This window comes from Ipomoea nil, unplaced genomic scaffold (genome assembly GCF_001879475.1).
Source record: "Ipomoea nil cultivar Tokyo-kokei standard unplaced genomic scaffold, Asagao_1.1 scaffold2036, whole genome shotgun sequence".
Taxonomy (NCBI): domain Eukaryota; kingdom Viridiplantae; phylum Streptophyta; class Magnoliopsida; order Solanales; family Convolvulaceae; genus Ipomoea; species Ipomoea nil.
In genome coordinates, this window is record NW_017618464.1 from 6,974,589 (window position 1) to 7,097,851 (window position 123,263).

The 123,263-nt window shown below is 36.9% G+C and overlaps 9 protein-coding genes across 20 annotated transcripts; 6 read left to right on the forward strand and 3 right to left on the reverse strand.

The window, feature by feature from the left end:
* Nucleotides 1–8,980: 8,980 nt before the first annotated feature.
* On the forward strand, nt 8,981–11,375 carry LOC109148042 (30S ribosomal protein S16-2, chloroplastic/mitochondrial). The gene is made up of 4 exons (XM_019295770.1): nt 8,981–9,206; nt 10,205–10,250; nt 10,833–11,065; nt 11,099–11,375. Exons 1-3 carry the CDS (start codon nt 9,074–9,076, stop codon nt 11,047–11,049), a joined length of 396 nt encoding a protein of 131 aa, XP_019151315.1. The 5' UTR covers nt 8,981–9,073; the 3' UTR covers nt 11,050–11,065; nt 11,099–11,375.
* Nucleotides 11,376–15,089: 3,714 nt separating this feature from the next.
* LOC109148234 (nucleosome assembly protein 1;2-like) lies at nt 15,090–18,955 on the forward strand. Of its 4 annotated transcripts, none has more exons than XM_019296106.1 (12): nt 15,090–15,285; nt 15,497–15,540; nt 15,707–15,802; nt 16,357–16,449; nt 16,538–16,628; nt 16,702–16,763; nt 16,870–17,054; nt 17,274–17,451; nt 17,543–17,586; nt 17,817–17,976; nt 18,437–18,454; nt 18,562–18,955. In XM_019296106.1, exons 1-12 carry the CDS (start codon nt 15,240–15,242, stop codon nt 18,619–18,621), a joined length of 1,077 nt encoding a protein of 358 aa, XP_019151651.1. In that variant the 5' UTR covers nt 15,090–15,239; the 3' UTR covers nt 18,622–18,955. The 4 variants fall into 4 exon arrangements, with proteins under 4 accessions (XP_019151651.1, XP_019151654.1, XP_019151653.1 ...); XM_019296109.1 differs by having other exon boundaries at nt 17,817–17,942; nt 18,435–18,454; XM_019296108.1 differs by having other exon boundaries at nt 15,509–15,540.
* Nucleotides 18,956–23,830: 4,875 nt separating this feature from the next.
* On the forward strand, nt 23,831–47,595 carry LOC109148189. 2 transcript variants are annotated; one of them, XM_019296034.1, is made up of 8 exons: nt 23,831–24,014; nt 24,338–24,456; nt 26,216–26,298; nt 27,659–27,777; nt 27,868–28,020; nt 28,346–28,442; nt 28,577–28,778; nt 47,430–47,595. In XM_019296034.1, the coding sequence occupies exons 1-7, from the start codon at nt 23,999–24,001 to the stop codon at nt 28,767–28,769; spliced, it is 780 nt and encodes a 259-aa protein (XP_019151579.1). In that variant the 5' UTR covers nt 23,831–23,998; the 3' UTR covers nt 28,770–28,778; nt 47,430–47,595. The 2 variants fall into 2 exon arrangements, with proteins under 2 accessions (XP_019151579.1, XP_019151578.1); XM_019296033.1 differs by lacking the exon at nt 47,430–47,595 and having other exon boundaries at nt 28,577–29,022.
* LOC109148188 lies at nt 45,217–47,435 on the forward strand. The gene is made up of 7 exons (XM_019296032.1): nt 45,217–45,392; nt 45,672–45,790; nt 46,152–46,234; nt 46,366–46,484; nt 46,576–46,743; nt 47,046–47,142; nt 47,223–47,435. The coding sequence occupies exons 1-7, from the start codon at nt 45,377–45,379 to the stop codon at nt 47,413–47,415; spliced, it is 795 nt and encodes a 264-aa protein (XP_019151577.1). The 5' UTR covers nt 45,217–45,376; the 3' UTR covers nt 47,416–47,435.
* Nucleotides 47,596–48,464: 869 nt separating the features above from the next.
* Nucleotides 48,465–52,133, forward strand: LOC109148186. Of its 2 annotated transcripts, XM_019296031.1 has the most exons (8): nt 48,465–48,568; nt 48,746–48,815; nt 49,132–49,250; nt 50,092–50,174; nt 50,481–50,602; nt 50,791–50,955; nt 51,187–51,280; nt 51,633–52,133. In XM_019296031.1, the coding sequence occupies exons 2-8, from the start codon at nt 48,800–48,802 to the stop codon at nt 51,820–51,822; spliced, it is 789 nt and encodes a 262-aa protein (XP_019151576.1). In that variant the 5' UTR covers nt 48,465–48,568; nt 48,746–48,799; the 3' UTR covers nt 51,823–52,133. The 2 variants fall into 2 exon arrangements, with proteins under 2 accessions (XP_019151576.1, XP_019151575.1); XM_019296030.1 differs by lacking the exon at nt 48,465–48,568 and having other exon boundaries at nt 48,580–48,815.
* Nucleotides 52,134–54,205: 2,072 nt separating this feature from the next.
* Nucleotides 54,206–57,794, reverse strand: LOC109148185 (cytokinin dehydrogenase 3-like). The gene is made up of 5 exons (XM_019296029.1): nt 57,185–57,794; nt 55,614–55,741; nt 55,179–55,436; nt 54,827–55,092; nt 54,206–54,631 (listed from the first exon to the last, which is right to left on the reverse strand). The coding sequence occupies exons 1-5, from the start codon at nt 57,792–57,794 to the stop codon at nt 54,325–54,327; spliced, it is 1,569 nt and encodes a 522-aa protein (XP_019151574.1). The 3' UTR covers nt 54,206–54,324.
* Nucleotides 57,795–66,093: 8,299 nt separating this feature from the next.
* Nucleotides 66,094–70,114, reverse strand: LOC109148184 (cytokinin dehydrogenase 3-like). Its single transcript, XM_019296028.1, has 5 exons — nt 69,465–70,114; nt 67,624–67,751; nt 67,193–67,450; nt 66,819–67,084; nt 66,094–66,544 (listed from the first exon to the last, which is right to left on the reverse strand). The coding sequence occupies exons 1-5, from the start codon at nt 70,072–70,074 to the stop codon at nt 66,247–66,249; spliced, it is 1,560 nt and encodes a 519-aa protein (XP_019151573.1). The 5' UTR covers nt 70,075–70,114; the 3' UTR covers nt 66,094–66,246.
* Nucleotides 70,115–93,889: 23,775 nt separating this feature from the next.
* On the reverse strand, nt 93,890–94,693 carry LOC109147869 (DNA ligase 1-like). The gene has a single exon (XM_019295527.1). The coding sequence runs from the start codon at nt 94,691–94,693 to the stop codon at nt 93,890–93,892; it is 804 nt and encodes a 267-aa protein (XP_019151072.1).
* Nucleotides 94,694–115,022: 20,329 nt separating this feature from the next.
* LOC109147887 (actin-related protein 2/3 complex subunit 3-like) lies at nt 115,023–117,217 on the forward strand. 7 transcript variants are annotated; one of them, XM_019295544.1, is made up of 6 exons: nt 115,023–115,167; nt 115,330–115,393; nt 115,807–115,915; nt 116,045–116,314; nt 116,788–116,985; nt 117,115–117,217. In XM_019295544.1, the coding sequence occupies exons 2-5, from the start codon at nt 115,388–115,390 to the stop codon at nt 116,928–116,930; spliced, it is 528 nt and encodes a 175-aa protein (XP_019151089.1). In that variant the 5' UTR covers nt 115,023–115,167; nt 115,330–115,387; the 3' UTR covers nt 116,931–116,985; nt 117,115–117,217. The 7 variants fall into 7 exon arrangements, with proteins under 7 accessions (XP_019151089.1, XP_019151093.1, XP_019151095.1 ...); XM_019295548.1 differs by having other exon boundaries at nt 115,330–115,379; XM_019295550.1 differs by having other exon boundaries at nt 115,039–115,176; nt 115,316–115,393.
* Nucleotides 117,218–123,263: the final 6,046 nt, after the last annotated feature.

Consider the following 123,263-nt stretch of genomic DNA (forward strand, 5'->3'; position numbering starts at 1 on the left):
GCCGAGGGATCCTCTACCAGAGGTCCTCGCCAACACGAAAACAGAGAAGCCGAGAGATCACCCACAGAGGAGGTGGGCGAGTCTCGGGAGCCGACCCCACGCCAACACGTTGATGAGTCGGCCTTATGTCGACACTTGGAGGAGCGACGCGTCGAAGAGCCGGCTCCGCGACGGCACTCGGCGGGAAAGCGACGCGTTGATGAACTAGCTCCACGACGACACATGGAGGAGCGGCAGCCGGCCCCGCGCCGGCACCCTGACGAGTCGGCCCTAGTCGAGAGGCTGCAGAGAAGAATCGAGGAGTTAGCAAGAAGGGTGGAGGCACGGGAGCAGTCGCCGGAACCCGAGGTACGGATGACAGCACCATTCTCCCCAAGCATCATGGACGTACCTTTGCCGAGGGACTTTAGGTTGCCCGCTATCAAGGAGTACACAGGGGCCACTGATCCACGTGTCCACATGACGAGGTACAAGGCTGCTATGGTAATGATCGGGGCAGGGGACGCCATCATGTGCCGAGCGTTCTTGTCCACCCTGGATGGAGCGGCCCAAGACTGGTTCAACACCATCCCAGATGGGTCGATCCAAAACTTTGGGGAGTTGTCCAAGAGCTTCCTAACATACTTCTCCGGTAGCATACAGCGTAAGAAACCCTTCTCTCACCTCTGTGTAGTGAAGCAAGATAGAGGCGAGAGCCTAAAAAACTTCCTGATCAAATGGAAAAAGGAAGTCAATAATGTCTACGACTTCGACTCCAAGGCGGCGATCCCAATATTTATCCATGCCTTAAGATCAGGGTATTTCCACAAGCAGCTGAACGCCCACCACCCCCGTTCTTACGAAGATTTGATGAGGACGGCTAGCCGCTATGCCGAGGCAGAGGATGTCGACAGGAAAAAGAAAGATGAGGAGGACGACAGGAAAAACGGGAAACCTGGGAAAGCTGGTCCGCCCAGCCAGGCACCACTCTCGAACCACCCGACCGCAGGGAAGGGCCGAGACTACGAACGACCTCGCCTGGTCCCCTTGCATAATTTAACTCCTCTTACTCATCCCGTCAGTGTCATTCTAAAGCAAGCTGAGGAGATGGGAATGGTAGAATTCCCCGAGGAGTGCATGAAGGTCTCCCCAAAGGCAGACCAAACAAAGTATTGCAGGTTTCATAGGCATGCCGGACACGATACGGATGAGTGTCACGTTTTGAAGAGACAAATAGAAGACCTCATCCAGCAGGGCTACTTCCGACATTTCGTCAAGCGATCCAAGCAGCAGCAACAGCCGCAACACAATCCACCAAAAAATGTCTGGATGAATGAGGATGGCACCGAGCCGTCCACCTCAAACGCCAAAAAAAAGAGACCACGACCAAATATCTGAGCAGAGTGATAGCGAGAAAGAAACCGAGGTGGCGCCCAGACGACAAAAGAAGCACACCATGCACTTTATCTATGGTGGACCCGCAGGGGGCGACACGCCCGCAGAAAGAAAGAAGTGGAGCCGACATATATACGTGGGAGAAGTGGTGAGTCTTCCTAGAGAAAAGAAACAGAGACAGGAGGCCATCACCTTCTCTAATGATGACCTCCCAGAGGGCCCGCTACCCCATCGTGACGCCCTAGTGATTGAGATGGACGTCAACGATGTCATTATCCGCCGCATCTTAGTCGACACGGGAAGCTCAGTCAATGTGATGTATTACGATGCCTTCACCAAGTTAGGGATACCTAGGAACCAGCTCAAAGAAGTACGTACCCCACTCTCTGAATTTACGGGTGATTCAGTGGAGACGGAGGGGTCGGTGGCCTTACCAGTGGAAATAGGCACGAGCCCTAACATTCACAAACTTGACATGGAATTCATCGTGGTAAGACTCACTTGTGCGCACAACATCATTTTGGGGAGGCCGGCACTGGAGGACCTCAAGGCCATAGTGTCGGTGGAACACTTGTGTATGAAGTTCCCTACTCCGAATGGGATAGGGGTCGTCAGAGGAAACCAGCGAGCAGCCCGCAGTTGTTACGTAAAAGCATGCAAAAAGATTGGCGAAAAGAATCCACAAGTCCACACCATTTGCAAGGATGATCGATCGGGTACGGAACTCAGAAAATTTAATTAGATATTATCAGTAATACGATGTAGTCGTGGCCCGCCCAGACCTGTAAACAATATTTAGTAATCATGGTCCGCCCAGGTTACTTCTCTCTCAAATAAAAAGGTTTTCAAAACCACATTCAATCAACCACGGCCGCCACTACACTCTAAAAAAAAAAAAAAAAGGCCGAGGCGCGGCGCCTCGATAAAAAATAAAAAATAAATAAATAAATAAATAAATAAAAGGGGGCCGGGCAGCGTCTCAGCCACTCCAGGTCGAGGCGACGCCTCGGCCACTCGAAAAAAAAAAAAAAAAAAAAAGGGTCGAGGCGCACGCCTCGGCCAAGTGAAAAAAAAAAAAAAAAAAAAAAGGGTCGAGGCGACGCCTCAGCCACATGGCCGGGGCACACGCCTCGGCCAGATGGCTGAGGCCGCGCCTCAGCCCAAGGCCTAGGTGCACGCCTCGGCCTCCTGGTTGAGGCGGTGGTCGAGGCGACGCCTCGGCTAGATGGCCGAGGTAGCGCCTCGGCTGAGGCCGCGCCTCATCCCAAGGCCATGGCGCACGCCTCGGCCACTCGAAAAAAAAAAAAAAAAAAAAAAGGCCGAGGTGCACGTCTCGGCCTCCTGGTCGAGGCGACGTCTCGGCCACTCAAAAAAAAAAAAAAAAAAAAAAAAGGGGGTCGAGGTGAAAAAAAAAAAAAAAAAGGGTCGAGGTGACGCCTCAGCCACATGGCCGGGGCACATGCCTCGGCCAGATGGTCGAGGTGCACGCCTCGGCCTCCTGGTCGAGGCGACGCCTCGGCTAGATGGCCGAGGTAGCGCCTCAGCCCAAGGCCGAGGCGCACGCCTCGGCCACTCGAAAAAAAAATAAAAATAAAATAAAATAAAAAAAGGGGTCGAGGCGCACGCCTCGGCCAAGTGGCCGAGGCGACGCCTCAGCCACATGGCCGGGGCTCACGCCACGGCCAGATGGCTGAGGCCGCGCCTCATCCCAAGGCCGAGGTGCACGCCTCGGCTGAGGCCGCGCCTCAGCCCAAGGCCGAGGCGCACGCCTCGGCCGCCTGGTCGAGGCGACGTCTCGGCCACTCGAAAAAAAAAAAAAAAAAAAAAAAAAAGGTTCGAGGCGCACGCCTCGGCCAAGTGGCCGGGGCGCACGCCTCGGTCAAGTGGCCGGGGCGCACGCCTCGGCCAAGTGGCCGAGGCGACGCCTCAGCCACATGGCCGGGGCACACGCTTCGGCTAGATGGCTGAGGCCGCGCCTCAGCCCAAGGCCGAGGCGCACGCCTCGGCCTCCTGGTCGTGGCGACGCCTCGGCCACTCAAAAAAAAAAAGAAAAAGGGATCGAGGCGCACGCCTCGGCCAAGTGGCCGAGGCGACGCCTCTGCCACATGGCCGGGGCTCATGCCTCGGCCAGATGGCCGAGGCCGCGCCTCAGCCCAAGGCCGAGGTGCACACCTCGGCCAGATGGCCGAGGCCGAGGTGCACGCCTCGGCCTCCTGGTCGAGGCGACGCCTCGGCCACCCAAAAAAAAAAAAAAAAAAAAAAAAGGGTCGAGGTGCACGGCTCGGCCAAGTGGCCGAGGCGACGCCTCATCCACATGGCCGGGGCGCACGGCTCGGCCAAGTGGCTGAGGTGTCCCCGGCCGAGGCGCACGCCTCGGCCAAGTGCGCCTCTCGGCCGTGGCCGAAGCGCAGTGCCTCGGCCACAAGGCGAGGCACCCGCCTCAGCCAGGCTGAGGCGGCGCCCCAACCCGAAGCAGGCCCATGCCGCAAAAAAAAAAAAAAGGTAATGTTAAACCGCAGAAACCGACGGATGGTGACAAGAGTTGATAGAAAGGTGCTCAAATTGCTTAGGTAGGAAGGGATCTGGAAAACAAAATCGTATATCCTAACTCAATCAGGATGACACAGTATCACGATTGATTCAGCCTTACTCCCAAGTCAACTCAAACACATTCGTAGACTCAGGAGTAGGGGGGACTGGTGACAGGATAATAGGGCTAGCACCCGACCCGAATCATAAGTGTGCATCTGACCCGGCACCATAGTTGACCCGACACTGCATGGATGCTCCAACGGTTAGAATTCCAACAGGTGTCACATCTAATGTCATTGAAGCCACCATTGATGCCACCATTGATGAGAGAGAGTTAAAGCCTCAACGCCTCATTCATGACTCTTCATATTATTACCGTCATTCCCCAAGGATGTCTCTTCGTGTTGTTACCGTTAGGACCTAGCATAAATAGAACTTCCCTCAGCTGAGCAGGACACACTGTACTTTCTATACTGAGACAAAGGCAATACAACTATTGTTACTCTCTTATTCGTTACTCTTATATTATATTTCCGGTAACATTATTACCGTCAATAAGAAAATACTATATATATTTCTATTTTTTATTCTCAATTTGTACTTCTACACATAAAATTTTGATAAATATATATATATATATATATATATATATATATATATTAAAATTCACATAAAAAATAAATTATCAAAACTCAACACATTAAAGAGTAAGATTAGAGAATACATGTAATAAAATTTCAAATAATATAATCATATATAGGGGGCGCGGATGGGAGAAACCCACTCAAAATCAACTCATTTCACACTCTCTATTGTATATTGGCATCATCGTTAATGTACAATTGTAGATGTCACTTGCTACGCACGCATTCAACAATTTGTTATAATATAATTTTTATATCCCTTTTATAGTAATGGTTGTTGGGGTTACGGTAGTTGTATTAAACTCAACGACTATGCAATACGTGAAAAAGTAATTTAGTTAAATAAGTTCATCAAAAAGTAACTTCAATACTAAAATGTCACGAAATACTATACGTCTGTTTTGAAGGCGTGTCAAGTAGATGAGTAGCCCAACACAACAAGAATCTTACATACAATTTGTATCAAGCCATGCACATCCTTCCAATTAGTTGTAATTAGGCAACAAACCCACTTATATAATTGTATAAATACTAGTAAATAGGGAGACATGCCATCCGATCGAATGCCCTAAGTATGTAAGATCTTATTTTTATCACAATGCAAATTTTAAGATAAATTTATTCTCATAACATTAATAATAATAATAAATAATAATAATAATAATAATAATAATAATAATAATAATAATAAAAGCTCTTATAGGGTGTATGATAGAATGTAGTTGCAATTCAATTGTAATGTTTTTATTTGACAACAGAAATTAACATGATTGGTTAGAGAGGAATTACAATTCTCTCATTTGGTGGAATTGTAATTCATATCCCATATGAATTGCAATTCAATAGGAAAAGAAAGGGGAAAAGGGATAAAAAGACTTTTTTACCCTTGATCATATTACTCACTTTGTCCCATTTTATATGTTATACTTACTATTCTTTGGTCAAACCAACTACTTCTTTGTTTATTTTCTTTTGTATTTTTTAGTTATTTTAAATTTGATTTTTTTTTTTGTTTTACTTTTAGGGTAATTTTTAAATATATAAATTTTGTATACTAGTACTAAACTTAATATTATGAAAAAATGGATTAAAAATAACTCTAGTCAAGTATAGTTAACTGAACCAAACACATAAAACTACTACTACTGATGCTGCTGCTGCCACCTACTACTACCACCACCATCACCACTACTACTACCACCACTACTATTACCACTACTACTACCATTGCTACTGCTAATACACAAATATTCTAATTTATTTCCTCCCTTAATTCCCTTCCCCCCATCAAAAGCCTTGTTAACGCATAATATTATTACCTTTGATAGCCCTCCTTAACAACCTATTTGGTTGGATGTAATTTCATTGTAGTTGCATTGCAATTCGTTTCTTTCCTCAATTATGTACGTTAGTGTTTTATTGGAGCGAATTGTATTTCCACCGAATTGTAATTCACGACACCCCCTAGGGATTCTAATTTAGTGGTGGAATAGGAGAAATATATTGATGTGAAGACAATTTTACCGCTGTCATTATTCTCATCCACTCCCTTATTTATTACTCCATCCGTCCCATTTTATGTGTATGGTTCGGTTAACGAGGCTTGACTGAAGTTATTTTTAATTCATTTTTCATAATATTAAGTTTAGAATTAGTATACAAAATTTATATATTTAGAAACTACACTAAAAGTACTATTAAACACAAAAAAATAAATTTTAAAAATGAGTAAAAAATACTAAAAAAATAAACAAAGAAGAAAGAGTTGGTTTGACCAATGAATAGTAAGTAGGACAGATAAAATGGGACAGAAGGAGTATTATATAAGGGCATTTCAATCGTTGTATTACTTATTCCCTTTCAATTCCTATAACTATATTTCTGCATACCAAATACTGTAATTTGAATTTTGCTTTATTTTCACCTTATTCTTTTCCCACCAAATTACAATTCATTTCTCCCTAATTCCTTCGTTCCAGCTCGTTTGGTTCGCTGGAAAATATTTGAAAGGAAATGGAATTGAAATTCCATGGAAAATGAATTCCAGGAAAATTGATTCAATTGTTTGGTTGGTGGAAATGAAATTACTGGGAATATGGATTCCATTGTTTGGTTGAGTTTAGAAAGATAAGGAATAATGAATATAAAGACCAATATGCCCTTAAAAAGATGAATGAATAAATATGTGTCTATGTAATTAAGAAATTTTCATAAGGGTAAAATGGTCCACTCATGTTATTTTTCTTCTCAATCCTTGTGGAAAACAAACTTCCACCCCTTTGCAAAGAATTCATTTTCCTCCACTTTGAGGAATCCATTTTCCAATGGAAAATGTTTTCCATCCAACCAAACAACATAAACCAACATTTTCCTTCACTTTGAAGAAAACATTTTCTATGGAAAATATTTTCCATCCAACCAAACACTAAACGATTAGGTGCTCACTCATTTCATCTTGGGACAAAAACATTTCATCTTGGGACAAAAACCAATCGTGAAATGTTTATTTGAATGATATTGTATGCATGTATACAATAATTTTAATATTTATATCTGCATTATTTAATATATATATATATATATATATATATATATATATAAATAATTAGGTTCAAATGCAATTGTTGCGGTTAGTTGTTTATATCTAGGTTAAATTTAAGGTGCGTAGGTTGTGTGTTTAATGTGAGTAGTTACGTTGTTGAAACTTAAGGTGCATGATTTTTCTTCTTAAAGTGCGTGACTTTTGTGATTAAAGTGTGTTTTTATGCTTAAGATGCGTCGTGTTTCTTTTTTAAATCTGAAACAGAACATAAGGCGGCAGAGTGTAACGGGCACTACTTGCCCGCCACCCTTCTCCCTTTTGAACTAAAGGGTCTGAGTCACGAGTCCCCCAGACCCCTAGCTCAGACCCTCAAGAACAAAACTTTTAAACTGAGGGGTCTGCCAGCTCGAGTCTCAATGGAGTGAAAGCGATATTAACTCTTATAGTGCATTGTAATAGAGTAATAGCGATGTCAGTCAATATTACATCATACAATCATATACACGATACATAATTATATGTATTAATCTAATATTATGGTATTTTCAATTCCATAGATATATAGAGAGGGGGAGGGGGAAGTTGAAGTCTATCTCATTTGATAAGGATATGAGATATACTGCACCCAAAGGTTATATGTGGCATTGCTTCACACAATCACACTTGGCAGGCATGGATATAAACAGTTGTTGTCCCCAACTTCCCAGACCATACCGGCCGGACGGTTAACCGCTCCACCCATTCTTAAATTCAAAAATAGAAAGAACAAAAATAGAACACAAACGTACTATTGTGTGTCGACTCACCTGCCCAAACTCGCAACCAAGTTGTTGGATGGATTGCCATGTATCAAGAAAGTGATCAGCTCTATGCACCTAAAAATCTTAGATTCAGTGTTTTGTTTTGCTTACAATTAACATTTTTTCGTATTTCGATTTATTTGAAAGAACGATTAAAACTGTTAAGATAGCTACTCACTATAATTGTTTACTAGAGTACGTGTTGTTTACACAATTTGTGATTCGAGCGCTTTACAATTTCAACTGAATAAATAAGAATACAATAAGAGCATTATGATTAGTTTAGAGCGGTTCAATTGCTCTCACTATAATCTTATTACTCTCTCAAATATAAGATATATAAAAAGAAAAATAAAATGTACATTAAAATTCATCTTTCCTTAGTACCAAATGGTTCTTCTTCATTTCTATAACACATATGATATTTATACATCTATGAGAAGCATATTGATTCCCAGAGCAATTTCCATTTCTTCACAATATCAGCAAAACATATTAGTAATAAATTTGCTGTCAAATCATACATTTGTTATTTGTTGCATACCATACACGAGTTAAAGAGTAGGTGTGCATTTACTCTATTATATATGTTATCAAAGAGCAAATTATTGTGCAATTAATTTGTCCCGTTCGTATTATAATACCTTGAAGCTACAATTTAGTAGAATTTCAAAATCTTTTATTTTTTTTGTCAACTTTAGATCCTTTAAGGTTGTGATGCCTAAAGTTTTTATCTTTTCCTTTGAATAATGAATATCAAATTTCTAAAACAAATTCTATATTTAATTTTATCAATATTTAAAAGGACGAAATCTTATATTTGTTAACGTTGACCATGTATATAAATAAATAATGAATTATAGATATTTGTTTGATATATTAGCTTCTAAATAATTGATATGAAATTACTTAAAATGAATTTTTTTAATTTGATATAAACTATTCTTAAAAAAAAAAAAAGCAATATTATCATGAAAATATGAATATTTTAAAAATTGTCACCATTTTATTTTTATTTTTGTATGAAAATAATGACATATATCATCATAAAAGAAGAAACTAAAACGACACCGTTAAGGGGGAGTTGGAGCAAAACCCAAACGCCTAAACCCTTTCCCCGTACCCCTAATCGTCGACTCCATTTGATCAGAAGAACGGAGAGAGCATAGACAGCAGCAAAAATGGTGGTTAGGCTGAGATTGTCGAGGTTCGGGTGCAAGAACAAACCATTCTACAGAGTAATGGCTGCCGACGGCAGATCTCCCAGAGACGGCAAGCATTTGGAAGTTCTCGGTTACTATAACCCCCTACCCGGTAAACCCCCACCCCCTAGGCAACACCCGCTTTTATTTCGCCGCACCTAGCTATTTGCTGCTGTAAATTCTAGATTGATTTTAGTTTCTTATGTAAAGCGATCAACTTTCCTGGAAGCATGAAAAGTATTTAGTTTATTTGCTTAAATACTGCTTTAAATTTGGCAAATCTATCAAGTAAACTTTGATTGTGAGACTCAGGAGGGTGGAAATTTATATACATAACGAATTTTCATATTTTGAGTGACGAGGAGATAGCAGTCACAACCACCCTAGCTGGCAAAAATACGACTTAAATCAACCTAGGATGCCCATAACTAACACCTCCGGTTGAGAGTCGAACTTGTAACTTTGTGGTTATAAGTCTAGCCGACAGGCTCAAACCAATAAGGCCAATAGACCGCTCTAGTTGTGAGTCACTTGTAACTTTGTGGTTATCAAGTCAATAGTCTGACTAATTTGATTGGGTTACCCCTAAATTTTCATATTTTGGTTGACGAGGAGCAAATAACGTGGCAACTGTCAATGTTACTGAAATTACCAGTATTTTGTTAACCCTCATTTTTCAAGATCACCAAAGATTATAGTTTCATCTAGTTTTTGGAAGAAGAAACTGAAATAATGTTGAGATTTTGAGTAAAAACATGGTCTTTTTTCATATTAATATTAATTCTTTTGTTGTAATGATAAGGATCTCTTTGGTTGTATTTTTGCATTTGAGCATTTTATTTGTTGGTTATGAGCTGAGCAGTAATGATAAGTTAGTCAGCCACACAGCCATGCTAGCTACCACTATCCTCGTGCATTATTTCATCTCAACCCGTGTTGATTATACATTGCGTTCTTCATCTTTGCATCTGTACTGACCTTTGAGGACATTGAATCATAAATGATCAGTGATCACTAACCACTTGTTTTGGATTTTGATCTGTTCTTGTATGATCTTTATTATTGCAATAGATTTTAAGTTTCTAATATTTCATTATATGCTTTATTCAGGTCAAGATGGTGGGAAACGAATGGGTCTTAATTTTGAACGGGTGAAGTAAGTTGGTTTCCTTTTACTTGTTCACATGCCCTCTTATTCTGACTTATCGGTTCATCTAAAAGCTTTGCATAGAAAGAGAAGGATCAGATATGAGAAATTAAATTACATTTACATATTGAAGAAAACTAATTCAATCTTGCATAAAACCATTGATTTGGGACTTGGGAGGCATTAACATTATAGTCAATGGGCTTTTACACTATTTATGTATTCCTTGGAAACGGCTTCATAGTTTTGTGTCGGGTAATTGAGAACAAAGAAATTTCATTCTGATTGTAAATGGGACAATTTAAATAATTATGAATTTTGTAGTGATCTGATAGTGCTTGGCAGTCCTAAGACAAACACACAAATATCCCAGTTTTATGTAGCTACTTGCTTTCTCTAAATGCAATTTCTGGTCTGTTCTTAAATACTGGTGTGAAAACACAATGCAAAATGGCAACTAGGTTATTCTGTGACCGTGTATGACTGTATTTTCTGCAAAATGCTTATTCCAAACATTTTGTTCTGTATTTTGAATCCTCATCATAATTAGAACGTGTTATAGTGGAATTTGCTAATTTTGCCCATATATAGATACTGGCTATCAGTTGGTGCACAGCCATCGGATCCTGTTCAGCGTCTTCTCTTTAGAGCAGGCTTGTTGCCACCACCACCAATGATGGCCATGGGACGAAAAGGTGGACCTCGAGACAATCGTCAGGTTGATCCTATGACGGGGCATGTGACATTTGAGAACTCTAAAAATGATCAACAAGCTTCCCCTGTAGCTAGTGAAGAGGATGGAAACTAAAATTTTGCTATGATATCTAGTCCAAACTCCAAAATCTTAAGGTTGCCATGGGATATGGGTCTGTAATCTATTCCTGAAAATCAAAAGATTGGGCCATCCTAAAAGATGTACTTCTGTTTTTAGAATTCAAGTGCAGCTAGTGAAAAGCATTTTTCACCCTTTTGGTGTTTGTTTTCCTTTTCTTTTCTCATTTACAATAAGTGGTGCAAATTTCTTGTTTTGAATACAAAATCTGCAATACTGTGATGAGTTTTCATTTGAAGCAGGGATTGATGTCTTCCCTACATTTTAGCAGAAGTTAATGTTATTGCATGGTGATTCCTGCATTTACAGCTTATTGCTTTATTTTCTCTTGTTCTGTTTTTGAAGGCAAATCATTGTGTGGACCGTGGTCTACATAGTGCTGTGTGGACCATAACAAAAAATATATTTTTAATATATTAAAAGTACATTATTCGTGTATTGAATGTACATTTTTACAAAATAATGTACTTTCATTACTCAAATAATGTACTTTCTTTGAATATAATTTACATTTTTAATATATTAAAAAGTATATTATTTGATAGTGTGGTCCACACAGTTACGTGGATTATGGTCCACATAATAATGATTGATTTTTGAATTAGTAATGTACTGTGTTTGTAAGTAAACTGTAATATATCATCACCAACCTTATAATCTCTTTTGCAATATGCTAGGAAACCATGCTATATGCTACAGTATTATTTATTACACATCAGTTTATTAACCTGGAGATGTTAACATAAATCATCAAAGATTGGATTTATAGTATAATAATAATGAACTACTCAGTAGTATTTATATTTATACATAATCTAGAATATTTAGTCGTTACAGGGTGGCTAATGGGGACACATGTTAAGGCAAGTTGTAAGTGAGTATCTTGAGTATGATGATAAATGCAGTAATAGACTTGAATCATGATTGATCATACACATAATAATGCTAATTATTTCAAGAGGAATAGATCGTAATTAAGAATCATCAATCGCTTTTGCCTCATAGTGACTAGAATTACTTGGAATTGAAAGGGAATAATAAGAGATATAAAGATTAAAATGTTTGTGTATTAATAATAATGTTTAAGGATAATTTTGTCATTTTTTCCTTTTCATTTGATGTCGAATCGAAATTCATGGGAGATGACATATGAATTTCAATCCCATAAAATAAGAGAATTGTAATTTCCTCCAACCAAACAATGCAATTGCATGTCAAAGAATTACATTTGAAAAATAATTGCAATTACGGTCTACTAAATGTCATGTTAGTAATGAATGGAAGAATTGATTCGGGCATTGTTGAGAATGAAATACATCGATACATACATAGGCTCGAGTCAAAGGTTTGATTGCTTGATCCCCTTTACAATTAATGATCTTGTTTCCTTCATTCATTATATCGAGTGACGTTAGTCATGCTTAATAATCTTAACAATATATCCACTCTAGTTTTTTTGTCCAATAATTTATAAACGATAGACGAGAAATATAGTTTATGAGAAATCCCACCATGAATGATTTAATTTGATAAATAACATAAATATAAATTAAATAACATCAAACCAAAATAAATCATTTTAAGAAAAAAGAATGTCGTGCCCAAAATAAAGTCAAGGATGGGATCATTAGAATTAGAGAGCTAGTCGGAGAATAATTTTGAGATACTTTCCTGAGGCATTGACTTCACGAAATCTTAAGAAAGTGGGGGCTGGATGATGGATGATAAATTGGGCTTGGACTACATAGACCGGACCAAGAAAGTAATTGGATCAAGGAAGGCCAATAATGATATTGAGCAACTTAGAAATTTGATAAGGATTGAATTTATTATTCATAATGTAATAAGGATTGAACTCATTATTCTTAATGTAATAGGAGTAGGGTTTAGTATTTCTAATGTAACAATGATTCACAATATGAGATAGTCTAAGATTTCTATTCCTTATAGGACTCATAGCCCAAAACATGTATATATAGACCCCTATACATACATGAGAAAATGGAGGCAATTTTCACTATTCACAAGCAATGTTCATTAATACAAAATACATATATTCTCTTTATATTTTTACTATATACTCATTATTTTAACTGTTGTATTGGCCAGACGTTGACTACCCAAAAGTCATAAAACCAACATGTCCCATCCATGCACGTCATCGCCATTTTATTCTCTAGCTCCTTTATCTTCTTCTACAGCTGCTCTACCACCTCCCATGCACGTTTGGGGTTCGCCCTTGCAAGGCAGGCCAACGCTCACCAAACTCACCTACCCTTTATAATTGTAGCGACTGCTCTCCCTCATCCAATGCATTGGTTATGTCATGGTGTGGTCCCTTGGTAGATGGCCCCTTGACCCATTAGCTGTGGCACTAACATCTCTAATATCGGCGCCCTCTCGCCCAACTACTCCAGGATGGACTTAGAACTAGTAGATCATTCAGTCAACCCTCCATTTTGAACACCTTCAGGCTTCATCCCTTACTTCCGTACGTTGGTCATGGCCGGAGGTTAGCTGTCCGTTGCACGTGCTCCTCCTCGCCGTTGGGTTCTCTCCCACTACGGTGACAACACCTCAACTTCATGCGCCGATAGTGGGGAACCTGGTCCTACATCTCTATCAGCAATTGAGTTAGTGCCACTACTGCATGCTGAATGACTTGGGTAGTTGCATAGAGGTTTACAGGCGAAACCAGTGCCATGCACATTGTTGTCCTCTACCACGATTGTTGCTGGGTTGGTCGTGGAGGTCACGTGAGTTCGTCGATCAGGCGCGTCCACTAGCGTTTCCATTGAGATTGAGGGTGCGGGAACCATGAACGTTGCTTGATCCAGACCGTGCCATCTCCAACCTTGTATGGTGAGAAATATGGAGTGTTTAGCTTGCTTGAGAGTTGACCCCAAAATCTCAATGAAAGCACCAATTGACGGTAATAATGGTACATTAGAATATTTGTGTATACGTAAACAGAGACAAATTGTATTGATATAGCTCGAGTATAAATTTTAGAGCGTGTCCCTTTTGTTGTTACATGGGCTCAACTTTTATACCATACAACGGTAACAATTACTATAATGGGTACAACGACCTCCTAATAAGTGCAATGACTCCCCTCATAAGTGTCGTGGCTTCTTAGTAATTGTTGTGCGCTCTCCTCTATAACTCACGCTATTTGATGAGACAATCCTCTAATAAGTGCATTGGACTCTGAATTAGTGCATCATTCCACATGTTATCTTTTTTGAATGCTACTGATTCTATTACAATGTAGTATCTGTTCATATTTCACATGTTATCTACTTGACTCTTACCGTTACTATTTTACTGCGTTAATTGTTTTGACTCCTTCCGACCAAGAACATTTCGGGCTAGGTCCAATACCTTGACTGCCACAACAGATTTACATGACAAATGAAGAAGAACCAAGAGGAAATGAGAGAATTTGAGAGAGAATAAATGAAAATTTTATTCAATCGTCAAGCATGATCCTTAAGGTTGTTTGCACTATACCACCCCTCATACTCCCATAAACCCCTCTACAAATAACAGTTGCAATAACAAGCTAATAATGAAACGATGCCGTCTGAACAAGCTAACTGCTTCACCAATCACCACCCAAAACATCATTGTCTACTGGTTGCTAACAACTCTCAACTTCTTGCTATCCAACGATACGATTTTGGCTACTATTATACATTATATAGTTGATATTTCTTTCTTTGTAAACTTATTGTTCTTTCTTTCCCGCTTCTTCATGTATCTATCCGCTTCCAAACACGTTATAAAATAGTATGATGACCTTCCTTTCAAACAAAAAAAAGCCAATTAACAATTAAAATTACTCTCGTAGAGTCGTACTCTCGTTTGAAATCAAAATTTGAAAGCGTTAAAATTGGGAAAGGACTGAAAAAGAAAGGAAAAGAAAATAAAAATGAAAATGATACAGTAACTAGGGATTGGATATTCCGAGATACGAAAACACTTCCATTTGACTTGCTATCTCTATATATACACCTCTCCAGTTACTAGGTTTTTAGAGGCGGAAGGAGACAGCAAAACGAGCAAGAAGAAAGAGCCCTAAATCTAGTCGCTCTCTCTCTTTTCCTCCTCACTTTTCTCGCTAGGGTTTAAGGTTTTTATCCCTCTTACTCTCTTCTTCAGCCATGACCGGCGCCCAGGAAAACTCCAATATGTCCGATCTCACTGCTGGTAAAAATCAATCCGCTTAAACCTTCACGCATACCATACTCATGCATATATGATACGATAACATTTATGATCGTGAACTAGTGGATATGTGATTGTTAATGTACTTGCTTGAATTCTGATATAATTTGTTGAGCTTATATTATTGTTGTTAAGGTGTAATTATTTATTATTACGAAGTAATTTTTGGCTTACTGGTTTGCGTTTTGTGTATCTTTGAATCCAGAGGACAGAGCTGACCTCGTCAATGCTCTCAAAGTAAGGCTTTTTGTTTCCCACTTCGTTTCCTGTTTATTTTGGCGATATTTTGTTTATTTACATACATATATTAACCTTCATACTCGGTGTGGTTGGGGCTATTGGAATAATTTTAACTGAAGGGTTTAGCTTCTGATTGAGTTTTCCTGTCGTGTGAATTTTGCAGAATAAGCTTCAGGATCTTACTGGGAAGCACTCAGTTGTGCTTGAGAACTTGTCTCCAAATGTCAGAAAGCGTGTTGAGGTTCTCAGGGAGGTTCAGGCATGTAAAACTGTTACTGATTTCTTGCCTGGTGGTGCTAACATGTTGAGCTTCTAATTTGTGGAATGTTGAATTTGCTCTAATCCTTGTTTTCCAGTATAAGGGTTACATAGGCTGTTGATAAGATTATACAAGATTAATTGAATTCACTATCTTATAGGGAAATAAGTAATTGAATTCAGATGTGTGTATCATACACTGATTTCTTTCTGCCTCTGAATATTTGATTATCATTATTATATAATTGCCTAGGAATATTTTATGTGTAATTAATTAATGGATCAACTAGCATGAAAATGCAATTAATTTAATAGCTTAAATCTGATATCTGTTTCTGATAATTAGAACGTGTTGGTGCAGATGACCTGCTATATGCTATTTCTGTTCACATTTAAAAATAAAATTATTCTACTTGTTATTTTATTTTTCTGTTTCCCTATGTGATCAGTTGATTTAAGCTTTTTGATATCTTTGAGCAATACAAACTGAGTTCCAATTATAATTGAGGTGTTGAATCCTTTTCTAATTTCATTTTTTATTGTTTTATTGTTCAGACTCAACATGATGAACTGGAGGCAAAATTCAATGAAGAGAGGGCTGCACTTGAAGCTAAGTACCAGAAGCTTTATCAACCACTATATACAAAGGTCTGTAACTCTGTAACTTGTAAGGATGTTTTGCAAGTTATGCATCCATAATGTTTCATCTGCTAACAATCTTGTGGCTATAAAACAGAGATATGAAATTGTAAATGGAGTTGCTGAAGTTGAAATGGATAAATCTGAAAAATCAGCTGCAGTTCAAGAAGAGGGTGAAGCTGCTGTGGGTAAGTTATAATGTTCACCTGGACTTTGTTTCTTTACTGTAATTTCTATTATTGATTTTCTATCTGGATGCAGAGAAGGGAGTCCCTGATTTCTGGCTTACTGCTATGAAGAATAGTGTAGTGTTAGCTGAAGAGGTTAGATGTTGTTGACAGAAAGCATGCTTTGTTTCCGCCATATTTCATGGCAATTTGATGGATGCACTTACATTGTATAGTGTACTTACATTCTTATTGTTGCCAGATTACTGAGCGTGATGAAGGGGCTCTCAAATATTTGAAAGACATAAAGTGGTCCAGAATTGATGAACCAAAGGGTTTTAAGCTTGAATTTTTCTTTGACACTAATCCATACTTCAAGAACTCTGTTTTGACTAAAGTATATCACATGATTGATGAAGATGACCCAGTTCTAGAGAAAGCAATAGGGTAAGTTTTCATCCAGCAGTGTTTTGTTCACTTACCCATTGTTATTCCTTGTTTGTTAATCACCAATCTCTATATCCTTTTCCTTTGCCTTTGCTTTTGAAGGAAGGTAAGGATTAAAGTGATTTATTTTGTTATTATGTACATGTTGGCTTATCCCCAGATCCATTCACATTGATTTTGTATTAATTTTTAATGGTATGTGTACTCTGCACTCTGCAGGACTGAGATAGAATGGTATCCTGGAAAATCCTTGACAGAGAAGATCCTGAAGAAAAAGCCTAAGAAGGGATCCAAGAATGTGAAACCTATCACTAAAACTGAACAGTGTGAAAGTTTCTTCAACTTCTTTTGTCCACCTCAAGTGCCAGAGGATGAAAATGACATTGATGAAGATGCTGTAGGAACTGCATCATTGTGTTTGATTATTGTTGTTTCTTCCTAATTTTTTTTTTTTTTTTGATATAATTCCTTCATGTTTTTGAGTACAGGCAGAGGATCTCCAGAATTTGATGGAACAGGACTATGAAATTGGGTAAGTCTAACTTGAACTGGTGACTACTTTTTCCAATGGTGATAATCTTCCTCTTCTGATGTGAATTACAAATGAAGCAAATAGAAGTGGAACTGTTAACAGTGTCGATACTTTTACTTTTGTTTCAATTGGTGCAATGTCCTGTATTTGATTTCTGCTTGAACCCTTCTACATATTTTCAGCCCTTTGTGGTAACAATGTGCTAACTATTTATCTGTGGCTTTATGCAGGTCAACTATTCGAGAAAAAATAATTCCACATGCAGTGTCTTGGTTCACTGGGGAAGCCTGTGAGGATGATGAATATGAATTAGATGATGAGGAAGAAGACGAAGAAGATGATGAAGACGAAGAGGATGAGGAAGAAGATGAAGATGAAGACGAGAAAAAGGTAAACCTAATAAAGTTTTCTTCCCTGGTAGCCAATGTCAAGGTTAGGGACACAACTTGTGCAATTGCTGCAACCGGTGATTGGTTGGAGTATAGGGGCCTTATTAGTCCAAGGCACTTGGAGTGTAATGACATTTCACTTTATTCATCGGATGAGGAGCAGGAAATAGACACAGCTTTTGATGATGTCTATGATGATGTTGGAGGACGGTTGGGGTTATCTTCCCCAGGTCGCTATAAGCCTTCTTTTCCCTTTCGTCAAGGATAGAAGGGTGAAAGGAAAACTTATAGTTATTTTTGTTGTGGGTTTGTTTCCATTTCTTTGAGGGTCGGGTCTAGGTCTTTCCTTTGTCTTTGTTTTTCTTCTTGTGTTTGCAATAAAATTCTTTAATTGAAAAGAAAATATTGTTAATGGTATATAATAAGTCGCTAACCATTTTACCCTTTGAAATTTTATGCAGCCATTTGGTACTCGCAAGGTATGTCATATAGTTTTGTTTCTGAATCATTCTATCCCTTCCCATGTTGATCTATCATTTGCATTATGTGGTGCACCCCTGATCATTTAAATTATACCAAATAACAGAAAACTGGAAGAGCAGCTGCAGTAGAGGGTGAGAAGCCTCCCGAGTGCAAGCAGCAGTGAGCAGTTGCTTTTCATGATTGGTCCCAAAAAATGGGATGACCAAGTGGCGAGTTGGTGTTCTTATTGGCTTGGTTTTAGGAGTCTTTAGAAAAATTTTGATCGGTTCCAAATTTTGGTTGATTTCATGCTATGTGTTTTTCTCCTCAATTCTGTGTTGTGTTTGGGAAGGGTTTGCATGGAAAATAGTTGAGTTGTCTACCTGTTTATCTTGAATTGTCCGTTTGGATTGAAACATCTGTATCATAGCGATTTCGTCCTTTTCACTGGTTACAACTTGTTCTATTGTAGAATTTCAATTGCTTTTTCTTTTTAATTTAATTATTTAAGTTATCAACTGCCTTTTGCTCATTTGTAACATTGACAAATACACATTATATGTAGAAGTGATCACGGTTCCGGTTCTGAATAGCCGGACGTCGGTTCTAACCGTGTTTGCCTTTTTTTAAAAAAAAAAATAAAAATTTATGCTCTGTTTTTTGATTTGTTGCGCACAATTATAATTTATAATTCCTTTGAAGGACTCAAACTTCACTAGGCAGGCAAGTGGGCATTGGCCACTGAGCAGTGTTGCAAAAATTGTGCCTAGGTGCCGATTAATCGGCGCCTAGGTACTAGGCGGTGGGAGGTCGCCGCGAGGAATGGTCTCGGCGGCCTCCGCTCCCACCGCGAGGAATGGCCTCGGCGGCCTCCTCTGCGGCGCCTAACTGGCCGGTTTGACGATTTTTTTTAATTAATTAATTAATTTATTTATTTTTGTTGAAAATGTGGGAAATGTTCCCGAAGTCTTAACTTTTTACTCGGTTGTTTGGATAATTTTTTTTTTCAAATCGCTTATTTTTTTGAGATCTATACACCGCCAAATGCGGTTTGGTCCACTAATTTCTCAAAAAAATGCTTCTTTAGCTCTTAATTTTAGTGTTATTTTTACTATTTAGATTAGATGATTTAAAAAATCTTTTGAACAATTTTACAATCACTTTCGTAAATAGTTTCTAAGAAATAATTATGGAAACCTTATGTTTTATTACTAACTTTTGAAAATTTTTAATTTTTAATTTTATTTTTAATTAATTTTTTTTTTAAAAAAAATAAATAAAATTGGCGCCTAACGTTTTTTGCAACATTGCCACTAAGCTGTGGCCAGTGGGCATTTTTTTAAAACGGTTCTTGAACCGGAATCGTCTGGTTCCGAACTGAAACAGGTAGTTTTGGTTCTAGAATTTTACAAACCTTAATCGGAACCTTTGGATTCTGGTTTTGATTTAGTTTGTTAGCATAGTGCACGGTTCAGTTCTAACTTTCTGGTTTGAACCAAACCATGGTCATCCCTATATATGTGGGAATAGAAAGAATGCTATAATAAATAAATGAAAAATAGTCAAATAGGCCCCTAACTGTGACCAGTTGGTCGCCTTCCGTCGGAGAAGGCGACCGGCGACGGTTCGACCATCGCCGGCCGTCGAATTATTGCTTGAACTTCGACAGATTATCGCCTGAACTGAAATGACATGTAATAACAGGTTATTTATTGGTTCTTGGGCTTCATTGCCTCAATTTGACATGTTTGAGGGTTTAATTGCATTTTTTAAAAGTTTAGGTGCTTAATTGATTTTTGGTGTGAAGTTTTGGGACCTATTTGACCCTTTTTCCATAAATAAATAAAAATCTTACATTTGTGCGTTATTAGAATTTAGAGTTAATTCCATCAGAGGTCCATTGTCTTTGGTGACAATTTCAAATTTAGTTTCAGACTATTGTTTTTGCCATTTAACATCCTATACTAATATTTTTTGGACACTTTTCGTCCTTTTCATGACTTTTTCTATTTTTAGTAAGGGCATTTTTGTGTTTTCATATTTTTTTTGTTATTTTTATGGTTTCAACCGATTTAATTGGTTTAGAACTTTAGGTAACCTCTGATTTTTTTAGTAACCATATTTTTCAATTGGTTTTTAGTAAGTCTTAAACCAATTAAATTGGTTGAAACCTGAAAAATAACAAAAGAAAAATATGAAAAGACAAAAATACCCTTACTAAAAATAGGAAAAGTCACGTGAAAGACTAAAAGTGTCAAGAAAACAATAATCTGGAACTAAATTCGAAATTGTCACCAAAGACAAGGGACCTCTGGTGGAATTAACTCTAGAATTTATAACTAAACGTTTTAATTGTTAATTTAATATCATAATTAATTTTAATTTTAATTACATATAAAAATTAATTGATATACATCTTTGTCATATATAATTGAGGTTGGTTGTGGTCGACTCTGCTATGAAAACAAATTGAGTTTTTCTTTTGTTTTGTTTGTTTGTTTGTTTTTTTTTTTTTGTTTTTGTTTTTTGTTTTTTTTGTTTTGTTTTTTTTTTTTGTTTTTTTTTTTGTTTTTGTTTTTGGTTTTAACAAATTCTTTTATCTGATGGTAAAAGAAGAAACTGACACCGAAGGAAGACACATTATATCGTGCACCAGGGCGTCTTGACCAAAATGACGTTGTTTCCCGTTTCTGTTGTTAATTCTAAAAATTAAAAAAAAATTATGTTTTAGAGGTATAGAATTGTATAGTAGAATACACATAAACTTCTAACATAATACACATAATCTAACATAATACATAATACACATAAACTGTTAACATAATACACATAAACACAAGTGTTTAAAAAAAAAACTGCAACAGGATTGGACGGACGGAACAGTGTTCGTCGCGTCAACTCCTCACCAACTTAACCGAAATGATGTCATTATGCGCCCTGGTGCACAATATAATAATTTTTAGAAATTATTTTTTGAGTTTTCAAACTGGTGAAATGTGAATCCACATGCATGTGATGTATATATAGTGAGTGTTTGACAAGAGGGAAAAATAACAATTATTATATCGTGCACCAGGGCGCACAATGCATTGTGCGCCCATGTTCAAAATGACGTCGTTTCGGTTAAGTTGGTGAGGAGTTGACGCGACGAATACTGTTCCGTCCGTCCAATCCTGTTGCAGTTTTTTTTTAAACACTTGTGTTTATGTGTTTTATGTTAAGAGTTTATATGTATATGTATTATGTTAGATTATATATGTGTATTATATTATAAGTTTTTGTGTATTCTACTATACATTTCTGTATATACGAAATAATTTTTTTTTTAGTAATTAACAATAGAAACGGAATTTGGTCCAGAGCGCACGATATAATTTGCCTTCTAGTAAGAAAGGAATAACCGTGAACCCACCATAGATTCACATTTTTATTTTAGCTTACTTTAATTTGTAGTAATACACTTATACAAATATACAATATAATAAAATAAATATATACCAAAATATAATACATTAATTTACAAGAAAGTCTATAACTGTTATTAAAAGATATGCTCTAAGGGAAATTTATCATGTAGTCTTAGTTAACAAAGGATCACAAAGAAATAAATCAACTTAAGGTGTTCATAATTCATTATTGGACTTGATGGTTCTAGTAACTAGGAGTAGTTTTCTGGAGGGGTTGCCTTGACTCAGCGTGAATTTGGAACACTCGGTCAATTGGGTAGTTAGGAAGGTAATTTGCACTCAATAGTCTAAAATTTTTGTAGACAATGTTAAGGATTTGATTTTTTGTCATTTACAAAATAATAAAATATTTTCATATATAACATGAAGATGGAGAACATGAAAAAAGTTATTTTGCATTTTCTGAAAAATAACTTTAAAAAAAAAGAAAAATTATTTTTCGAAAAAATGAGTTTATTTTCTTTTTGACCAGAAATCAATATCCGTTGACCATTATTTTCTTGCAAATTATATCGTGCACCAGGGTGCACAATGCATTGTGCGCGTTGGTCAAAACGATGTCGTTTTCTGTTTTTGCTGTTAATTCTAAAAAAAAAAAAAAATCTCTGATTCGGATGTATAAAATTGCATAGTAGAATACACATAAATTCCTAACATAATACACATAATCTAAGATAATACATAATACACATAAACTCAATACATAATACACATAAACTCTTAACATAATACACAGTAACTCTTTACATAATACACGAAAACTCTTAACATAATACATAGAAACTCTTAACAGAATACACATAAACACAAATGTTTAAAAAAAAAAAAAACTGTAACGGGATTGGACATCGTCAAATCCCTATACAACTTATAAAAATGACGTCGTTTTGAAGCAAAGCGCATAATGCATGGTGCGCCCTGATGCCCGATATAACGATTGCCAAAGGAATGGTGAATCATATAACTATATAAGATTGGTTTATGTTAGATTTATTGTAATTTTTTATTTAGATTTATTGGTAAAAGAATCCAAATCTTTTATTACTATCCAGTAATCCAGTTATATTTAAATGACAAAACGATCCGTAGTTACTATTGAAGTGTCTACTGAGTAAATTCTGTCTTGTAATCAATTGCCAAATCAATTTAGTCCGATTGCTTTATCTAGGTATATTGATAAGGGCTAGTATTGCTATATATATTCACAAATTTAATTTTTTTAGTTACATGTTTGACTGGTCCAGTATTGCAACAGAGTCCGTCTGCCCACAAATGAACTTATATGTAATAGAACCAACAAATTAGTGAAATTACACCATAAATCAGAGTTTACCTTGCATTATGGATGTTATTTAAAAATAATTTTTAAATTTTGTACTTATAAATTAATTTAAAGGCACGCTACATGGTAATTATTATAAACACTTCAACTTTTTAAGGTAAGCACAAACTATGATGTTAACTGCTGATACATGTGAACCTACATTATGTATTTACATTCTACAGTAACAATTTATGTGTCTGTAATTATCTGTTATGATACAAATGTGTTAACTATAGAAATATAATTTTTAAAATCTAATTCACAGTGTAATATAAATCTGTTCCATGGTACAACAATTGAACAAAACGTGCTTCATTTTCATCCTCTTCTTCATCTGAATTTAAAAAAAAAAAAAGAACTACTTATTACGATAGTAAATGATGATTGCAAGGAGGATCATACTTCCAAACGGATAGGTCAGACTGAGAGCCAAATGTTCTAACAAGAAGATGAGCCATTTGGTTGAAATGAATGACAATAATTGACGGCATTCAGATTATACCAACATATGAATAGACCGCAATCTAACTCCAAGTGAGCCCCACTAACATTGCCTTATTTCAACTAAGAAGAGCTTCACGGCATGCCATATATATTACGTTACGTTCTTCATTGAAACTTTGTTCTCTGTATTTATCCCCAAATCTTATCGTCACCAAGAAACCTCAGCTCAGCTCGATCATTCTTCCCAACTTCCCAGGTTCGTTTCACACCTTAAGCAACCCACAACATCGACACCAACTCAATCTTCAACATATATATATATATATATGGCTTCAAACCCAGGTGAGAAGATCAGAGAGCAATTCTCACAATCACTACTCAATCTTGTTGCTTTCTTTATTCATAAAGACATCAACAAAATCGATCCTTTTTCTTTCCAATTATTGGATGATAATTCAGGGATTTTAACATTTTCCACTTACATGCATATATATATATATATATATATATATATATATATATATATATATATATATATATATATATATAACAAAGATGATTGCTTTTCTCATGTTACTTATGCATAATTAAATTCTGATAGTCATCTTCCCTGCCCGTTAATTATATTATAATTACTGATGAGCATATATGTTGTAATGCTTCAGGGATTACACAGAAGAAAATCACCATACAAAACAAATATAATGAGAAGCTGGTGGGTATACTGCATGAAACTGGATCTCCGGATATTGTGGTGTTGTGTCATGGTTTCCTATGCACAAAGGTAAGTTTGGTTTGCTATTCCACTTTGGACATATATCACTGCTTTATGTCTGTATTTTTGGGTGTCTCACTATTGAAAATTATGAAATTTCCGACCACCTGAAAATGATCTTAAATTAAGTTGATACCAAAAAGTCCAAAAAGTGGTCAGAAATAGCAACAAAGGTTTTTCCGGATACCAAAAGTGGTCGGAACAAGGCTTTCGACTTGATTTAAGATCATTTTCAGGTGGTCGGAAATTCCATAATTTCCAGTAATGTCTGTTTGAGTGAGGACTGTGGACGAAAACCTGTAGCTGCTATTCGAGAGTACGAGTAAATCTCTTCTAAGATACTTTATGTTTGTATTTGTTGAGTGATGAGTCAAATCTGTAGCCGCTATACGAGGGCACCAGTTAAATGTAAACCCCCTCTTCTTGTAACCTAGTTTAGCCTAAATTGTCCATAGCTGACTGACACGGCTGGAAATTATGAAATTTTCGACCACCTGAAAATAATCTTAAATCAAGTCGAAAGTAGGCATGACCACGATTTCAGTTCCGGTTCCAAAAATGGTCGAACCGACAGTTCCGGTTAGAACTGCCGGTTGATTTTTTTTATTTTTTATTTTAATAAAATTTCTGTTATGCTTTCGCAAATTATGCCGTACAACCGTGTGCACCATGTATGGTGCACACGGTTGCAAAAACGACGGCGTCCCACTTAAAAAAAAAATTCAGGTTCGATTCCCGGCAATAGCATTTTTTTTTGTGCATAATTTGAATCATATATTCACAAATTCATAATTATATATCCACAAATTCATACCTATACATCCACAAATTCATAACTATATATCCACAGTGAACGAATAACACAAAATCCAGAATGAATGAACTAAATATCCACAATGAATGAACTGAATATCCATAAATTTATAACTATATATCTACAAATTTATAACTATATATCCACAATAATACTATTAAGAAAAATCAAAACTAATTTTCTTTTAGACGAGACACACATTTATAATCAAAACGACGTCGTTTTACAACCGTGTGCACTATACAGTTGCACAGCATAAGTATTGTTATGTTTTTGTTACATGCCAGCAAAGCCTGGCGCAAAGGCCAAGGCTTGGCCTTTGCGCCAGGCCAACTGGCGAAACTGCGAAAGTGGCCAGTAGGCCACTGAGTCAATGGCCTACTGGCCACTTTATTTTTTTGGTTTCAAATATGAAGCCAAAAAAATTTTCCTACTGGCCTTTGTGCTTTGGCAAGTTTTTTTATTTTATTATTATTATTATTATTTTTAGAATTTTACGGTTTGGAACTAAAATCGGCGGTTCTGGTTTCTTAATTATCAAAACATATAAGGTTCCGGTTAAGAATCAGAATCGAAACCGTACGGACGGTTCAGTTTTGGTTCCGGTTTTGATTGTATAGTGCACGGTTACGGTTCGAACCAAACTGTGATCACCCCTAGTCGAAAGTCTTGTTTCGATCACTTTTAGTATCCGGAAAAATTTTTGTTGCAATTTTGACCACTTTTTGCTTTTGAATTGATTTAAGATCACTTTCAGGTGATTGTAAATTCCATAATTTCCAACAGTGTGACTGCCTAAAACCAAGAAGGTCAATAAACTGCTTATAAGATTCGAATTTGTAACTTTATGGTTACTAAATCAATAGTCTGACTGGTTTGGCTGAGATTTTGAATGGCTTTTTTCATTATTGATTGACTCATATTTATACATATATTTACATTTTCGATCTGTAGAATGATAGGATAATGGTGAGCCTAGCTGCTGCGCTGGAGGCAGAAGGAATAAGTGCATTTCGGTTTGATTTCGCTGGTAACGGGTAACATTCTACTCGATCTATTCAATGCTATGGTATATATGTGTTGTAAACTGCATGAAGAAGTTTAACTTTAAGGGGGCGTTTGATTCACGGAATCGGGAATATAAAATTATCTTGTGTTTTGGTTTGGATTGTAGAATATAATATTACTTTGTTTGATTATATTTTAAGTTAAATGGATCAGTTCACTATAATGACCTCAATAATATATATATATATATATATATATATATATATATATATATATATATATATATAAGGGCACACTCTCATGCGAATGGCCGCTCGGGAGAGAACTGAGAACCATCTAGCACGCGGCACGTTTCCAGATCTAAGGGATGAGAAATTCGGATTTTTAAAAAATGCGGTGGCATTTTCGTAAATAATTGAACATCGAAGTGCAAGTAAAATGTATTACAAGTGCAAGTAACAGTTTTATATAATGCACCTTTGTGCATGTAAAATGAATTATAAGTGCAGGTAAAATGTATTACAGGTGCAAGTAAAATTTATACTGAGCATCAAAACTAAGTGCACCTCACGTTATAACTAGGTGCACCTATATATAGTTATAAATAGTTGCACGGATGTTAACACGACAAAATTACATGCATTTGCAGGTGAAAGTAGGTGCACTTGTAAATGATTTTACATGCACTTTTTACTTGCAAAGGTGCACTAACTACTTGCACATATAACACATTTACATGCACTAAAGTTTGAGTTATTTACAAAAATACCACCGCTTTGTTTTTTTAAAATTGCATCCGATTCATTGATCTGGACACGTGGCGCGCGCGGGATGGTTCTCAGTTCTATGATCTCCTGGATGTGTGTACTTATTTTTATATGTATGAATGTATATCAATTCTTAATTAAATATATAAATATACACACATGTGTATTTGATTATATGAACATATTATGTTTATATAAGGATTAGTTTTTTTTAAAGCTACTGGCTCTATTACATTGAAGTATCTGTTCATATACTTTCTCTCCACTGAGGCTTGAACTCATAATCTTCCAAATGGAAGTCCAACCCGGTACCATTAGACTACATAGTCTTGATATATAAGGATTAGTTAACAAGGGAAAAGTTGGAATAATTCAAGGTAATCTAAGATTATCTAAGAAAATGGTAGTAATCACATTACTGTCATATTAGCTTTGAGGTAATCTAACATTACGAAGTAATCTCATAATTAACTAAATAATGTAATATAACATTATCAGACTCAGATTACCTAAGTAATTTAAAATTACCTGAAACGCCCCTAATTTCTCTCTGCTTTTGTCACCCAAAAGTTACCTTCTTTCATACATATAATTGAGTTGTGTATTATGAAATGGTTTGCAGGGAAAGTGAAGGGGTATTCATGGTTTGCTGTCAGAGACAGGCGGAGGATTTGCGTTGTGTTGTCCAACACTTTGTTGGGCAAAACCGCAAAATAGCTGCCATTCTTGGACATAGTAAAGGTGTGGTCAAATTGTGTTATTGGTTTTAATTTGTTCATATATAGAACATTATAGCATATATAATAGGCCGGGTTGCCTAAATTGTTGCAGGAGGGAGTGTTGTGCTCCTGTATGCTTCAATGTATCATGATGTTCATACACTGGTCAATGTTTCTGGTTGTTTTGATTTCCTTGGAGGCCTTACAGAGGAATTCATGGAAAGAATCAAGAAGGATGGATTCGTAGATGTCAGAAACGCACAAGGTTTGTCGTCTCATCTGCATCTATGGTGGACAGCAAATTAAAGCCCGCAATTGTTCTCAATTTGCATAATGTTCACTAATCCACAGTTAGTTATTACCCCAAGTATTCTCTCGACTGAGTAAACCACGGTTTGACCTGGTAAATCAGTTTAGGTTGTCTATAACTTATCAGCCTACTCAAATCAAGAAGGCCAATAGGCAGTCGCTTTCACGGAGAGCTAAACTTGGAAGGAACCTTGTAGCTATTTATCAAGCCAATTCAATAACCTGACCAACTTAACTTGGTTCTGGTCGTCTCTGATATATATAATTTTTTTCTTTTGTAGGAAAAGTTGTGTACCGTTTTCTTGAGTTATGCCTAACGAATGCGCTGCTAAATCCTAACATGCACGACGCATGTTGTGAGATCGACAAAGCCTGCAGGTCAGAACATATATGTACACAAGTAAACATATTTTTCTGTACTTCTGATCTTCTCCTAAATACTGTCTACTGAACCAGTAACCATAGCTCGTGCGTTGTGATGAGAGTTGAATTTGTTTGTGTATGTTGTGCAGGGTATTGACCATTCATGGATCCAATGATGAGGTGAATCCCATTGGAGGTGCATTTGAGTTCGACCAGGCTATACCAAACCACAAATTGCATATAGTGGAAGGAGCTGACCACTTCTACACGTCGCAGTGGAATCTGAGTGAATTAGTTTCCACTGCAATCTCCTTCATAAAACAAGATTTGCAGCAGAACTAAAATGCTGATTTAATTTGCTCAACTCATCAATCATATTATTCATATACATACCTACCCTACCTTCATTCCCATTTTGCAACAACTTAGATTCTCGACTCCGTATTCCTGAAATATATATATTGATTACATATGATGATATTGTAGACGTGGACTGTTTTATGTCTATTGTGGCAATTACGTTTATCTCAAAATAGAACTAATGCATGAATTGTTATACCAAGTACTACCATATATCAAGGGGATTCTTATGTTTGATTGCTGTCGATTCTGATAGGAAAACATTTTTTTTTTTTTTAAATAACAAATTCTTTTATCTTGATGGTAAAAGAAGAAAATGACACCAAAGGAATGGTGAATCATACAAGTTTGGTTTATGTTAGATCTATAGTAATTTTTTAGAGTTAATACCAGCCAGGGTCCTCCAAGTATAGTGATACTGTCATGTTTAATTCTAAACTTTTAATTTAATCACCTGTGGTCCTTCAACTTTTCAATTTAACCACTTCATGGTCCTTCAACTTTTAAGTTAACCACCCATGGCCTTTCAATTTTCAATTTCCTAATTAAACATGGTCCTAACTTTGCTCTTACGTAAACTAAGGGAAGGACCACGGCTGGTTAAATTTGAAAGTTGAAAGACCACGTGTGGTTAAATTGAAAGTTTAGGACTATACATGGCGGTATCACTATACTCGGAGGACCACAACTGGTATTAACTCTAATTTTTTTTATTTAGATTTATTGTTTGGCCAAGGACTTTCTAATCTAGTGACACCAAGTTGCTCTCCCATATGAGAGGTTGTTGGTTCCAGTCTCAGCAAAGAAAATATTGACTCTTTGTGCTTCAGTAAGTTGAGAAAGTACTTTTGAATAGATACTACATTCTAACAGAGTCAGTAATAAAATTCAGAGCTATACAATAATATATATTGTCAAATGAACAGAAAATGAAACTAAAATCCAGTCAAATGAACATGGAGTGTAATTAGAATGAGGGAAAAGAGTCAAATAGGCACTTAAAGTTTATTAGAAAGTACAATTAGGCCCTTGAACTTCAAAAATGGCAATTAAACCCTTAAACTTACCATTTTAGTGCATCCAAATCCAATTGCTGATAATTTACCTGAAATAACCTGTCATCAAGATTTCAACGACAATTTTGACGAAAATTTCGACGATTCTTTGAATTAAAAAAAAAAATTTGACGATGGTCGCGGGATTCCGGCTGTCTGATTGTCTTCCACTGGAGAAGACGACCAGACGACCACTTTCTCCATTGGAGAAGACCAGACGGTCGCCTTCTCCCGTGGATCTGGTCGTCTTCTCCACTGGAGAAGGCAACCAGACAGTTGTATTCTCCAAATGGAGAAGACGACTGGTCTGGTCGTCTTCTCCAGTGGAAGACGACCAAACGACCAAAATCTTACGACCGACGCCTTTTTTTTTTTTTTTTTTTTTTTTTTTTTTAAATCGAAATTGTCGCCGGAATTTTGGTGACTGGCTATTTCAGGTAAATTATCGATAATTGGACTTGGATGCACTAAAATGGTAAGTTTAAGGGTTTAATTGCACCTTTTAGAGTTTAAGGGCTTAATTGCACTTTCAAATAAAGTTCAGGGGCCTATTTGATCCTTTTCCTTTAAAATAATACTTTAGCATTATTATAATTAAACTAGTGTATATGAAAAATGAACTACAAAGTAGAGCTCATACAATAATGTATATTGTCAAATGAAATTATAGTAGAATTAAAATAATACAAATTAAATTGAAAAATAGAGCAATATTATCAAATGAAACTAAAGTGTAATTAGATACTTACTTCATGAACCATGGTCCACAGTAGAATTTTCCCTATCCAACTATATTGATAAGGGCTTGTATTCACAAATTTATTCGTTAAAGTACCTATGACGAGGTCCCTGTAATATAGCGTTTTGTTCAATTTAATCCTTATACTTTTATTTTGTTCAATTTAGTCCTTGTACTTTCAAAAATGGTGCAATTAAGGACAATAGTTGACGATGTTAATATTATCGTTAACTTAGGTTATGTGGCGCTGATGATATTTATATTCCTACACATATATTACTTTATAAATATTTAAAATTTATTATTTTTACCACCAATATATTAAATTAGTATGTCCAAAATAAATAATTACGACCATGTTCGTAATGAGATTTGGACAATTGTTCTTAATTTTATCACTTTTTAAAGTAGGATTAAATTGAACAAAATAAAGATACAAGGACTAAATTAAACAAAACACTATAGTACATGAATTTCATAGGTACTTTGACCCAAATTTAATTTTTATTACAGGTTGGACTCGTCCAGTATTGCAATAGAGTCCATCACGCCACAAATGAACTTATATCAATCGTTATATCGTGGACCGCACTGTGAATACTGATCCAATACACAGAATTTATGTTCATAATACACATACACATAAATACGATATAATGAACATAAATTATGTGTATTATGAACATTAATTCTGTATATTCTATAAATGAGTGCACATAAATACTTAACATAATACACAAAATTTATGTTCATAATGCACATAATTTAAGTTCATTATATCGTGTTTATGAACATAAATTCTGTGTATTATGAAGTCAAATTCTTTGTATTGGACCAAAGTCCACGATATAATTTGTCGAACTTATATGTAATAGAACCAGCAAATTATATTATGAATTAGAATTTTCCTTACATTGTGGATGCTGATTCAAAAATAATTTTTAGATTTTTATATGGGTAATCAAATTGAAAGCACATTACATTAAAATTGTTATAAATATATTATTATGGTGGACATTATGGGCATTCAATACATAACGGTTATAACGGTCATCATTAGTATCGTCATTATTATTTGTACATTATATATGCTTGTTGTAACATTGTATTGAGTGGACTTGTGCAATGGAATGACTCTCCCTGTCTCTTGTTCTACTTCTCTTTGTCTTGTACATTTACGTTTATCTATATTGATCCAATCCTACAATTCACCGATTAGGAGCTAATGGCCAACGGCACAAACAACACAACAACATTACAACACGTTATCAGCATGCTCTTCGAGTCTTCGGTGAACGGTATATCTATTTTGTTAAAATTGCCAATAAATTGCATGTTTACATTATGGAATATATATATGCTTATGCAATTTGCATTGGTAAATTGTGAATATTTATATATGCTGTTATATATATAAATATTTTCTGTATGTATTCAGTTCGTACAATCTTTTTTGAAAAAAAGAAATATAATTGTGTTTTTGGAAAGAATTTATTTATACATTCTCTGTATATGTATATGAACAAATATATATGCGATATCTTCTGAAATTATTATGAGTATGAAAATGTTCTGAGTTTTTTTCTCTCTCACACATATACATGTTTTTCGAAAACTTAAAATTCGATATATACACCTTTTTTCGAAAAACACAAGACTTCTTTTGAAAAAGGGATAGATCACATGTTCACATTTTGGCCTTGACGAAATATTTCAAAATATTTCCCAGATTGTGTAAATTTTTTTGAAACATTTATCATTATTTTTCGAACATGTATAGATTTCGAAAAAAAAAGAAAGGTGCAAAATTTCCGATCTGTTTTTCGGAAATAATACAAAACGAAACCTGTACGTTTTTTACGAGCTGGCACTCCAGCAGAGGGTCACGACGTGAAGCTCCGGCAGAGCGATGGCGGCGCGTCTCGGTTGATGCGGTGGGTTTCTTGGCTGATCGACCTCATTTTTTTTTCCGATCTGCACCATCGATCGGTGGTTCTGGGGTAACGATCGGCGGAGGTTTGATGCTTTGCGGCGATGGCGACGCAGGAGACCTCCGGTCTGGTCGGCGCCGTGATAGTGGCAAGCGATGGTGATGGCTTCGGTCGGCGACCTCTCACCTCTACGCGTCTCCCTCCCTCTCTTGTCTGGCCGCGTGAAAACTGATGAAACTTATATGGTTTCAATGTTTCATCGCTGAACCCAAGTTTTGGACCTCTTGGCCCCATCTGTGTGTTTTTTTTAAGACCACAACTGGCCCAATTTGTTTTTTTTTTGGGCTATATCTTTTAAAAATAATATATATTGCTTTTGGGTCCTTAGGCTTATTTAAAGTATTTGGATTAATCTTTTTGGGCCTGTTTTTTAAATAACTATAAGATCAATAATGATTCGATCATGTTATTGTTATGTCTTGGGCCTGCAATTTGGTTTGGTAAATATTATATTTTTCGTTCAAATTATTGAATATGCTTAGACATCAAATTGTGATTATGTTATACAATTTATTTGAAAATGAGCTGATTGTACTCTATGTTTTACTAGCATAACACCCTGGATGAGCCTAGATAAGGTTTTTCTTTTGAAGATAACATGTGCATTATTTTACTATGACAATTTGTTTAAGAAACTATATTGCGAAATTGGAGTCATGTACGTTCATAAAGACTCCAAGATTAATAATTGGCACATTTCATTTTGATTGCAATGTTTATCGTAATAACAATCTATGATAGTTTGATTATCCTTATCAAACATGTAAGAGGCAACATTGGCAATTACCAACATTAGAAGAGATCATGCGATGGCCATACAATTGTCAAACAGTATTCTGAAACAAACCAGATAAGTGTTTTTTTTTCTCAAAAGACAATATTTTATAATTCTCTTATATTGGCAATTGTATGCATGTGTATATCACTGTGATATTTTACTATGGCAAATTGTCAAAAAGAATATTTGTCATGAATCCAAATTGATAGAAAACATGATCCGTAGACGAAATTATGATATGTTATCTTGATTAGTTCACTCCATACTACATAGTATGTTGAGTACTCCACTTGTTTTTCTATTTTTCATGAAACAAATATTTAAGATAAATAATATCATATTTTTTAACCAAAGCTCTAAATCTTAATAGAGCTTTGTTCGGAAAGCAAATTAAGCATTTTTGGAGGAAATATTTTTTGTGGGGACCTTCAAAAATTGAATAACCAATATCCAGATCCACTACATATCACATACGCTAGTACATGATGCATTTCCCTATCTGCGTTCAATTATTTTTAGTATGCAACCCTTCTAGCTATATCCCATAATGAGAAATCAACAATGATGTTGGTTGCATTATAAGATCTTTTCTCGGCATTAGGGGGAGATTCGAAATTTCTAATTAATTAAATGCCGAGAAATTGGTAAAAATCTTCAAACCCATGTACTAGCCTTATAGAACCAGAAGTTTAGACATTAAACAAATTATCTGCTAGAAATCACAATGAGTGACTAAGTCCATAGAAAATATTTTAAGAGTTGAAATCCCCAGCTAGGACTAAAAATCTCTACCATTATGCCAGGAGCATATATTGGTTTAAGAATTTACAAAACTAGATCTAGTATAAAAATTTCGTCACTCCAGAAATACAGAAATTTTATCTTGAAGATATTCGTCTAGAAGACGAAAACCCCCCAGTAAAATTGTAGGTGCACCAAATAACTAAAATACTGGGGAAGCGGAACAACCAAATCCAAATACTCTTGGGAAATGCCATATATTTGGTTGATACAAAATTGCCATGTGTATAAAAGATATTTACAAAGCTGTTACAGTTGTCGACAACATATTTTGCCTCTATTGCTCATAAAATCTGGATCCAGAAATGAAAATAGTAGTATAACACCTGCAGCGTGCTAACTGTTTTCATAGAAAATAGCAATTAAGGCATACAAATTAGAATTCGCTAATAAAAGGCGAGTGGAGGGTTTTCGCAGAGACCCAATATTAGTCATGGCTTTATATTCCGCTATTCAATAAAACTAACAGTAAATAAATTAGATATGTAGCTAATAGTTATAGTTATCACATATTTATATGGGTAACTTGTTACTTATATTTAAAATCCTTGATGGATTTTCTCAAAATGTGATGAATGAAAATCACAAAATAAGAAGTATAAAAGTTAGTAAGTTACTAACTATGATCTTTTAAATGTATTTTCTCCCCCATAACAAAGTATGAAAATATATTATCATAAACATGCCTAGTAATGTTATATGTGATTGGGAAACTCAAATATTGTTTCCTCTTGAAAATATTCTAAATATATCCTCTAATTTATCTTGAAAATCCCTAATGGATTTATAATTCCCGAAATGAGGATTTATTTAAGTGGCATTATTTACTTTTTAGAGAGTTGCGAATGGGGTTATTATCCTCATATAGAAGGAATAATATGTACCATTATGTGCTCAATAAAGAGTTGATAATGGACTTATTTATTATCTCAGTCAATATTTATGGTGTAAACATCAATGAAATATATAAAGAGTTTGATGATGTTAAGTTATGAGATAAGATAACGAATAGCAAAATCAAGGTAAAAATACTCGTATTGATTCTTTTTGGCATGAAGTCATCATACTTGTTACGGATAAAAATGTATATAGTTTTTCATGATATAAAATACCTTGATCCACATGAACTCCAGAAGAGTGATAAAATATTTGTTCAGAAGGTTTGCTCCAGTGACAAGTTAGCAAATGTATACCTACAAAATATCCATAAGATTGATATGTGTAGGTAAAGAAAAATTATTATATTTAGGGGGAGCAACAAAATATAAACTATAAATAATTTTATTGGTCCAGATGATCATGAGAAAATATGATAAATTCTAATGACAATCCTGAAGATTATACCATATCCCTTCTCTACACCCTTTAGAAACAATGATTTACAGGAAATATAGAATTTGAAGATTGTTATTTTCAGGGGGAGACATGAAGTACATTCACTCGAGTCAATCCTGTAGATTGGTCAATCATGTAGATTGGATCTTAAAAGGACTAATAGTTATACTTTTTGCAGCATATACATACCATGTACTCTTTTCCTCACTACGTTTTTCCCAATGGGTTTTCTAGTGTGGTTTTTAACGAGGCATGAGTATGATATTGATGGATATATTATACCCACGACCCGACCCGGGGTAGCAACATGGACCCGGAGCACCTTGGTGGAGCCCATGAGCAGCACGGACCCGGGGGACCACGGAGGTGCCTAAGAGCAACACGGACCCGGGGGACCACGGAGGTGCCCAAGAGCAGCACGGACCCGGGGGACCACGGAAGTGCCTAAGAGCAACACGGACCCGGGGGACCACGGAGGTGCCCAAGAGCAGCACGGACCCGGGGGACCACGGAGGTGCCCAAGAGCAGCACGGACCCGGGGGACCACGGAGGTGCCCAAGAGCAGCACGGACCCGGGGGACCACGGAGGTGCCCCGACCCGAGCCGACCTACGTGGAGCTCGGGTCGGGGAGCTCGGTCCTACCCGAGCTCGGCACCACCCGGGCTCGGGACCCGACCCGACCCGGTCCACCCAGGCCCGGTCAAACTTGAGATCTAACCACCCCCGATTTAAGGGGAGGCGGTTGGGGGGTTTGCTTGTATAAAAACCCCCCTCCATGTCCTAACAAAGGACAATTCATTCCACATTATACGATTATTACACACTTTTGTCCTACCGAATCTTTGTAATAGCCAAATACTACGGCAATTAATATAATATACGGTCCACCGCGACCTTTACGATATCGTTCTATATTATTTGTTTATTATTCTTATTATATATTCTTATCCGGGTTTATTGATTCGGGTCCACCCCGGGTTAATTAAATCCATCATTGGTGCTCTTGTTGAGAGCTGCTGTATAAGCTTAAGCGCTCTCCCCACTATCGTTCATCCCCAGCGATGGCAAGATCGAGATCCAACTCTCGTCATACCAATGGTTCCTGCGGCACCCAGCTCGTCGCGAACGGGAATGGCCCCAACGGGGCCCCCGCCCCCAGCATCCAACCAGCCACCTCCGCCAGGTCGGGGGAGGATCTGAGGGCCCAGCTCACCAACCACCGTAGCAGTGGTGCGCCACCAGCACCCCCCGCCGCCCCCGCTCCAGCTCGCGCACTCATCCAGGAGGGGGTGGCGGTCTTCGAACAAGCTTCCACCGCGCTGGCGCGCGTCGCGGCGGGCCTCCGAGCAGAGGAACAAGCCGCCTTAGGCACCACCGGAGGGGCGCCGGCGTCGCCCCCGCCTCCTCCCACCCGGGGGCGCAGTGGCCCGAGCACCCGGCCGCCCCAGGCACCTGTCACCCAGGGGGAGGTCAACTCGCCTCGACCATCGGAGAGGCGGGGAAGAGGGGACTCCCGCCGAGACCGCCAGCGTGACGACGATGGAAGGGCACCAACCCAAACCAGGCCCGCCCTGGAGAGGTTGGGCGACCAGGTGCCAGCCCGGGAGAGGTTGGGCCCAAGGCCTGCTGCTAATGAGCCCCCACCAGCAGAATCCTGCTCCCGCAGGCAGGCACGTCAGCAGTCAGTCACCCGGAGGTCACCGAGCCACGGACCCCGGGCCCCGCCGCGACAAGAGGCAGGCCCGTGGGGGTCCCCTGGACGGGGGACCCGAGTCCCACCTCGGCGTGCACAGGCCTCCCGGGTCGAACGATCAGGAGAAACGAATGGTAGAGCTCCGAGCTCCTATCGGGTAGAGGTTGAGCAGCTGCGGAGGAGGATGGATGAGCTCCAGAGGAAGTTCGACGAGAGGGACGGATCCCCAGAGCCCCAGGATGTGTTGTCCTCTCCGTTTGCAAACGCCATCATGGAGGAGCCCTTACCTCGAGATTTTCGCTTTCCCACCATTAAAGCGTACTCGGGGACCACGGACCCACGGGCACACCTGACCAGGTACAGAGCCGCCATGATGATCACCGAGGCGACAGACGCCATCCTGTGTAGGGGGTTCTTCGCCACCCTGGACGGGCAGGCGCATGATTGGTTCGGATCCCTCCCGGCAGGGTCCATCTCCACCTTTGCGGACCTCACCCGACAGTTCCTGTCCCATTTCGCCACCAGCATACAGCGGAAGAAGCAAATTGCCGACCTGTGTGATTTGAAGCAGGGGAGCTCGGAATCACTAGCCGAGTACCTCGGCAAGTGGAAGAAAGAGGTCATGGGAGTCGCCGACTTCGATGCGAAATCGGCCATGGTAATTTTCCGGAACAACTTGAGGTCGGGCGCTTTTCACCAGGACCTCATCAGGTACCCCCCCAGGACCTACACCGACCTGATGGACAAGGCAGCAAGGTACGCTGACGCCGAGGCTGGCGAGAAGAGGAAGAAGGAGCAGGAAGAAGGAAGGGGTCGAAAAGACAAGGCACCCCAGGAAGAGCGCAAGGCGCCCCGACCGCACCGGCGTGAGTACGCTGAGGGGCCCAGGATGAACCCCACACGCTATCTCACCCCGCTGACACAACCCGTGGGTACTATCTTGGCGCATGCGGAGGACCAGGGAATCGTGGTATTCCCGAAGGAGGAGTGCATGAAGATATCGACGAGGGGGGACCCCAACAAGTACTGCAGGTTCCACCGGCAGAAAGGACACGATACAGACGAGTGCATCCTCCTAAAAAGACAAATCGAGCAGCTCATCCAAATGGGCTACCTCGGCCAATTCATTAAGAAGCCCGGCCAAGCGCAGGAACAGGCCCAGGGCCAGAAGCAGAGCAATGTATGGCGGAAGGGGGGTGGCCAGGCGCCATCCACCTCGGCTCCCCCCCGCAAGAGGGACCACCACGACCACAGTTCCGAGGAGGAGGAGAAGACGACGGAGGACTCCCAGCCCCCGAGGAAACGGGCCATCTACGTCATCTTCGGGGGGCCCGAGGGAGGGGACTCGCCAGCCGAGCGGAAGAGGTGGGCGAGGAGCTTGTACGTGGGGGAGGTCACACGTACCCCCCATGAGAAGAAACCAAAGAGGGAGCCCATCACGTTCACCGACCCCGACCTGCCAGACGGGCCCCACCCCCACCGAGACGCCCTGGTGGTCAAGCTGGACATCAACAACGTGGTGGTGCACCGGGTGCTCGTAGACACGGGTAGCTCGGTGAACGTCATGTATTACGACACGTTCACCCAGCTGGGACTCTCAAGAGGGCAGCTGGCACAGGTACGCACCCCCCTGTCCGGGTTCACGGGGGACTCAATTGAGACAGAGGGGTCGATCAGTCTGGAGGTAGAGATAGGCACCCCACCTCACACCAGGAGGTGGGAGGTCGAGTTCGTAGTCGTGAAAATCAGTTGCACCCACAACATAATACTCGGCCGACCCGCCCTGGAGGACCTCAGGTGCGTAATTTCCATGGAGCACCTGTGTCTCAAGTTCCCGGCACCGACCAGGGTCGGGGTCGCCTGGGGGGACCAAAAGGTAAGCCGCAGCTGCTACTTGAAGGCGTGCCGCCAGATTGGTCAAAAGGACCTCCGGGTACATACCATCGCCGAGAAGGCATTTCAGGAGGAGGTAGGTCGACCTCGGGCCGAGCCCGTGGTCGAGACAGAGGAGGTCATCCTCGACCCCAGCCGACCCGACCGGGTTGTGAAGGTAGGGGTCGGCCTCCCGGCCGAGCTCCGGGCACGGATAATCAACACCATCAGGAGCTACAAGGAGGTCTTTGCATGGGGTCCCGAGGACATGCCGGGCCTCAGCCGAGACGTGATCACACACAAGTTGGCCGTCGACCCCGCGGTCAGGCCAATCCAGCAGCGCAAAAGGTACCTCTCCGCCGAGAGGAGGGAGTTCGTCAAAAAGGAGGTCGACACACTGCTGGAGATTGGTCATGTTAGGGAGGTCACATACCCCACCTGGCTGGCCAACGTAGTCCTCGCCCCAAAGCCGCCCACCTGGAGGATGTGCGTGGTCTACACCGACCTCAACAAGGCCTGCCCTATGGACCCCTTTCCCCTCCCCAACATCGATCAGCTGGTGGACGAGACTGCAGGGTGTGCCCTTATGAGCTTCCTAGATGCGTTTAGGGGGTACCACCAAATTTTTATGGAGGAGGCTGACGAGGAGAAGACAGCTTCACCACGCCAGAGGGGGTCTATTGCTACAAGGTTATGGCTTTCGGACTGAAAAATTCAGGTGCCACCTACACCCGAATGGTGGCCAAGGTGTTCAAGCAGGTCCTCGGTCGCAACCTCTAGGCCTACGTCGACGACATGATCGTCAAGAGCACCGACGCCAACCTCCACACAGATGACCTTACCGAGGTATTTTCAATTATGCAACGCTTCAATTTACGGCTGAACCCCAAAAAGTGCACCTTCGGGGTGCACGGGGGGAAATTTTTGGGGTACATGGTCTCGAAGAGGGGCATTGAGCCCAACCCCGACAAAGTCAAGGCCATCCTGGACATGGAACCTCCGAGGTCCCTCCGGGAGGTCCAGCGCCTCAACGGGCGATTGGCAGCCCTGGGCCGTTTCCTTTCGAGGTCGGCCGAGAAGGCCTTACCGTTCTTTGGAGTCCTAAAAAAGACTAAAGGCTTCGAATGGTCCGAGGAGTGCCAGAAGGCGTTCGAAGACCTCAAGACGTACCTGATGTCGCTCCCCCCCCCCTGGCCAAACCCGTTAAGGGGGAGGTCCTGTATCTATACTTGGGCATCTCGCAGGCCGCAGTCAGCTCCGTGCTGGTCCGGGACGACGAGGGGGTCCAGCGGCCCGTATACTACACGAGCCGAGCTCTACGGGGAGCAGAGATCAGGTACACACCCGTGGAAAAGGCCATTTTTGCAGTAGATGCGACGGCAAAGAAGCTGAACCACTACTTCCAGGCCCACCCCGTGCAGGTCCTCACCAACCAGCCGCTAGACGCAGTACTGAGGGCCTCGGGGTCGGCAAGCAGGCTGGTCAGGTGGGCCATGCGGCTGGGCCAGTTCGACATCCAGTTCAAGCCCCGACCCGCCATCAAGGGGCAGGCGCTGGCTGACTTTATAGTCGAGTGCACTCCCCGGGAGGCAACGGAGCGGGTCAGGGACGAAGACGAGGAGTGGTGGACCATCTCAACGGACGGGTCCTCCAGCACCAAAAGCTGCGGAGGTGGAGTCGTCCTCATAACACCGGAGGGGTTTCGGGCCTACTACGCCCTCCGCTTCGCGTTCAAATTGTCCAACAACGAGGCCGAGTATGAAGCACTCCTGGGAGGGCTCCGCCTCGCACTAAATATGAGGGTGGAGAAGCTCAAAATCCGATGTGACTCTAGACTCTTGGTGGGACAGGTCACAGGTGAATTTGAAGCAAGTGATGAAAGAATGAGGAGGTACCGGGACGTGGTGCTCCAGCTACTGGGGCAGCTGATCAATTATGAGGTCCTACAGGTACCCCGGGACCAGAATACAGATGATGACATGTTATCCAAGCTCGCCCAAGGGGCCCCGGAACATATCTCCAAGAGCCCGAATTGAAGATTTCAAGAGGTCGAGCCTGGATGCCTACCCGATCCTACCCGTGCAAATCCGACCTCCCTGCTGGTTGGACCACCTCAAGGAGTACAAGAAGACAGGCACGCTACCTCCCGACGAGGTCGACGCCAAGCTGGTGAAACGGCGAGCCCCCACGTACGTGGTCATGGGGGACATACTCTACAAGAGGTCCTATAACGGCGCCTTGCTACGCTGCTTGTACCCAGACGAAGCCAGGTCAGTCATGGAAGAAATCCACGAAGGGACCTGTTCAGCCCACCAGGGGGCCTTCGCCATGTCCCGGCGGGCCATCTTACAGGGGTACTTTTGGCCCAAAATGGCCAAGGAGTGCGCCGACTATGCCCGGGGTTGCGAGACCTGCCAACACTTCCAAGTCACCCCCGGCCGGCCAGCCACGAGCTACACCCCCATCAGCTCGGTCATCCCCTTCTCCAGGTGGGGAGTGGACCTAGTGGGAGCTCTGCCCATGGGGTCGGGAAAAAGGAAGTACCTCATAGTAGCAGTGGACTACTTCACCAAGTGGGTAGAGGCGGAACCGCTGGCAACCATAACAAGTACCCGTTGCAAGCACTTTGTGTACAAAAATATTTTGTGTCGTTTTGGGGTCCCGATGCAACTCATCACCGACAACGGACGCCAATTCGAGGGGCAAGAGTTCGAGGGGTTCTGTGCAGAATGGCACATTACCCACAGCCGGGTAGCAGTATGCTACCCTCAAGCAAATGGCCAGGTGGAAAATGCCAACCGCACCATTGTGGGTGGCCTGAAAAAGAAACTGGAATCCGCGGGGGGAGTGTGGGTGGAGGAGCTCAACGCCATTCTTTGGGCCTACCGCACCACCCCCCGGAGGGCTACTGGGGAGACGCCTTTTTCCTTAGCCTACGGTTTCGAAGCCCGAGCTCCAGCGGAGGTAGTCATACCTTCCCGACGAGAGGAGGACTACGACCCTGACACGAACGAGGAGAATCATAGAATTGACCTCCACATGATTGATGACAGGCGCGAAGCAGCCGCGATTCGAGCTGAAAACTACCAGAGGCAGACCAAGGCATATCACGATAAGCGGGTCCGACCTCGCTATTTCCAAGTGGGTGACTATGTGCTCAGGAGAAGGGAGGCGAGCCAGCCCCAAGCCGGAGGAAAGTTTGCCCCTAATTGGGAGGGCCCGTACATTATAGCAGCCGTGGTCCGCCCGGGCAGCTACAAGCTCAAAACTCCCAAAGGAAAGATGATAGCCAGGGTTTGGAATTCAGAGCACCTGCTGAAATTTTACCAGTAGACCTGCCACGTGAGAGGAGGGTCTTGGCGTTGCTATTCTAGGAGGGAGGCCATTCCCCTCCCCTAATAATGTCTTAGTGAGCGGCAATAGTCGGAATAAAATCGCATATTACAGAACACATTGTGCGCAGGATCCCTTTTGTTACAAAGTTGGTTCTCATGCATTTTATCTCCCTTAACAAAAAAAAAAAAAACGTGAAACAGGGGGGAACGAGTGCTCACTCATGTCTTCCCCCCCCCCCCCCGCGGACCCTAAGGGGGCACGAGGTCCGGCCTCGCGTACTAACCCCGACGGAAGAAGCACCCTAAGGGGGCACGAGGGACGACCTCGCGTACCAACCCCGACGGAAGAGCCCGGTGGCACAGTCTTGTCGGACTGTGCCTGAGCAGCTAACGCGCACCCTAAGGGGGCACGAGGTCTAACCTCGCGTATAAACCCCGACGGAGGAGCCCGGTGGTTTGGTCCTGCAGGACTGGGCCCAAGCGGTTTGGCGCACCCTAAGGGGGCACGAGGTCCGTCCTCGCGTACAAACCCCGACAGAAGAGCCCGGTGGCGTAGTCCGGAAGGACTTAGCCCGAGAGGCTAACGTACCCTAAGGGGGCACGAGGTCCGACCTCGCGTACCAACCCCGACGGGAGAGCCCGAGGACATAGTTCCGTAGGACTTTGTTGAAGAGGCTAGCACACGGCAAAAAAAAAAAAAAAAAAAAAATGTCGTGCCTACCTCGGCCAGCTGCCGAGGCCGGCCTCGGCAAGCTGCCGAGGTCCGCCTCGGCAACGGCCGAGGTCCACCTCGGCAAGTTGCCGAGGTCCGCCTCGGCAACTGCCGAGGTCCGCCTCGGCAACTGCCGAGGCCCACCACGGTGAGTTGCCGAGGTCCACCTCGGCAACTGCCGAGGCCCACCTCGGTGAGTTGCCGAGGTCCACCTCGGCAACTGCCGAGGTCCACCTCGGTAACTGCCGAGGTGGCAAAAAAAAAAAAATCCCAAGTATTTCAGGGAGAGGCGATAGCAGGCAAAAGGTGGCACCCGTTACTGAAACAAAGGAGCAGCGGCCATAACATCCAAGAATTCTATCCGCGATATAATTCTTGGAGGGGGTCGGCTAAATTTTGGAGCTCGGAATTTTCCACCCAAGGGGCTCGGGTCGGCGTACGGGTACTCTCATTCGTTGACTTCCACTCGCAACGAAGAGAGTGGGGGACTCATGATGGATATATTATACCCACGACCCGACCCGGGGTAGCAACATGGACCCGGAGCAACTTGGTGGAGCCCAAGAGCAGCACGGACCCGGGGGACCACGGAGGTGCCTAAGAGCAACACGGACCCGGGGGACCACGGAGGTGCCCAAGAGCAGCACGGACCCGGGGGACCACGGAGGTGCCTAAGAGCAACACGAACCCGGGGAACCACGGAGGTGCCCAAGAGCAGCACGGACCCGGGGGACCACGGAGGTGCCCAAGAGCAGCACGGACCCGGGGGACCACGGAGGTGCCCAAGAGCAGCACGGACCCGGGGGACCACGGAGGTGCCCAAGAGCAACGCGAACCCGGAGCACCATGGAGGTGCCCCGACCCGAGCCGACCTACGTGGAGCTCGGGTCGGGGAGCTCGGTCCTACCCGAGCTCGGCACCACCCGGGCTCGGGACCCGACCCGACCCGGTCCACCCGGGCCCGGTCAAACTTGAGATCTAACCACCCCCGATTTAAGGGGAGGCGGTTGGGGGGTTTGCTTGTATAAAAACCCCCCTCCATGTCCTAACAAAGGGCAATTCATTCCACATTATACGATTATTACACACTTTTGTCCTACCGAATCTTTGTAATAGCCAAATACTACGGCAATTAATATAATATACGGTCCACCGCGACCTTTACGATATCGTTCTATATTATTTGTTTATTATTCTTATTATATATTCTTATCCGGGTTTATTGATTCGGGTCCACCCCAGGTTAATTAAATCCATCAGATATAGTAATGACAATGGGGAAAATTGCAAAATAATTGGTTAATAAATGAACAAACTCCAAAATCCTGAAGATTATGCAGATTATGCCCTGAAGGCTGCGCTTATGGTGTACTCTTTTTCCCTTAACTAAGTTTTTCCTACAGGGTTTTCTTAAGTTAAGGTTTTTAATGAGGCGACCAAATACAATATATGTTTTTACATATATCATGTACTCTTTTCTTCAACTAGGTTTTTTCCCACGTGGTTTTCCTAGTGAAGTTTTTAATGAGGCATGAATATATTTTCTATTGTACTCTCTTATTGTCTAGGTTTTTCCCACAGGGTTTTCCTAGCAAGTCTTTAACGAGGCAAGATCGTTGATAAAATAATGTCCAAGGGGGAGTGTTATAAATATATTATTATGGTGGACATTATGGGCATTCAATACATAACTGTTATAACGGTCATCATTAGTATCGTCATTATTATTTGTACATTATATATGCTTGTTGTAACATTGTATTGAGTGGACTTGTGCAATGGAATGACTATCCTTGTCTCTTGTTCTACTTCTCTTTGTCTTGTACATTTACGTTTATCTATATTGATCAAATCCTACAATTCACCGATTAGGAGCTAATGGTCAACGGCACAAACAACACAACAACATTACAACAAAAATTACTATAGATACATCAAGACACATGTAAACTAACATTATGTTTCTACACTTTTATGTAATTAACAAATAAATGAATAATTGATGTTATGATATAAAATATGGTAACTACAAATCCATAATTTTTGAATTTGAGTTGAAAATGCAATATGAAGTGGTCCATGCTATAACAATTGAACAAACCTGCTTTATTTTCATCCTCTTCTTCATCTGAAACTTTGTTCTCTGTATATCTATTTATCCACAAATCTTGTCATCACCAAGAAACCTCAGTTCATTCTTCCCAACTTCCCAGGTACGCTTCGCACTTTAAGCAACCCACAACATCAACACCAACTCAATCTTCAACATATATATATATGGCTTCAAACCCAGGTGAGAAGATCAGAGAGCAATTCTCACAATCACTACTCAATCTTGTTGCTTTCTTTATTCATAAAGACATTAAGAAAAATCGAACCTTTTTCTTTCCAATTATTGGATGATAATTCAGGGATTTTAACACATTTTCCACTTACATAACAAAGATGATTGCTTTTCTCGATCATGTTACTTATTTATAATTAAACTCTGATTTATTCTGATAGTCATCATCTTCCCTGGCCTGCCCGTTAATTATAATTAGTGATGAGCATATATGTTGTAATGCTTCAGGGATTACACAGAAGAAAATGAGCATACAAAACAAATATAATGAGAAGCTGGTGGGTATACTGCATGAAACTGGATCTCCAGATATTGTGGTGTTGTGTCATGGTTTCCTATGCACAAAGGTAAGTTTGGTTTGCTATTCCACTTTGGACATATATCACTGCTATATGTCTGTATTTTTGGGTGTCTGTTACTCTGTTTGAGTGTGGAGGAAAACTTGTAGCTACTTTGAGGGTACGGGTAAATCTCTTCTAAGATGCTTTATGTTTATATTTATTGAGTGAGGAGGCAAACCTGTAGCGGCTATTCGAGGCCACGAATAAAGCGTAAACCCCTTCTTCTTGTAACATAGTCGGCAAAAGATCACAAAGTAAATTAGCCTAAATTGTCCATAACTAACTGACTCAAACCAATAATGTCAATAGGCCGCTCGTGAGATTCGAACTTGTAATTTATACATATATTTACATTTTCGATCTGTAGAATGACAGGATAATGGTGAGCCTAGCTGCTGCATTGGAGGCAGAAGGAATAAGTGCATTTCGGTTTGATTTCGCTGGTAACGGGTAACATTCTACTCGATCTATTCAATGCTCTATGGTATATATGTGTTGTAAACTGCATGAAGAAGTTTAACTTTAAAAGTTACCTTCTTTCATACTTGTAATTGAGTTGTGTATTACGAAATGGTTTGCAGGGAAAGTGAAGGGGTATTCATGGTTTGCTCTCAGAGACAGGCTGAGGATTTGCGTTGTGTTGTCCAACACTTTGTTGGGCAAAACCGCAAAATAGCTGCCATTCTTGGACATAGTAAAGGTGTGGGGGGTGTGGTCAAACTAACCGTGTTATTGGTTTTGTCCTTGAATTGGAACATTATAGCATAATAGGGTTGCCTAAATTGTTGCAGGAGGGAGTGTTGTGCTCCTGTATGCTTCAATGTATCATGATGTTCATACACTGGTCAATGTTTCTGGTCGGTTTGATTTGCTTAGAAACGTTAGAGAGGAATTGGATGATGATGAATTCATGGAAAGAATGAAGAAGGATGGATTCATAGATGTCAAAAACGCAGAAGGTTTGTCTGATCTATGGTGGACAACAAAGTACACAATTTCGTTCTCAATTTGCATCATGTTCATAATCCACAGTTAGTTATTAATTACCCGAGGTATTCTCTAGACTCTGGGTAAACTACGGCTTGTGAGTTGTGACCTAAGTAGCAAAGCACTACAAGGAGGTAAATCAGTCTAAGTCTAGGTTATCCATAGGGAGTTAAACTTGGAAGGAATTAAGCTTGTATAGTTATGAAGCCAATAACCTGACGAACTTGGTTGTGGTTGTCTCTGATAGTAATAGATATGGTTTTTTGTTTTGTAGGAGAAGTTGTGTACCGTTTTATGGAGTTATGCCTAACGAATCTGCTGCTAAATCCTAACATGCACGACGCATGTTGTGAGATCGACAAAGCCTGCAGGTCAGAACATGTTTTTGTGTATGTACTTGGCACTACATATATATATATGGTTGTGATGGGAGATGAATTTGTTTGTGCAGGGTATTGAGCATTTATGGATCCAATGATGAGGTGAATCCCATTGAAGATGCATTAGAGTTTGAGAAGGCTATACCAAACCACAAATTGCATATAGTGGAAGGAGCTGACCACTTCTACACGTCGCACTCGAATCTCAGTGAATTAGTTTCCATTGCAATCTCCTTCATAAAACAAGATTTACACCACAACTAAAATATAATGCTGATTTAATTGCAGTTTACAAGCTAAGCCTAAGCTCCCATGGCCGGCTTCCTCACTCCATCTGTTCACAATAACTCATTAACTTGTGCCTGCAGGTTCTTTAATTTGTTCAACTCATCAATCATATTATTCATATACATACCTACCCTACCTTCATTCCCATTTTGCAACAACTCCATGTGGAGGAGTACACGTGCCCAGATGAGTGCGCCTCGTGCGCACCAGAGAGCTTCTTTGCTTTTTTGGTGGGCTTCACTTTTTTTGCAAAAATCAAGCTTTTCCTGCAATAACTTTTTGTCTGCTCTTTCTTCCACATAAACATTAAGTCTGCAAAAATAAAAAAAAATCTCTCTCTCTATTAAGGATGCTCTATCAAATACTACCATCTATCAAGGGGATTCTTATGTTTGATTCTTTAGATATACAATAATAAAACATTACACACATATATATATAGTAATGCTTTTAAGAGAGTAGTTGTTCTCAAATGAGTCTCAACTAAGAATATAATCCATTGGGTAAGTTGTAAGATATAGAATTATAGATATCACAAAAATAGAATTGTACAATAAATATGTTTCTTTTTTATATTATTTTTTGATTTATTGACAAGAAAAATAATAAAAAAATATTCAATCTTGTTAAATTTGAAAAATTCACATCACAATTGAAACTTTTTATATAAAACATTCTTTTCATCACATCGTTATTTATTTATTTATTTTTTTGAAGTTAGCTGATAAGACGAAAACACTTTTACTTTTTTCTTAAGTTTAAATTCTAATCTGAACTCGAGTATTTGCTGGGTCACTACTCACTATACTTGCATTCAATTTTTGACCACTGAAATATATATTTTCTCTAGATATTGTAGTTTCATAAGGAGTGATGGAATGAATGAAATTCAATCATCCTATCCCGGTAGAACGCATCATAAGATTGGCATCACTTGGTGTGATTACACTTTATTTACAATAGAATCAAATCGAAACGAGTTATTTTATGGAATATAATTAAACAAAAGTATACATACATAAACTAAAAAAAATTTCATACTCCCTCCGGAGTCATTTCAGTGGTTTTGTCTGGTTCAGGCGTTCAGTCCCGCGACGCCTCTGACTACAAAGGAGCTCACAACTCGCCGGTTAGAACCTATGAACAATAATCTTCTTCTTTGTCTGATTTTTTCCCTTGGATTTATTTGTTATACACCCATTATCAATTAAGATAGATGGGCATTATCGGATGCAACTTCAATTCAATATCCCCAAATCTTGCTTTCGCCAATCAACCTCGTCTCTTACACTTTCCAATTTCCCAGGTACGCTTCACGCCTTCAGCTACCCACACCATCAAAACCAGAGCAATCTTCAAGATGGATTCGAACCCAGGTCAGAATACTTCTCACAATCACTACTTCATTAATCTTTTTTGATTTTACAGGGTTGCAGAGTGGAAAAGATTTTTAAAAGGTGATATTTTTATTTAGTATTTTTTTTGGGTATTCTGGTCCGGTGATGGGTATTTTGTACTCATATTGGCTAATTAGGTTGGAGTGGAGCTAAGTAGTAACTATCTACCTTAGTAGGAAATTTTTTATAAAGATGTATTGAAGAACTTTGCTCAATGTCCCCTTAATTGCTTTCTTAAAAAAAAAAGTCCCCTTAATTGTGATTACTGATGTGCATATATGTTGTAATGCTTCAGGCATTGCACAGAAGAAAATCACCATACCAAACAAGTATAATGAGAAGCTAGTGGGTATACTGCATGACACTGGATGTCCAGATGTTGTGGTGTTGTGCCACGGTTTTCGATCCAAAAAGGTTTGTTATTATTTATTCTACTTTGGCTGTGGCTGCTTGATGTCTATATATGCTTTCCAATGCTCTTAAGATGCCACATTTTATGTTTCTTTTAACCTCTTATTTATTTGAGTGGTTTCTTTCTTTATTGATCGATTGTTTAGCTTGCCAAGTTGATTCTTAACTGGTTTGGTTTATGCTTAATTAATGCATTTTCAATACAACATTTTCCTTCTTCTTTCCATTCATTTATTTGAGATTATTTTCATAGAGACTGGCAATTTGGTATGTTGACTCTGCTTTATGACTACTGTTATTGTTGTAGTTGTATATTATTAATCTACACTCGGATTCATTGTTCGTTAACATTTACTAGCTCATTGCTTTCTTGCTTAATCAAATGATGTCTTTCTTATTTCGATAATCCGGAAGAGAAATTTACTCGCCTTCTTCTGTTGATGGATTTTGGGGGTGTTTGGTAAATGGGTGTTAGCTGATTGGATTAGTGGGTTTGACTAGTTGATAGCATTAGCTAATTGTAGAAAAGTGTTTGGTAAATTAGCTGTTAGCTGATTACATACAAAATGACTTTCTCAAAAAGCTGATCGGAAAAGCTATTTTGAGCAGATTTTTGAATTTTAGCATTTTGAAGTAATAAGTTGTTACAAAAAGCTAATTAATCAAACCCGCATATCGATTGTTTAACCAAGTCAAACAGTTAATAGTGGTCAAATAAGCCAAAATTGACTGATAGGCTAACTATTTTACCGAACAGGGCCTTTGTGTGTTTTTTAAACTTCATGTTACTGATTAGGTTGTTTATTTTCCACACATTGTCACGTATATATATTTCTATCTGTAGGAGAACAGAATAATGGTGGGCGTAGCCACTGCATTGGAGAAAGAAGGAATAAGTGCATTTCGCTTTGACTTTGCTGGAAATGGGTAAATACTATATTGTACACTGTATAAGGTTATTATTATTACATATATATAGTTAGGTTGTTAACATTATCATTAAAGAGAAGCATAAAGTAGTGCTTAGTAATTTGGATACTGAATGATTACATAATGATGCTGTTATGGTAGATTGAGAACCTGTTATTGTAGACCCCTTCCTTTGCTCCAAAAACAAAACTGCATTAACGTTAACCCCCTTTGCTGTATGTTTATGTCCACCAAAATTAAAGTTACCTCACAAAATGCAATAATGTTATCTTCTTTGGTATAATTTTATTAGTTTCTTTCCAGGGAAAGTGAAGGCTCATTTAGGTACGGTCACTATCAGAGAGAGGCTGATGATTTGCATTCCGTTGTTGAACACTTTATTGGGCAAAACTGCAGAGTAACGGCCATTCTTGGACATAGTAAAGGTGCGTGGACACGGTCAAAATGTAAAAGTGTTTTTGGTTAATCACTAAATCCACAACATTGTAGTGGAATAGTCTCTTCTAAATTTTCTGGACTGAATTATAAATTCTTTGCACGTGCCATTCAATTTAATGCTTTTGGTAATACCAACAAACCGAAAGCTAGCCATCAATAAAAGAAACTATTGCAGGTGGAAATGTTGTGCTCCTATACGCTTCAAAGTATCATGATGTTCATACTGTGGTCAATGTTTCTGGTCGCTATGATTTGAATAGAGGCATTGAAGAGCGCTTGGGCAATGATTTCTTGGAAAGAATCAAGAAGGATGGATTTATAGATGTCAAAAACACGGAAGGTTTGCCTATGCCTTAAAATTTAAAATTGTATTCCCATAATTTCCTTTTTTTTAGATTTGTCTCAGTTTTCTGGAAGTAAGCCAAGACCAAATCCCCAGTCTAAGCTTTTTAGCAGAATTTTAGTCAATTTAATAAATGTGCATTCCAACTACCAGCTTAGTTGAGACGGAACACATCCTTCAATTAGCCTAAGTTTTACTTGGTTAGTTAACGGTCTCTTCATTTTGTAGGAGAAGTTCAGTACCGTGTTACTGAGGAAAGCCTAAGGGATCGGCTCAATACTAACATGGATGAAGCATGTCGTCAGATTGACAAAGGATGCAGGTCAGAGCAAGTCGCAACTTTTAATTTCATCTTCTCGTGATGGTTAACTATGTTTTTTTTTTTTTTTTGATGACTACAATCTAACCCTATCCCTATCTATAGTATCTGTTCCACATAATATGCCAACCCTTGAACTGGGATGGGACTCGAACCTGTGACCTTCCATTTGGAATGGTAACAGCGATGGTTAACTATGTTATTTGACAGGATTTTACTCATAGTCTTGTGAGGAATATCATACTCTTCATTCCTACAAGTGGAGAAAATGATAAAAACTTGACCATAATAATCTCATGGCACCTACTATACAGAACAATAGCTTTTGCTTTGGTGTTCTGATGATGGTGTGCAGGGTATTGAGCATTCATGGATCCAGCGACGGGATCATTCCCATGGAAGACGCATTAGAGTTTGAGAAGATAATACGAAACCACAAACTGCATATAATTGAAGGAGCTGACCATGTTTACACGTCACACCAGAGCGAATTAATCTCCCTGGCCATCCCCTTTATAAAGGAAGGTTTGCAGCAGAAGAACTAAATTGGGGTTCGAGGTAATTTGTAGTGTCAAAACTTTGTAGCTTACACGCACGCCCTTTCTCAATTAAGCTTTCCCCGCTCTGTTTACATAAACTAAAACGAAGCGAATTGTGCAGGTAGGTGCTTTGCTTTATTCATCAATGCTATATATATATATATATATACACCTTCCCAGTTCCCATTTCGCAATCTGGCTTCCCCATTTCATGTTGGATTGGCCTTGTTTTTGGTCAACCGGAGACACTGACTAGGGTTCTGTTGGGGACTTCAAACATGATTCTTGTTTGATAATTAGTTTTTAGGAATTGTTCATTTGTCGTACAAGTGAGAATGAATGAAATGATTTTTTTTTTTTTAAATTTATTTTAAATGCTACATTGTTTACTTTTATACTTAAAATACTTGAGCCAACCCCAGGGCGTAATCTAGCATAAAATTGTATTTTTTTTTTACCTGAGAAAATTTTGCTTCCAAAATCTTTCGTAGAGAATCTCATACTTACCTTCTTAAACTATAAAGTTTTGGTTTATGGGTTAAATTTATTAGTTATAATTTATAGAATGAAAAAGTGCAGAATAAGCAAGAATATCTTTAAATTAATTGTATACAACAATAATAATTACTATTACAATAATGTTGTAAAATTACAAATAACATAGAGATAAAATAGAGAGATAAAGGAGAGCAGAAGAGATTGAACTCAGGGACTCTCAACTACTTTTTATTAAATGAGTGTTGATATACCTATGCAATCATGGGAAGAAAATTGTATCCAATGAGAGAAGTTAGGACTAGGATAATGACCATTTATAGATATATTTATAACACTCTTCCTTGGTCATTATGATCTTACTATATTTATGCCTTATTAAAAATATTGTGTTAGGAAAACATTATGGGAAAAATTTAGTTGAGAGAAAAAGAGTATATATGATGTATTTCGAAACATGTGTTATATGGGGATGTTTCATTAAAAACCTTGGCTAAGAAAAATCTAATGAGAAAAGTTTAACTAAGGGAAAAAGAGTATAACCATAAGTCTTTAGGGCATAGTTTTCAGGATTTTGGGGTTTGCCTATTTAAATATTTATTTGTAACTTTCCTTTTTTGACATTATTATATCATACTAATGCCTTGTTAAAAATTTTAGAAAAAAAATCTAGTGGGGAAAATAGTACATGATATTATGCATTCATATGTTGCACTAGTTGCCTTGTTAAAAAAAATAATCTTTAATTAGGAAAATTATATCAGAACTTAACCAAAGAAAATGAATACAACTGTTGGTCTTCAGGATTATTTAAGTCCAATCTACCAAACTTTTGATATCAATTTCTTCCAAAAGCTCATTTTCAATGAAGATTAAAGCTGATCCATTGAGTCTCTCTTGCAACATACTTGATCTAGGTTGCCTTCTCTGGTTGAGAAGGTGACCCAAATCGGAGAAGGCACCATATCTAGGTTGCCTACTCCAGCAGCGAGAAAGCAACCCAAATAATCTGGGTCGCTTCTCGCGGGAGAAGGTGACCCAGTGGTTGCTTTCTCCATGGAAAAGGCGACCTTGGTGCCTTCTCCATGACCGGCGACCGTTCGTCGGTTGCCGGTCACTTTTTACCGGAAATTTTGCCGGTCACTTTTTTTGGTGGAATATTCGCCGGAAGGTGGTTTAAACCCTAATGACATGTGATAGCAGGTCATTAATTTGTTTTTGGGTTTCATTGCACTTAAATGAATTATTGAGGGGTGTAAATGCACCTTTAAAAAGTTTAGGGGCCTAATTGACTTTTAAATTAAAGTTTGAGAGCCTATTTGACCCTTTTCCTTATATACTATAGTACTCAATACAATTCATAGAATTAATTTAAAACTGAAGTTTATTAATTTATCAATATCAAAAGTCCATTTTTTTTTCAACAACGCCTAAGATCTGGATGAACCTCCATTTCACATTGACATGTTGGAGATTACAAACAGCTGGGGGCGTTTTATGCTTTTTTCTGCTCTTTTTTTTTTTTTTTTTCCGGTTTCAGACATTTGTCACGTACATTTTGTAAAAAAAAAAAAAAAAAAAAAAAAGAGATAAATAGATAAAGATTTTAGTTTTAGAGATAATTCGAATTAAAAGATATAAGAACATTTAAAGTAAGAGTAAAATTAAATTTGATAAAGATTATAACAAAATTAGTTTGACGAAGAGGGGGGGATTTATTATTGAGTCAAGATAGAATAGATTAACAACCAGAAACTAACTGAATGTTATAATCTCCATGGATCCATTAAGTACAATATAATACAAAACGTGTAATCTTAGTTGAGTTGATGAGAGAGTTGATAATCATAAGATTTTAAATTCCCGCCTGCTATTAGTTTTTTTTGTTTTTAACTAGACTAAAAACAAAAAATCTGATCGTACACCGTGCCTATGCGCTTAGAAAGCAGAAAGTCTAGTTTTTGCGATGCATGAACCTGCCTGCAGTCCATGATCACTAAAATGTACTACTTATTAGTATAATGAATTAAAGATTGTTTGTCCGGGAGATAAAATCATCTTGGGATCAAATTTGGCCTTGTTTTCTTGAAAAGTGTTCCACTTTTTGCCGAAATGCTTCATCCAATCCTCCCTGCTTCTGTAATGGGGAAGATACTGCTTTATCTTGCTGCCTTCTTCATCATCTTTATCGCAAAACCTCAAGATTTCTTCGTTCACTTCATCCAAATCCTTCCACCCATTCATCCCTCCACTATACAACAGCCCCACGCAGTAAAACGTATCTTCTTCTGGTATCACCGCCGACATCTTCTCATCCCACCTGTTCATTCATTCATATATAATAATCACTTGTTAATAATTCATAATTTTTCTTAATGTTAAGTGAAAAAATTGCATTTTTTGTCATCCAGTTATATCCGTGCGCATATAACTCAAGAATTAAACTTGTATCACGTATTGGTGTAACGGGAGGATTTTCCCTAATTTTAATGACTAATGAAGGTTGGAAGGTTACATTTTTCTGATTGTCGGATAGACGAGCATGGGGCCTGAGGTTTTGTGTTTTAAAATGATGTTTTGGAACACAGCGGAATTGAAATCCAAGATTCTGGACTTTGGTACAAAGAGGTTTAGCCATGGATGAGTAGCTTCCCAGAGCCCATTTTCTTGTGGTTCCAGCTCTTCACCTCTTACTCTATTCAGAAATTCAAAATATGAAGCATCTTTCTTGAATGTCATCCCAGGAACAAAGCTCAAATCTTTGAGCAAATCCTTCAATTCCTGCATATATATACAAATCAAATCATACCCATCAATTTCTCAATGTATCTGTACTATTTTATGTGTCTGGTAAGAATGAAAAGTACCTGGTCCACCGTGCTGCCGGTTCGATCATCGTAATGCTTGACGACTTCCAAGCAGTAGAGAAGTCCATGTTGGGTAAACAAAGAAGCAATTTTGGATTGATCGGAGAGGGAAAAGAAGGAAGATCTCCAGTTATTTGGAGAGGTGTGGTTCATCATAAGAAAACCTTCCAAATAGTTTAGCCCATGAATTGAGATGAGATGTTCTTGGTCTCTGGTGAATTTTGAGAAATCATCATATAACATTCTCACCCATTTCACCTACATATAATGCACACCAAAATTAACATACAATAATAAAAATAAAAGGTTTAATCTAACCAATCACGAATTGAAACTCATAATATAATTATGTAATTAATAGATTGATCAATTAAAAATCCAGATTCGTGATACAATTCGAAACACGATTAATAGAGCATTTAACCATATGCTTACTCTTGTTGGGGCTTTCTCTAACACAATTCTTGCCCTTGTAATGATCCCAAACTGCCCTAATCCACCCAAAACTCCAAAAAATAGCTCTGAGTTCATGTCTTTGGAGCAAGTGATAAACTCTCCCTTTCCTGAACCCAAAGTGCACCAAAACAAAAGTTAGTGTAATTATAATAAATAAATATATACAATTCTTCATCTTACAATTTTCTTGTAATATATTAGACAGTATCAATTACGAACATGCCAAATTACCAATTTACACCACGACGACTTAAATGTTATACCCCATACAAATTCACACTTTAAAACTTGTTATAATATATTATCAATGTATATAGTATATATGTTGTATAACTTTTAAAATGGAGGTCCAACCCACAACCACCCATGCATTCTAGCCTCAATCATTATTCATTATTGTGTGGACCATATTTTTTATACTGTAAAATAATTTACATTACAAAAATAATGTACTACTTTCAGTATTGTACATTGTATTCAGGGAATGTACATTTTTGTATAGTGAGTGTACATTATATTGTATAACGTATATTCAGTACACAAATAATGTACATTTAGTATATTAAAAATGTACTTTTTGTTATGATTCACAAAACACTGTGTGGATCATGGTCCATACAATAATTTGCCCCTACGCCCATCCAAAAATGAAAAGAGTTCCAATTAAGCAAAATTAAAGTGTAGATTGAAAGTGACGATATGCCCAGTTTATGTGCACTTCACATATCTTTTTTGGAAAATCGTCATAACGAACAGAACAAAAGAAAAATGAAAAAATGTGACGCACAGGCCATACTAAGTGTGTGAACGCAAGAAAGCAAACTGCTATATAAAGAAAACTTTGATTTTTTAATGCATATATAGTTACCATAACGATTCTCGAATATTTCAAGATAGGATAATAACGTAACGGCCTTGAATATTATAATACTATAATTTACTTCGGGACAAAAAATTTAGTTTACGTGGCACAATAATAGCGGCTTGGACGCGTGACATATGTCTATAAATCAAGTAATATATAGAATAAAGACAACCCATCAAATTGGTCAACTTATTGACTTAGTAACTACAATATTAATTATTAGAAATTGTTTATTAATTATCTTAGTTTGAGTCAATTAGTTATGGACAATCTAGCTAACTAAGCTAGTTTTTCTTATTGTACGTGATCTTTTGCCAACTGAGTTACAATGAGAGACTTACCTACACACCCCCGAATAGGGCAATTTATATCATGGTGCACGGTAGAATTTATGTTCATAATACACATACACATAAACACGAAGACACATAAACACTTAATATAATATATATAATTTGACTTCATAATATACAGAATGTTCATTATATCATATTTATGTGCATGTGTATTATAAACATCAATTATGTGCATTATGAAATCAAATTATATGTATTCGATTAGGATCCACAATGTATTATGGACATTGGTCGATATAACAATCCCTAAATAGTGACAATGGATTTTTCTTGTAGCCGAAAAAGTAATACACGTACGTATACACTTCATGGTCTATATATGTACGTACCTGTGATGATATCCAGTTCAAGAACATTGCTGATCTGTGGCCCATAGCGAAACATCTGACCGCTAATTCCGGCGTTGGATAGGGTTCCACCGACCGTCAAGTGGAGATAGTCGGTCCACGATGCCGGAGAGACGCCGTGGGCGTGGCATGCATGTAAGACATCAACCCAGAGGTCGTGGCCGCCGACGTCAGCGAAATACCCTAAAGATTCACTCCAAGAAACCCTAATCTTCCCCTCACCCCTCAAAGCGCCCATTTCCACCACCACCCCGTCTTTGGCGGTGGCCTGCCCCCTCACGGAGTGGCCGTGGCCCCTGGCGGCGACGGGAAAAGGGTACGGGGAATTATAGGAGAAGCGAACCAGGTTGATGATGTCATCAATGGAGGAAGGGTAAAGAACCCCCGCCGGAGTTTCATGAACTATCCCGCCGAAGTCGGTGGAGGCGGCGGTTGTAGCCCAAGAATCGATGCGAAACCGGCCGGCGAATTCAACGGAGAGGATTTCGTAAGGGAGGGAGGAATTCCATGGATTTAACTTGCCTAAAATTGACATGAAACGACTTATGATGTAAAGAAAAATGAAAAGACTTGAAGAAACAAGTTTCGCCATTTTTGTAGCTAGGAAAGGAACCAAAAGATATGAAAGATACAAGAAAAGATGAGGGGAGAGCTTGGGAGAAAATAACACATTGAGAATATTAAGTATTTAATGTGTGGTACAACACTAATAACCTAATATTAGGAGTCTAGTTAGGATTTAGGAAACCTAAAGAGATACAACCACAATGATGGCCAGTGATTATATAAGGTCACTAGTTCTCTCACACTACTCACATTACATACCTCATACACCATTTAGAGAGAGCTGAGTAGAAATGAGAGACAAAACTTTGCAGCAATCTGGACGCTCAATACAAGATTTAATGACTGGAGGTTAATATGATCCTGTTATCACATAATATATGATGCATGTGATATATTTAATTCTAACATAAATGTTATAATATCTTAAATACTAAACATTGTGATGAAGTCTAGATATTAATTATTATTATAATTATAAAAGTTATATAGTAGTAAACATTTAACAGAATAATTTATATTATGTATGTCACCAACCTAATAATGAGTCTCCTAACAATGTCCGGCAAGAAATTTATCTGTGACGATGTGAGATTAAATTTCTTTACAAAGATATGAAAGTACACGTGGACTTCTCAAGGGTCACTTGTCTTAGTACTACTCTCGTCATAAAGTCAGTAGTACTGAAAAAGAAGAAGAAAAAAAAGATACGCAAGGACAAACATTTTTTCCGGCGAATTTTCATGTTGTCTTATTTGCAATAGTCGGACAGTTCAAATAGCATCATAAGATTTTAGGTTCGAATTTTCATAAAAGTTTTTAAATGATTTTTTTTATTTACGTCAGTTAGTTATAAGTAACTTATATTGTTTATCTGATCCGACTAGATTTACAATGCAGGTTTCGCCCAAAATACACATTTGAATAATGACCGTAGATTTTTTGTAGATAAAAAATTTTCCAATGAGTTTCCATGTTGTCTTGTTTACAAACGTACTTAATGACTTTCTCATGGCCGGAGAGATCGAAGATTAAATAAAAATAAAGCTTGAAAACTTTATTCCTCAAAAAAAAAAATAAATAATAAAGCATGAAAAAATTACTGTTTTCTCTTGTGGTTTTTTTATGGTATAATTATTAAACATTAATACATTATTATGGATCGAGCCATATGATTCCCAAAGCCATCCACCCACAAAGTCTTTCTCTTTTTTTTTTTTTTTTTTTTTTTTGGGGGGGGGGGGGGGTGATTGTACGTTTTAATAAGACAAAACTAATTAAGAATGTCACTCATGAAACCCTTCTTTTCTTGGAAAATTTCTGCTGTATGTGAAAGATAACTAATCATTTTAATTTCTTGACAATTTATGGTAAGAAGACGAGAGAGTTGGACCGTCCAAATTTAATTTGTTAAACATAAATATTAACGTGCGTATTGAAAATTTCGGGATATTGAAATAAGATATAATGATGTAACATACGCACCATTAATTAGGTAGCTCATCAACTTAGCTATCTTTCAATTCGCTTTTTTCTTGTCTACATGGACCATTATTTAGTTTTAATTTTTTTTTTTTTTTTACCATTTTAAAATTTTTTATCAGCAATATATTTAATAGGTATTTGTACTCAAAAATATTTAATAGGTATTTAATATTTTACAAATTAATATTCATAACGTATATTAAAGAAATAGCTTAAAATACTAAGAGTGAGCTAAGAGTGAAAATATCATTACATTTTAGAGGTGAAGTGGTGAAACATATTGATCATAAGTATATCCTGCACTTAGGTAAAATATATATATGGAGCACTATAGGCAAACATGCAAAATATTCACTTTGAATTATGGTAGTACGTTCTTACTTTTCTCTTCTAGCTAGATTCAATGAATATGTAATATATTACAATCAATTCACATTCCTTTTATTTTCATGGTTTATAGGCTTGGATGTTGCTGTTGGTGGTATAAGTACAAATGGTTAGATATGGTAATTATTAGGATAGATTGTACTTAGATGCTAAGGGAACACCACTTTTTGGCCTACTATTTGAAATTAGTGCGGATAATATCGGATACACTCATATATTATATATTGGATACTATTAAAGTAATATATATAGTATTATGGTTATAACTAGAACTAGTAATAAAAAAAATGTTTATTATTATTATCATTGATCTTATGTATGAGATCGTTTTACGGGGATAAGTCCTCACATAATACTTTTTACTGAAAATATAATATTTTTTTATGAATTTATAAGTGTTATATTTTAACTAAAAATATATTATATTTACACTAATACTTTTATTCCAAGAGATATGCAATACATTTTTCAATGAAAATGTAAAACTTGTTGACTTAGAAAACGAATTGTTCTAATTTTGCTTAAAATAATGTACATTATTTGAAATTTGTCTCTTGTGAGACTATCATATCCTACACAGTACAAAGTTTATGTTATTATTATTATTATTAGTATTATTATTATTATTATTATTATTATTATTATTATTTTAGAATTAGATCAGGAGCACATAATTGCATGGTTTAATTAGATGCAAAAGATGTTATGGGTGTGGATTAGGTATTGTGTGTCTCTTCAAGTTTTGTTCACCGCCATAGAATGTAACAGTTACAACTAACATACTTGTTCAACACTATATATACTTCGATTATGCCCTTCTAAAAGGAACATCGACTCTAACAATTCGATTCTACTAAAACGACCGGAAATGTTTCAACAAAAAAAAAAAAAAAAAAAAAAACTAGGCATACAGCGTACGAAAAGTGTTGGTACCGGTGGTAGGAAAACAAATAATAATCAAAAATTAAGATTATTATTTCCTGGAAAAACAAGGGAAGGAAATATGGAGAATTTTGGCTCGTGTTTGGTGTTGGGTTTTTGCAAGAGTCAAGTGAGCACTCTTTCCTTAAAACCTTATTTGCCACCTCCCAAAGATGCTAGGAGCGTTGTGGCCTAGGCTTCCCAGGATAAAACTTGCTAGTGATTCAATGTTTGAGCACTCAAACAAGGAATCCGGCGAGCAAGACACGGTTATGAACACAGTAGGCTAAAGAAGGAGTAGAAGCAGAGAGGTTTTGAGACTAAAAAGATGAACTTTCGTGTTCTATATTTCTGTGTGTAATCTCTATTGCCTCTACCCTCTCTTATATAGGGTTGAAGGATTAAATAGCTTTTATTAGGGCACTTTAAAGCTGGCTCTCCAACAGCTATAACAGCAGGCCACTACCTGAGAATTGAATTCAGAATTCAAAATTGGAGTTAATAGAATATTAATTCCGTAACAGGTGAATTCAACCCCCATAACAGTCAAAACTTTCGGGTTCTAGACCGTTGGCGTACAGGGTTCGGTCTCAACTTTCGACCTCACCCAGTTTCGGCCTTTGGGCCGAAACTTTCGGCCTGTTCAGGACATTTCAGCCACAAGGCCGAAAGTACTAGACATGTTTCGGCCATATATAGCCGAAACGAACTTAATTGCTGCTGCTGTTCAGTTTCGGCTCCTCTTTCGGGTTCCAGACCGTTGGCGTACAGGGTTCGGTCTCAACTTTCGACCTCACCCAGTTTCGGCCCAAAGGCCGAAACTTTCGACCTGTTCAGGACATTTTGGCCACAAGGCCGAAAGTACTGGACATGTTTCAGCCATATATATATAGCTGAAACGAACTTGCTGCTGCTGTTCAGTTTCGGCTCAGGAGCCGAAACTACAACTGGCATGTTGGAAAAAGATACCGAAGGCCAGCCAATTTCCGGACGACATTCGTGCCCGCAGGTGCCGGCGCACACGAGCCCGGGCTTGAATCAAGCCTTTTTTCTATCTCTTGTATATAAGGGGGGAAAATCTTCATTCCAAAGCAATGTGGGACAAAAGCCACTTTTTCCCTTCATTTTCCAACTCAAATGGGTCTACTTTGAGAATCAATATCTCATTCACCCATTATCCGTTTTGAGCGTACAATATATCAATCTCATCGTCTCACTACGAAGTATCCGAATCCACTTTGACCCGACCCAAATAGGAAGTGGACCCCACTGATAATTGTGCCACAAAATAGCCACTTAATATGCCATTTTATGTCATTTTAAGCTATTTTTTTCAACAATAAGTTCACGTCCTTCTTTATCTCTAAAGATAGAGTGTCCTAACCATCCAACTGCTATTCCATCCCCTTTATCCATCGAGCCCGCCCTGAATAATCCTCCTTTTGCTCCATTATTGCCAATGTAATCATAAAAAGTTGAATTTTCAGGAATTTTAGACCAAGCTTCTGATAAACTTTAAAAAGAAAAAGGTGATTACAGTTTCACCAGACTAATCCTAAACTCACAAAACTCCACCCCTAAAGCGACTATGGGGGTAAACCGTGAGTCGCGCAATCAACCAACCAGTAAAATCCTAATCTCATGTGCTCACAAAGGGTCCAATCTTGATCTTCCAGTTTAACTAGATGCATGTATTGTAGCTGCTTTAAAACTCATGAGGGAGTGTTGGGTCATAGTATACCTTCGACGACTCGACAAGAAAAGGAAACATGTCGTGAGACAAGAAAAAAAAAAAACTTGCAAAAGATACGAAATCGGACAATCCACGTCGAAGGACCACAAAACGTTATAGTCTTCTAGAGATGGGTATTTACTATTTAGCTGTGGTGTTGGTGATTTTTTGTTTCTTCATTAGATCGAGAATGTGGTCACCATAATTAGATATGGATGAAAAAAAAAAAAAAAGAATCTTGTAAAATAGTCCATCTTGGATTGGATACAACCCCCATCCCATTCGGTGTATCTTTTTGGCGTGAGACCACATTGACGCAACACAAATCTTAAACCAAGCACTGCAAATTAAAGCCTTTGATGGGAGGGAAACATCAACAAAGATTTGCTGTCCTTCATTCTAAGATTATGTGTAGGTACTCCAGGCAACACACTAAACCCTAAAGTCAATTTCTATCCATAATTACTTGGCCATTTATTGTCTTGTCTCGATCAATTCTTCATTCTCAACCGTTAAATTTTTCCCCTTAATTAGCTTGCATTTTGTAATTACCATATTATATTTTTGTTCCTACTCGAGTAGAAGTACATTCATTCATTTCTAGTATTATTAATCAAGTGTTTTACCAGGACTATGTGGTCTAATGGTACCCTGGTTGGACTTCCATTTGGAAGGTTGTGAGTTTGAGCTTTAGTGGAGGCGTTGTTGGCTCTTTGTGTTTCAGTAGGTTGAGAAAGTATATGAACAGATACTACAATGTAATGGGGCCAGTAGCATTCAAAAAAAATCAAGTGTTTATTGTTACACCACCAATTATAGATGGAGTTAATACTCAATATAGTCCTCAATTATAGTGATTTTACTTAATTTAGTCCTAAATGATTTTTTATGCTCAATTTAGTCATCGACTTTGATGGTTTACACAATTTAGTCATTTGTTAAAAATTATGTTAGTTAACTGTTAGAAATAGAATTCTAATGGTAATTTCTCATCATTCATCCCGTTTGGAATGATTCATTCTTCCTCCCCTTATTAAGATCCACACAGAAATGTAAATTTTCGTGCTCAAATCAACTTCAATCCCTTAAGGAAGGTTAGGCAAATATTTATTTTTGCGTGGGTTGAAGTTGATTTGGGTACGAAGATTTACATTTCTGCGTGGATGTTAATAAGGGGAAAAAGAATGAATCATCCCAAATGGGACGAAGGATGAGAAATTACTATTATGACCATATTTCTAGCAGTCAACTAACAGTTTTTAACAAAGGACTAAATTGTGTAAAACCATCAAATTGAGGACTAAATTGAGTACAAAAAGTCATTTAGGACTAAATTGAGTAAAATCACTATAGTCGAGAACTATATTGAGTATTAACTCGATCATTACAGCTAGTAGCGAATACATAATTTTATTTTGTTATACTTGTGTAATAGTTAGCGTCATGTTTGGATGACATGATATTGGACTCGACCTTATAAGTCCCTTACAACATCATTGCTAATTGACACCATAGAAAAACCATTCATTGCCTCCATCCCATTTTATGTGTCTAGTTCGGTTAGGGTCCACACACTCAGACTAATCCCCATTCGCACTAGGCCGACCCAATTAAGGGGCCAGGCAAAGTGATGGCCAGATTGGTTTTCCATACAAGAGGGCGTTCGAACTCCCGACCTCTCTTAAGGGATGAGAGTGCACGGCTACTCACGCCAACCAAGCTGGCTAGAAGTTATTTTTAATTCAATTTTTCATAATGTTAAGTTTATTATTAGCATATAAAATTTATATACTTGGAAACTACATTAAAAATACTATTAAACACAAAAAAAAAAAAAAATTGAAAAATAATTACAAAATACTAAAAAAATGAGCAAAGAAGAAATAGTTTGTTTGGCCAATGAACACTGTTGCACAAATCGCGCCTAGGTGTCGGCCGACCGATTAGCTATTGTTTCCTTTTTAAAATGTGTTATTTCGCTCAAAATGATGTCGTTCAAATCGGTCGCAAACCCTAAAATGTAAAAAAAAAAAAAAAAAAAAAATATTTGGAAGTTTGGAACTAAGTTGATACTTTGTGAATTGTGACTTTGTGGAATTGGCAACTTTAAATCTTTATCAAATTTACAATTTTTAGTTATTTTTTAGGTTAATATTTAATATTTTAGTATTAACTATTAATGTATTAAATAGTTTATAATTATCATGTCTTAAAAAATTTTAAAAATAAATATAAATAAAAAGGGTGCCCGGAGAGCATCTAGTGACTTTTTCAACAATGTCAATGAAAAATAAATATGACATATAAAATAGGACAGATGGAATATTATTGTACAAAGATTAAATTTTATTACTTCATACAATAAATTCAATATTTAATATGTGATAGTGTATGGGAATACATTATTCATTTAAAAATGTCCGCTAATTTTAAGTTTTAAGCGTCATTTTTATACATTTACAAATTATCTAACTTAGCTTGTGTACATACTCACAAACCAATCAAAGAGGTACAACAAAAGTTCTCACACTCAATCACCCCCATGTGATTCAACTTTTGAGTATTCCACGTACAACACATGTACATTGCCTATAATGTTCACACAAAAAAATTAAGTTTGAATTGTTAGCATTTACAGTTGTTATGAATAATGTTTATCAAGAAAATTTTAAAAAGCTAATTAATGTTTATCATACCAAAAAAAAAAAAAAAATTAAAAAGCTAATTAATGTTTATCATACCAAAAAAAAAATGTTTAAAAAGTTTAGAGACCTAATTGACTTTTAAGCTAAAGTTCAAGAGTTTATTTGACCATTTTTCCTATATACTATAGTACTCAATACAATTCATAGAATTAATTTAAAACTAAAATTTATTAATTTATCAATATCAAAAGTCGATTTTTTTTTCAACAACGTAAGATCTGGATCAACCTCCATTTCACATTGACATGTTGGAAATTACAAACAGCTGGGGGCGTTTATGCTCATTTTTTTTTTTTCTCCTCTTCTTTTTCTCTATCTTAATTGGAGAAAAACTTTGACAAAAATTACAATCAGTTGATGATGCACTTACTGGAATTTAGTACGGAGTAAAATATATAATGAAAATCTTTAATAATATATATTTTTAATTAAATAGTGTTGGATTAGCATGCACGGGCAATTCTAGTCTAATTTATAGGACTTATAGGCAAGATGTATGTTGCACGGATTTTGACTGTTGTTCGTACAAACAGACATCATGCTACGCATATTCCCAGCACAATCATTACCATGTTTTTCACACTTAATTATTCCTTTTGCCCTTATTAATCCAAAAAATGTGTTTATTATGCTTAATCGACTATTTATGTATCTATTTTATTTTTTCTTTTTCCTTATCAAAGCCCCAAACAAATGTAAAATGAAAAATATATATATTATCAAACTCTATATAAAAGGTATTTATAGATATTATTTTTAGTACAAAAAGTTACTAAAACTTTGAGTTTATTAAAGTTAACAAAAATGTATGTGACAAATGTCTGAAACTGCCTCAGTTCCGATAAAAAATAAACAAATATTTTAGTTTTAGAAATAACTCGAATTAAAAGTAAGAGTAAAATTAGATCCGATAAAGATTATAACAAAATTAGTTTGACGAAGAAGGGGCAGCCGGGGGTGGGGGGAGGGGATTTATTATTGAGTCAAGATAGAATAGATTAAAAACTAGAAATAGCTGATTGTTATAATCTGGATCCACTATAATACAAAACATGTGCATCCTAGTTGAGTTGATGAGATATTTGATAATCATAAGATTCTAAATTCAACTCTTTTTCCGCCACATGCTATTAACTTTTTTGGTTTTAACTAGACCGTATACGATGCCTATGCGCTTTGAAAGGAGAAAGTGTACTTTTTGCCATGCATGAACCTGCCTGCAGTCCATGATCACCAAAATGAACTACTTATTAATTAAAGATTGTTTGTCCGGGAGATAATATCATCTTGGGATCAAATTTGGCCTTATTTTCTTGAAAAGTGTTCCACTTTTTGCCGAAATGCTTCATCCAATCCTCCCTGCTTCTGTAATGGGGAAGATACTGCTTTATCTTGCTGCCTTCTTCATCATCTTTATTGCAAAAGCTCAAGATTTCTTGGTTCAGTTCATCCAAAACCTTCCACCCATTCATCCCTCCACTATACAACAGCCCCACGCAGTAAAACGTATCCTCTTCTGGTATCACCGCCGACATCCTCTCATCCCACCTGTTCATTCATTCATATATAATCACTTGTTAAGAATTCATAATTTTCCTTAATGTTAAGTGAAAAAATTGCATTTTTTGTCATCCAGTTATATCCGTGCAGGTACAAGACTTAACCCTTGAGTTATATATATGCATGACCATCTTTAACCATACCTTTTAGAGGTTTAACATAGCCGCGCATATAACTCAAGAATTAAACCTGTACCACGTATTGGTGTAATGGGAGGATTTTCCCTAATTTTAATGAACACTAATGAAGGTTGGAAGGGTACATTTTTGTGGTTGTCGGATAGACGAGCATGGGGCCTGAGGTTTTGTGTTTTAAAAGGATGTTTTGGAACACAGCGGAATTGAAATCCAAGATTCTTGACTTTGGTACAAAGAGGTTTAGCCATGGATGAGTAGCTTCCCAGAGCCCATTTTCTTGTGGTTCCAGCTCTTCACCTCTTACTCTATTCAGAAATTCAAAATATGAAGCATCTTTCTTGAATGTCATCCCAGGAACAAAGCTCAAATCTTTGAGCAAATCCTTCAATTCCTGCATATATATACAAATCAAATCATACCCATCCATTTTCGATATGTACATATATACTTTCTCAATGTATCTGTACTATTTTATGTGTCTAGTAAGAATGAAAAGTACTTGGTCGACCGTGCTGCCAGTTTGATCATCGTAATGCTTGACGACTTCCAAGCAGTAGAGAAGCCCCTGTTGGGTAAGCAAAGAAGCAATTTTGGATTGATCGGAGAGGGAAAAGAAGGAAGATCTCCAGTTATTTGGAGAGGTATGGTTCATCATAAGAGAACCTTCCAAATAGTTTAACCCATTAATTGAGATGAGATGTTCTTGGTCTCTTGTGAATTTTGAGAAATCATCATATAACATTCTCACCCATTTCACCTACATATAATGCACATCAAAATTAACAATAATAAAAAAAAAAGGTTTAATCTAACCAATCAAGAATTGAAACTCATAATACAATTATGTAATTAGTAGACCGATCAATTAAGAATCCAGATTTGTGATACAATTCGAAACGTGATTAATAGAGCATTTAACCATATCCTTACTCTTGTTGGAGCTTTCTCTAACACAATTCTTGCCCTTGTGATGATCCCAAACTGCCCTAATCCCCCCAAAACTGCAAAAAATAGCTCCGAGTTCATGTCTTTGGAGCAAGTGATAAACTCTCCCTTTCCTGAACCCAAAGTGCACCAAAACAAAAGTTAGTGTAATTATAATAACTATATACAATTCATCCCTAACTAACAATTTTCTTATAATATATTAGGCAGTATCAATTCACGACATACAAAATTGTCAATTTACACCACGACAATATGTTATACTCGATATAAATTAACACTTTAAAACTTGTTATAATATATTATCAATATATATATATATATATATATATATATATATATATATAAAATATGTTGTAAACCTTTTAAATGGTGGCCCAACCAACAACCACCCAAGCATCCCACGCCCATCCAAAAATGAAAAGAGCTAGCTTCCAATTAAGCCAAATTAAAGTGAAGATTGAAAGTGACGATCTGCCCAGTTTATGTGCACTTCACATATCTTTTTTGGAAAATCGTCATCACGAACAGAACGAAAGAAAATGAAAAGATGAGGTAGCAATTAAGGTCCATTTTTGTCGCCTGTGAATATTTCAATTCGTTTCACAACAATGTGACGTACAGGCCATACTTAGTGTGTGAACGCAAGAAAGCAAACTGCTATATAAAGTAAACTTCCATTTTTTATTGCATAATTACTATAACGATTCTCGAATTTTTCAAGATAGGATAATAACGTAACGGCCCTGAATATTGTAATACTATAATTTACTTTCAGACAAAAAGAATTAGTGTACGTGGCACATAATAGCTGCTTGGACCCGTGACATGGTTTTATATATCCTATAACGACAACTTTATCTAAATTGATCAGATTATTGATTTAATAACTATATATACACACTCTTTGGCAAAATAGTCAACTTTCAATTTTGACTTATTTAATCACTGTTAATTGTTTGACTCAATTTAAAAATCAATATAAGTATTTGATTAATTAGCTTTTTGTATTCCAAAATACTAAAACTCAAAAAGCTACTCAAATTAAAGCAACTTTTTCAAATAACTTTTTGAGAATAAAATTATACCAAACAACTATCAGCTAACAGCTAATTTACCAAACACTTTTCTACAATCAGCTAATGTTATCAACTAATTATACTCTCTAATTAACTCAATCAGCTAACAACCATTTAGCTAACAGGGCCATAATGTTACAAGTGCAAAAGTGGTCTATTAGTCGGATTGGGGCAAATTGTTGTGTGGACCATAATAAAAAGTACATTTTTAATATACTAAATGTACATTATACAAAATAATGTACTTTCAGTACTCAAATAATGTACTTTTCCTGAATACAATGTAAATTTTTAATATATTAAAAGTACATTATTTTTGTACTGAATGTACATTATTTGATAGTATATATGGTCCAATAATGATTGTCATATATATTAGTCTGAGCCAATCAGCTATAGACAACCTAGCTAACTAGGCTAGTTTATCTCATTGTGATCTTACAATTTGGAATTTACCCGCACACTCCCGATTAGTGACTGTGAATTTTTCTCATCGCCTATAAAATAAAACATATATAATTAAGTGAGAACCTGTAGGTGGACACATTCAAACCATTAGTCTAGTATATCTAATGATTGAAAAAAAATAAAAAATTATAATATTTATAAAAATGACCCACTTATTTTAAAAATTTATAATATTTATGAAAATGACACGACTCATTATATATATATATATATATATATATATATATATATGGAATAATACACGTATGTATACATACACTTCATAGTGTATGTACGTACCTGTGATGACATCCAGTTCAAGAACATTGCTGATCTGTGGCCCACAGCGAAACATCTGACCGCTAATTCCGGCGTTGGATAGGGTTCCACCGACCGTCAAGTGGAGATAGTCGGTCCACGACGCCGGCGAGACGCCGTGGGCGAGGCATGCATGTAAGACATCAACCCAGAGCTCGTGGCCGCCGACGTCAGCGAAATACCCTAAAGATTCACTCCAAGAAACCCTAATCTTCCCCCCACCCCTCAAAGCGCCCATTTCCACCACCACCCCGTCTTTGGCGGTGGCCTGCCCCCTCACGGAGTGGCCGTGGCCCCTGGCGGCGACGGAAAAAGGGGACGGGGAATTGTAGGAGAAGCGAACAAGGTTGATGATGTCATCAACGGAGGAAGGGTAGAGAACCCCCGCCGGAGTTTCTTGAACTATCCCGCCGAAGTCGGTGGAGGCGGCAGTTGTAGCCCGAGAATCGACGCGAAACCGGCCGGCGATGTCAACGGAGAGGATTTCGTAAGGGAGGGAGGAATTCCATGGCTTTAACTTTCCTAAAATTGACATGAAACGACTTATAATGTAAAGAAAAATGAAAAGACTTGAAGAAATAAGTTTCGCCATTGGTCTTTCTTTTGTAGCTAGGAAAGGAACCAAAAGATATGAAAGATACAAGAAAAGATGAGTGGAGAGCTTGGGAGAAAATTGTATCTATTTATAGGAACAGAGGGGAGGAGAGAGAGATTTAAAAAAATATATTGAACATTATTGTAAATTTGTAATGATAAAATATAATACGACATTTCTAGGAAAATTCATAATTAGACTAACTTTTAAAGGGAGATGGGATAATTTCTCAAAAGCAAAATGCCATTTCTATCCATTTTAAATTTTACATTGAATATTATAATATCTTAAATACTAAACATTGTGATGAAGTAGTCTAGATATTAATTATTATTATTATTATAATGTATAAAAGTTATATAGTACTAAACTTTTAACAGAATAATTTATATTAGTTCACCGACCTAATAATGAGTCTCCCAACAACGTAACGTCCGGGAGGAAATTTACCTGTGACGATGTGAGATTAAATTCCTCTTACAAAGATGCAAAAGGCCGGACAGATTTTTCCGATGAGTTTTTATGTTGTCATGTTTACAATAGTCGTCGGACAGTTCAAATAGTATCATAATAAGGGTTTGATCGTGAAAGTTTTCTAATGATTTTCTTGAATTAAGTTAGCTAGTTATAAGTAACTTATATTGGTCTATCTACTTGTGATCTATTTGCCGGCTAAATTTAAAATGCAGGTTTCACCAAAAGCACACATTTGGATAATGACCATAAGTTTTTCGTAAATCAAAAATTGTCCGATGAGTTTCCATGTTGTCTTGTTTACAAACGTACTTAATGACTTTCTCATGGCCAGAGAGATCAAAGATTAAAGAAAAATAAAACATGAAAAAATCAATGTTTTCTCTTGTGGTTTTTTTATGGTATAATTATTTAAACATTATTATGGGTCGACCCAAATGATTCCCAAAGCCACCCACCCACAAGTTTACTTTCTCGTTTTTGTGGGGATTGTACGTGTTAATAAGACAAAACTAATTAAGAATGTCACCCATGGAAACCCTTCTTTTCTTGGAAAATTTCTTGTGTGAAAGTAAGATAACTAATCATTTTATAAATGTCTTGACAATCTATGGTAAGAAGACAAGAGAGTTGGACCGTCCAAATTTAATTTGTTAAACATGGATATTAATGTATGTATGTATTGAAAAATTCGGGATATTGGGATAAAGATATAATGATGTAACATATGCACCATTAACTAAGTAGCTCATCAACTTTTTTTTTTTTCCTTCTTTTTGAGTATTAGTAACTCTGTTATAATGTAGTGTTGTGAAACACAAAGGGTTAATATCGCCTCCACTGAGACTCAAATTAAACCCACAACCTGTGAGAGCAACTTGATATCACTAGACCACAAAGTCCTTGGCAGAAGCTCATCAACTTAATTAGCTATATTTTGCTTTTTCTTGATTGTGTACATATGGACCATTATTTAGTTTTATAAGATGTTTTTTTTTATCATTTTAAATTTTTTTAACATACAGCAATATATTTAATATTTTACAAATTAATATTCATAACGTATATTTAAGAAATGGCTTAAAATACTAAGAGTGAAAATATCATTATAATTGTTTACTTGACCTTAGAGGCAAAGTGGTGAAACATATTGGTCATAAGTATATCGTGCACTTAGGAAAAATATATGGAGCATCAATATCATAGGCAAACATGCATGCAAAATATTCACTTTGAATTATATGATAGTTGTTACTTTTTTCTTCTAGATTATATTCAATGAATACGTAATATATTACAATCAATTCACATACCTTTTATTTTCATGGTTTATATTGCATTTGTAGGCTTGGATGTTGCTGCTGGTGGTATAAGTGCAAATGCTTAGATATGGTACTTATTAGGATTCTTTTTTTTTTTTTTTTTTTTTTTTTTTTAATTTATGTGATTCCAGTTTCACTAAACTAATCCTAAACTCACAGGATCCCGTCCCTAGAGTCACTGTGGAGGTAAACTGCGAGTTGCATAATCAGTCCACCTATAAAATCATCGTTTATATGTACACACAAAGAATCTAATTCAGACCTTTCAGTTTAACTAAATGTCTCATAGTTGCCTTAAAACTCATGAGAGAATGTTGAATCATAGTGTACCTTCGACGAGAAAAGGAAACATGTCGTGAGACAAGAAAATAAAATACTTGCAAAAGATACGAAATCGGACAACCCACGTCGAAGGAACACAAAACATTATAGTCTTCTAGAGGGGGTATTTACTATATATAGTTGTGGTGTTAGCAATTGTTCGTTTCTTCTTTCCAAAAGGTTGAACCCCAATCCTAAGGGCCCCTCACACCTTGACCCGACACAACATCTGGGAGGATGATTTTCATAGTAGCTCAACTGAACATGAACCATAGAGGTTAATTAAAGGCCCCCTCACTTTGAGAGGTTGCTCTCATACTGCCGTTGGTGAGACTCGATCCTTGATCATTCTTTTCAAACTTCACTTCTATGACCAGTTGAGATGCTCATACGGGCATTGTTCGTTTCTTCATTAGATCGAGAATGGTGGTCACCATAATTAAATATGGATGAAATAATAATAATAAAAAGAATCTTGTAAAATAGTCCATCTTGGATTCGATACAACCCCCATCCCATTCGGTGTATCTTTTTGGCGTGAGACAACATTGACACAACACAAATCTTAAACCAAGCACTGCAAATTAAGCCTTTGATGGGAAACATCAACAAAGATTTGCTGTCCTTCATTCTAAGATTATGTGTAGGTACTCCAGGCAACACACTAAACCCTAAAGTCAAATTTCTATCCATAATTACTTGGCCATTGTCTTGTCTGATCTCGATCAATTCTTCATTCTCAACCGTTAAATTTTCCCCCTTAGTTAGCTTGCATTATGTAATTACCATATTATATTTTTGTTCCTACTCGAGTAGACGCACATTCATTCATTTATAGTATTATCAGTCAAGTGTTTATTCCTACACTAACAATTACAACCAGTAGTGAATACATAATTTTATTTTGTTATACTTGTGTAATAGTTAGCGTCATGTTTGGATGACATAATATTGGACTCGACCCTATAAGCTGCTTATAACATCATTGCTAATTGACACCATAGAAAAATCATATTCACTCTATCCCATTTTATTTGTCTAGTTCAGTGAATAAGACTTGGCATAAATTATTTTTAATTCAAATTTTCATAATGTTAAGTTTATTATTAGCATATAAAATTTATATATTTGGAAACTACATTAAAAATACTATTAGATACAAAAAAAAAAATTAAAAATAATTACAAAATACTAAAGAAAATAAGCAAAGAAGAAAGAGTTTGTTTGACCAATGAACAATGTTGTAAAAATCGAGCCTAGGCGTCAACCAACCACCTAGATTATCACGTAATCAGTGTTCTAGGCTCCGACAGCTTTGTCGGCCAATTAACCATTGTTCCTCTTTTTTTTTTTCTTTTTTTATTTAAAGGGGTTATTTTGCTCAAAACGACGTTGTTGTTCAAATCGGTCGCAAACCTAAAAATGTTTTTTTTTAAAATCAAAATCAGCTATTCTTTAAAAATAAAATTAATTTAGAAGTTTGGAACTAAGTTGATACATTGTGAGTTGTGACTTTGGGTAATTGTTTTTTGATACTTTAAATCTTTATAAAATTTACAATTCTAGATATTTTTAGGTTAATATATAATATTTTAATAATAACTATTAAAGTATTAAAAAATAAAAATAAAAATAAAAAGGGGGCCAGGGAGCATCTAATGATTTTTTTAACATTGTCAATGAATAGTAAACTTGTCATGTAAAATAGAATTGAGGGAATATTATTGTACAAAGATTCAAATTTTGCTTCATACAATAAATTCAATATTTCATATGTGATAGTGTACAGAAGTAAAATAAATTCAATATTTAATATGTGATAGTGTATGTGAATACATTAGTCATTTAAAAATATCCGCTAATTTTAAGTTTTAAGGGTCTTTTTTATACATTTACAAATTATCTAACATCGCTTGTGTACATACTCACAAACCAAAGAGTTAAAACAAAAGTTATCACACTCAATCACCCCCATGTGATTCAACTTTTGAGTACTCCACGTACAACACATGTACATTGCCTATAATGTTCATAAAAAAATTAAGTTTGAATTGTTTGCATTTACAGTTGTACGTTATGAATAATGTTTATCAAGAAAATTTTAAAAAGCTAATTAATGTTTATCATACTTCTTCTATATATATATTTCTCGTGTGGGTGTGTGTATATATATATATATATATATATATATATATATATATTATTTCTCATCCATTTTTTAATTTTTTTTGTTTGACTATAAATTTTTTTATTAGTCAATTAAGATCACACAACAAAACTAATCTTATTTGTACTAAGTAATGCCTTCGATCCATTAACACCTTTAACTTTTCGAATGCTACTGACTCTATTACAATGTAGTATCTGTTCATATACTTTCTCAACCTACTGAAACACAAAGAGCCAATAACGCCTCCACTGAAGCTCAAACTCACAACCTCCAACTCGGGTACCATTAGACCATATAATCCTGGTATAACACCTTTAATTAAGTTGAAACATATGTGCATCATTTCATTTACACTCTCTTGAGTACGGCACGTTCACTTCTTAGGCTATGATATATGTGCGTGTGTATATGTTTTATGCATTGTAATGTATTAAAATATATATAATTTAAAAAAAATACTTTTTCATCCATTATAATGTATTAAAATATAATTTTGAAAATACTTTTTCACTTTAACAACTAGTGATCCAACTTCCAAGTAGAAGGAATTTAATTCTTGTAAATTATAAATTTAAGAAATTAAATCGGAAAGAAATTATGTATATAAAAAGATAATAAAAATACTTTGACGTAACACAACATAAATAACTTAAGGTGCCAAAGTCGTTTGATATCATTTTCGTGGATCCGACAATCTGGCCTGCCATTTTAAATAGGATATTATTGCATAGAGTTTATTAAGAACGTACTATCAATTTAATGAAAGATATACCGTACCGTATTTAGCCCTACTATAAAAGTCATTATATTTTACAATATTATTTATAGGGTTTGTAATATTACGGAGTATATATGTTTAAAAAAAAATTGTATCATATGATGTCAATCTTATACTCCATTCGTCCCATTTTGGTGTTGAAATGAAATTACTAACAATTTAATTTTTTTATAATAATATAAAGTTTAGAATTAGTATGTGTAAAATTTATATATTTAGAAATTACATTAAAAGTACTATTAAACACAAAATAATAAATTTAAAAATTATAAGTAAATACTAGTGAAAATAAGAAAAAAAAAATTGATTTGGCCAATGAATAATAAGTATGACAGATAAAATGTGACAGATGAAATATTAATTATCTTGGGGTATAGTAAGGTTAGTGAATTTTGTCAATAGTAATTTATGCAATACTGCACAAGTAATTAAGGTCCATATATAGCCTACAAAGCACTTGACGCTCACTTGGCGAGCTCTGTGCTCATTAATTGTTCAGATTTTTCTCAATAAGATGTGACAGAGGAAGTATAAGTTTTTCTTCCCTGCAATACCTAAGCTTACATGCCCCGCACCCCACTCATCTAGTCGAGTTCAAGATTGACAAGACATTGCTAGAAAAGTAGTTATATTATAGAAAGCAAATATTGAAGCTAGATTCATATTCCTTATTCATAAAGGTATGGTCGCTTTACAAGACGTAAATTTCAAATTATTTAAAGAGTGGTTTTCCTATAGCCATCCGAAATCTTATTAAAATCATATATATAGCCTTGAATTGACAAGACCAATTCAATTATATTGACGCATAACAATTAAATTCAAGTTTCTTTGCCATGACATATTTTTATTTTACATCGACGGGTGTAGATCAATAATCAGATTGATGGAGTTTATAAATTGCAAAATTTCTTCATTTTACATAGACTCGCTGGTATTAATAATTAATCAGATTTTATATTAACTTTGCCAATTATAAAATTTACGAAAACCTGATTAATTGTATATCATATTAACCCGCTTAAAAAAAATTAATGATATATTTCTCTAAGATAGATTGTTGGGCTGGTGTTTGGATGGTCGAGTCCAACATTCTGTCTGTGGCAGTAATTACTATGCAAGTATAAGAAATTAAATTTGTGTCTTCGGTATTAGCTATATATAACTTTTGACACCGTGGTAAGCGCTTGATCGCGAAATGAATAGTAGCTGCAAGTTTCACTCATCACCTAAAAGAAATGTATTTGAGGTTTGCTTGTCATCCAAAAAAGATGTATTTAGGAAGTGACAAGAATGTAGATATGGGTTGGAGAGGATTAAGGTGGTAGTGAAATGAACCAAACAAGCTAGGATAGGTAGCTAGCTAAGCTATAATGTAATGGAATGGTACGGTGTTTGGGCTTTTTGGTAAAGAATATAGTTGGCGCATGACTATAGGAATTGGAAATTAAACAAGCCCTCGTGAAGTCCCTATATTATTGTGTCCCAAAGATAACAGAAATCTTAATAGGGATCGGATGAGAGACTTTGATGAATGAACAGCATATAGTAGATAGCCCGCCAGCCACATGATCTTAATTTGGAGCCTGCATGCATTAATGTGGTCCTCCCTCCCATCCACCGCCCCAATCACTCTGCGATATATATACATCAATATATATCATCAACCTCCAACCATATCCCCACCATCAACTTTCCAGTGTACATATATTAATGTACAATGTAAAAAGTACAACCAGTCTGACCAAACAGTCGCACACACTTTGTGTATAGCAGGGTCACTTCCAACTTCTTTTCCTTGTAAAGTTGTACTTAAGGGAGGGCAATAGGAGCAGTGACACCCACTCAATTTTTTTTTTCTTTTTTACTAATATTAAAGGTACATATGAATGCTTTAAATGCATCCATAAAATAAAGCCATTTTTTAGAGATCGTTCACGTGCGAAGAGTCTAAGCTCCTAGGTGAACATGCATGGGTGAGATCTGAACAGTTGATCAAATCAAGATCAACGGCTTAAATCAATGAATTTTTTTTTTTTTTTAAACGCGCTTCCTGTGAACTCGATGCATTCTCCTCATACCATTGTTGAATTGATGCACCTTAACGCACCTTAAGTGTTGAATTGGCGCCCTTAAATGTTAAAATGGTGCACCATAAGTGTTAAAATGGTGCACCTTAAGTGTTAAAATGACGCACCTTAAATGTTAAAATGACGCACCTTAATTGTTAAAATGACGCACTTTAAGTGTTAAAATGACGCACCTTCAGTGTTAAAAATGACGGACCTAAGTGTTAAAATGGCGCATCTTCAGTGTTAAAAGTGACGGACCTAAGTGTTAAAATGGCGCACCTTAAGTGTTAAAATGACGCACTAAGGGGGTGTTTGGTTCACGGAATGTTAGATTACCTTAAGGAATGTTAGATTGCTAAATGTTAGATTACTGTGAATGTTAGATTCTTGTGTTTGGTTCAAAACTAAGATATGTAAATAAGACAACAGTAATAAGATAAATTGATTAAAAAATACAAAGCCCAATATTAGTAATAAGACAAATGAATGTGAGATTACCTAAGAAATTGGAGGGTATTTCACATTCCCTTCCAATAGCTAAAAACTTAATATGGAGGTTATCTGACATTCCCCGGAAAAGTTATATAACCTGAACCAAACATGGGAATCTTATATTACCAAGCAAATATAACCTTTGAAAATACGGACCTTAAACTTTACAATTACGCACCTTAAGTTTTCAAGTGTAGAACTGACACACCTTAAGTGTTAAAATGACACACCTTAAGCTTTGAAAATATGCACCTTAAGCTTTACAATTACATACCTTAATTAAACTTTTAACAATATTCAAAATTACCATAACACCACCACATTTTTTTTAAAATTTATGTTCATTCTAGGCTGTTGATTTTGGAAAGATCAATGACTATGATTAATCCGCATGTTTCATCTAAAGAGAGTTTTCGCACCTGATCCCTTGTCTATATATATATATATATATATATATATATATATATATATATATATATATATAGATCAAATGCGAAGGAAGTATCTAGGAGGTCATGGTTTGATTTCCAATAGGAACGGTATTGACTATTTGTGTTTCAGTAAGGTTTAAAAGTAGCTATATATGAACAGATGGACTATATTGCGTTCAAAAGGTTATATGGTGATTAATTGAAAATACTATTATTTGAAGATAATTTTAAAGTTATTGGTTTGAATCTTTACTTATATAAAACATTTAAAAAAAAAAATACACCTAGACTCGCAGGGACTAGGGTCCCCTTCAAGTAGTGGGCCCTAGGCAGAAACCTAGCCCGCTATTACCCAGGGTTGGCCCTGACAACCATTTCGACTACTCCTAGAATATAGTTTAGGTAAATTGTGGTTAGATATGTTGTCCAATTGTTCTAATCTCACCATTGTCATTTTGTTGGATGGGCGGGCTGTTTGGAAAATTGAGTCTAATATCTAGTTACTGTAACACACGTATGAGTTAAGAAATAACGTTATATTTGCGCTTCATGTTATAACTTTTTAGTGTAATGATAAAGCACTCGATATGAAAAAAATGCTAAAAGTATACTCAGTCGTCTTTAATTCTTGAAGATATTAGCCGCCTAGTTTCCAGCACAAGAAAACTGTTGCAGAATCTTTCCATTTTCAATTCAATAACTTTGGTAGAAATGCTAGCAAGACTAAAGAGTTTGCATTGGCTAGGGCTAGCCAAATGGTTGGTTGGATTCATGGAGATGTACCATGATTTGGCCGGGTCCCAATAATCTGGCAATCTAAAGTATATTACATTGTTGGTTTCTACCCAAAACGCCAAATATCCATGGCCCTACGTTAAATTTCATTCTTTCTTCATGGTACAGACAGCCTGTGCTTCTGCTGGCCTTTTAACACTCTCAGCTTCTTTCCACATCCAAATCTCTATATGCACTCACCCTATTATATATCACTATCGTATCACTGGCTGTCTGGCCACAATATAATGTATAGCATCAATTTATATTTCATGCATGCATGCCATATATTGCCATATATTCACATGTCAAGGAGGGCCTCATTGGCCTCAACTAAATTATCACATAATTAAGACTATCATGGGAGCTAGTCTGTACCTCGGCATGTGTTCCTGTGTGTTAAGAGTCCCACATTAATAAAAAAATAAGAAGAAACGTGTGACTTTATAAGATCATGGGTTAGACTAGTTAATTGGTTTATAATTGTATATAACACTATAAAACTTAAGTAACCCCTCAGAAAATTAAAAAGACTTTCTTGGGAAAAGATTGGAATGAACTTAGCATAGACCGACCCGTCAAGAAATCCTTAACATGTACATTGTAGCAAGAGAATTACAATTAACAATATAACTTTTTTGATTCGGTTTCTTACATTTCAAGACCACACATATGTTAACGATAATTAGTTTTTGTTGTAATTATTTCCTTTTAACTCGTAGTCATCCCCGAGAAACGAATCACAATATAGCAACAAGCCAGACAGAGTGGGAAGGGAAAAGAAACAAATTAGTGTAATAGTAGAAATTTTCATTCCATTAACCACTCCAATACAATGCTACAACTCATTTATATATAAATACATACATACGTGTGTATATATATATATATATATATATATATATATATATATATATATATATATATGTATATATATATATATATACACACACACACACACACAAATGTAACATAAAACAATAATGACGATAATAATACTATGACCGATACATCCGTTATGTATTCAATGTCCATAATGTCCACATAATAATATATTTATAACAATTTTATCAATATAATTCATAATTCACAATCACAACTAATTCTTACAAATTAATTTTTACAAATCTTATAAGTATATCATTAGAATTAATTAATGACTATATTTTAAAAATTAAAACAGATGTGAGGGTGTACTTAAAAATTTATAAAAACTCATAATTCTAGTACTAGCAATGTTGCAAAAATTCTGCTTAGGCGCCGGCCGACCGCCTAGCGTATCACCATAATCGGTGGTCCAGGCGGCTGCCTAAGCGCCGCCTAGGCCGCTTAGGCACTGACCACCTAGGCCGACTTGGGCGCCTAGTCGGCCGATTAGCTATTGTTTTTTTAATGGGTTATTTCATTCAAAACAACATCGTTTTGAGCCAAACAATCCTAAATTTTGTAACTATAGATTTTTTTAGGTTAATATTTAATATTTTAGTATTAACCATTAAAGTATTAAATAGTTTATAATTATTTGTCTTAACAAATAAAAAAAATTAAACATATCTCTAAAAAATAAAAATAAAATAAAAAATACACGGGCTCCTAAAGGCTGATTAATCGCCGCCTAAGCGCTAGGTGCCCCCGGGCGTCCGAGGAGCGCCTAGCGATTTTTTCAACCATGAGTACTAGTATTAAAAAACATAAGGGCGAGGGTGTCGATCGGGGTGGAAAATGGCCTTTACTATCCCCATTGTACCTTAGTTGTTGTTGGACAGTGACCGATGAAAGAACAAGTCCAGCAATTAGTGGTTAAGAAATTATTGGGTGGAAATTGGTAAAAGAACAAGTCCAACAATTAGTGGTTAATGAATTATTGGGCGGAGGTCGATGACAGGTCAAATCGAGCACTCGGTCTCTCAAAAATGTGACTGTATATAAAGAAATAAAATTACATAAATAAAGTTGCACTTCATATCATTCCCCAATAAATGAAAATTTCCAAAAATTTCAATAGTGTTAGGTGTATTAGATCATCACAAGTCACAACATGGAATATTAACTTAAATTTGTTGCACATTTTACTCACAACATGAAGTACGAGCAGGCCGGCCAGCTAATAATCAAGCATGCATTCATGGTGATCACGAGTGCAGTAACACTACTGTCGGAGCTAGGTTTTGAGCCTACCTAGTACCTACCCTAGCTTGGTCCATACTCTACATACACTCTACAAAACGGCAAAACATTGCACAGTAAACCGCTGTGTTTTTTCAACCCACAAAGGAGAAAAAAAAAAAAAAAAAAAAAAAAAAAAAAAAAAAACACAAACATTATGGTCTGTCAAAAGTAATTATGGGCCATAAACTTTAATTATTTGGTTTTAATTTACAGCACTAAAACAAGATCAGAAGATTCCTTGGCCATCTAATTGGCATCCACACGAGCACATATATATCATCATCATCATCATATATATATATGCTCGATCAGCTCGATCTATCTTTTGTCCTCTAAATCACACTGCAAATCCCATCCCCTCCTAAATACCAAGATTACGAAATGATTAGCCTCGGATCGGACAAACCCTTTTCTGGATTATGCCAAAATATACCATGATTATGTTCCTAATCAGCAATCATCATTTGCTACATCTAGGTTTAGAGAAAAATGTGACATATTTTTAGCCAAAAAGATTATTGTGTTCCCATTTCCCTTTTAATCTTTTTTCTCTAGTGTGCACGCATGCTTGGGTTTAGAGATCATCATTACATAGGACTAAGCATTGATTCTTTGCTTGCTGCACAAAAGCAGCTAATTGATTGTATTATGTTTATAATAATAATAATAATATTATTATTATGGTTATTACAAGAATTGTAGGATAATAATTAGGTGCATTAATTATCTAAGGGGCACTTTTCTGCTGTATCCACCACTTTGTGCGACAAAAGGACCCATTGCGAAACAAACAAAATTTTCTAGCACGTTGTCCCCAGAGCTTCCAGTACAATTTGAAGTTTGTGCACCTTTTAAGACCATTCACACTTGTAAGATTATTGTTAAATTTAGCATGCATGTGGGATAATAGCTAGCTAGTGGGGGATAATTGCTTTGGACCAACCTAGCTATTACAGTTGTTATACAGTGGACCATGGTCCACATATTGTTGTGTAGATCATGATCGTCAAATGAAACTGTAGTAGAACTAAAATGATACTTATAATAAATTGAAGCTAGTGTGTGAAAAATAAAACTAAAAAACAATGCACATTATTGTCAAATGAAATTGTAGTATAATTAAAATGATACTTTAGTATTGCTATAATGACACTAGTGTGCGTGGAAAATGAAATTAAAATCCAAATCCATACAATAACATATATTGTCAAATGATCAACCTGAAGTGTAATTAAAATAATACGTCAACATTACTATAATTAAACGAGTGTGTGTGAAAAATGAAACAAAAAAATTGAGCTGAAGCAATAATATAATGTATATTATCAAATGAAACTATTGTAGAATTCAAATAATACTTTAATATTGCCATAACGAAACTAGTTTGGAAGAAAAAATGAAACTAAAAAACATAGCAATATTGTCAAATGAAGTTGAAGTGTAATTAAAGGCAAATTATGCTATGAACCCATTTCCACCATGTGCATGGTGGACACGTTGTACATTCATAATTTCTATACTGTAGATTCATAATTTCTATACTGCACATTCATAATTTTTGTACTGTAGATTCATAATTTCTGTAATGTAGATTCATAATTTCTAAACTGTATAGTTATCAAATTATGAACACATAGTTATAAAATTATGAATCTACAGTACAGAAATTATGAATGTGCAGTATAGAAATTATGAATCTACATTACAAATTTTATGAATCTACAGTATAAAAATTATTAATCTACAGTATAGAAATTATGAATATACAGTACAGAAATTATGAATGGGCAGTATAGAAATTATGAATCTACAGTACAGAAATTATGAATGTGCAGTATAGAAATTATGAATCTACATTATAAATTTTATGAATCTACAGTATAGAAATTATGAATCTACAGTATAGAAATTATGAATTTACAATATAAAAATTATGAATGTACAGCGTGTCCACCATGCATATTGTGAACACGGGTCCAGGGCATAACGCTCCTAATTAAAATTATACATACTTCATGGTCCATGTTGTTACATAGACCATGGTCTACAGTAAAATTTGCCAACCTATTAATGGTAGGTTCTTATTTCAAACCTCCTTGTACATATCACAATTTTTTATTTTTTTCAAAAAAAATATTGGATTAATGTTGGTGAATGGGTTGGAAATTTTTAATTTTGAAGTTTCTGCACCTTTAAGACAATTCACACTTTGAAGATTATTGTTAAATTTAGCATGCATGTGGGATAATAGCTAGGGGATAATTAATTGCTTTGGACCAACCTATTAATGTTAGGTTCTTATTTCAAACCTCCTTGTACACATCACAAAATTTTATTTTTATTTTCAAAAAAAAAAAATAGTGGATTAATGTTGGTGAATGGGTTGGAAATTTTTAATTTTTAAGTTTCTGCACCTTTAAGACAAATCACAGTTGAAAGATTATTGTTAAATTTAGCATGCATGTGGGATAATAGCTAGCTAGTGGGGGATATATAATTGCTTTCGAGTTTGGACCAACCTATTTTAATGGTAGGTTCTTATTTCCAACCTCCTTGTCCACATCACAAATTTTATATTTTTTCAAAAAAAAAAAAATATAGTGGATTAATGTTGGTGAATGGCTTGGAAATTTTCACAAAAAGGAAAATTAAATGCGTGTCAAACACACTTCCTCTCATTTTGGAATTCAATTTGCACCCTCTTGCTGCGTGAGAAAAAAAAATGATTATACTATACAATTTAAACTCTTTCAAAATTAGAATTGTATATATACGAGCTGAGTGAAAACCCATAGCTACGTACTTAATAGCATTCACAACTCTATTTTTTAAAACTCAAATAGGTACACTTCAATAATAAATTTATTATACACTCATTATTTTTAGAGCATATAATATATCAAATTCAGCATCTCACTTACAAGAATCTGAATCCACATTAACCCAATCCAAATCAAAAGTAGTGGACCTCATTCGAAATTATACCACACAATGTTTACTTTAAGGGGACGTTTGGTTCAGGTAATCTTAAATTACCTAGGTAATTAATCAGATGAGTATGATAATTTTATATTATTATATTTGATTTAATAATAATAATAATAATAATAATAATAATAATAATAATAATAATAATAACAATAATAATAATAACAATAACAATAACAATAACAATATATATATATATATATATATATATATATTTATATAATAAAATATACATACATGTGTGTGCATATTTTTATATTTATTTATTTATTTATTTATATATAGATAAAGGTATAGATAGAGGATCGATCATATGAGAACAAATCGTTATGAACAAAAAAAAAAAACTAAAAACAAATCTCAGCTTTACATATGTAAAAAAAAAATCAAAGGAGTCAAATCAAATTAAAAAAAAAACAAAAAAATAAAATAAAAAAATAAAAAAAAAAAAAAAACAAAACAAAACAAACAAACGGAATGGTATTTTCGTAATTATCGTTAATTTTACCGTGTAACTTTTAAACTATAATGTGCATATCTTAGGATTTTTCAAAAAAGTTCAGTTTGTTGTTAAAAAGTGCACAGTAAAATATTAAGTGTGCTCTATAGTATTATAAAAATTGCACTATGCAAAGTGTGAAAGTGTAGTGTACTTAAGGTTTGAATTTTAGAGTTTCTGAGTGAGCATTTTTGTTTTATTTGGTTTATGAATTCACTTTTTTACTACTTAGGATTTAGCATTTACGATCTAAGTTTAAAATTTTGTTTTTTTTCGTTAATATTTTTAAAAGTTATCCAAAAATACATTTCTATTGTTAAAAAGTGCACATTATAGTGTTAAAAGTTTCATGGCAAAGTTGACGATAATTACGTATAAAAAATTCACTAGTTCTTTTTAAAAAATAATTGATTTGATCCGTTCGAATTTTGCAGATGTAAGGCTGAGATTGGTTTTAGGTTTTCTTTTGAGGTATATTCTCATGGGATATGATATTCCTAAGCCTTAACAAAACAAGACAATATTATTATATTCCCACAATCTAAACCAAATGCATATAATAATTTTTCACTCCCAAAAATCTCACATTCGGTGAACCAGACACCCTCTAAATATCATTCTAAGTCAATTTTTTCAACCAAAAATCTTATACATGTAATTCCAATGAATGTGATAACCAGAACCAAAAGCACCCTCAAGCTAAGTAACTTTGGTTCGTTCGTGTTATGTATTCAAAAAATATTATATTAACGAAGTGAATGTTATATATGTTTATTAGGTTATCGGGAACGCGAGATTATTTGAGTAATGTGAGAGCTTCAAAAATGTTTTATAGATCAATTTAGGTATATTATAAGCATCTCATTCTTCAAATTCTTAGATAAAGGTTGTTAAAAATATGAAATTGAGAATGTAACATGAACCAAACACATTCTCAACAATATACAATTATAAGTTTTCCTATATTTATTCTGCCTTAGCTTCATCTATCACACGCCTTTCACACCTCAATTGTAGCATTATTGTTTGTCAAAGTTCCCAACAAATACATTAAAGGCGAAGTGGCAATGACAATCCATATAACAAATATGATATGTTTGTCGAATAATCTTGACTTTAAACCAAAGCCATTAATTAGGTTTGGCATTTCTATGGTATGTACTAAGATGCAAGTGTTGAATAAACTAAGTCGTATTGTGCATGACTCCATATATATGATCTTGCCAATTCAAGAAGATTAGATTCAGATGACCCACTTTTTTTCAACTTCTTTTTATTCGGTTTTGACCATTTCCATCTCATATGTTATACTCCATATGTATTTTGGGACCTAGATAATTCTGTAACAGATCTACAGCTGCAGTGGTTGTGTCGTGTAGTTGGCAAAACAATTTTCACCAACCACCCAGAAAAATACTATGTGAACTGAATGGTCAATGCTGCTTGTATTGACTATCGCCTATATATAATCTTTCATATTAATTGGGTGTCTATGAGGCTCTATCTTTGATGAAGGGGGAAGCCGGATTAACAGTTATCAGAAGGTGTGCACGACTTTCACAGAGATTAGAACTTAGAACATTGTAGCTACTAAGTGAATTATCGGATCAATTTGTTTAGAGTTGTCCTTATGTTTATGAGTGGCAAAACACTTTTCACCAACCACTCAAAAAAAAAAAAAAAATACATGTATTGACTATCACCAATAATCTTTCATATTAACTAGGTGTAGTCTAGGAGTGTCTATCTTTGATTAATAGGAAAGTTCGGACTAGCCGCTACCCGAAGGTACGCAAGACTCCTACCGAGAGTCAAACTCGAAACTTTGTGGTTATCAAACTAACTATCAGATTAATTTGGCTAGAGTTGCCCTGGCAAGTTATAATATGGACCAGGGTCCACATTAATAGGGAAATGACACTTTTCCCTTGAGTTCTTTTTTTCTTTTTTTGGAATATATGGAAGGGGGAAACCCACGAAATTACAGAAGGGAACTGTCAACTTGGCGCCAGATCGGTATACCGAATCTGTCATCTTCAAGGATCTGCTCGAGCACTTCTGGGGCGGCATATATGATTCTTAAACCTGTGGTTGCTTCGGATGACTTGGCCAGACGGTCTGCAGCACTGTTTTGATCTCTTTGCACATAAGATACTGCCCAGTTCGCAAAATTACTGAGTTCTCGCTTGCATGCATGAATGATGTTGCTTGCGACAATATCGACCACCCCATCCTGGTTAACAGCCTTCACAATGCTCATGGAATCACTCTCAAAGAAAACCTTCATTAATCTAAGGGATATTGCTAGCTGAATACCTTTCAGCGACGCCCATGCTTCAGCAGCATCAATCGAACAAGCCCCAACGAACTGCGTATGTGAATCCTTTGATCCAGCTTCCTTGATTATTCCTGACTAACCCCCCACACCCAGCTTGATTTGTGGTGGGGTTAAAACACTCATCAACGTTGATCTTCACCCAACCGAGTGGGGGTTTGGTCCACCTAGTGAGGTTCTAACTGCGCGTTGAAACCCTTGAGCCCACCTGACTGGCTTTGTTAAAAGCCTCATTAATCTCTCTGATTTGCATGTGGATCCAATAGACCTTTTGAGTGATTTCTAAGTCCTTACCATTGAATATTCTATCATTCCTCCATCTCCACAACCACCAAACGGAAACGACGAAAATTATCTTGTTGTTATGCCTGCGTCTGCTGCAGTACCAACTTTCTACCCCTGCATCGAACCACTCCAAGAAAGTCAAACCTTGCATACTGTTAACCATGTTGGGCATTAGTGCTTCCCAGACAAGTCTGGCATTGGGACAAGTTCTTAGGATATGTTCTGTTGATTCCACCAAATTACCGCACAGGTTGCACTTGTTGTTGTCTGTAAAGCCTCTCTTGGCTATATTCTCATTAGACATGATCCTGTTATGTCTAACTAACCACAAGAAGAACTGGATTTTACTCGGGACTTTTAACTTCCAGATACTGCTCCATTTGCGTGTCTTAGAAGTAACCTGTGGATTGGTTATAAATTTGTAAGTTGAAAACACAGAAAAATCCCCAGAGGAACTAAAGCCCCATCCAATGGTATATTCCATCTCGTCATTATCCACTAAGATGAATACTGCTAGTTTTTGTAATATCTGACACGGAAGCAAGTCCGTTATTTCCTCCCATTTCCAGCTTAAAGAGGCATCCCAATAGTCTAACACCCGAGCATACAGCGTTGGTAACGGTAGGCTCAGTGATACAAATTCGAACAAAGGTTGCTGCTCGAACCAAGGGTCAATCCAAAAAAGAGTGCTTCTGCCGTTCCTAACGAGCTTCTTGAGGCCTTTCGTGAGTGTTGGTGTTGCTCTAAGGATCCCTTCCAGACATTAGTCATAGCTGCCTTTGGCTGCCAAGTAAGTGTTGGGGTATAAACTTTGCACCCCATACTTAGCTTTCACAATCTGAGCCCAAAGCCCCTCTTCCCCCATCTGAATCCTCCACCCAAGCTTGACCATGAAAGCCAAATTCATGCTATCCAACTTCCTAATTCCTAGTCCTCCAACCCCCGTATCTTTAGTAACTGTCTCCCAGGATACGAGATTACACTTTCTTTCACCTGCAACACCTCCCCACAAGTAGTTCCGAATTAACTTTTCAATTGCCTCAAGCACTCCTAGTGGTATCGCCGTAGACTGCATTGCATAAGTAGGAACCGCAGAGAGGACTGACTGGGCAAGGACTCTCCTACCCGCCATGGAGAGGGTCTTCATCTTCCACCCTGACAGCCTGCTTTGGACTCTATCAACAAGACCCTGGAATGAATCCTTTTTCAATCTACCATGTTGAGAAGGTACCCCCAGGTACTTCTCCAGATTCTCTGTGGTTGTGATGTTAAGCAGTTCAGCTATTGCGCATTATTCAGCAACATAGGTATTCTTTGAGAAGTACACAAAGGACTTATGGGAATTGACTCTTTATCCTAAGCTGTTGCGAAACAGGTCTAGGCACTATTTAACAACCATTGCTTGCTGTAGTGTGGCCTCCCCGAATAGCACCATATCGTCCGCAAAGAGGAGATGTGAAATGCAGGGGCCATTCATCAAAGCCAAGATCATAACAGATCTCATTGGCATGGTCTCCGGAGACTCTTGGCTCAAGGGGACACATAACGCTAGGCTTAAACTCACGCAAGAAAAGTTTAAGGGTGCGGCGAAACACTCGGGATGCAGCCCCTTGGCAGTTCCACACTAAAACATTCATCATTAAAGAAAAGAGAAAAGAGAGAAAAGAGAGAAAAGCTCAATTGAGCAAAGGGGATCCCGCAGCCAAGCCAGGCCGGCTTCTGTTCAAAGGTTCTTCCTCCATTGCGTCCTTTGGTGTGTCACAATCGAAGAAGTCAGCTCCATCATTCGGAGGCACATCTATGTTGTGGTTGAATGACGGGTGAGATGCCGAAATTCCGGGATCAATCTGTCGATGGTTAACGACAGATCTTGTGACTGGCTGGCCTCTCGCGGAACCTCTCACAAGGGTATGCTCATCTTCCGCTGCTGCCATCCGGGGGGTTGTAGGTCTTCCCCTTCTTTCCTGCTGTATTATCTGGTTTGTCCTGATGCCCGGAAGCCAACGAGTGGGTGAGAGGATACCAGTGAGGTCGCCACCTGTGTGAGCAACTCTTGCCGGTGCTTATTCTGCAGGACTCCTGCCTGTCCTACTGCCAGCTTCCAAGTTGGCTCTTCTGGGAGAAATCGAAGTATTCCCTTTCTCACGGCGGTTGGCTGGATAAAACGGGATTGTCCTAGCTCGTTGTTGATTGGGTGGATGACGGGATTTTGACTGGCCACTGGACTATGGGTCTCCCATCGGAGCTTTCCCAGAAGCCCCTTGACTAGCGTTAACCTCCTTTGTCTCCACCTCTTCCTGGTTGTCCTCATTCAAGTCACTCAAAGGGCCAAACCTAGAATTAGACTTCTGGATATTTGGACCTCTTGACGAGCTTGGGCCTTGGGATTTCTCAGCCATGTTCTGTTTCTGAGTGTTGCCATAGCTCCCGCTCCTCTTCGACGGCCACCGGTCCTTCCTCGCCACAAGCATCCAAGAACCAAATCTCTCCTTAAGATGTGCCTTGGATGGGTCCTTCTAATAAGCTTCCGTTGATTTCTGTGGTAGGTCACTTGCTGTATCTTTGCATGCATCCTCCTCCATAGCCCCGGGACTAAGGCCACTCTCTGGTTGCAGATATTGGCCGCAAGATTCAAGCTTGTGCCCATATTTACCGCACTTGAAGCAGATGAGGTGAATACCCTCGTATTCCACTGGATACTCCTCGTCCTCGATAGTGAATTTAGCTAGCATCTGCTTGGTTATATCGATTTCTACATAGATACGCGCAAACTTACCTCGGGAAGCAAGGCTAGTTGTATCATCAATCTTGATAGTTTTCCCAATCTTATCCCCCACCTTCATCAGAGTGTCCTCATCAAAGTACTCAATCGGAATGTCAGGCAAACGAACCCACGCACAAATCTTTTGGGTTTTATTAGTCTATAGCCTAAAGTTTGGCTTCCATTGTTGGACAATCAGGTAGTGGTCTTGGATCATCCAAGGTCCTTCACACCTAGCAATGTCATAGTCCCTCTGTATCTCGAAGCGCGCCAAGAAGTAGTCATGCTCCAGGTAAATTAGCTCCATGTGTCCTTCTGGTTTCCAGAGAGTGCGTAAACGTTGAATCAGGAAATTGTTGCCGATCGACTTCCCCAGCAGTTGAATGATGAGGGTTTTCCGCCATGGTATCCTGATCCTAATTTTCTCCTCCTTAGTTAACCTAATTCTTGGGCATTCCGGGTCGTCTTGCTCCTCAACGCCCTCATCGTCAGACGTATCCTCCTCCAAACCTTCAAGATCATCTTTCTTGTATGTCATGAATTTTCGCAAACTGAGCTTGTAGTTCGCTGGCAAAGGTGGGTTCATGAACGCCGGTTGGTTACCCTCTAATGGCGTCCCCATCGTTTCATGGACTACCTCTAGAAGGGGACTCGCGCTCGAAAACAGTGGGTTCTGGAGTTGCATTCTTCCCCTGAGTTATATACTTATAGCACGTACTTTTCCCCCTTGAATTATTTAAGTGGCATTCTTCCCCCTGAAATGCTAAATGGACATATTTACCCTTAAAATAAATATTCCGTTTATTTTTCTTCTCCAACAAATAATGACTACGATTCGGTTCAAACCAAACAGACACTATAGCAACCAAACCGAAATATTCCGATTACAATTTATAATCGAAACCCGATATTTATAGTTTATTAAAATCGCAAACCAGAACGACCGGTTCATGTTTCGAACTATTAAAAAAAAGTACATTTATTGTTGAATTTAGACTATTTTAAAAATAAAAAATAAAATTTTAAAATAAAGCTTGAACCAACAGTTCAAACTGGATCCGGAACCGTGAACCGGCGGTTCAAAATCAAAATCAAATCGCGGTCATATATATTTATATGTGAGCATCATAATAAATGTAAAAAAGAACGTACAGTATTTGTAAATATTATAATTCTAATTTTAAACTAATGCTAGTAGTTGTTCTAATTCGAACCGCCGGTTCACGGTTCATAATCCAATTTTTTCGATTCATGATTTTAATAAACTGAAATCCAAATATTAAGTTGTGGATCTGAATCATAACCGGAAACTTTCAATTCGATTGCTATAATGTCCAGTTCAATTCGAATCGAACCGTGGGCATCCCTACGTAGAGAAGAAAAATAAATAAAATGTTTATTTTAAGGGTAGAGATGTCAATTTAATATATCAGGCAGGGGAAAACCTCCACTTTTAGAATAATTGAGGGGGCTAATATACTTACATGAATAATTTAGGATGAAAATGTGCTATAACCATATAATTCAGGGAGAAAAAGTGTCATTTTCCCTTCATTTTTTAATAATAACGGTTGGTATGATTTCAGGGCAACTTATATCGTGCACCAGTGCGCCCTGACCAAAACGACGTCGTTTTGGTCATGTTTTTTTTTTTTTAGAAATTTTCTTTCCCCTTTTTACCGTTAACTTCAATATATATATATATATATATATATATATATATATATATATATATATATATATATTGATATTGTTTCGAATGTACATAAACTCATAACAGAATATACATAATCTAACATAATACATAATACACATAAACTCATAACATAATACACATAAACTCTTAACAGAATACATATAAACTCTTAATATAATACACAAACTCTTAACAGAATACACATAAACTCATAACATAATACACATAAACTTTTAACAAAATACACATAAACTCTTAACATAATACAAATAAAATCTGAACATAAAAAACGACATCGTTTTAGACAAGGCTTGCAATGCATTGTGCCTGGTGCACGATATAACGATTGTGATTTCAGCCTATCCATTCATCCATTGGGGCTAGGATTTCAGGCCGTTCTTCACTTCTGGGGTTCATTTATAGGCCTAAATTTATATGGAGTAATATGAGGCCACAAAGAACAATGATGCTTGGGCCTAAAATCTATTTGTCCAACTCAACTGAATTGACAAAGTCCGAAAAATTATACTGTGGAACCGTGTCCACAGCATAATTTTTAATAATAGTATATAACCATTTGGATTATATTTTTAATAATAGTATATAATCATTTGGTGATAAGTAGGTGAACATTAACCATTTAACTACATCCTATCATTATAAGCCACAATGCCACTTTTCGAAGGGTTGAACTTGACCCACCCGGCCAACGCCCGACATGACTAATTTCTCTCCACCATAAATGACCATGAATATACAAATCCTCATCTTCCATTATAAAAGGTCATGCAACCAAGGACGAAGGAGAGACATGATCATCCTTAGGCTCTACCACAAATACTCAAATAGTATATATAACACTCAAATAGCTTTCAAACATCACACTAAAATATTTTTAACTCGAGTGCTAGCTCTGTAATTTTAATGCTCATGTTAAGTTATTCTTAATAAAATTAACACATGTAATTTTGAATAATTTTTATTTTTTTTTAGAAAATTACCTTATTAAACATCAAGCAATTAAAAAAACATTATTCTAAATCTTTGTGTTTTATCTCTCGTTAAATTCTATTTGATGGTTGAAGTGAGAAAACAACAGAAACGCATGACGAAAACACAACATAAAATGAGGTCTGAATCAGAAAGCTAAAACTTTTGTTGTGGATTATTTAGGCGTGCATGCATGTTAGTCGTCTTCTTAAAATATTCCATAATCTAGTCAGAAACACATGATGAAAAGAGATTTATTAAAGTTCACTCCAAGCCCCATGACATCATGCTCATCGCGATATAAATAGGAAAATGACGTCACTATTCCATCATATTAAACTAAAATTTTCTTTAAAAAATGTGCATACATCAAATAATCAAATCATCTTTTCAAACTAATGGTCCCCAAATTCCCAAAACCACCAAATTAGATCTCAATAAATCTAATGCATGCCATATTGAGGTGATTTGTGGGGCCTCACAAGTTTTGTACCATATATTTATTTTATTCATTTCACTTTATGTCTTATTTAATTAATAAAATTTGATTGAAGTTATTTTTTAATTTAAAATTAATACATAAAATTTATATATTTAAGAATTAATCAAAAGTAATATTAAATACAAACAAAAAAAAAAAACTAAATTTAGAAACTATAAGAAATATTTTTTTAAAAATTGAATTGACCAAAAAATAGTGAACCTAATATGTAATATTAGATAGAGATTACTTTGTTAATGTTCTATATAGCCATATAAGATTAAAGCAAAGAATTAATTTTTGTTTTTGAATCTACTCCTTTTTTGGTTAAAACATTGTTTTTCTTCTTCTTCTTTTTTTTTTTTTTTTTTTGAGAAACACTAAAATATTGTTAAATCAAATAAATAAAGAGCACATATATCCTACCAAAATTATCGTACAACAATTGGCAGAGCTACAACCCAAGTACAATTATATACTTTAACAGTAAAAAGTAAATTTTTTTTTTTTTACATTCAGAAAAGATGATGCGTAACATGGCATGTCTCGATTCACCGTGGTAAACTGCCAATATTATTGAACTGAAGAAATTTACCTAAGCAAAACATAATTACCCTACAACTGAAGACCAGAATACAAAAAGAAAACAAAACCACCATTATTTTCAGAGCTTTCCCACTGTTTTGCAGGCAGCGGAAATTACCAGAATGCCCATGCTAATACGACAAAAGATTTGGGCACCCATGGGCACGTTGGTCCAGGAAGTACAAGTCCCTAGTTTCCCATTCTCCTGTGCAGGGTTTCCTTGTACCGGAGGAGGGAGTCAAGCCTCTGTAACTTTAGCTGCTGCTTAAACCTGTTAATGAAGTCGTCGGCTTTCTCGTCCACCGCCTCATCGTCTTCTTCTTCCTCGAACGTCGTCTTCTTCTCTCTTACTGTCGCCGGCCGCCGCCGATCCACTTCCTCTTCCGTCTCCTCCGCCTCCATCTTCTCGCTCGCCGACTTCTCCATTTTCTTCTTCTTCTTCGCCGGAATCTCGGCGCACGTGGCTGACTTGGTTCTCCTGTCGTGACTCATCACGGTCTCCGAATCTCTCTCTACCTCAACCTTCTGGGTCTGCGCTTCCGGTGATTCCGCGAGATGGGTCGTAGACGGGGACGGGTCGGGTTGTCGGGACCGGGAAAACGACAAGTTAATGGACCTGACACGTTCCAGAAGAGACGGTGCTCGGGTTGTCTGGGTGTCGTCTTCCGGTGGATCTGCGTGGTGGGTACTCGCCGGAAAATCGTCCGAGCGAGAGAACGAGAAGTTGACGGCACCGAGGCGTTGGAGCAGAGAAGGTGCACGGTAGAGTGAGGGCGTGTGGTGCTCTTGCTGGAGCGAGTAGTTGAAGGACCTGACTCGTTGGAATAGAGAGGGGACTGGGGCGAGTTGTGGCACTGAGTTGTCGTCACCGAGTTGGTGCTGCTGCTTCTTCTGAGGCTTTAAGGTGGAAGATAAGAGTATGGTTCCTATGACGAGGTTCAGAACGCAGAAGAGAACAGTGGGAGTGAACCAGCTTGATACGTATTCGATCATGACTGAAAACGACGTCGCTTCTCTCTGGCCTTACAGAGAGCTAGACGAGAAAATGTTAATGGAGGATATATATCGGTCTGTGTGTATGTATATATATACTATATAGTTCGTTTGTAGGAAGAAAGAAGGAAAGCAGAGTAATATTAGCTGTAATATTATGTAGGGAACTTGCTTGGGTAATGTCAAAATATTAAAATATTACTCCGTACTTTAACTCTTATCCTAAATTCCTACCTCAAAATAATCACTACATTGAAGGAAGTAAATTACTAAATTTTACTGCACTATTGTTCAATATTTTTATTTTTCTATTATAGTAGTTGTGACTAATTTTTTGTTTATTGGAGTATGAACTACTTTATGAAATTTAGGTTAAGTTTTTTTTTTTTTTATCGTTTAATTAATCTTCTTTTGATTATTTAGATTAGAACAAAATTTAATATTTCAATTATATTTTTGCATTATTAGTATGATTTAGGTCGTTATGGTATTAATATTTTTTGTATGTATTTTTATAATATACAATTGTACATTACTTTACAAATATTATACTATTATTTTTTTATCGGACAAAATTGTTCTTACATCAATGTCAGACCTGCTCGACCTAACTACAAAGTTGTTGATCATAAATACAATTACACCTGGAATTTAAAACGATAAGACCATTTTCCAAAGAATTGAAAAGTTGTTGATCATAAATACAATTACACCTGGAATTTAAAACGATAAGACCATTTTCCAAAGAATTGACAATGTTACATTTCATTGACTCTAATTGAATAAGTTTACACATCAGAATTTTATCAATGCATGAAAACTTTTAAGGAAATTTATAAATTAATTTTTACTATATCATTATAACAATATCTATTGTAACTATATATTTTGAATTATTTATTATCATCCTCTATTTACACGAATTGTAACAATTGTCATGGACAAACTCTTAAAACAATTTGTCTCAACAACGAATGTAAATTAAAAACAAAATCAATGATTTCATTATTGTTGATGAAAAGTATGTATGTCACTTTACTACTCTTATTAAATTAAATAAATTAGTAGCTACAACAAAAAATAATGCATATGCATTTAATTAATTTACAATTAGATGTCTATAATGTCTTTATTTAAAAAAGGGAAAATTATAATTTATGCCCCTCCATAATATGCCAATTATCAATGTCACTCCTGAATTATTAATGGTGTAAATGTTGTCCATCAATTTTTAAAATGGTACATATATTGTCCCTCTCGTACCATACGGTAGGGGCAATATATGTACCGTTTTGAAAAATGAAGTGCAATATTTACACTACGGGAATGCATTATATGTACCGTTTTGAAAATTGAGGGGCAACATTTACACCACTAATAATTTCAAGGGTGATATTGATAATTGACATATTATGGAAGGGCATAAATTAAAATTTTCCCTTTTAAAAAATTATTCATTATAAAAAATTTAAAAACAAATCTAATTTCATTAGTTATATTATCTTTATTTTCTACAATTCAAAGATTCATTACCTTCAAGTTTATTAATTTATTATATTCACTACATTGTCCATTGTCTTCTTTTTACATTATCTTGTAATTAAATATCAAAGTTATATAATACAAAATATGTTATATATATTTATTTACCAAGTATTTTATACAAATATAATAAATATTAATATTTTGTTCAATACTTTCACATGACAACCTACGACACACATCTCACATGCATGAAACATGTAGGGGAAAAATTATCATTACCAATCCTACACCATAATCTCATTGCATGATGAATCCATCTATGCTACCACCAGTAACCCAATTGCACATGACAAGTGGCGAACCCAGAAAACTTGTTCAGTGGGGGCGAAACGCATTAAAACAAAAGAGATAATTTGATAAAAAAAAAATAAAACACTTAAAAGTATAGAATAAATATTATTGGATGTGGACGAAAAATAAAACACATCAAAACTTGTTAGATATATTAAATATAATATATTTAATATAATGTATATTAAATATAATATAATATATCTATAATATATATTGAATATAATATATCAATATATTATATTTATATATTGAGAGAGAAGAGAGAGGAATGAATAATGTTATTTGAAGGGATGATTAACAAATGAATACAAACCACATATTTATACTAAATGAAAGCTACTAATCAGGAAGCTAATGCTCCATGTACTAATGCTATAATTTAGGCCACTCTTCACATACAATGCATGACCCACACCCATTACTTTCATTATTTCCAACAAATTAACTAATTATTAATTACTTGCTTGGTTTAATAATTATAATAATAATATTATTATAACATTGCCTCCTTTAAACCAAGTTGGATATATTGGTCATTCCAATTTCCTTCTTCAATTTGAGAAATGTCTCTGTCTTCAGCGGCTTCGTAAAGATATCTGCAACTTGACATTCACTTGAACAATACTCAATGTTGATTTGCTTTTCAGCAACCAACTCTCTGATTTTGTGATACTTGATATCAATGTGTTTGCTGCGACCATGAAAGACTGGATTTTTGGACAACGATATTGCTGATTTGTTGTCACAAAAAATAGTTGTAGGTGCTTCTTGGTTGTGTTGTAGAAATTCCAAAATTCTCCTCAGCCAAACTGCTTGAGTAGCACAGTTTGCTGCTGCAATATATTCTGCTTCTGCGGTTGAAAGTGCTACAATCTGTTGCTTCTTTGAAGACCAAGAAAATATGGCCGAACCAAGATAGAAGGCATACCCTGACGTGCTTCTTCTAGTCTCAACATCTCCAGCCCAATCACTGTCTGTGTACCCAACAAGTTCCACAGTTTCATTAGTAGAGTAAAAAATTCCATCATTACTTGTACCTTTGACATATCTCAGAATTCGCTTTGCTGCAGCCCAATGTGATTCTTTTGGTTCCTCCATGAATCTGCTAAGAATTCCAACTCCAAAAGAAATATCTGGCCTTGTTGCCACCAGATACCTTAGACTTCCAATTAAACTTTTATAAGCTGTAACATTCACATTCTTACCACACTCATCTTTGGACACCTTTAACTTTTCAGCTAACGGAGTCGAAACTGGTTTGGAGTTTTCCATTTTGAACTTTTTCAAAATATCAGCAGCATACTTCTTCTGTGAAATAAAGATTCCACCATCCATCTGAATAACCTCAAGGCCAAGAAAGTAAGACATAAGGCCCATATCGGTCATTTCAAACCTCTTAATGAGTGCCTCCCTGAATTCTGAGATTAGCTTCAAGTTGTTTCCAGTAAAAACCAGATCATCAACATACAGACAGATTAAAACAATATCACCAGAATCCGTGCATTTGACATACAAAGTGTGTTCATGAGGACATCGCATAAAACCACTTTCAACAAAATATGAGTCAATGCAACCATACCACGCCCTAGGCGCTTGCTTTAAGCCATACAAGGCTTTTCTCAACCTGTACACTTTATTTTCCTCCCCTTTCTTCAGAAATCCTGCAGGTTGCTCAACATATATTTCTTCTTCAAGAAAACCATTCAAAAAAGCAGACTTGACATCCATTTGATGCAATTTCCAATCATTTTGAGCAGCAAGAGAAATAACTATTCGAACTGTATCAAGTCTACTTACAGGAGCAAAAACCTCAAAATAATCAATACCTGGTTTCTGCTTGTAACCCTTTGCTACTAACCGTGCCTTAAAACGGTCAATTTCTCCATTTGACTTGTACTTCGTTCTGTAAACCCACTTCACTCCAATTGGCTTCTTTCCAGGAGGTAAATCTGTTAACTCCCAGGTACCATTCTTTTCAATGGCACGGATCTCCTCATCCATCGCCTTAAGCCAATGAGTTTCTGTAGCAGCCTCCTCAAAAGTTAAAGGATCACAATCTGCAAAGAGAGCAAATTGAACAATTTCTTCATCAGACAGGTCATTATCATGACCCAAAACATAATCTTGCAAGCGAGCTGGTAAGTGGCGCTCGCGCTGAGATCGTCGAACTGACGACTCTGGCTGTGAAGGAGACTGGACATTATCTGGAATCGGTTGCTCTTCAACAATATTTTCAACAGCAGGAATAACAACTGAACTTTCATCTTTAGCTAACCAATCCCAGGCACCATATTCATCAAAAGTGACATCACGACTTATAACAACCTTTTTAGTTTCAGGATTGTATAGTTTATAAGCCTTTGAAGCGTCACTATAACCAATGAATATGCACTTCTCACCTTTATCATCCAACTTCTTTCTCAATGGATTCGGCACGTGGGCATATGCCAAACATCCAAAAACCTTGAGATATTTGATAGAGGGTTTTCTCCCACTCCAAGCTTCTTCGGGCGTCTTATCACGGACACTCTTAGTTGGACACCTATTCAACACATAGACAGCACAAGCAACAGCTTCTGCCCAAAAAGGCTTAGGCAGATCCTTAGATTTCAACATGCACCTCACCATATCCATGATTGACCTATTCTTCCTCTCAGCCACTCCGTTTTGTTGTGGAGTGTATCTAGCTGTCATTTGGTGCTGAATACCCTTTTCTTTCAGAAAATTATCACAAGCAATATATTCTGTACCTCTATCAGTTCTCAAGATTTTAACTTCATAACCACTTTGCTTTTCAACAAAAGCCTCAAATTGTTTGAAAACATCACATGCTTCAGACTTTTGCTTCAGAAAGTAAACCCATGTTTTCCTACTAAAATCATCAATGAAAGTAATAAAGTACTTACAACCTCCATATGAGGGAACCTCCAACGAACACAGGTCTGAGTGAACAATCTCCAACTGTTTTGTGGCTCTCCTTGACTTGCCCACGGGAAAGGGATCTCTATGCTTCTTCCCAATCACACAAATCTCACAGATACGATTAGGGACATTCACAACAGGTAAATCAGAAACAAGTTCCTTTCTCGCAAGATAGTTTAACCCAGAAAAATGAAAATGCCCAAACCGCATATGCCATAACCAATTATCATCACAAACTTCAGAATTAAAGCAAGCAAGGAGAGTATGCTTAATTTTCAAAGGAAATAGTCGATTTTGGGACATATTTACCTTTGCAATCAAAACTCCTTTAGCATCTGCAATGGTACAACACCCCTGAGCAATATGTATCTTATATCCTTTTTCTGACAACTGACCCATACTCAACAAATTTTGGTGTAGTTCAGGAACATAGAACACATCGGATATAAAATTGTGAGTACCATCTTTCAACTGAATAGAGATTTTACCTTTTCCCAAAATTGGCACCTTTAACTTATTGCCAAACGTTACTTCAGACCGGACTGATTCATCTAGTTCGGAAAACAATTCTTTCTTCCCACACATATGGTTACTACACCCAGTATCCAAGAACCATATGTTCTTATCTGCAGAAAAACTATCGCTGGCCAAAAGTAAAGTTTCAGAACTCTCACCAGACTTTTCAGCAATGTTTGCTTGATTTCCACGATTGTTGTCCTCATTATACCAACAATCTGCAATCTTGTGCCCATACTTGCCACAATTGTAGCAATGAAATGGAAATTTACCTTGTTTGGTATTACCTCCACCTCTTCCTTGGTTGGAGTTACCACGTCCTCCTCCTTGGTTGAAGTTACCACGACCTCTTCCACCAGAACCTCCTCTTCCTCTTCCACGACCTCTACCAGATCCTCCACCTCTTTGATTAGTGCCAGTCACATTAAGGGTGACTTGACTCTTCAAAGCTTCTTCTGCTAGTGGTTCCGATTTTGACGCAATCCTGTCAATATGACTTTCTACCATACCTTTCAGCTCTGCAATTGATAAGAGCTCGGTTTTGTGTGACTCTGTTATTGAAGCCACCACATGGTCATACTTCATCGGCATAGTTCGAAGAACTTTTTCAACCACTGCACCATCTTCAATCGTATCTCCATATAGCCTCATCTTATTCACCATATCAATAAGACGAGTGAAATACGCATCTACTGTTTCTGTAGAGGTCATCTCACAATTATCGTACAACCTTCTCAACGACTGCAACTTAGACTTCTGCGCCCGATCGACTCCTTTGTGTGACACCTTTAAGATGTCCCAAGCTTGTTTTGCTGTTTGAGCACGAGCTAATTGCCCAAAAATGGAATAATGAACACCTTGGTGAATCTGACCCAAGGCCAATTTATCTCGCCGTATAGCGCCTGCATCAGCTCCTTCGGGTAGACCGGGATCAACAAAGCTCCAAAGATTTTGAGCTTGCAAATGTGTGGACATCATAATTTGCCAATAATTGTAATCGAGGTTCCCGTCCAATTTGGGACCCGACCATACAATATTGAAATTTGTGGCCATAATTCACTATGAAAAATACCTCGGGGTTGAAAGGTTGACTGGCTCTGATACCAAATGTTAGATATATTAAATATAATATATTTAATATAATGTATATTAAATATAATATAATATATCTATAATATATATTGAATATAATATATCAATATATTATATTTATATATTGAGAGAGAAGAGAGAGGAATGAATAATGTTATTTGAAGGGATGATTAACAAATGAATACAAACCACATATTTATACTAAATGAAAGCTACTAATCAGGAAGCTAATGCTCCATGTACTAATGCTATAATTTAGGTCACTCTTCACATACAATGCATGACCCACACCCATTACTTTCATTATTTCCAACAAATTAACTAATTATTAATTACTTGCTTGGTTTAATAATTATAATAATATTATTATTATAACAAAACTTTATAAAAAATATTCATAACAAAATATGAAACATAATTAATTTGATAAAATAATTCAAATAAAAAGTACATTATAAACACGTCTCTTTACTAATATAAAAGAAAGTTATATATATGTGTGTGTAAATCTCACAATTAATTAATACGAAGTATTTAAAAGTCATAAAAAATATAACACAAATGCTTTGCCACCTAAGTAATACAGAATAAACCTACACACACTAAGGATTCAAACCCTAGCTACTTACAAAGACAAAATGCACACATTGCCACTTAGTCTAGTCATCTTGTTAACTTTTATCTATTTTATTATACATATACTAAAACTTGTACTATATATACATATATACATACAAGGGTTATATATGAGGTGAGGGTGGGGTGAGGGGGACAGCTGCCCCCACTGCCCCCATGCTGGGTTCGTCCCTGCACATGACACACTACCAATAAAAAAAAGGACATGTACTGAAGATGAAGACAATGAAAATGCTACCCAAAAGAGAATTGAGAAGAATTAGAGAAATTTAAATCAAAAGTAGTTTTATTTAGACTATCGTTTTTAGACTAACGTTATTACAAAGTTGCAAACATTTATTTTAGTGACAATATAATCAATCTCTCATATATTATATTGCATTTATATACTTTAAATTACCAATTTAAATAAACAAATTCAATATTTATTCACCTATGTATGAACATTTCCGATATAATATTACATTGATATACTTTAAAATACTTATTTAAAAATAATCATTTGGCATTATTTCATTCGCACAAAGCGCGTAAAAGAACTAGTCTTATAATAGAGGTGATGATTGAACCAAAAATCAAACCAAAGAAAAAAAATCATGCCTCGATCGTATCCTTATAATAATACTGGTATCAAATCAATTAACCACATACATTATGACATATTAAAAATGTAGTAGGAGGGTCATTTCAAAAGTTATCTTAGACCCAAGAAAATTATTTTTATGTATGATAGAAGAATAAAGTTTTTTTTTTTTTTTTTTGAAAAGATTGAAGAATAAAGTTGATACCATTCTTAATTAAAAATTTACTATTTTATATTAAATCTAATTAAAAATAAAGGAAGTAAGAAATAAATTTTAATTTATTATACAATATTTAAAAATATAATGATAATTTATCACTACAGTATATTTTATAGATTAATAACTTTACTAATTGAATCATTGTCTCAATGGCAAATATGAATTGAATGACAATTAACATTTGAGAGGAATTATTGGGGATCCTTATCCTCTCTATGTTGCTTTAGTCAAATTATCCTTTTAATTTTTCAGTTATGTCTTTATCATCAATAGTCATAATAACAATTATCATTATTGCATGTCGGATTTATTTTAGAACTATTCATTCTAAAGCAAAACCTAAAAATTTATAAATAAATAAATATAAAGAAAGCTTCTATCAATAAATGGTAAAACTAAAATAATAATAGTAATGCGTGACATAACTTGAATTGTGACAAGTATATTGATCATCTGTATTTATAAATTATTAATTTATAGTATTTAATAATTGATCTTAATATTAATTAATTAACAAAGTCATACCAATATACCATCAACTAATATAAAAATTTGTTATAATAGTATGTGTGGTCATCATTTGAGAAGTTCAAATATAATTTGAGAAGGAATATATACATATGTTCACCGCATTCAAAAAAAAAAAAATACATATGTTCACCGTCCACTCATGTGTTGTCTCGGTGTGAAATTCCCACCGTTCATCATGTAGCAGATGCCATTACAATTTACAAGCATCAATACACGTGACTATTTATATATTATTTTAAATTCCTGTTTACATTTTACCTTTAGAATGTGTTTGAAAAGTATGAAAATAACTTTTTACCATTAGAATATATACATATGTTCACCGTCCACTCATGTGTTGGCTCCGTGTCTCCATGTCATGCGTGTGGACATTCGGCCAAGTAGACCGGCCACGTGGGCGCCTGCGCGGACGAGTAACGGCCACCGAGACAGCCTGCTGTGCTGTCTCGGCCTCAATAGGCGCTGCCAGCAGTATAACGTCGTTCTGTTGAGGCGTTGTCGTCGACAGTGTTGGTTCACTCCGAACCGGTGCAGCTGGTTGTGCTAGTTCAGACTGAACGTGGGCAGCGTGATTGGGCACCACGGGGTGAAGAATAGATGCAACCCACGGCATAGATTGTGAATCTAAAATTTTCTGCACAGAAATTTTAGTAGCAAAATGAAAAACAGCTTCATCAAATCTGACATACCTGCACACGAACACCTTATTAGTCTGTAAGTCCATACATCTATACCCCCTAAAAGACTCAGGATAGCCAAGAAAGACACATGGAAAGGATCTATAAGACATTTTGTGACGATTATAGGGACGTAGATGAGGATAACAAAGACAACCAAAGACACGGAGAAAAGAGTATGAATGAGGAGATTTATGCAATAATGAATGAGGACTGGAATTATTTAAAATAGCAGATGACATTCTGTTAATTAAATAAACCGTAGTCTCAAATGCAAAATCCCAAAACCTAGATGGAACAGACGCACGAGCCATGAGAGTGAGACCGGTTTCGACAATATATTTATGTTTTCGCTCCACTCGGCCATTTTATTGGTGAGTATAAGCATAGGACTGTCTATGATAGATTTCTAATTTTGTGAGAGGGGAATGTAACTTTTTGTACTCGGCACATGAATCAGATTTGATAGACTTGATCTTACGATTGAAAAGCCTTTCAACAAGAGCATGAAACTTTTCAAAAATATCATAAAGATCATATTTTTGTTTCATGGGAAAATACCAAGTAAAACGAGAGAAATCATCGACAAAGAGAACAAAGTATCTATAACCATCAGAAGATAAGAGAGGAGCTAGACCCCAAATATCAGTATAGATTAAATCAAGAATGTTTGAACTAGAAGTGTCAACACGTGGCAATGGAAAATGAGCATATTTATCCATTTCACATACATATACATAAACTAGAATTACAACGAATAGCACTACTAGACCCACTAACCGAACAAAAGGGAAGAACACGACTAAGGACACGATGGTGTGGATGGCCTAAACGATCATGCCAGACAAACGGAGACTCACGAGTTGAAAGAAATGCGGAAGGTGATGATGAACTTGGAACTGGTAGTGTGTATAACCCACCAGAACTATTGCCCCGAAGAAGAATCTCCTTGGTGTTGATATCCTTCACAACAAACAAGGATGGGTGAAACTCAAAGAAGACATTATTATCAAATGCAAATTTTTGAACCGATAATAAAGAGGTAGATAAAGTGGGAACATGAAGGATATTAGATAAATGAAACGACCTAGAGAGGGTATGAAAAGATGCATAACCAATATGACTAATAGGCAAACATGTACCATCACCGACACGGAGGGTGTCATTACCATTATACTCGTCCGAGATAGAGAGTGCCGCTATATCTAGAGTTGTCTGATTTGTTGCACCAGTGTCTAGGAACCAAGTATGAGAGTCCTGTGAGGAATCTGGGGAAGTTCCCTGATAAACCATATTAGCATGTGGATCCTTTTCATACCGTTTGTAACACATATTTGCAGTGTGCCCTAGAATCCCACAAAGTTGAAACTTAGGTTGGTGATTGCCATTCTTACCGCCACGACCACGACCACCATTTCCGCGACGGCCGCCACCACCGCCACGGGACTGCCCGGAGCTACGCCTGTCGCCACGCGACTGGCCACCCTTGTCCCGCTGCTGCTGCCCAGATTTCTGTACGGCAAAGGCTGCCGGCGACGAGCCCTCACTACCAGCGACGAACTCTTCGGCGCCAAGGAGATCCGAGAGTTCATGGAGTGTGACCGGTCTTCCACGGGCATTGAGAGAAGAGGCAAGACCCCGAAATTCATGCCACAAACCCTAGAATACATATAGGTTTTGTTCTTCAAGTGGAACATGCCGGTCGGCGAGGGTAAGGTCTTCAATGAGAACCTGTGCCCGGCCGGTATAATCAGTGACGAAGGCATCACCCTGCTGCAGCGTCTAAAGTTGCCCGAGAAAGTTCAACGAGCGAGACTGAGACGAAGAGGCAAGTGCGGAGGTAACGACAGTCCACACTGCACGGCTAGTGTGATGTCCAATAGCCAAGGACATAACTTCATCAGACAAGGACGACATGAGCATAGAGAGAAGCGTCTGATCCTGACGAACCCACGGATGATAGGCGGGATTCGGCATTGGCGCCGCTCCCTCTTCGCCGGACAATATCGTGGCCGGTGGGCAGGGATTCGATCCATCGATGAAACCCATTAGGTCATGTCTGTTGAGAAAAAGAACAACTTGAGCCCTCCAAAATAAGAAGTTCCGATGAGTCAATTTGACACTGATGAAGTGATGAGATGTGGAGAGGGTGGTTACGGTTGAAACAACCGATGAGAGAGGGGCATCAGAAACGGTCCGTTCAGAAGAATTGACAGATCCGTTGGCTATTGGATAGAAACCCTAGCTAGGTGATACCAGATGAGAACGGTAATAGATTGTATTAATAATGATAAGTTACAAGAGGAGACATATGGAGACTATGATTGGGAATCATAAATGGACTCAGATACATAGAGTCCTAATATAGCGGATAATTAGGGTAGTTATTACAAATTAAATGAAAGCATTATAGAGTGATTATCATGCAATTAAGGATCATTCAATTGTTAAAGCCCATCATCTTATCAATCAAAACTGTAATCTCACTAATCACACCGTCCAACCAATCAAGGTAGTTATCCAACCAATCATCATCATCTTACCAAAACTAACTATCCCCATCCTTCCATTATCACTCAATTACCATACATACGACATTTCTTCCACTATAAATGGTCACAGTAAAAAATAATAAGGCATCTTCACCAATATCATTATCTCAAACTCTACCAAAATATAGTGAATTTGGCTTGACATTACTAAAAAGACATGTAATTTTAATTTTATAGAGTTATGATTTCCACTTAAAAAGTCTCACAAGTCTGATCTATTTATTTTTCACAAATTATTTTATGAGTTCTACTACATGTACTCTCTAATCTTACTTCTTAAATTGTACTCCCTGATGTGACGAATTCTGATAAGCTATTCTTTTCATGTGGGTCCATATACAAGTGTCTACATTAAGATTTTGTGTGTGAGTGTGCAACTTGGGAGTACACATAGCATTTTCCTTATTGTATATATATTGTGTTCATGTTAGAGAATCCCACGTAAAATCAATAAATTGTATTGTACTGTACTTAACCTAATACAATTAAGTATACCGTACAAGATTATTGTTGAGATATTTGATGCTATTAATCATCTATATTAATAGTCATGTGTCTCTTGGGTTTTCCATATGTCTCTTGGGTTTCCCATGTGTCTCTTGGGTTTTCCATGTGTCTCTTTGTTTTCTCATTTGTATTTATTTTTCATCATCTTGTTAGCACTATATATACAAGTGCTAGTATTGAAGTTGACACAAGACATAATATATTAATTTTTCCTCTTCTTCTTGTTTATTTGTATTCTACATGGTATCAGTTGCCAAGATTTATACCTGCGCATAAACTCATCAATGGCTGACAACGAGCAGCCGCAGGCATTAACAGGGCTGATTAGTGGTACAGAGATTTTTGATGATCAATTGAATGGTAAATTTGATCCATGGTTGTGGATAATTGACACAGGGGCTTCTCGTCACATTACTGGTGATTCCACTCGAATGACTGATGCAAAAGATATATTTCATTGCCCTGTTGGTTTACCCAACGGAAAAACAGTGGTTGCAACTCGAGAAGGCTCGGTTCGATTAACAGACAAAATTGTTCTTAATCATGTCCTTTATGTTCCGTCTTTAAGTTGCAACCTTATTTCTGTTTCTCAGTTAAATGATGTTATGCATAGCAATGTCCACTTTAACTCTTATGTGTGCTATACAAGACCAATCGGGGGAACTGATTGGAACGGGTGTTAGACGGGATGGACTTTACTACTTCAAGGGAATCGATTCAGTGCAACATCCTACAGTAAATGGTGTGACAAGTTCAGTCAATCTTTGGCATTAACGAATGGGTCATCCATCTGAAAAAGTGGTAAAACTACTTCCGTCTATTGGCACTGTTGTGGGAAGTTTTAATAAAGCTTGTGAGGTTTGTTTTCGTGCTAAGCAACCTAGAGATAAGTTTCCTTTGAGTAATAACAGAGCATCTCGAATATTTGAGAAAATACATTGTGATTTGTGGGGTCCTTACAAACATCAATCCTCTTGTGGTGCACGTTATTTCTTGACTATAATAGATGATTATTCGCGAGCAGTTTGGATTTATTTGATGATGGATAAAACTGAGGTTTTTAAAATGTTCTTGTGTTTTGTGGCTATGATTGATAGACAATTCTCTCAATCAATCAAAGTCGTTCAGAGTGACAACGGTACTGAATTCAATTGCTTGCGTGATTTTTTTTCTGATACTGGAATTCTATTTCAAACTTCCTGTGTGGGAACTCCTCAACAAAATGGTAGGGTTGAGCGGAAACATAAACATATTCTCAATGTAGCGAGAGCTTTGAGATTCCAAGCCAATTTGCCAATTTATTTTTGGGGAGAATGTGTTCTTGTGGCCACACATCTTATAAATTGGACACCAACACCGTTGCTTGGTAACAAAACTCCTTATGAAATTCTTTTTGGTAGTCCTCCATCTTACAACACAATTCGTGTTTTTGGGTGTCTTTGCTTTGCCCACAATCAAAAAGCAAAAGGAGATAAATTTGCTAGCAAGAGTCGAAAGTGCATCTTTGTGGGATATCCATTTGGGAAAAAGGGTTGGAAGCTGTTTGATCTTGACACCAAAGAATTTTTTGTTTCCCGCGATGTGAAATTTTTTGAGGATGTTTTTCCATTTCCCCTCACAGATACGACTACCAATCCTCATGAAGAATTTGTTCACGAAGATTTTTCTGTAATTGTTGAAGAAGCCGAGCCCAGCTCCACAAACGAGCCAAACCCTCAACTTGAGCCAAGCTCCACACCCGAGCCAACCTCTCAACCATAGTCAAACTCCAAACCCGAATTCAGCTCACAACCTGAACAACACACTAGTACTCTTGCTCCAAATAACCAGGATCCGAATGTTGAGATGGGTCGGGGTATGAGAAATAAAGTTCCTCCAGTGTGGTTGCGCGACTATGTTATTAATTCTACTGTTGCTAAAAGTCCATCCTCCGTCACACCGTCTCAACAGTCACCCTCAGGTACTCCCTATCCTTTAGCACATTATATAAATTGTGACAATTTTTCTCTACCATACAGAACTTTTCTCACAGCAATTCTTTCTGAAAAAGAACCAAAGTCTTTTAAGGAGGCAATGACACATACCGGTTGGAAAGAATCTATGACAAATGAAATCCGGGCCCTCGAAGACAATCAAACTTGGACTCTTGAACATCTCCCACCTGGGAAAAAGGCTCTTGGGAGTCATTGGGTGTATCGAATCAAATATAACTCAAATGGGTCGATTGAAAGACTCAAATCAAGATTAGTGGCTCTTGGTAATCATCAGGAAGAAGGCATCGATTACACAGAAACTTTTGCTCCTGTTGCCAAAATGACTACTGTTTGTGCACTTCTTGCCATTGCAGCATCTAAAAATTGGGAACTACATCAGATGGATGTGCACAATGCTTTTCTGCACGGTAATCTCGATGAAGAGGTGTATATGAAGCTTCCCCCGGGCTTTGAGGCATCCGATCCTAAATTAGTGTGTCGATTGCGCAAGTCCTTGTATAGATTAAAGCAGGCACCGAGGTGCTGGTTTGCAAAACTTGTTACGGCCTTGAAAGGGTATGGTTTCTTATAATCCTATTCCGACTACTCCTTATTCACCTTTACTCGGGGTGGAATTCAGATAAATGTACTTGTTTATGTTGATGATCTCATCATTTCTGGGAATGATTCTGCTGCTCTTAAGACATTTAAGGCTTATCTCAGCGATTGTTTTCATATGAAAGATCTCGGCACTCTAAAGTACTTTCTGGATATTGAGGTTGCTCGTAGCGCTTCTGGACTATTTTTGTGTCAAAGGAAATATACTCTTGATATTATTTCTGAAGCAGGATTGTTGGGTGCCAAACCGGTTAGTGTTCCTATTGAGCAAAACCACAAAATCGGCCTAGCTAGTGGCCCAATTTTCTCTAATCCTGCAGCTTATCGGCGTCTAGTTGGAAGACTTATCTACTTAGCCGTAACTCGACCGGATCTCGCATACTCTGTTCATGTGTTGTCTCAATTCATGCAAGAACCACATGATGAGCACTGGGAGGCAGCTTTGAGAGTTGTCCGTTATTTGAAAGGTACACCAGGTCAAGGGATTCTCCTACGAGCAGACACTGATCTAACGCTACAGGGATGGTGTGATTCGGATTGGGGCGCATGTCCTATTACTCGGCGATCGCTTACGGGTTGGTTGGTTTTTCTTAGCCATTCTCCAATCTTGTGGAAAACAAAGAAACAAACTACTGTTTCTCGTTCTTCTGCAGAAGCAGAATACAGATCCATGGTAGCCGTTACTTGTGAACTCAAATGGTTAAAGGGCTTGTTGTTAAGTCTAGGGGTTCATCATCCCAAAACCATAAAGTTATTTTGTGACAGTCAGTCAGCCCTTCATATTGCAAAGAATCCAGTCTTTCATGAACGCACAAAACACATTGAAGTGGATTGTCATTTTGTTCGCGATGCAATTAAAGATGGTTTGATCTTCCCTTCCTACATTCCTACCAATTCGCAATTAGCTGACATCTTCACAAAGGCTCTTGGGCAAAGGCAATTTGAATTTCTTCTTTGCAAATTGGGCATTTCAGATCCGCATGCTCCAACTTGAGGGGGGTGTTGAGATATTTGATGATATTAATCATCTATATTAATAGTCATGTGTCTCTTGGATTTTCCATATGTCTCTTGGGTTTTCCATGTGTCTCTTGGGTTTTCCATGTGTCTCTTTGTTTTCTCATTTGTATTTATTTTTCATCATCTTGTTAGCACTATATATACAAGTGCTTGTATTGAAGTTGACACAAGACACAATATATTAATTTTTCCTCTTCTTCTTGTTTATTTGTATTCTACAATTATACATACAATGAATTCTGCTACGTACTCTGATCGAGTTGTCAATTGTAATTGAAAGAAAAAGCAGAAGTTTGGGGTAAGAAAAAGCAGAAGTTGCAAGTACGTACGGGAGTATGTACTAGTTGACTTGTGAAGTCTTCATGCAATTAGTTTACACAAACAGTGAATTGGTAGGTAGGGTGGCTGTCTATTGTTGTCTTCAAATGTTACGTTCTTTCATCATCACCCCATCAATGCACTCACTATACATCACATGCATGTGGATTCACATTTCACATTGCACTACTATGTTGGACAGAGCTTATTTAGGAGCTTATAGCTTATTTTAAGCTACTAATAAACTATAAGCTCTCTTTGGTAATGTTTTCAAAATAAGTTCTTAGCTTCTTAACTTTTTTTTTCCCATTTTTATCCTTATTATTTTAAAAAAATGACATAATTTACTCTTCCCAATTAAAATTTTTTTTTTTCCTCCTTTATCCACAACTTTCACTGCAATTATTATTGTTATTATTATTATTATTATTATGAGATTTGCAACAATATTGCTACTTCATTATGAGATGCTAGATCATGATTATGCTAATAGTTTTATTTCAAAATGTTAATTTTTTTTAAAGACAAAATGTTAAATTTTAATATGTAAACAAACTAATTTAAATTTTATGAAAATGTTCTATTTAGTCTTTTTACATTTATCAGCTTATCAAAAAGTCAGCTTATCAAAAAGTTAATTTACCAAACACTTTCAATCATAACAGCTAGTTTAACAACTCTTCAGTTTTCAGCTCCGAGCTGAGCTTCTAACTTTTTAGCTTTCAGCTCCTAGTTTATATTCTTTCAGCTAGGTTTCCCAAACAGAGCCTAAGGCTCATTTAACAAAAGAGCCTTAGGCTCCTTTTACCTTCCGCATCCTACGTGGGAACACATCAGATGGGGAAGGGTCGGAAAGATGGGGAGTTGAACTCCTTTTATAGAGAAGTTCAACTCTCTTTATGTGATCAAAATTTGTCCCACATCTGATTATCTTTTTTTTTTTTCCTGTTTTATTTTGTTTATTATTATTGTTGTTGTTGCTATCTTGTTATGGAGTATTATTTATTTTTTCTTTTATTACATAATAATAATAATAATAATGTTATTATTATTATTATTATTGTTATTATTATTATTATTATTATTATTATTATTATTATTATTATTATTATTATTATTATGTCCTTTTAGGTCTTTTCACATGTTAACTGTTAATCTAAACAACTGATTTTATTAAACATTTTTTAAAAGCAGTTGATATAATCCGATGTTCAAACACACTAACACTATATGTGAAACGTTAATATAATATGTCAACCGCTAACCGTTTATTACCAAACAAAGCTTTTATCTTAATGAATTAAAACATTGTACATAAGTCATGAGTAAAAAGTGGAGTTGAAATTGATACTACATGTAGGATTACTCTTATTCATTAGAGCAACCCTATTAAGGGTTTTGCTAAGTTTTTGAGGAAGAACAAATCAAGTGTGTTATTTTTGGGGTAAGAGAGGTGAAGTTTTTCTTCCTGCAAAATCAAAACTTTTGTAGGGTCCATTAGTATTGATGAAAAGCTGAAACAAAGTCGCAGGTACACATAATGCGCACTTGTTAATTACATGATACACGCGCCAAGTGGCACGTAAATGACCATTAAATTTCTTTTTCTTTTTTTGTTCTGTCATTTTTTTCTTCCATTTCCTTTTTTTCCCTCTTCATTCTCTCTTTTATTTGGCATGGCAAAAATCACAAAAAAATTAACACTATTGAAGATGTTGTAAGCCGTGTGAAACGGTGAACTGTGTTGGAAAAAGAGGTAGCTCATAGGTGGGCCATGGGCGACATGACAATTTGACATTAACCAATTTTTTACAGCATCCAAACAAACCTAACTAACAGGCATTAAAGTATTTGTACCTCAAAAATTAAATCACTTGTAAATAAATTTAAAATAAATAAATACTCCTAGTCAATGGTCAACCCACGTTGGTTCAATTCACACGTTGATTTCCGCGCTAAGTCGCTAACACGTGACTTCACAGCTTCGTATTATAATCCAGAGATAAAGTATAAATAAGCCACTGAACTATTTAAGAAATAACAATTAAGCTATTGAACTCAAATAACCTCCAAATAAGCCATTGAACTTTTGAAAAAAAAAAAAAAACATTAACATTTTTAACAGGTTAACTCTAAAATTTTTGCTTACTGAATTGCCAAATGTTTATTTTATTTACGTTTTTGTTATTATAATCCACCTATATAGTAATATATTTTAAAATAATTGTAATCAAAATAGTTTTATCTTGCCTAGATCTAATTTATTTATTTATATTACTATTTTTTAAGCAGAAGATCCAGTGACAAATAATAATAATAAATTAATCAATCAATCAAATCTTGACAAGACAAAACTATTTTAATTGTAATTACTTTAAAATATATTGGTGGATTGTAATAAAAGAAACACAAATGAAATAAACATTTGGCAATCTAGTTAACAAAAACTTGTTTAAAATGTTAATTGCTCTTTTTTTCTGAGTTCAATGGTTTATTTGCTCTTTTTTTTCCGGGTTATGTGGCTTATTTGAGGGTTATTTGAGTTCGATGGCTTAATTGTTGTTTCCTAAATAGTTCAGTGGCTTATTTGTACTTTATCCCTATAATCAATCACTACTGGAAATTATGGAATTTCCGACCACCTGAAAGTGATCTTGAATCAAATTGATACCAAAAAGTGGTCGGAAATAGCAACAAAGGTTTTTCCGGATACCAAAAGTGGTCGGAACAAGACTTTCAACTTGATTTAAGATCACTTTCAGGTGGTCGGAAATTCCATAATTTCCAGTAGTGAATTATTATTGTGTAAATCATACTATCAAATAATATACATTTAGTACATAAATAATGTATTTTTAATATATTAAAATTATATTATATTTAGAGAAAATATATTATTTGAATACTGAAAATATATTATTTTGTATAATGTACATTCAATACACGAATAATATACTTTTAATATATTAAAAACGTATTTTTTGTCGTGGTTCACACACCATACTCCACACAATAAGGAGCGTTATGCTATGCAACCGTGTGCGCCATGCAAGGGTGCACACGGAATTGGATCTATAATTTCTATACTATAAATCTATAATTTCTATACTATAAATCTATAATTTCTAAACTGTAGATTCATAATTTTTATACTATAGATTCGTAATTTCTATATTATAGATTCATAATTTTTAAACTGAATAGTTATCAAATTATGAACATATATGTAATTTAGCGATTTATGAATACAGAGTTCAACAATTGGGAATATGAACATTGAAAATTATGAACATAGAATTTTATAATTGCGAATATAGAGTTTGATAATTATGAATTTATAGTATAAAAATTATGAATCTATAGTATAGAATTATGAATCCAATTGTATGGTGCACATTTCTAACACAGTAATTTGCCCATTACAATATTCCTAATTGTCTAATGGATTAGCATTCCAACGGGCTTCATGTGTAGCCCCAATTACCCGATGTTTGTGGGCAGATGCCCATATATTCCTCCATTTTGGCACATATTGTTATGTTGGGATTGTTATGCCATGGAGCCATATCCACCTTACAAGGTGGACACGAGTTCAATACGACGTTGTTTTATAATTTGGGAATAACGTTGTTGTTAATGGCACTATTTTCCCTTCATCAATTATATTTTTTTTTAAAAAAAATATAAAAATTGTCAAAAGAGTTCAGCGACATCAAAATTTGTGAATATATTATTACGTAACTGTGAATATAGAGTTCTACCTATAGAGTTCAAGAATTATGAATATAGAGTTAAAAAAAATTATGAGCATAGAGTTTGATCTGTAATTGTGAATATAGAGTTCAATAATTGTGAATATGGAGTTTAAAAATTATGAACATAAAGTTCTATAATTATGAATAGAGTTTGGGAAGGAAACTACTGAATCTGAAGACAAACGTCTTAACGGCAAAAGAAAGCAACTTCTTTTTAAATTGACACAACGTCGTTTTCCACCAAAATGACGCTGTTTTGGAACCTTGTCCACCTTGCAAGGTGGACACGGTTCCACATCATAATTTTCCGTTATGTCGACAAGTAATTATATCCTACATCCCGTGTCATAATACAAATTTATTTTTAGTATGTTATTTATATTATTTTTAATATATTACACATTAATTTTAATAGATTTATTATATTTTGATTTTGATATATGTAGAATAAATAAGTTAGCATTATATTACTACCTCCACCGAAACTCAATCTCATGACTTCCCATATGGAGGAGTCACTGCATGCTATCTAAGCATAAAGTGTTTGGGGGTATATATTTATTTTATTATAAAAATGTGAATCGAAGGTGGGTCCAAGGATCGGTTATTCCTTTCTTACTGGAAGCCGTTGGTTGAGTCGGGCTCCCGCGACTACAATCTCTCACCTTCCACCTCATGGCACTCGGGTTCGGGTTCGCTGATCGGATCTGTTCCGGTAAATTTGGTGATCCTCTTTTTTTCTCGCTGATTTCTCTCCGGCATACATTATTCTTCATCACATTTGTCTAGTTAGATTAATTAGTTGTGTCTTTGATATTCGAACTTTGTTTTTAAAAAAAAAATTGGTTGATTTGTGCTTTCGGCATTTTCGTTGCAGATTAGTAAAAATTTGGAGGGTCGAGAATAAGATTGAATTCAAGCGAAATGGTGTGTGGATGAACGTATTTTCACTCCCCTGTTGATCTCATTGTGATTTGTCTTAGTATCTGAGAATGATTATCGTTTTTTCATTGTCAATTTTCAATTCTTTTGCTCCACTGTTTTTGAGTTTTGGTGTTAGAGGTAGGGATGTCTAATGATCTTGATTTCACTAAATCTGGATTGGAACTGGATTTGACTGAGAAAATCGTGTTTGTTTGGGATGAATAATGGCCTGGTCTTTGATCAAATGAGTATCTACACTGGATTGTACAGGAAACCAATGCAATCTGGTTCCTACTGCTGATTAAGTGGTTTTGTTTGGTCCTGGTTGTTGTTAGTTAGAGTTTGGAATATGAAAAGAGTAATCATGTATAATATATTATTGAACCAGGCTAGTCTGGTAATAAATCCCAAATAATGGTTTTGCTTGCAGGCACATCACTCCAGTTTTGTTGATGGGGAAGGAATTTCTAAAGCTTGCGGGTGCCCTTTACTACCACTTAAAACCGATATAGATGGACCTGCTCCAGTTTTAGAACAAGGTTAGACTTGCCAAGTTATCATCTTTACCTGGATAACTATGCTGATAGTCTTGTAGAGGATTTATCTTTTCCTATGTTTCTTTTGCTTATGAGAGGGAGAGAACTGCTTATGTTATACTGTTCGTGCAGATAGAACGGATATAGTTGATGAAGCAATCACATTCTACAGAGCCAATGTGTTCTTCAAAAACATTGATATTCAAAGTTCAGCGGATAAGCTCCTTATCTATTTGACGTTATACATAAATGTGGTGTTGAAGAGGCTTGAAGGCTGCAGAACTTTAGCTGAAGGTACTAAGGCTATAATAAACTTAGGACATGAAAATGTTCCTGTACCTGGGGAGAAAGGTTTTCCCTTCCCTTGGTTGTTCAGTTCAACAAAATCTCAAAAAGAAGCGGGTAAGTGAAAAATGCTATTGAAAACTTATACTTGTGGCTTCAATTCTTTATTGCAGTTGTTACTGTTCCTTTATCCTTTTAACTTAAGTGATCTGGGAGGATAACGAAACAAGTAGCAAGTAGCTAGATTGTTATCTATTAGATTCTGAATGTTAAGCTGGACATAATTGCTTTTCAATTTGAAATTTTGATAAAAGCCATGTAAATATAAATTAATCAACTTCAATTGTTTCCTTTGGATTTGTCATTTTGTTACTCAATTACCACAACATGAAATATCCCTATTTGCATGTTTCACTATTATATCAATATTTGCATCTCAGACCATTAAGTATACACCTCTTCAAAATGGTCCACCTTATATGCCTGACCTTTAACTGTAAATAGCATCTTAAGCTTTTCTGCGGAATTCTTTAGTGACAACTAAAATCTTGTACTGAACTATGACTTTTTTTTTTTTTTTTTTATCATAGAGCTATTTAGAGATTACCTGAAGCAAATAAGGGAGGAGACAAGTTGGAGAGTACTCAGTGTTGCATTTCGAGCTAATGGGACTCCGAACAAATGGTGGCTAGCATTTGCAAAGAGAACATTTATGAACATACTTGATGATTGAGGCTTAGTCTTGTAAAAGAGATGCAGAGAAGATTACATCTACTCCTCTTGACAAAATAACTGCTTGTCAAAGGTCTAGCCTCTGTGGTTCAGTTGAGTTACCATGATTTACATACTCCCAGATGCTTTGTCGGGCCAGGGTATGGGGGGCCCTTGGGGTTGGGGATTCAATCTTTTGGAAGAAAATAACTGCTTGTCAAGTTTCAAAAGGCAAGAGAGGTTTCCTTTTTGAACACTTGTGATCTATTTACTTCTCTATACATTTCTTTAATTTTGTTCTTGATTAAATATCATCTGTAGATAGTTGAACTGAAGATATAGGCATAGGTGAAAACTCCATTTCATGAATTATTGAAATTTGTAGATATTTAATTTTTTTTTAATGAATTTTCACTAATAAAATACTAAATCGGCTTGTTAGTATTTTACTGCATGTTTTGTTGTAGCAATAGATAGTGTTAATTAATTTTCTTTACCAAGGGTATTAAGGAAGGTAAAAGTATTATAAACTTAAAATTTTAAAAACACTATGAAGGCAAAGGTTATATAACATTTACAAATTTTTTTACCAATTCTAAAGGCAAGTACTATCACATGCAAAGAGAGTTAAGAATTAAAATGAAAGATGCATTTTCCTTAGCAGTAAAACATTCATATTGAACAAAGTTATTTAAGTACACACCATGTTAGTTAAAAACATGAAATTCATAAATATAACATTGCATGCTTGGAATACATCAGTACTATATATATATATATATTGAATCTGGTGAGGTTACCTTTGTCAGGCAAGGTGGTGAGGCTTGATCTGGTACGTTTATTTGTTTTTTTGTAGGGTTGAGATTTGGCTGATGTGTAGACCTCGTGCGTTTGATATAATTGCATAGGGGGGTGGTGTTGTCTTTTTTATGGTGTCTTAATTAGGGTGTAATAATTGATAGCAGATTTTATGGGCTTGTGCAACACTAATTATGGTATTTTATGATTAATTAAATATATTTTACTCCCGTCTCTTCAATTTCTGTGTCGTCCGTTCCTCTCCACTGCTGCTGTCCGTTCGTACTGTCCTCTCCTTCTGCTTCCGGTCGACGCTCACCCTCCTCCATCACAATCTCCGGCGACGAGCATGGCAGGTTCTTCATCACGCCAACCCAAGCGACCGAGGCGTGCTTCGTCTGCTCGCATTCCAGGTATTCCATCTGCGATGTGTTTGTGTGTTCGAATTGGTTTGTGTATTTGGGGGTCGTCGGTGGGATTGTTGCATGGTGGCGTCGACGGGGGTTCTGTTGATTGGGTTGGGTGATATGTTCTGTTTTTAGGGTTTTACTTGCGTTTTTTTTTTTTTTTCCGCGGGTTTTTGCGGGGTAATGGGTTTGGTTGTGGCGTTTCTTGTGTTGCCGGTGGTGGGGGTATGCGGGTTTAATTTGATTTTTCGTTTTTATTTATTTATTTATTATTATTATTTTTTTTTGGTGTACATTTTCGGGGGGAATACGAAACATGCAAAATACGGTTTGTATAGGGTTTCCGGGGGGAGGGTGGTTCACTGTTGTTTTCGTTTTTTAGTTCCCAGTTAGGGGTGTGTTTGTGCGTTATATTACGTCCGCTTGTGCAATACCCATATTCTTGCGTTGTGGTGTTTCCGGTTTGGCGTTTCCGGTTTGGGGTTATTGTTTGTTTGTTTTTTTTTTTTTTTTTTTTTTTTTTTTTTTTTTGTCTAAAATCTGCGGGGGAATATGAGTCATGCAAAATACCTTTGTTTAGGGTTTCTGGGGGAGGATGGGTCACTGTGGGTGTTGTTTTCTGTATTTTAGTTCCCGGGGTAGGGGGGTAGTTTGTGCGTTAATTTACGTAGGCATGTGCAATACTCCATATTCTTACCTGGTGGGGTTTCCGGGATGGCGTTTTTTGTGCTGCCAATGATGGGGGTATGCGTGTTTAATGTTTTTTTTTTTTTTGGGTATTTCTCCGAGTGGACTCTCTACCTTGCATAATACTGGTTTTTTAGGCTTTAGGGGGAAAGGATGGTTCTACTGGGTTTTTTTTTTTAAAAAAATGTGTTTTTTATTTTTGGTCCCGGGGGTGTGTTTGTGCATTATATCATGTCGGAGTGTGCAATAACCATTTGTTTTGGTCCCGGGGGGTGTGTTTGTGCATTTTATCATGTCGGCGTGTGCAATAACCATTTTGTTTATGCGTTATTCTTGTATAATATTTGTTATACGTATTTTTAATAATCTGGTCTGTGCATGTAACAATTGGTGGCTGTGCATTACGCATAACCATTTTTTGTGCCTGTGCATTACGCATTACGTATTTTTACTGTTTTTTTTTTGGGTATATCTTCGAGTGGACTCTCAACCATGCATAATACTGGTTTTTTAGGCTTTACGGGGGGAGGATGGTTCTAATAGTTTTTTTTTTTTTTAATATGTTTTATAGTGTTTGTCTCGGGGGTTGTGTTTGTGCATTATATCATGTCGGAATGTGCAATAACCATTTTGTTTTGGTCCCGGGGGTGTGTTTGTGCATTTTATCATGTCGGCGTGTGCAATAACCATTTTGTTTATGCGTTCTTCTGATATAATATTTGTTATGCGTATTTTTAATAATCTGGCCTGTGCATGTAACAACTGGTGCCTGTGCATCACGTATTTTTAATAAAAATTTAAATGACTGTTCTGTGTGATTTGCGTGGTATATGCTTTTGACATTGCATATTTTTTATGTTTTTTTTTTTATTTTTTCAGTAAACGTATCTTTATGAGTTTTACCATTACTGTTATATAACGTATATAATGAGTTTTACATTTTTTTTTAATATCTTTTGCTATATAGTTTTTTTTTTTTTTTGACGCATGTGTCGGTGTTTTTTTTTTTTTTTTAAATATTGTTCTTTCATATTTTATGGATGTTGCGTTACCTCTTGTCTCTTTGTTTTCATTGTAGCGAACGATGGAGACGCGTTTGAATCCCCCCCTGTTGTGGGTTCGTCTGTTGTGCATCGAGGTCAACTAGTCCACCCCGATGTGGTGCCGACCACTGTTCAAGTTCATCCACCCCCTGCCCGGGTGCAAAGTGGGTCTCCCCCAATTCCTCCAGTTGCGGTTGTGGTTATTCCTTCTCTTAATACTCGCGGTTCGCCTAGAAATTTGGTGTCTCAATTTAAACATTTCAGTGCTTGCCAACAGAAAGCAGTGAAGCAAATTGGCTTGGGGAATTTGTTGAAATTTGATGTGGTAGATTTCCCAAAGCGGTTGGGTCGGTGGCTGTTAGATCAGTTTGATTCTTCCAACATGTCTGTGCGTTTGGACAATGGTGAACTGCTGAATGTCACAGAGGGTGCTGTCCATGCAACTTTGGGGTTGCCACGTGGACGTGTTCATATTACAAAAAGGCTTAAAGACGATGTTGGCGACTTTCTGAAAGAGTGGCGTTCCAAATTCGAGGTCTCGAATCATGCTGTGACATTGGTTAAGATAGGTGACATGTTGCGCACCCCGTCTTGTTTGGAGGGTGATGTTTGGTTTAAGCGGCACTTCGCTGTGTTGGCCGCTAGTATTTTTGGATGCCCGATGAAGAATGGTTACGCCAATCAGCTTGTTTTCCACCACTTTGAAGATGTGGATGAGATTAAAAACCTTAACTGGTGCAAGTTCGTGTTAGACTGTTTGGTGGAGGAGCACACTAAGTGGGTTGATGACCGGTCTAAGACATTTGCTGGACCTGTTCTTATGTTGGTGGTATGATATTCAATACTGTAATTTACTTTTTTAATACTCGTGTGCGTCTATTTGTACATTCGGTTCAAGATTCTAATCGTTTCCGGGTTTAGCTACTATATGTGGATAGGGTTGTGCAGTCGAACAGGGTCGTTCCTCGGGCGTTCCCTTCATTCAGAGGGTGGACTTCCCGTCTTCTCAAAGCGCGTGAGCTAGCTGAGGTGGGGGTTGGGAGGTTTGGTGTTGGGAGTTTAGTTGGACCTTTTGTTCCACCGGTTGTCTGTAGTGCTCCACGAGTTCCTGCACGTGATGCCCACCAGGTCCTTTTTCTTTATGATATTCGCCGTCTTCTAATTCCTAATAGGTGCATGCATACTCTTGCTGCGTGTGTGCGACCTTATTATGATTTTGCATTATATCATGTTGGTCTGTGCAATCACCATTTTTGTTTTGATTCATATGCTGCGTTTCGGGGGACCATATGGTTGCTGGTAGGGTGCAGTGGTATTGCCATGTGATCTGTGCGTATGCGGGTGTATAGTTTGTGCGCTACTGTTATATAATGTTTGTTATACAATATGTATCAAGTCTTTTTCCCTGTTATTAAATTTGTTTTACATTTCTTTAAATGCATTGGTTATAAAACAATATTTGTTTCAATAATTTGGTTAACTAATCTTTTTACAGATTAACGGTGTGTGTATATAAAAAACGCGGCATGTGCAGTATTTATGTTTACTAAAATTTATAATGTGTGTGCTGGGTGATTGTATGGTGTATGATTTTACCATTGCGTTTTTTCTACAAATTTTTTTAATTAAGTTAACAAATTTTATGCGTGTTAACATTATTGTTATATAATGTGTGGTTATTCTTTATGTATCAACTACCGTTTTTTTCCTCTGTTATTACAACTTATGGGTCTATGCCATTTTATTTTTTTAAAAAAAAACAAATTCTGTTCACAACTATACTGAGTTTTAACATTATTGTTATATAATGTTTCTTATAATTTATGTTTCCACGGTTGTTTTTTTTTTTTTTTATTTCACTGTCATTTAAATTTCTTTAAATGTGTTGGTTATACATCACTATTTGTTTAATTAATTCGGCCAACAAATCTATTCAATATTTAAGGTTTGTGCAAATACCAAAGGCGGCATGTGCAGTACTGTCGAATGTTTATATTTATTATTCTGTGCACTTCAATGCGTTGGTCCGTTCTAATTTATGCTATTTCGTGGTCTGCTTTTTTATTCTATACTGCTTCTTCACTAGTCGTTTCCAAAACGCCTGAATTGTATTTGGTTTTTAAGTTTTATGCCCATTTTATGATTCTTTTATCCGTTGAAATTGTTCAGAACCCTGGTGAATTGTTTGGTGTGAAGATGACCACATTGGACGCTGCGTTGGATGACGTTGTGCACTTTGTTGGTGTTCACCCTCAATGTTCAACCCGCACAGATAGCGTTTTGCGTGTATTAGCTGGTGCACGGAAGTTTATTTCTATGTTTGAGACCCATGAACCTACAGAGCCAGTGTGCGTTGCAAATACGGGCGTTGTCTCGCCGAATAGTGGAGATGAGATCTGGAGTAACCCAGAGAGCTTTCAGGTTGTGGATGATGCGGTTAGGGCGGTACAAGATGGTAGCCATCCCCCAGCAGTTCCACATACGGGGCCATGTGTTGTTGATGAGCAGGATAGGCCTACCATTGATGGTGTTGGGGTGTGCCACCACAGCATGATCGGGTGCCTGTGCAAGAGTCATCGGGGGGTCATGTGGTCGCACCACAAGTTGCTGTAAGTATGCTTGTGTACAAGCGCAGGACAGTTAAGAAGGTGTAGGTTTTATGTTGATGGTATACACAATTTTTGTGGCTACACCTACCATTGGCCTTTTGTTTTGTTGAATGTTAACTGTGGTATGTTAGTGGTTTCGCATGGTACGGTACTTTCTATGTGGTGCATATGTGTTGTATAACAGTTGTACCAACCTTACTAACTGCTAATGTGCAGTATTTTTTGGTCTGTCACACTGAAATTCTACTTTGTTATGCCCCCAATACTCATTTTATTGTTCTTTCTGCGTTCATTAGGGATGTGATGACGGTTCTTCGTTCAGTTGTGGGTTGTCCCAAGATCTCCCTACCCAATGTTGGGAGGTGGTGGATGCAATTGTGCGCGAATATGTGGGTGATACTACCAATGTTCCATCCGGGGGTAGTAGGTCTGCACATTGTGTACCTGTAAGTATTAGTGTGGGTGCAAATTTGTAATCACTACACATCTTTTCGGCCCACAAATATTATCGCAAACTCAATCCTCACTGACCCACAACGATGTTGGTTATAGGGGCGTGCATTGGAAAACCAACTGTCGGTTGCCCCACAAGCAATGTCCGTTGGGGTTGCCGGTACGGACGGGGTCGTGACTGTACGGGGACGGGGGTTAGGTAGTACAACCTCTCAGCACATATTTTCGACTCCTCCTGAGGTATTGTTATTGCCTTGGTATTTTAATTGTATTTTGCATTTTTATTTAATTCTAATTTGTTACCATGTCGTAGCAAAACTCTATGCTTGGTCCGTGCAAGGGCGTCGCATCCAGTTCA

Excerpts from the sequence above, each read along its gene's own strand:
- LOC109147887 (XM_019295544.1), top strand. Across the intron at positions 115,916-116,044 it reads TGCTCCAGTTTTAGAACAAG|ATAGAACGGATATAGTTGAT; the intron begins GTTAGACTTGCC and ends CTGTTCGTGCAG. Across the intron at positions 116,315-116,787 it reads AAAATCTCAAAAAGAAGCGG|AGCTATTTAGAGATTACCTG; the intron begins GTAAGTGAAAAA and ends TTTTTATCATAG.
- LOC109148234 (XM_019296106.1), top strand. The coding sequence starts at position 15,240 with ATGACCGGCGCCCAGGAAAACTCCAATATGTCCGATCTCACTGCTG. Across the intron at positions 16,629-16,701 it reads AGAGGGTGAAGCTGCTGTGG|AGAAGGGAGTCCCTGATTTC; the intron begins GTAAGTTATAAT and ends ATCTGGATGCAG. Across the intron at positions 17,587-17,816 it reads GAACAGGACTATGAAATTGG|GTCAACTATTCGAGAAAAAA; the intron begins GTAAGTCTAACT and ends GGCTTTATGCAG.
- LOC109148185 (XM_019296029.1), bottom strand. The coding sequence starts at position 57,794 with ATGGCGAAACTTGTTTCTTCAAGTCTTTTCATTTTTCTTTACATCATA. Across the intron at positions 55,742-57,184 it reads TGAACTGGATATCATCACAG|GAAAGGGAGAGTTTATCACT; the intron begins GTACGTACATAT and ends CTTTGGGTTCAG. Across the intron at positions 55,093-55,178 it reads CCGGCAGCACGGTGGACCAG|GAATTGAAGGATTTGCTCAA; the intron begins GTACTTTTCATT and ends ATATATATGCAG.
- LOC109147869 (XM_019295527.1), bottom strand. The coding sequence starts at position 94,693 with ATGATCGAATACGTATCAAGCTGGTTCACTCCCACTGTTCTCTTCTGC.
- LOC109148186 (XM_019296030.1), top strand. The coding sequence starts at position 48,656 with ATGGGCATTATCGGATGCAACTTCAATTCAATATCCCCAAATCTTGCT. Across the intron at positions 50,175-50,480 it reads TTTGACTTTGCTGGAAATGG|GGAAAGTGAAGGCTCATTTA; the intron begins GTAAATACTATA and ends GTTTCTTTCCAG. Across the intron at positions 51,281-51,632 it reads CAGATTGACAAAGGATGCAG|GGTATTGAGCATTCATGGAT; the intron begins GTCAGAGCAAGT and ends GATGGTGTGCAG.
- LOC109148189 (XM_019296034.1), top strand. Across the intron at positions 27,778-27,867 it reads CATTCTTGGACATAGTAAAG|GAGGGAGTGTTGTGCTCCTG; the intron begins GTGTGGTCAAAT and ends AAATTGTTGCAG. Across the intron at positions 28,021-28,345 it reads AGATGTCAGAAACGCACAAG|GAAAAGTTGTGTACCGTTTT; the intron begins GTTTGTCGTCTC and ends TTTCTTTTGTAG.
- LOC109148188 (XM_019296032.1), top strand. Across the intron at positions 46,485-46,575 it reads CATTCTTGGACATAGTAAAG|GAGGGAGTGTTGTGCTCCTG; the intron begins GTGTGGGGGGTG and ends AAATTGTTGCAG. Across the intron at positions 46,744-47,045 it reads AGATGTCAAAAACGCAGAAG|GAGAAGTTGTGTACCGTTTT; the intron begins GTTTGTCTGATC and ends TTTGTTTTGTAG.
- LOC109148184 (XM_019296028.1), bottom strand. The coding sequence starts at position 70,074 with ATGGCGAAACTTATTTCTTCAAGTCTTTTCATTTTTCTTTACATTATA. Across the intron at positions 67,451-67,623 it reads TAGAGAAAGCTCCAACAAGA|GTGAAATGGGTGAGAATGTT; the intron begins GTAAGGATATGG and ends CATTATATGTAG. Across the intron at positions 67,085-67,192 it reads CTGGCAGCACGGTCGACCAA|GAATTGAAGGATTTGCTCAA; the intron begins GTACTTTTCATT and ends ATATATATGCAG.
- LOC109148042 (XM_019295770.1), top strand. The coding sequence starts at position 9,074 with ATGGTGGTTAGGCTGAGATTGTCGAGGTTCGGGTGCAAGAACAAACCA. Across the intron at positions 9,207-10,204 it reads TTACTATAACCCCCTACCCG|GTCAAGATGGTGGGAAACGA; the intron begins GTAAACCCCCAC and ends TGCTTTATTCAG. Across the intron at positions 10,251-10,832 it reads CTTAATTTTGAACGGGTGAA|ATACTGGCTATCAGTTGGTG; the intron begins GTAAGTTGGTTT and ends GCCCATATATAG.